Genomic DNA, 144,179 nt, shown 5'->3' with positions numbered 1-144,179 from the left:
TCCTGTGTCTTATCCCAAAATCCTTTAAAATGTCAAGTGTAGTATTCATTGTTTTAGACTTGTCCACTGCTTCTTTCAATACATTAAGCGTATTTCCTAGACTGTGTTTAATAACTTTCTTTTTTTTTTAATATATACTTTTATTTTATTACACATGTGTAAAACAAACTACATACAGCAGGGAGAACCATGTGACAATCATGAGAATAATGAGTTCTATATATGTTACATTCATAGTGACTTGGCCATCTGCATTCGTCTAGTTTGAAGTAAGTGTTTTTCCCGTCTTGTTGGGTCTAGATTTCCGAATGAGATTCAATATCTATCTTATCTCAACTCTAACAGCTTAACTTCTTTATCTTGATCTAAAACGATCTTGTCCCCTAACCAGCTAAACTTGGTTATAGAACTATATTATCTTGTCTTCAACGCCCCTCAGAGACTTGGGAAGGAATAAAACTTAAATCCCTGAGTGAACCAGCAGTGTGGGTTAGCAGTTTCCAAAATGTACAAATTGACTTAAGACAGTTTACTGCCTGACCAGTCCCCCAATACACTGTATAACATTGGAGCCTCATCTTCAGCTTTCTGGCCTAATATTTCTGCCAGACTTGTTCGCAGGGCAGGAACTATTGAGGACTTGCTTTGTTAGATTCACCCACCTCATTTTAGTTTTCTCTCCCAGACTGATTACATTTGCACTTGACAGAACTCACTGTGAATGGCTGTTTGTCTTGGTGTCTTCTTGTCATTAGGGGTGTTCACTTGCTTTAGTCATACAGGCCATTGTGGATTGACACTGCTTTATGTTTTCTACTTCAGTTTTCTCAGACTACACAGTTTCTATGGAAAGTGACTGAAAAGTGATTGAATTGCACTTTCTATTATGAAATAATTTCTCTCTCCCTTTCCGAGATGGGATGAAGATTGCTGGCTCCGTTCAATCTCCTGCTGATCCCTAGGCTTTCTTCTTCTTCATCCTTTTCCTGCAAGTAGCCCTGTGGAGTCTTATACGCATAATGTGGACTCTTCACCAGGAAGACTCCAGGCTTAGTCTTCTGTTGCTTCATCTCTTCCTACTGAAGCTGTTAAGGTAGAAAACAGATGAAAGAATTCTGTTCCAAAGGAGTAAAAGAGGCTTGTGTGACCTCTTCCCAATCTCACCCCAAACCTCTAACAAGTTCTGTTTAATTTTGAGCATCTGTGAGATTTTATTTTGTGTGATACAGTAATGTACTTCCCTTCTCAGACTTTTCTCGCATTTTCACTACTTTTTAAAGTTTAGAGTCGGTTGACTCTAGTCTGAGAAGTGCATGGAGTGAGAATACTGTGGGCTCTTTGTCTCCAGAAGTCCATTGTCTGTAGACTCAGTCATGTACAAAATGAAAGTGACTGTACTAAACAAGGGAAGGTTTTTTTTTCCTTTCCTTAAACCATAGAGTATAACAACTGCCTGCACAGTAATTGCATTGTATTAAGTGTTATAAGTAGCCTAAAAATAATTTAAAGTATATGTGCAATGTACATATGTTACATGCAAATGCAATGCTGTTTTATGAAAGGTACTTGAACACCTGAAGATTTCAGCATCTACAGGAGTACCAGTGTACATCCAAATAGATGACGCTTTAGTCTTTTAAAATTGTCTTACTCACCTACCATTTTAAATAAGATTTCCTGATATTATGAGGCTTTTAGTTTTTGTGGAAAAGTCAAAATATCCGTGCAAACAAAAATTCCTAGAAAGAAGCTGTGTTTCTCAAGGCGGATTGGCTGGTTAGAACTACAGTGATGTGGAGATGTGGGAATGCTGCAGGTCCAGAGCCTAATTATAATTTATTGAGATATCTTTGGCCTCCTAAATAGACATTGCTTGCCCACCTGTGTCATCCTATGACTAACCGAAAAAAACAAACACACACACAAACAAAACAAACCCTTGGAATAAACAGACCAGCAGTTTCTACCAACTCATCGTGTAGCCTGAGCCCTGTAGCTGGATTTTTTTGATGGGACTGCCACTTAATGTTTCCATCAATGTATATTTTTAATTAATTAATTACTTTACATACCGATTGCAGATTCTCCTCCTTCCTCTCCTCGAAGTCCTGCCTCTTACCTCCATTTCTCCACATCTTCCAGTCCTCCCTTTGTCTTCAGGAAAAAAAAAAAAAATCCTCCCATGAATATCAACTGGCCTTGGTATATTAAGTTGAAGTGGGATGAGATGTATCTTCTTTTAAGGCTAGACAAGGCAGCCCAGTTGGGGGAAAGGGATCCCAAGGCAGGCAACAGAGTCTGAGGCAGCTCCTGCTCCTGCTGTTAGGAGCCCCACATGAAGACCTAGCTGGACAACAGTTAAATATGTGCAGCGGGCCTAGGTTTGTGCCATGAATGCTCTCTATTTGGAAGTTCAGTCCCTGTGGGGCAAGTTAGTTGATTCTGTTGGTTTCCTTGTGGTGTCTTTGGCTTCCATGGCTCCTTCAATCCTTCCTCCCCCTCTTCCACAGGATCCCCCCAAGCTTCCCTGAAAGTCTGGCTGTGGGTCTCTGCATCTGTTTCCATCAGTTGCTGGGTGAAGCCTCTCAGATGACAGTTCTGCTAGGTTTCTGTCTACAAACATAGCAGAATATCATTGTGTCAAGGGTGGTCTCTCTCTCTTATGGCATGGGCCTCAAGCTGGACCAGTCATTGGTTAGCCTTTCCCTGAATTTCTGTTCCATCTTTACCCCTGCACCTCTTGTAGGCAGGAAATTTTGTGGGTGAAAGATCTTGTGGGTGGGTTGATGTCTCTCAGTCCCTCCACTGGAAATCTTCTAGTTACTGGAGATGGCCTCTTCAGGTTCCATATTCTCCATTGCTAGGAGTCTTAGGGTCACCCTCAGAGATTCCTGGGAGTTTCTATTGTCCTAGGTTTCTAGCTCTTCTGAAAGATGCCATCAATTCCAGTTCTCTCTCCCACAAGATCCCTCCTGCTCCTCTCCCCACCCTAACCTAGTTCCCTCCCTCATTTCACCCCAACGTCTATTCTATTTACCCTACTTAGTGAGTTTCAAGTGTCCCTTCTTGGGCCTTCTTTGGGTCTGTGGATTGTGGCATGGTTATCCTGTACTTTATAACTTATATCCACTTATGGGCCAGAAGGCTGAAGATGATGCTCCAACGTTATAGTTTTGGGTGACTGTTCAGGCAGCAAACTGTCTCTTTCATTTTTTTTTTTCATTTTGGAAGCTGCTAACCTGCACTTCCTGTCTACTCAGATAATTCATTTTATTCCTTCTCAAGTCTCTGATGGAGTTGAAGACCAAATAGTTTAGTTTTACAAGTAAGCTTAGTTGTTTATGGGTTAAGATGTTTTTAGGTCTAGATAGATGCTTTAAGTTGGTAGAGATGAAATATGATACTGATTTATATTCAGAATTTAAACTCACCAAGATAGGAAATATGTTTTCTTCAAGGTTGCCAAATACAAATAGCAAAACACTATGAATGTTAACATTTATATAATTCTTGGTTGTTTCATAGTTCTTCTTGCTGTTAGTAGTTATATGTGTGTGTGTGTATGTAATAATATAAACATATATAAAAAACAAAAAAAGAAGAAAGAAGAAATGAAAAAATATAAGTGAGTATGCACCATGGCTGTCATTCAGGTCTGGGTGCCTCACTCACGATGATCTTCTCTAGTTCCATCCATTTGCCTGCACATTTCATGATGTCTTTTTTTTTTTTTTAATAGCTAGAGTCTAATTCTAACTCTAATATTGGGTTGTTCAATGTACACTCAAATTAAAATGTAAAGATAATATAAAACCAAATCTGGGATTCAAATGTCATTATGTCTAGAGAGCTTAAATATTTTTAAGAGATACAGAAAAAAATTGAAAGATATAATTAAAATATCCAGTAAAAACTCTACAGAGGATTACAAATACCAAAATACTTTATAATTTAAAAAAACCTGTTACTTTTTTAATCATCAAAAATGTTATTTTAGGGGATAGAGAGATGGCTCATTGCATAAGAGCATTGGCTGCTCTTCCAGAGGTTCTGAGTTCAATTCTCAGAAACAACATGGTGGCTCACAACCATCTGTAATGAGATCTGGTTCTCTCTTCTGGCGTGCATGAAAACAGAGCACTCAGTAAATAAATAAATCTTTTTAAAAAGTGTTATTTTAAACTGGATGTGGTAGTGCACACCTATAATCCCAGTACTCAGGGAGGCAGAGACACTTGGATCTCTGTGAGTTTAAGGCTAGCCTCGTCTACAAAGTGAGTACAGGATAGTCAAGGCTACACAAAGAAACCCTGTCACCAAAACAAAAACCAAAAACTTATTAACAGTTGTGGCTTACTTTTTAAATTTTTATTTAGCACATATAATTAAAACGTTCATAATAAAAACACTGAAGAGTATTGACTGCCTTTTGGTCATTTACCATTCTTTTTGTAAGCTGATAGTGGTGGTGCACATCTTTAGTTCCAATACTCAGGGAGGCAGAGACAAGCATATCGCTGTGAGTTCGAGGCCAGCCTGGTCTACAAAGCAAGTCCAGGATAGCCAAGGCTACACAAAGAAACCCTGTCTCGAAAAACAACAAAAAAGTTCCTTTTGTAACCTGAGCTCTTTATTCAGCAAATGTACCAGAATGTTTGTTTATGTATTGATTGTATTATGTATCAAATTATTAGGATTATTTCAATTTCAAATCACAGGGCTGGAGAGATGGGTCATGTTTATGAGCATGGGCAGATCAGGGGCTTCGTTCCTAGCATACACACGTCCCTGTTGCAGGAAATTTGGTCACACTGGGAACCGGAGATTCTGTTGTTTACTGGAAAAACCTGTTTCCGGTTGTGGTTCAGCCCTAGCACATACCTTTAACTCAAGGGCTTTCCGCTTGAATTAAATAAAGTTAACCTAAGTCAAGAGGTGGAGCAAGCAACCAGTTGACAGGTAGTGAACATAGAAAAAAACTATGAAGAGTAAGAGGAAGTCAGGAGGACAGATAGAGAGATGCACAGGAAGTAGGAAGGAGGGACATTCAGTTTGAGGGCTTTTGAGATTGTGGGGAAGGAGGTTCGTTTATCCTTTTCCGTTTGGGATGTCGGCTGAGGAAGAAGGTCAGCTGTTTTCTTTCTCTGCCTTTCTGAGATAGCAAGCTTTCACCCCCACATCTGGCTCCTCAGGTCTTCATTAGTAAAAGTGAACTATTAAGATTTTGTTAAAACCATGTCCCCTCACAGCTACCTGTAACTGTGGTTCCAGGGGATCTAATGCCTTCTGCTGGCCTCTTGAGGTACTGCAAGCATGTGGTACACTTTCATACACAGAGACCAAACATTCAGGTAAATAAAATAAAAATAAATAAACCTTAAAAAATAGCTTCCTTAAAAATATATTGGACCTCATTATAGGTATTTTACTTTTTTTTTTTTGAGCAATTATTAACATAAAGAATGGGTTAAAAGCCAGGTGGTGGTGGCACGTGCTTTTAATCCCAGCACTCGGGAGGCAGAGGCAAACAGATCACTGTGAGTTCGAGGCCAGCCTGGTCTACAAAGTGAGTCCAGGACAGCCAAGGCTACACTGAGAAACTCTGTCTCAAAGATTCACCACACATCACAAGCATACTTGAGAATTTCGGCTGAGTGATAACATCTAAAGAGTGGCATTTTTATGACAGAATGAAGTTTTATGGATTAGTAAAACTGATTTAACCTTACGTTTCATAAAGTTTAGCAAATTGTTTATTAGCTACCGTTTGTAATTGTATTTTTTAACTCTCAGGCATTCTGAAGCACGCTAGCAACTCATCAGATGTGGTTTCACTGTCTATGTGACTCTGGAACCATCAGTTGTCAACTATACTGGCTGCCAAGAAAGCTTGATCCTGGCTCCATCCCAGACCCGACTCTGGGAAGTGCCCAAACCCACAGCAAAATCTTTTCTTTATGTATGGATGAGAGAATGATTCGGTGCACTTAACCTTATGATATTTGTGTGAAAGAACTTATTTTTTAAAATTTTTTGAAAGAACTTATTTTTATCTTCATAAAACGATTTACTCCTGGGAGTTCTGTGCATTCTAAGTGATTAGCTGTGAAGGGGATAGAATTGCATCATCTCAAAACCTATCACTTTAGTAAACTGATTATTCTGAGCTGAAAGTAACTGAACAACAAGAGATGCAGAATGGTACCCTCAACCATACACTTTCTCTCTCACAATCCACTGTGACTCCAGGGAGAGAATGTAATCCTACTGATATCCTTCTCAGGAGGCCCAAGCAGTTGATATGGAGATGCATCTTAGGGGTGGTTTTAATGAGAATGGCCTCCATAGGTTCATATGTTTGAATACTGGATTCCCAGTTGACAGAAATGCCTGGGAAGGATTAGGATATTTAGCCTCTTTGGAGGCTGTGTGTCACTAGAGCCTGGCTTTGAGGTTTCAAAAGCTCATGGCATCCCATGTTAGCTCTTTATGCATTGTTCTTATGGATTAAGGTGTAAGCTCCCAGCTTCTACTCCAGAACCATGCTTCCTTGCCTGTTGCCATGCTCCCTGCCCTGATGGTCATGGACTCTAAAGTTTTTAAACTGCAAGCCTCTCGCCTTAAAGGCTTACATCGCTGTGATGAAACACTATGACCAAAATCCAGTTGGGGAGGAAAGGGTTTATTTGGCTTACACTTCCACATTGTTGTTCATCACCAAAGGAAGTCAAGACAGGAACTCAAACGGGGCAGGAGCTTGGAAGCAGGAACTGATACAGAAGCCATGGAAGGGCGATGATTATTGGCTGGCTTTCCCCTGGCTTTCTCATCCTGTTTACTTACAGAACCCAGGAGCACCAGCCTAGGGATGGCACCACACACAATGGGCTGGGCTCTCCCCCATAGATCACTAATTGAGAAAATGCCTTATGGTTGGATTTCATGGAACCATTCTCAACTGACGCTCTCTTATGACTCTGGCTTGTGTTAAATTGACACAAAACCAGCCAGTATACCCCCCCCCCCCCATTAAATTATTCTATAAGTTTCTTTGGTCATGGTGTCTTACCATAGCAATAAAAAAAAAAAAAAAAATGAAGACAGATCTATAGAAGCAATCTCACTAAAAACAACCCTTATCCTTTATAATTTTCCCTATACACATATTACATTGTCACTCTCCCACAACTTACTGTCGCTCATCCAAACTCCGCGTGTCCATTTCCACAATTTATTATTAAGATGGTGTACATATGTTCATGCCTATCAACTTCATTAAGTCTGAATGTTTAATATACGAAGGTTTCTATGCCATGCACAAATGCTAACTCCAGTGTGGGGAAATGTAGGTCAGTCATAGAACACTTGCCTAGAATGTGAAAAGCCCTGGGGTTGATACCCAGCACTGAAAATGAACATGGTGTGAGGGGTGGGGAGTCAGAGCAGAAACCTAGAGGCAAGAAGTCAAGCAGACCATAGAGGGATAATGCTTATTGGCTCGTGTCCTTGCTCCTGTTCAGTGTCCTTTTACATTCAGCCTAGACCTACATGCCTAGGAGTGGTACCGCTCCTGTTGGCTGGGCCCTCCCACGTCAATTAGTGTCTTAGTTACTGTTGTATTACCGTGAAGAGATGGCCAAGACTATGAACAAGGTAACTTACAGAACAAAGCACTTAGTTGGGGGCCTGCTTACACCTTCAGAGGGCTAGTCCATGATCAACATGGTGGGGAGCATGCTGGCAGGCAGGTAGGCAGACAGGCAGGCAGGAAGGCATGGTGCTGGAGCAGTGGCTCAGAGCTTACAACCTGATCAAAGGCAAAAGGCAAAGTGATCGTGCAGGCTTCTGAAACATCAAAGCCTACCCCCAGTGACACACTTCCTCTCACAAGGCCACGCCTTCTAATGCCACCCAAACAACCCACCAATTGGGAACCAGCTATTCTTATATATGAGCCTGTGGGCCCAATCTTACTCAAACCACAATTAGCAATCAAGAAAATGCCCCGCAGACATGCTCACAGGGTAATCTGACTTCTCAATTGCGATTCCCTCTTCCCAGGGTATCTCTAGTTTGTATCAAGTTGATGAGAAATAATCAGCACAAAACCCATGTACTAACGCTTTCACCTGAAATTTTAAAAAGGCAAAAATTGTTTTACTTGATAAAAGTCAACGACCTAGTTTTTGTTGTTGTTTTGTTTTAATGTAGCATTTTCCCCATGCTCTGTGATCCTTGTGTACTTCAGTGAATGAGATGAGTTCCCAGGAGCAACAGAAATAGCAGTCACGGGCGTGAAAAGCTAATGTTGGAGTCATCCTGGCCTCGCAGACAACCTCTACCTTCAATTGCTGCACTCTCTCTCTCTCTCTCTCTCTCCTACATCTTTTCAAATAAATAGCTCCTTTATACTAAAATTTCTCTCGGTTTTAGAAAAGATACAGAATGATTTCCATGCCATATAATTTCCTCTCAGATAAACTCCCTTGGAAAGCGATTACTATAATCACAATAGAAGTGAATAGGCAGGAGAATGCTGACGACAGCTCACGGGGGCTGCGGAGACTCGGGGACGGGCGGCGGGGGGGGGGGGGGGGTGACTGAGTGTTAAGAGAGGTGTTGCAGAAGGAAGCTTTGAGAAGTGTATTCTTCAAGAAGCGGAGCCTAGACAGTTGTGGATCTCTGCTCTGAACTGTGTGATACAAGGTGAGTGATGAACTTACATTTTCCTCTCTCGCATTCTTCAGGAGGAGAAGCAGGGAAAGGTGGGAAGGACAGGGAAGGAAGAGATGGGACTACAGAGTGTTACATTAAAAAAATGTATCGGTTCAGCCTAAGATGCTAAATAAAGTCACAGAGTCTGAAGTGTACTTTAAAGCTGGCAGCATAACGTGCTGGGCAGAAACTAACTAAAACAAATCTACCCGTAAAACAAACAACTACCCAAAACCTCTAAAGGTACATATACCCCAAGCACTTATCACTATAATGATTAACAGACTATTAACTCCCCTTTGTGTACCTCCTCTGTCAACCGTCCTGTCCTCTCCCAACCATCAAACTTTACCCCTCTCTCTGGAAGTCCCGCCTTCCACTTCCTGTCCTTCTTTCCAGCTGATTGGCTAAACAGCGCTTTATTGACGGTTGATACATTCACGCAGCATTCCTCCACAACAGAGAACTAATTGCAATCACCCCTTACCACAGTGTCCACCCTCTGAATATAAACCTTCTTGCCCCCTGGCTTGATACCCATGGCAGTGGAGATCCACTGTAGGAGGGACATGGCGAGGGAGAGCATTACTGGGCTCCTGGCAGAGGCCTGTGGTATCTCTCCAGCTCTGACATTGACACATGGATCTTAACCTGTCCAATTCATCATCTGTAAACTGGAATGGTACTTCCTGCTATACCTGTCTCACATAGCTGTGATAAAGAATTCCATCTGAAAACTTGTGAGCAGATGAGCGAATGGGCAATTTTAAGTACTTCGTTAAAATCACCATCAGGTGAATTCTTTTATGATAACTTTCAACAATTGATGATTTACTTTTGTCAGGACCACTTGAGCATTTAGATAAAAATATGTCTTCCTGGATACCCAGAAACAGCATTCAATTAAGAGCTCTAACCCACTCCCTAGTGTTTCTAATGCTTTGTCCAAGAAGCTCCAGTGCAGATAAGTCATAGTCACCCTACTGACTGGGAAAAGTGGGGTCCTTGGTTGACAGAGCCTTTCTAGCCTCAGGTGGGTTTAACTCAGGAAATAGTGTGCTGTAAGCTCATGGTCACACAAAACTTCCAATGGTTCTGAGGCTTTGCCTCACAATTAGTGGAATGAATTTCAAGGATCATAGGCTTTTAGAAAGAAGTTTGTTACGGGTTCGTTGACGGGAGCCTAAGAAAAAGAGTGAGTGAGTGAGCAAAGGGGGAGAAGGGAGGGGGAGGGGGAAGGAAGGAAAATGAGGGCGGGAATGAAGGAGGAGGGAGAAGTACTGACATAGCAGAAGCAGGATTCAGAGGTGGGGTGTCATTGAGCAGATATTCTAGGAAGCTTTCACGGGACTTCTGGTAGAAATGGCTGAGGCGTGGCATGAGCCCGTCATTCCAGTTGGCCCACTGTCATAGTTTGCGTTCTGTTGCTGTATTAAACACCATGACCAAAGGCAACACAGGAGGAAAGAGTTTATTGAAGGTTACAGTTTCAGTCCCTGGCCGTGGGAAGTCAGGGCAAGAGCTCAAGGCAGGATCCTGGAGGGAGAAAAGAAGCAGCCTCCAGAGAGGAATGCTGCGGCCTCCTGGTTTCTTGGTTTTGATTGGCTGCCCGCCTACCTAGGGGCGGTGCTTCCCATAGTGGGCTGGGCCTACTTCGTACATTAGCAATCAAGGCAATGCCCCGCAGACTGGACACAGGCCTGCTTGACGGAGGCCGTTCTTCAGCTGAGGTTCCTTCTCTCTAGGAAACTCTGGGTTGTGTCAAATCAACAGGTGAAGCCAGCGAAACCAGCCACTGGCCAAGTGTCCACGTGCTTTTCCATACCAATGGGCCGGGGCACACACACAGAGCCTCTGCCTGGAACATTTCTGGCATGCCTGGCCTCTGGCAAGGGCACAACCCAAACCAAGATGTAAATCAGGATCGCTGCCTGGAATGTTTCTGGCATCCCTGGCAAAGACAAGGATCAAAACTGTTTTTCTGGTCCCTGTCCCTGTCTGCCTGGCCTGATTCGCTCTCTTCTTCTCATCGCCCTCCCCATCTGAAGAGGTCTCCCTTACTACCTTTGTGCAGTCGTGAGAATGCCTGGAGTGGGTTCTTTGAGCTGAGCTGCGGCACCCCTTCAGAAGTGTACCCGCGATTCCATTGGTATAAAACCTAGGTGAAGGGAGGGAATATAGTTTTTGCCTAGATAGAGGTGTGTGGGTGTGTTACAGGCTACAGAAGACGTAGTGAAAGGGAAATTGAGGCCCTGGGCAGAGATAAGGATCCCATCCTGCCAGGAGCAGAAAAAGAGTTCATACAGAAGGTTAGAGCTGCAAGCCTAGGCAGGGAGCCAGAAGAACGCAGAACAAAGGGCATTTTAAAATGCCCAGAGCACTTTAGAATCCCTCCAAAGGCTCACAGCGGGGGTCCACCCCAGATCTAGGCCCTTTCTGCCCTCAAGGGTGATGATTTTAGCATTTGCTTTCAGGCATGCTGAGACCAGGATCACAGGGTGGAATCCCACCCAGGTGGGTGTAGCCAGTGTTTGCTACTTAATGGGTTCTTTCTTTCACCCTTCTCCACCCTTTGTCTTCTTCTCTTTCAACCACTAATACTAGGTGAGAGGGAGAGGGAGGATAGAGAGGAAAGGAAAGAGACACTGCTGATTAGCTCCTTGGGGCAAGTTTGATCTTCGCAGACAGTCAGAATATGTAATCCTCATCATCATTTTCTTCTCCTTCTCCTTCTTCTTCTTTCTTTATGCAGGACTACTTAACAACCATGACCAACAGCAAACACCAACAGACCAACCAACCACCCACCCAACCTCTCAGGGCCCTAGCATTTATACATCCCTCTGAAAAGTCTCCAGAATACCAAATGTCCCACAATGGCAGAAACTATCTGCAGCTGCCAAAACCATGCTTCTGCCAGAGCCCGAGGCAAATCATAGTCAGCTGCTGGGAAGCAGCCCCATAGCCCCACACCAGAGATTAAAATGAATATGTAGTCTTAAGGCATTTCTGTGTTTTTAAAGAAACTAAAATTGCAAAATTCTCACTATAGATGGGTCCCAGAAAGACATAAGGAGCAAGAAGAGCTTTAACCGTCATTTAATCTCCAAGTTGGACCAATAATTAGCCTATCTGTTAGCTATTCTCTCCGAGTTAAGACTTCCCTGCTGTGGACTTTCTTTGTAAACCTCTTAAACCATCAAGGCAAAAAAGTGGCCAGGCCTCTGGCTGAGGCCTCCAGTAGCCAGACCCCACCCCTAGACTTCCCTAGGGACCCTAGCAGTCATTTTCTAACTGTAACTTTCCCCAGGCCTAGAGTCTTGTGGGACAAGAAAAGTCCCACCAATCCCTGAACAGGAAAACCCACCAATCCGTGAACTCCCCCAAACTCAGAACTTGAAATCCTACATAAGCCTTGTCTACTGTTCCGTTCCCTGCTTTCTTCTCCCAGGGGCAGATGCTGTCACTCTTGGATTCGTTCTTCTCAATAAATCTCTTTTATAAGATTTGCTGCCAAGAAGCAAAGAATCAAAGATGGGAAGAAGGGGAAAAAGTGGAGCAGGGCTGAGGCTCCTGAGCTCCTGAGCTCCTGAGCTCAGCTGGGGATACCCTCCCCTGCCAGCTGCAAAGCTGAAAGAAGAACAGGGAAGAGGAGCAGGGAAGCGGAACTGTTAAGCTGTAGCACTCCAGCTCAGCCAGGGATACCCTCCCTCAGGGATGCAATGCCTTTGCAGAGGTACTACCTCTTAGAGCTTCATGGTTCCTGGGCGCCTGTGTCTCAGGTTACACTTCCGCTGGGACACTGTCCCACCTCAGAGCTACGGAGTTCCAGGATACCTTTCTACCTGAGCAGGAACACCAACACTATCTCTCCATGTAGATCCCACGCAGGTGTTACAATGTTAAACCTGAGACAAAGCAATAATGTTCTGTATCTGGGCAGGGTTTTATTGCATGAAAAAAAAAAGTCATTTGTGATAAAAGGTTTTGACATAACATTTCAGATGGACTTAAGCCTAATATCTGGGGAATATGATTCTTTGGAATACAAACCATTTTATCTTTGGCTATACTTTCCTGTTGGGTTTTGAAGACCAGGCAAGTAACTCAGTTTTCTTTTTACTGTCAAGCTCAGTTGAGGCTGTTGTCTTCAGGAGTGAGGTTGGATGGGGAGGAGCCCCTAGGTTCTTTAGCTTTCCTCTTCTCAGTTCTACCATCTACTGGAATAAGTCAGGGTCTTTCTGACAGGGCTTCCCTAGGCTGCACTGAGGACATGTCCCTTTGTGTGAACTCTCTTCTTTGTTGAGTGTACACGGTAGAATCCAACCTCTGGGTCTCCATGGCTTCTGTGGTCAAGAGGACAGGTCACTTACAGAGCTGTAGGACCCTTTGAAAGCTGCTTTACAGTCAGTTCCCTGCGACCTAGTTCACCCTTCTCCCTGCCCACGTTGTCAGAAGCCTTTCAGCTTCAGTAGTTGAATGCACAAAAAAGAGAGTTAGCACAAATCATGTCATAAAAATTTGATACACTTTTACCAAGACAATGGGGCTAAGCGTATTTCCCTCATCCTTTTCCTACAATATTGCAAGCTTTTGTCTCTATGCCAGAAGACAGGGTTAAGATGTTGGTTCTCCTGTCCCACCCGAGTGGAGCTATATTGAATCAATATCTGTCCTACTGTACTGCCTGTTTGTTGTCTGGAGTCTTGAGAATGGAGGCGACACAATCTGGCTTGTTGGAACCTCCCAGAGTCAGAGATTTAGCCTGTGACTCTGGTAACCATGGTAGGAAATTCTTGTGATGGGACTGAGAGATGACACGGAGATGTAGTAGCTACTGGCTGATGAGGGTTACTCGGAATCTGTTTAGTCAGGTTTAACAAAACAAACACAAAAAAAAAAAGCAAAAAAAAAAAAAAGAGAGAGAAAAATCACAAAGACAGGTGAAGAAAGTAGACTGTTGATTGGGCCTGGATTGTAGCAACTAAAGAAGACAGATGACAGACAAACAAACCATCCTTCAAGGATGAAGAAGGGCTGCTCAGTGAAACACCTCCCTCCACTGCCAACAACAACAGTGATTGTGACCATGCCCAAATGAGCAAAATCTAAGAGCTTTGACCAAAAATTCCTCATAGAAACACATCTAAAGGAGTGTGGCAGGAAGGCAGGAAGAAGAACACCATTGAGAGTATAGAAAGATTTACTTTCCCAGAGGGTGTTAGCATGTGCTCAACAAAATGACTCATAAAATTATATTATTTATGGTGACTAATTTGGATAATTTTATTTACTTATTTGCTTGTGTGTTTGTTTTTGAGACAGGGTTTATTTATGCAGCCTTGGCTGTCCTGGACTCACTTTGCAGATGAGGCTGGCCTGGAGCTCACAGTGATCTGCCTCTGCCTCCCTGAGTGCTGGGATCACAGGAGGAGGCCACCATGCCCAGCTGTCTTATTTTTTCTTAATGTAATTACAGTGCTAGCCAAGAATAGCTTGCATAATAGGAGGCACTTGGAGTTAAGGTGTTAGAAACTTTGAATTGTTTAGAGGACGGATTTTTATGGTGCTTGGCCTTAGCTTTGTTAGTTATGCAGCTGTGCTTCAAAGTACTGAAAGGACAACTCCTAGGAGGGCAGAAATAGAATCTTTACTCCTTAGTTTAAAAGGTAGACATATTTCTGTTGTTTTTAAATTATCTGTATTATCAGTATGCCTGGCTAGCAATCAATCAAGACACAGACACCTGTTATATTTTAAAATAGCCTTAGTTAACCTGTGGCAGGGCAGACATTAATCCTCTAAACTACTTCCCATAGTGGGGCAGGTATAGGATCCCTGCCCCAATCCCATGCCATCTGCTTCTAATAATTTCTATCAAGCTACCTCCCATCCATAATGCCAAATACTTGCTAATGTTCTTCATCTGGGCCAAATCTCCATCCACGCTGGCCCTATGCTTCTCCTAACCCATGATGGCCTTCTTCTCTCTTCTTGTCCTCCTTCTTCCCAGGATCCTCTCTGTCTCTCTAAGCCTAGGAACCTTGGCCACACCTATCTCATCTGCCCTGCCCAGATGGGATGGCTTTTTATTAATTAGCATCAAAATGCATCAGACCCAACATATTTCAGAAATCTTAAAAGTAACAACAGCAGCAGCAGCAGCAACAACAACAGCAGGAGCAGCAGCATAAATGCTGGCTGGGTAAAATGGAAGATGCTGGAGATGAATCTAAACACAGCCACAGAATGAGTAGAAATGATCCTAGTCCAATTAAACACAAGTGTGTTCATAATAGATATCAGAAACCAAATAACAACTCAGCTACATGGGTGTTTTCTGAAACCGGGATAAAGTTCTAATGAAATCAAAACAAATCAAAGCTGTTAAATTTAGATACACTAAAGGGTAATTTTAAGTAAAAAGGCATGATTTGAAGAGTCCCCAAGTTATTTCTTCTCTAAGAAACATATTTGGGGGTGGAGGAGATCAGCATTAACCCTCCACTCCACCCCCAGGAAACCAAGAATAAACTAAGAAATGGCTGGAGAGATGCCTGAGTGGGAAGAGAGCACTAGCTGCTCTTGCAGAGAACCTGGGTTTTGCCCCCAACACCCACATGGTGCCTCACATCCGTCTATAAATCCAGTTGTAGGGGATCCAGTGGCAGCTTCTGGCCTCTGAGCGCATCAGGCATGGCATGTGGTGCACATATACACATACAGACAAGACAGTCATATGCACCAAATACAAATATACCTAAAAATTAGAACTCGTGACTGGATGATACTATCATGCATCATGAGAGAGTACACCACAGGGAAACTAAAGCATTTTCTAAACTTTATGTCTCTGCCCCTGCCACTTCTTTCTTCCCTCTCTTCCTCTAAGCTCTCCTTGAAGTCATAATTTTCCTGCCTCCCACATGAATTCAAACCTATCTTCTTAGCTTAAAAATACATTAGAAAAAAATGACAGAATTATAAGAAGGTATAATAAACTCACTCACATAATCTGGGAAATGTTAACACACTTTCCAGAGGGACAGATGGATCAGTCAGACAAACATTACTAAGACCATCAATAATTTGAACAAATGGGACACTATAACGCCTCTGTAAATGGACACTATGGTTGAGGGGGAGCCGTGGTTGCCTGACATCCTTCCCTGCTTACAATAGTGCAGTGTGATGGAGCACTCCTTCCTAGGATTGCCCTGTAGGGACTATCATCTCTGAGTTTGATATCTCTGCCTGAGATGCCATCTTAGAAACACAGCTACATGGTTATTAGTCTTGAGAGAAATGTAAGCTATATAAAGACAGAGGTAACTGTTGTTAGTATTACCTGTATGTCCTAGTAACATTTATTATCAGGCCTATAATTATTATTATTATGGCAGTATAACCCTCTAGGAGTCAATCAAGATACAGACACCTGTTATATTTTAAAATAGCCTTAGTTAATCTGGGGCAGGGCAGATATCAATCCTCTAAACTACTTCCCATAGTGGGGCAGGTATGGGCTCCCTGCCTCAATCCCATGCCATCTGCTTCTAATAATGTCTATCAAGCTACCTCCCATCCATAACCCCAAATACTTGCTAATGTTCTTCATCTGGGCCAAATCTCCATCGACACTGACCATGTGCTTCTCTTCCATCTAACCCATGGCGGCCTTCTTCTCCTCTCTTCTCCCCTGGTCTCTCTTCGTCCCAAGATTCTCTCTGTCTCCGCAAGCCCAGAACCTTAGCCACGCCTATCTCATTTGCCCTGCCCAGGTGTGATGACTTTTTATTAATTAACATCAAAACACATCAGACCAACCCCCAACAGGTAACTGATGTTATTTCAGACCCATAACACTGGTTTAAGACGTAGCTTGACACTATGTGGTAGTGGTGCACACTCTTAATCCTAGCGCTTGGGAGGCGGATGCAGGCAGATCTCCGAGTTCGAGGCCAGCCTGGTTTACAGAGTGAGTTCCAGTATATCCAGGGCTACATGGAGAAACTCTGTTTTGAAAAACAAATAAACAACAATAACAGCAGCAGCAGCAGCAACAGCAACAACAACAACATGTAGCCTGGCAAGGCTAAGAGCTGGAAAGAACTTGGAACAGTGGAGATTTTTCTATGGTTATGACTATACCATGGCAAGCACTTTGAAGAACCCACATGTGCACAGAGAAGCCACACATAGACACACGATGCTGTCAGATGTAATAATGAAAAGTTAGAAACAGGTTAAGTATTTATCAGAATAAAAATGGAAATATACCTTTTGGTGTAGGCATCCAACACAGGTCAGGAAAGGAATGATCTTAGTGTAATGTGTACCCTGGGTTGGATTCTGTACTGGGCAAAGTTGAGGGAATGATGTTCTGGAAATCTCTGTTTTATAGTTTCTTAGGGAGTATAAAATTATTCCAATATAAAAAGCTCCCTGTAAATAAGAAGTACTGGAGCTACTTGTATCAGTATGTAAAAATCCTACCTAATTTTGGAAAAGAGAAAATTATAGAAGATATCTATTAGTCAGTTTTCTATTACAATTGCAAAATACTTAAGACAATTAAGTTATATAGACAAAAAGTTTACTTTGATTCATGTTGATAGAGGTTGCAGCCCATGGTCACATGGCTCCTTGTTTTTAGGACTCTCTGGTGAGGGCATAAGACAGCAATGGCAGAAACTTTCCATTTTACTGCCAGGGAGAAAAAGAGGTAGAGAAAGTGGCTGATATCCCACAATGCCCTCCGAGGGCACACCGCCCTTGCCTCTTAAAGATCCACCCTCTGGACCACCACTAATTTAAAACATATTGCTCTAAGGACTTGAAATATCCAAACCGAAATATTTTATAATCAGTTACATTGAGTTAGAACTGTTCAATGTATTATGTCTTAATTAACGATGAATATATATGTGGTATAACTCAAAGCACATATGTTTGAAGAGTAACACAAAATTCTGAATACCAATCACAAGGTGAAGGTGAGAGGATGTTTACTAATGTTTACAGCTTCCTTTTTTTTTTCCCCAGTGAGATCAAGTTTATTTTTTATTGTTGCGCAACCATCACCACTGTCACCTCTAGAACATTTCCATCACTCCAAACCCAGTTCTGTCCCAACTATTCACCACCTCACAGGTCCTGGTAAACCACACCCATTTCTCATCTTAATGTTTTTCAGTTATCACACACAATGATGGGTTTCTTTATGATTATTTCACAAGCACACTCACTTTACCTTTGTTTACAACTCTTAAACATTGGCAATGCCTAATATTTGAGACAGGTGATATGTACACACAGTACATACATAGACTTGATCACAGTGTGCTTTCTAACTATTGATAACAGTTGATAATTAAAAAGCCAGTTTCTTGGGGGCTGGAGAGGTGGAGCAAAGGTTAAGAGCGCTGTCTGCTTTTCCAGAGGTCCTGAGTTCAATTCCCAGCAACCATATAGTGGCTCACAACCATCTGTACATGAGATCTGGTGCCCTCTTCTGGCCTGCAAGCATTATATACAGGCAGAACACTGTATACATAATAAATAAACCTTGAAAAAAAAAAAAAGAGGTCAGTTTCTTCTAAAGAAAAGAAGGAAAGAGACAAGGAAAAGGAAGAGGAAACACCCCAAGACTGAGACCATGGCCGGGGACACAGTAGACTTGAGAGCCAAACTGTGGCTCTGGTCTGTTTATAAGGTAGTTTTATTTTTTAAGATTTATTTATTATTTATATAGCACTTTTACCAGAAGAAGGCCCAGATTGCATTATAGATGGTTATGAACCACCATGTGGTTGCTGGGAATTGAACTCAGGACCTTTGGAAGAACAGACAGTGTTCTTAACCTCTGAGCCATCTCTCTAGACCCCCCCCCCCAAGGCAGTTTTTTAAATAAGAAAAACTCTAACTGGGTAACCAGATGGGAAGCAGGTTGGGTGGGGGCAGCATTACATCATTTTGACCAGTTAAACAAAGCATTTCCAAGTACATTGTATCTAGATAGGTAGATAAAGCATTTCAAGCTGATTGGCTAGGATGTAGGCTTGGGGACTTTCCAGTTCCCTACTGTTCTGCGAGAAGGCAACATAGCAGGATGTTGCAGTCTTAACTCTAACAGAGCATACATTTATCTTTAACTTAAGCAGAACATTCATTTATCATCAATTGTTTTATTCTAAGCAGCAAGTATTGAACGATCCTGGTCTCAGGCACTTAGGGCCAGAGAACTTGAACTTAATTTTACCTTATGATAAAAATGGAGACTTAGGCGAAATGGCTTCTGATAGAATAAAGGTGACAGCAGGTGTCAACAGAGGAGGCACAGTTATGCAGGTTTCACTGGAGGGGCTATAGAGTTTAAGCAGGTTACAACAGTATTAAATATTAAAACTAGATACTTCAGATTGCTTCATGTGGTACAAGATGATTTTAGTAACTTCCACCCCCTACTCCCCTTTCTTAACTTCTGTTTTTCTCCCACTGAAACCTTTCTTCACAACAATCTTCCCTCCTACTTCCATGGTGTCTTATGTGTGTGGTCCACTGGGGTTTTATTAGAGTTTTTTTGCCTGAATACATATGGGAGGCAATTTATGAGAGCATGGGCAACTAATCACTCTATACCCTTGAAGAAAACGGGACACACACACACACAGACACACATATACACACACAAACACACACACACACCCCTTGTGAGATTTCATTGGTGCAGGTTTCTTGTCATATATAGAAGACACTATTTCCTAGCAGACATCCTGGTCTTTTGGGTCTTTCCCTCTTTCTGCCTCTTCTTCCACAATGTTTCCTGAGCCTTAGGTATAAGAGTTACACTGTAGATGTGTCAGCTGGCCATGGGTAGCCACAGTCTGCATTGTGATCAGTTGTGGATTTCTGTAGTCTCATTCTTCTGTAAAAAGAAAACGGATGAAAGCTACTCTTATCTGTGCGTATAAGGATAAGTAAACTTAATATTTACCTACATAAGTACTTTCTATGAGTGTCATTACATCTTTATTTGCTTTACATTCCCCGTCTCAAGTGGCTCTGGCTCAGGATACCCTCAGCGGGAAGTCAGGAGTGAGGCCATCCACCCCAACAAGGTTTCTATCCCTCTGCATTATGGACCTCTTAGCAGTCTGTGATGCTGTGGAGACCTAAGCGGAGATGATGCACTCAAGTGAATAAAATGATTCATGTTGGAGTACCATGGAAACCAACTCCACTGGACTATAGTTACAAACCGTCAAACAAATTGGAAACGTGTACTGTAGACATAATAATTATCCAGGCTGGAAAGCAGTGGTTTATGTAAATGATATTTGTCTCTGTTTGCCATACATTATGAGAAACAACTAATATCCATTATAGGCGAAGCCCCACGTGATGCTTACACTATTAGGGCTTGTGGCCTAAGTTCAAAGTTGAAACAAATGCTGTGTCAATTGGAGGTTTGTGGAGAGACTCACAGCCTGTATAGAGAACAGGCTGAGGTAACCAAAGCAGCCACTTTAAGAGCAAAATCTGAGAAATACCCTACATTTGTTAACGCCAATAATATTTTGAAATAGGGTCTACTATGCTGCCCAGGCTGATTCTGAACTCTTCACCTCAAATGACCCTCCTGCCTCAGTTTCCTGACTAGCTGGGCTTGCAGGCGAGCACCATCATAGTCAGCCACCATAATATTTTAAGACACTCTTTTCTAAAATCGAAGGGATATGAAATTTGTGACAGAAAAGGTAAAAATCTGAACTAAAACTCTGTATGAATGCCCTGGATTCTAACAGCAGCCTCAAAGGATTATGCCTGTGCGCTATTTCAGATTAGAGAAGACCATCTCACTTGTTCTACTTTCCCTTTAGCATTATTTGTGCGGAGTCACCAGAATCCTAGCTTAATGTTTACACGGGACAATGAATACAATTAGGTTTTTGTTAACACATATATTTATATATCATTATATAAATTTCTTAAAATGATGCTCAAAATCTAATAAATGTAATGCCAAAAAAATGGTGTCTAAGGGCTGCTGTCCTAATTAATTTGATGGTAGTGATAATTTTACCGTATCTACGGGTATCAAATTACATCAAACCATCACATTATACACCTTGAACATATGCAATTTTTACTTGTCAAGTATATCACGATATAACTGGAAAAAATGTGTCTGAAGTCTTTTTGCAGTGATGACTACCACAACAGAATACAAATGGGAAAAGAAAATTTTACTTAAGAGTTATTGTGTTTATAATCTAATAAAGATAAGGCATCATAAAATAATTCCTATTACTTTTCTCTTATGAGGTAAGATATTCTATATGCTAATAAATAAATTAGTTCATGTCTCCATAGGAAAGAGAGATGCTTAGAGGCATTTTAATGACACCCATTCACGGGGCTCTGTTTAAAGAAAAAAGAAAAAAACAAAGCAGTGACCGGAAGGGCATCGTCATGTGTCTTCATTGTCCAGGACTGAGCATGCTCTCCCGAGAGTCTTCTCTAACAAAGCATCTGTTCTATAGCTCACTGTCTCCTGTGCTGGAGCAACCACAAGCAGCTCACTCATTAAGATGCTAGATGCTACGATTGCTTATGGAAAATTTAGAGGATTTGATTTATTTTATTTTCATTCCGTTCATCTGTTTGCCGCCGCCAGTACTGAGGCTCCACCTAGGGCCCGTCTCTAAAATTACATACGTATTCATTACAGCTGATCTCATCAGCTGTTGATTGCAATATGTAAAGCAGTTATGCAAATGAGCAGTCTCTTGAGCGGGTTTTCACTCCCCCTCCCTCCGACAGTGCCTGGGACGGAAAAATTCCCTCCTAAGAACTGCACAGTGAGGTGGTAAAGCGGTGCGGGTTGCTTGGCAGGTAAGGATGTGGTTAATGTCTTAGCTCTTGGTCTTGGATCACTGCTTGGCAAAAATGCAGCCAGGTAACCTTCGAAGCAGGTGGTCCCAGCTCAGAGGGCACTAAAGTGCAGAAAACAATCACCTCCTGTGTGTCTCAGGTAACCGTGAGAGAGGCTTAATCAGAAGGGCCAGAGAAAGATCAAAGAGAGAGCGGCCCCACAGAATTTGGTTCCTAACTTTGGGTGTCTCCTTTTTACATTTTGACTATGTGGGGTTCTAGTCTTTTCTCCTTATTCATTTGGTGGTGTGGTTTTGTATGTTGGGTCTCTCCAGCAGTAAGGCAGAGCGCTTTGGATTGAACTAGCACCCCAGAGTGTTTTGACTCACACCTGCCATCTGTCTGCTTAGTCACGGAGCAGCCCTCCTCCTCTTAAGTGATGATTTGCACTGGATAGGGGAATTGGCAGCAACACTTGTTGTGTTAGGAGATTGCCGGATTCCCGGTTTTCTTTATCCGTGTCATGATAGCAACATGGCACATTCATTTTCAGATATTCACTTGGCTTTTTCTTGGAAATACCGTATGTTTCTAAAGATATTTAATGTGTAGTGGGGAAGTGGGGGATAAAAGAAAAGAAGGGGTTCTTTAAAAAAAAAAAGCTATTATAAAATTGTACACATGGAGGCCATTAGCAGGCAGCACAAAGCAGAGTGGACTGCTCCCAATTAACTCATGATGTCAGCCTTCAATTTTTGCAGGCTGCTTTCTGCACTCCCTGCGCTCTCTGTTGACAGCCAGCTCTGTGCAATCGGGGTTAAATTCTGTGTAAGTGGAGACAGAGATGTAAAGAGCAGATTTCTTCTTGCATATGGTCAGTGGAAGCAGGCAGGTAGTGGCCTTGAAGTGACTAGAGTATGTCAGCACCTAGACACACTGGGTAGACAGGTCCACTGCAGAATCGGGCTATATGCCAGAAAGGCAGCTATTCATCTTAGTACCCACAACAGCAAACTTAGTACAACAGCAGCAAACTTAACCTTGACTTTGTCAACAGAACACACACACACACACACACACACACACACGGAAGCATAGGTAAAGATTAAAATAAACCTGCTTACATGCAGGTTTTGCCATAAGAACAAAAAATCTTACCATAGTACAATAAAATTCTTACTATAATAAAATAAAATGGAAACAAATACATTTAAAAAATAGAACTCTACTATCTTGCTGACATTGTCTTCTGTATTCCCGACCTAGCCATCACCATTTGTCTCCTTGTGGTCTGCTCTCCTCAGCACAAGTGACCATTGTTTTCCATTATTTGTAAGCACTTAATTTTTTTTTTTTTTTTAATTTGGGGAGCACTCAAATGCCATGGTTCTCCTGTGGAGGTCAGAGGACAGTTTTCAGGAGTCAGTTCTCTCCTTCCACCATGGAGGTTTTTCAGATGGAACTCAGGTTGTCAATCTTGATAGCAAGAGCCTCTAGTGACCGGGCCACCTCAGCCTGGTTAGGATTCTTTAATCTTTCACTGTAGGCTCTCTCTTTCCTCTCCCTCCCTCCCCCACCCTCTCTCTCAAGATAGGGTTTCCCTGTGTAGCTTGGCTGTCCTGGACTCGTTTTGTAGACCAGGCTCGACTTGAACTTACAGAGATCCACCTGCCTCAGCCCCCCCAAGTTCTTGGATTATAGGTGTACACCTCTACATCCAGCTCGGTTTTTTTTTTTTTTTTAAAGCTGGGCGTAGTAGTTAACACTTTTATTAAATAGATTTATTTATTTATTATGTATACACCAGGGGAGAACACCAGATCTCATTATAGGTGGTTATAAGTCACCATGTGGTTGCTGGGAATTGAACCCAGGGCCTCTGGAAGAGCAAGCCAGTGCTCTTAATGTCTGAGCCATCTCTCCAGTCCCCCCCTCCCCCATGCCTGACTTTTTTGTATGAGCACTGAGGGTTTGAACTCAGGTCCTCATGCTTACACAGCAAACACTCTTACCCACTAAGCCACGTCTCCAGTAAGTATCCTATTGTATAAGCGCTGCACAACTCATATAGGCAGTCTCGTGTCAATGGTTCTTTGTGTTGGTTCGATTTTACTGTTAAAAACAGTACTGCAGTGACTATTTTGGTGTGTGCATGCTGTTGTAGGTAGGCAAGGGTTTCTGTCTTCTATAGGTGTATATCTAGGAGTGAAAAGGCTGGGTATTAGATTGGTGCATCTTCAATGATACAAGCCCACGGTGAATATAATTCACTTCGCACTGGACTTATATACGTTTCCCTCTTGTTCTTCCCCACAGGGACATCAGTCTACAAGTCCTTCATTTTCGGGCCAAAGTTTTGTATAAGTTTTGTATATAAAATGACACCTCAGCCTTTTCCCAAGGAAATGTTTTTATACATTGCCAGTCACAGTCTTGTGCTCTTATAGAGACTGTGTATTGACTATTGGTTTGTGTGTCTTTTATTGTGGTTTTAAGAATATATGGAATATCAGCCGGGCGTGGTGGCGCACACCTTTAAACCCAGCACTCTGGAGCAGTGGCAGGCGGATCGCTGTGAGTTCAAGGCCAGCCTGGTCTACAAAGTCAGCCCAGGACAGTCAGGGCTACACAGAGAAACCCTGTCTCAAAAAACCAACCCCCCCCAAAAAAAGAATATACAGAATATGAGTCAGTGAGGTGTCTCAGCGGGTGTAGACACTGGCTGCACAAGTCCTATCCCTGGAACTCACTAAAGGTAAAAGGAGAGAAAAGACTACAAAATTGTCCTCCATCTTCACATATGTCCCATGGCATACAAGCCCAGGCACATATATCATCTACACATGAACAATTTTAAATAAAATTATGTGTAGAACACCAATATTTGGCTTTGATTAGTACACATTAGTCATTGATCCTTTGTTTGTGGCTTGTTTTCACTTTTTGCTTTGTTTTGTTTTGTTTTCTTTCGAGACCGGGTTTCTCTATGTAGCCCTGGCTGTCCTGGACTTGCTTGGTAGACCAGGCTGGCCTCCAACTCACAGATCTGCCTACCTCTGCCTCTCTGAGTACTGGGATTACAGGCATGTGCCACCACTGTCTTCACAGTTTTAATAAAGTCAAGTTCTTATTTCAATAGACTTGTACTTATTCTTTACTTTTTTGCATTCTGCCTGTTTATTTATTTATTTATTTATTGTCCTAACTTTAAAAAAAAAAATACATGGCATGAAAATAATCTGTATTTTCTCTTGCAATTTAAAAAATTACATACGTTGAATCCATCATAAATTGTTTTTTATGACATAGAAATATATCAAAAGCTAATTTCTGGAATTAGGAATACATAATGTGTACCAGGATATATACATAACTCTGTGCCAGGATGGGTAATTGATGGTGTCAGCTTGAGTAAAGTACATGGGAAGACACTGGGGTGTGTCTGGAAGGATGTTTCCAGAGGCAGCTGCTGTGAGCCCTGTAGGACAGAGCGCTTCCCTGTGGCGTGCAGCTTCCAGTTTGCCTGGGCGCCGCCGCCAGAGAGGAGCCAGAGCAGAGGACAGGATATTTGATCTCCATCCTAGCGATCCATGAGGTTGTGAACTGTAAAAACCTGTCTTTGACCCCATTGGAATCCCTGAGATGGACCTGCAAATTCCCTCATCTCTCCCTCCCTTTTCCGTCTTTCTCATCCCACAACTAACCTTAGCACTCCACTCACCTCAGTTAGCACCGCCTACAGGAATGTGCAGACAATAGGCAAGGCATGAGAAGTCTGTATCCAGGAAGAGTTACAGTGGGGAAAGCACCAGGAAAGACAAGAAGACAGCTGGGGCCGCCCCAGCCAGGGCTTCTCTAGGCTTCCTCTCAAGTTTAGAGGGGGGTGGGGATTGGACTTCTCATATTTGCACAGCACCGATGAATCTCACTCAGCTGGAGACAATGACTTACCCCCAAAGGGCCCTTGTAAGTGTGGGCTGGCATGTCCCTTCTTGGGAGAATGGTGGAGCCCAAAAGACAGTGTGATGGTTCCTGGTCCTAAGTGAATACAGCGTCTCTAACGATCCCGCACACAGGGCATCGTTCTTCTGATAGTGGTTCCATTAGCAACCTGTGCAGTTGATTAACAAATAATGTGTAAGTTATTAATACTCTTTGCTATTAATGGTCTTCCTTCTGCAGTATTCAAGGTGTCTGGGCTGAGGCAATGGCTCAGCGGGTAAAGTGCTTGCTGTGCAAGCCTGGGGACCTGAGTTCAGATCCCCAGAACTCACATAAAAACCAGACACAGTGGCAGGAGCCTGAAACCTCAGTGCCGAGAGTAGGGTGAGAGAGGCAGGCATCAAAGAGCTTTCAGGCCAGACAGGTGAGCCAAAAGGAGAGTCCCAGGCTCAGTGAGCCATGCTGTGCACCCAGGTATGGTGACATGCTGTCCCCGAAAACATGGTGGGTAGCCCTAGGGGAAGGTACTTGAGGTTGATCTCTGACCTCTACAAACACATAGGCAAGCATGGATGTGTACACACACACACACACACACACACACACACACACACACACACACACACACATCTAAATATCTGATAAATGATAAATCACAAAATATCCACTCTATTTCTTGAGAATTAATGCTCTAATAAGAGACCACAGAGTAAAAGACAGAATTTCCAAATCCAGGAAAGTACAAACCGATTTAAAATGTTCAAAACCTAAAAATTGAATAAAATACAGCACAATTGTATATTGTTAACATTTCTCCTGCCAAATGTAAAGGTCACCAAGAGGCCCACTTGCTGTGGAATGCAATTTTTAAAGACACAGGGAATTTTCCTTTCCATAGCCCAAGAGAATGGAGGCTCGTGTAGAGACTCAGAGAAGTAAGCATATGACGTCTGTCAACTACACTCTCCATTGCATAGGAAAATAACATAAATCATCCTAAAAGCAGAGACTTCTTTTCTTCATGCAGAGAGAAAAACAGGAACAGAACCTCATCATCTTTAACTGAATGTGTTCCTCCCTTCCTGAGGAGATTCAATATCATTTCTTCCTGTTGGGGAAAAAAAAAAAAGCCATTTATTCCTTTTCTTCTGCCAGGGAAATTCTGTGTCATTAATCTATGTGGAGGTTTTTTTTTTTTTTTTTTTTTTATGGTTCTAATAATTTTCAGAATTAGAAGAGAGAAACTTCCAGAAAAACAGGAAGATGCTAAGTGAGGAGTAGCAGTACTTCCATAGAGCCTGAGGGATGAGATGCCCCCTTTGACAGCACGGCAGAGGCAGCTGGGTTCCCGCTCTCTGCCCTACTGTCGTTCACAAAAGAGAACACAGACTCTAGAACTGGGCTCTAGTCTAGTGTCAATCTTTGGGTCAAGACTTCTTTTGGGGCGGGTTTCAAGTGAGCTTTTCATGGAGGTCACATGTCAGATATTTACACTGTGATTCAAAACAGTAGCAAAATTATGGTTAGGAAGTAGCAATGAAAATAATTTTATGGTTGGGGTCACCACAATATGAGGGATTATATATATATTTTTTTCTGAGACAGGGTTTCTCTGTGTAGCCTTGGCTGTCCTGGACTCACTTTGTAGACCAGGATGACCTTGAACTCACATCAATCTGCTGCCTCTGGCTCCTAAGTGCTGGGATTAAAGGTATGCACCACCATGCCTGCCTAAGGGATTGTATTAAGGGGTCACAGCATTAGGAAAGTTGAGAACCACTGCTCCAGTTCCTCACCCACAATGCAGCATTCTATTACCATCTTGGGTGTTAAGATTCAGTCTCGTATATTTTTCGAGGAGCCTTAAAAATAAACACATAGTACACATTTTATTTTAAAGATAAATCTCTGTATTAGTTACTTTTCTGATGCTGTGATGAAACACTATAACCAAGGACAACTCAAGGAAAAGTTTATTTTTATGGTTCTAGAAGATTCCAGAGTAAGGAGCCAATAACAGGCAGCAGAGATGACATTTCATCCACACACAGGAAGGAAGAGGACAAAAGAGGAGGGAGAGGCAGGGAGGGAGAGAGAAGGAGGGGGGAGAACATGTGAGGTATGGTGACAAACTCTCGAAGCCCTCCACCCAGTGATATATTTCCTCCAGCAAGACCCACCTCCTGAAAGTTCCCTTGCCTTCCGAAATAGCATGACCACCAAAGCAACTGTGGGCCAAGTGTCCAGACACATGAGTCGATGAAGGATTTTTCACATTCAAACCACAGCACTCACTTAGTATGATACTTTCTAGTTTCATCTTTTTTGAAAATTTCATACCTTTATTGTTTTCCTTTTGGCTAACTAGTATTTCATTATAGGGGGGCTTCCCTTTTCTGAGGAATGGGGGGATGGAGGAAGAGGGAGGGAGGATAGGACTGGAAAGAGATGAGGAAGGAGGCTATGACCAGGATGTAAAATGAATGAATGAGTTAATAATTTAAAAATAATATTGTACTGTGTATATGGACCATATTTTCATTATCCATTTATTAGTTGATGAGCATATTAGGCTGATTCTATGACCTTGCAGCAGGAAGTCCAGATGTGCAAACATCTCCACAGTAGGGTAGAGTCCCTTGTGTCTATGCCTGAGAGTGGTACAGCTGGTGTCCTATGTAGGGTTTCCAGTGTTGTGAAGAGACACTGTGATATTTAATTGCAGCTGACGTACAGTGCGGAGGTTTATCCACTATCATCATGGCAGGAAGCATGGCAGTCCAGTGCCTAGACATGGTACTGGAGAAGGAGCTGAGAGGTCTACATCTTGATTGGCAGGTGGCAGGATGGCTGAGGTATGTTTCCTCCAACAAGGCCACACCCATGACCCTATGGGGGCCATTTTTCTTCAAACCACCGCAGCTGGTGTGATGGCTAAGGAAATTGAACTTTGTATCAGGCACCCACTTTAGTAGCTGTTGGCCTATGACCTAAATTCCTGAAACCCTTAACCAGCTCCTCCTTCCTCCCTCTCTGGAACTGTGTAACTGTTGTGAAAGAATTAACCCTTTGCTCTGGTTTCCGTAAACTCAGTTTTCATGGTGTGCAGGGACGGGTGAGGAGGCAGTTTTTCATGTAGCTGTAAATTCCGCAGTAGTGGAGTAATTGTGGGCTTTTTTTTTTTTTTTTTTTTGCTTTTAAAAGCTTTTCCTTCACCAGCTTTGTCATGGCATGTGTCTGATTTGGGTTGGAGACTGCTACAGTTTTAATAAATTTGGCTAATCATAATCTGTATTGTATCCGGTGGTCTTTTTCCTGGTGGTCTTCTTATCCTTTCTCTGAGTGCCACCAGGTCTCCCCACCAAGGGGAAGTGGTCAAATATGGGGCACCAGAGTTCGTGACAGAGTCAGTCCCCGCTCTCCACACAACTGTGGAGAATGTCTTGTCCATTGGCTAGATCTGAGTAGGGGTTTGATGTTTATTGCATGTATTGTCCTTGGTTGGTGCAGTAGTTTGAGCAGAACCCCTGGGCCCAGATCCACCCGTCAAGATGTTTCTTCTTGTAGGTTTCTAGGACCCTCTGGATTCTTCTATTTCCCCATTCTCCCATCCTTCTCTCACCTAGAGTCCCAGTAGGATGTCCTCACATCTATCCCAATCTCCTGGTAACTGAAAAAATTTTCGTTTTTTTAAAACAACATTTTGGCACCCCACCTTGGGCACCACCTGTAGGCTTCGATTTTTCCGCAAACCTACTTTATTTAAGGTTCTTAAACACATGTACCTTTCTTCCAACCCCCTCGCCCCAACCCTAGTTAGGAGAAAAAGCAAGTTAGAAGGAAGAGAGCAAGCAATGTAAACCTCTGTACTTCTTCTTGCTGGTAGGGTTGTCAGGTTCTTTTTAGGGCAATGCCAATCTCAGTTGTCAGCTGCAAACACAGCAAACGCAGCAGGCAGTCCTCTGTCAGTCTCCCCCAAACTGCCACCATCTCCCTTTAACCTCTCTCTTTTTATAACCCTCAGAGTCCTCAGAAGTCAACTAACCCCAGCTGGCAAAGACCACGACCCTGCACAAGGCAATTATCAGCTGTGGACAAACTAAAACCTCGCATTTGGGATTAAAACAGAAACATGTTTATATAACATAACTGAGTTTTTAAAGAAACCACAACTTCCATTACAGGGGCTCATAGCTCCAGAGGGTTAGAGTCCATGACATGACCACCGTGGCTGGGAGCATGGCAGCAGGCAGAATGGCACATTACTGGAGTGGTAGTTGAAAGCTTACATCTGAACCATATGCACACAGCAGATAGATAGATAGATAGATAGATAGATAGATAGATAGATAGATACATAGATAGATACATAGATACATAGATACATAGATAGATAGATAGATAGATAGATAGAACTAGCAATAGCCATATCTCCTAATCCTTCCCAAGCACTCAAACATATGAGCCTATAGGGGAGGAGGTGGGGGTAGGGGCGCATTCTCATCCTCATTCAAACCACCACAATTATTATAAAGAAATGTTTATTAATATCTGTAATTGTCTGGTTGGTTGGATTGTTCTTTGTTCTCCCCTATTATTTTGGGCACTTACTTGTTTATTGTATTGGACATGATGCATTTCCTCCTACCTCAGCTCCTCCCTTGTGGTCTCTTGACTATATACCAGAATTCTAGAATGTTTTGGTCACACTCTTCCCCGCCCCCCACCTTTTCCTTATTACTATTTAAATGCAGTGTTTCTTGCACTTTGTTCTCAGTGCCTGGTAGTCATCCAAATGCTTGGTCAAGGTAAGTGATGATGTTTTCCACTGTGGTTTTGTTTTGGTTGGTTGGTTAGTTCACTTTGGGGGGGGGGCACACATTTTTTTCTGTGTAGTGTTGGATGTCTTGGTGTTGTTTTGTAGACCAGGCTGGCCTTGAACTCAGAGATCTGCTTGCCTCTGCCTCTCTGAGTTCTGGGATTAGAGGCGTGTGCCACTGCAGTGGTCTTCATTAAATTTTGGATTTAGTATGTTTTTATTTGTTTTCTTTATAAAATATCTTTCTTTTTGCTAATTTTTTGTTCTGTGTTGCTGAATTCTCATCCACTTTGCAGATTCTCTTCTCTGTGTTGTTGACTTTTCTCTCTAATTTTTGTATTAGATTCATCTGCTTCTGTATGAATGAATCATTTTTTTTTGTTTTGGTTTTTTGAGACAGGGTTTCTCTGTGTAGCCTTGGCCATCCTGGACTCACTTTGTAGACCAGGCTGGCCTCGAACTCACAGCAATTCGCCTGCCTCTGCCTCCCGAGTGCTGAGATTAAAGGCGTGCGCTACCACTAGAAAACTTTTTCAAACATCATCTTGAATATTACCTACTTTGGTACTTTTTAAATTCAGTGGTTGAAAAGTTACATTTTTTTCTTTTTGAAGAATCACGTTGTTCTTTCTTATGCTCTGGTGTTTGTATTATTCAGTCTTACCTGTTGGGTTTGGTTTTCCCATCTGGTTAGACTTAGGATTCTTACTGCGCTACCCACTTAGACAGTGTTGAACATGATGGATTCCTTACCACTTGGTGAGTCAAAGTGAACTGTTCTAACAGCAGCAACACCACACTCTATGAGACATGAACTTACAATCAATTAAAAATCCACCAACCCATCACCAATGAGCATAAGCAGAAAATGACAAAGCCAATGTGAAATGTGCTATGAAATTAAAAATTATTTATGATTAATGTGGAACTAGCAAAGGAATTAGGTAAACAAAGTAGGCACAGACCAAAGAAAGCAAAGGAGACACAAGGCGAAATGATTGGAAATGGAAGAAAAAAGGAGCGTGGAAGAATTCTATAGAAGGTGAGAGAAAGACCAAAGAAATAATAATGAAATAGAGAAATAGACAAGCAAGTAATGTGTCTTAATAATGAGGACTCTCAAAAGCATAATTAGATAAATGTAAGGAGGTCAATAGCATGAAAAATAGACTAGAAAATTGAAAAAGAAGAGCCATAGGGAAACATACTATTTTATAAGCTTACTTAAAAAATAATATGTATGTGCATGCCTACACATGCTTATTGCTTACTTCCTCTAGGTTACAGCTTAGTTTACACACTCACTGGTTGACAGTTTTCGACACCTTGTGGCCCTTTCCCAGACATTCATTTCTTCAACATTATTTCATAAGTACCTAGTATTTACCATCACTTTTTGAGCCACCAGGAAAATGTCTAAACTAGAAAAAATATTGCTCTCAGGAAAATTTAATATACTATTCATTTAAAATTAAAATGTAGATAATTTTCCTTATAACCATACACACAGCAATACCCCAACACAGTAGAAACAACATTGTTTTTAGTAATCACAAAGTCTGGGTTTTTTTTTTTTTTTTTTTTTTTTGCCTCTTAGAAACTATAAAAATAACTTTCCTGAGTCTCCACTTACTCATGTAAAACAGAAAAATAAATGAAGTTCTCATCAACTGTTAACAGTATCTATTAGCTACACATGGCTATTTAAGTGAAAGTTTAAATTAAATATATTTTAATAAATACAAAAGGATGCACCATGCCCACTAGGCATTTATGTTCAGTTCTGGGGGAATCAAACTTTATTCCTCCTGTTAAATGGAAAGAGTTTTAACCACTGAGATATCTTCCCAGCTTGAGACTTTTTCTTTTTTGAGATGGTGTCTTGCTCTGCTGCCCACGCATGGGTGCAAGCGATCCTCCTGCCTCAGCCTCTCAATTACCTGGGACTAACAGTCGATATTGTCACTCAGCTTGGTTAGATGGTATGCTTTTATTCTTGCATTCTATTTTGTCAGTTGACTCAGTTACTTACATCCTTTAAGGCAGCTGCATTTCACCTAGTTAAGGCTTCAGTCTGACATCAGGTGCTGTGCTTGATTGTCATCTCCTTAGTCTCTATTCTGAGAAGAACATCTGCATGACTTAGCTTTCATCCACCACCCTGTCAAGTTTAAAACACACAGGGACCTCGTCTTTTAACGGAAGATTTCTCATTTGGGGTTTACCTCAAGGTTCTTCATGGTGAAGTTTGTGTCACCCCTGCTTAACCTGATGTCACTTGTGTAATGCTGTACCCTGTTCCAGGTGCCACATCACAAGGTGACATGTACTGCCCATCTGGTTCTCAGAGATGGTTGCACAGTTTGGTAACACAATGAGGGGTTGAAAGGGAAACAAACTCCGTGCCTTTAACCTATTACCCATTGAAAACATGATGTGCGTTCTCTTCCACCTGCGTCCTTGAAGGCTCTTTGCAGCTTTGCTAGAAGAAACTGGCTTAGTCACAGACCCAAAGAGTTAATAGACCTGACTAACCAAGCTTGTGGGGTTCTAGATGATCACTTGAATAACTGGTAAGAGATATCAAATTCCTCAAGATCAAAGAGGAAACAAGTTGAACATGGTGGTGCACCCCTTTAATCCCAGAGGCAGGCGGCTCGCTGTGCCTTCCAGGCCAGCCTGGTCTATGAATTGAGTAATCCAAGGCTATCACACAGAGAACCCGTATCTTGAAAAAACAGAGAGAGAGAGAGACAGAGAGAGAGACACACACAGAGAAAGAGAAAGACAGAGAGACAGAGAGAGACACACACACAGAAAGACAAAGAGACAGAGACAGAGACAAAGAGGCAGAGAGATGGGGGGGGTTGGAGGGAGAAAACGGACAAGAGGGGGGAACTGCTACTGATGGAAAACCTTGTCCCATAAAATATCCTGGGTGAGTAGCCAGAATCAACTCTGATGTCAAGCTGTCAGAGAAAAATCATACCACTTCCTCACAGTTGACATAAAATCACTAATTTTGCAGGTCGCCATCTGGCCAGTACCTCCATAGTTTCTCCACTGGCCCTGATATAAAGTGACATACCTGTGGCATGTGGACTATGACAACTGTTGCCCAGGCAGGCTACTCATATCAGGCTGTTCCTCACACCTTTGTGTCTCCAGTTCTACGTCTCGTCACAGTGCTCAAATCATTCCACTTTTTTTTTCTCTCCCATCTCTTTATCACCTACTTGCTCATCATAATGGCGCCCGAGGCAGGCCTCTGGGTGTCTTCCACCTGCCTCTCTTTTCATTTTTAATTTTGAGCCCATGAAGGTTGATTAATCTATTTTTTCTCCTTACTAATATTTTTTTTCTGAGTGTAGAGTGAGAGCATGACGTGTCTAACTTACAAGTTCATATATCAGTTAGTCTATTACTTAGACCTAGATTAGTTTCCCATCATCTTTAGCCCTTTTCTCCCTTCTTATAATACTATGAACTATTTTTTTAGCCGGGCATGGTGGTGCACACCTGTAATCCCAGCACTTGGGGAGGCAGAGGCAGGTGGATCTCTGTAAGTTCGAGGCCAGCCTGGTCTACAAAGTGAGTCCAGGACAGCCAAGCTACACAGAGAAACCCTGTCTCGAAAAAACGAAAAACCAAAACCAACCAACCAAACAAAAACCCCAAGAAGCTATTACTATTTTTTTTTTCTTGATTCTAAATTTGTTAATCCTGTCATTCCTTTGTCTGTTTATCAGGCCTGTGTCAGCTATTATGATAGAAGAAATAGTCACACCCTGTGGTGTCACTTTAAATCAAGTCTGTGCCACCAAAATAGTCATAATTGTTTTTTTTTTCACTTGGTGATAGCAAGGAGATTTAGTATGCTATTGTGTGGTGCACATGCTTAAATAATTTCATGAGTAACAATTACATTTGAAAATACCCTCAGGGCTGAGAATGCCTTGTCTGAATTCACTTCCCTTTGTCTACAGAATTTCTTGTTGAACAGCGGCTGTCTCACCACTGGTCTTCTGGCCGTGTAGGGTACTCTTGTGGTATACTAATCCTATTTTACAATGAACTTATATAGAGTACGTAGCTTTCCTAAGTGAAGTATGATTATATTACTTAGCGGGACTCTGGTTTAAATACACTCAACTAAGACCTATCGTTTTCAAAATTATGGTGAAATTTACATATTTATGGTGTATTTATGCAACCATGCAGAGCTGGGCTCGAGGCCAGGATCTTCAACTACCCTTATGTAGGCAGCACCTTAAGTAATTGCCTCCTCATCTTAGAGTGGTTGGCCCTTCTGCATACAGACAGCCTGTGTCCTAGCTGTGCTCGTCGCAGTTCATCCTTTTCTGTAGCCACTCTGCAGAACTCCCAGGAAGAGCTTCTGTACACAAAATCTCACCTTTGCTCATGCCCCCGTGGCCATATTCCTTCCTTCCTTGCTTCATTGATTCATGCGAAAGTCATTCAACTCCCATAGCTAAAATGTTCAAATTACTTTTCTCTCTTAGGAGAGTCTCATTTATGATATTAATTTGCATAGTAAACATTTCTTTTCATGATAGCTCTAAGGAAAACAATAGCCCAGTTGGATTTGAGCAATCTCAAGTCTTTAAATCAATGAGGTTCAACATAATAAACCGTAATATACATAATAGCTTGTCTATCCCAGCATGATGAATTCCAAACTTGCTGCAATTAGTGTAACTTTTCTCCCAGAATGGCATAGTGGAAAAGGGTTTTGTCTTCCGAATGAGTTGTACAAATGAATAATTGTCTCATAAAATATTAACATTTACTTAGGGAGCAGGCATTCTTTGGGCATGTAATGTTCGCTGGCTGAAGTGAGCTTGTGTCCTTGCAAGCTTCCCCATTTGCTAATGGCAATGCACTTTCTGCCGATGTTCATTCAGTACAAATGTAAATATCTGAACATCATTACCCCTGGATGACTATTGCCTGCTGATGGTTGCTGCAGTCTGGGAGCTTTCCTGAGGGAGGACCTTCAGCCCCTCATTTCTCTGTTAATAGCTCCCAGCATTTCTGTTTCCATTCTTCAAATTTTCATGCTTTTTGTTGTTCTGTAAGAGTTAATTTTTTTTTTTTAACATTTCAGTACAGTTTGGATACTTTCTTGTCATGAATGACTTAAATAATAATGATTTAGTGGCTTCAAATGTGGCAAACCAGCCACTGGGCAAAATGGTTTCATTTCTGCCACATACAAAATTCTGCCTAAAAATGGGCACACTTGCATATAGGCAGAGTTGATGGCCAAACTCTCCGTAGACAGGGCAAGCAAGTCCTCAATAGTTCCTGTCTCACAAATATGTCTATGAGATATATATTGGGCCAGAAGGGTGAAGATCATGCTCCAATGTTTTAGAGATACACCCAATGTTTTGGGTGACTATTCAGGCAGCAAACTGTCTCTTTCACTTTTTTTTTTTTTTTTATTTTGGAAGCTGCTACTCTGCACTTCCTGTCTACTAAGGTAATTAATTTTATTCTTTCTCAAGTCTCTGATGGGGTTGAAGATCAGATAGTTTAGCCTTACAACTAAGCTTAGTTGGCTAGGGGTTAAGATGTTTTTAGATCTAGATAGATGTTTTAAGTTAATAGAGATGAGATATGATAGTTACTGATTTTCATTCATGATTTTAGATGCTTCAAGATAGGAAAGATGTTTTCTTCAAGTTTGCCAAATACAAATAGCCAAATCACTATGAATATAACATTTATATAATTCTTGATTATTTCATGGTTCTTCTTGCTGCATGTAGTTAATTTTATTTATGTGTAATAATATAACTTCATATGTAAAAATTAAATATAATAAAAATTGCAAAAAAAGACAAATGTTAAAAATAGGTGTTGATTTTAATAAAATTGAATGTGAGCCAGTGCTTGAGAGATGGTTCAGTGGTTAAGAGCACTAGCTACTCTTTCAGAGGTCCTGAGTTTAATTCCCAGCAAGCACATAGTGGCTCACAACCATCTGTGATAGGATCTGATGCTCTCTTCTGGTTATATTCATAAAGATAGAGCACTCATGTACATAAAATAGATAATAAATATTTTTAAAAATTAAATGTGAGTCACAAATATAATTTGGTTTCTTGCTCCAGTTGTATCATTTATCATTACTTAACTGTGAAATGACTATGAAATGCTACAAGAACACAAGTTGCAGATACACTTTAAACATGCTGGTTAAAACTCAAAAGCCTGCTAAGGTTTCCATCAGGATTTGTTGATAGGTATATAATGCTATTTGACTCCACATCTTATTTTTATTCTGTGCATGTGGTCAGGGAAGAGCCATAAAATGACCATAGCTGGGCCCTGCCGCGATGACATGGGAGCAGGTAAGCTGGCCCTGCCCTGAGGACACGGGAGCAGGAGAGCCAGCCCTGCCGTGATGACATGGGAGTGGGAGAACAGGCCCTGCCCTGAGGACATGGGAGCAGGCCCTGATCCAGGGCTCTGAATCGCCCTCACCCCAACATCTACCCCATGTATGACCTGCTGGAACCCATGAAGGGGCCAGATCTGCCGATTCAAAGATTAAGAATCTCCTTGACACATGGCAACAACGGGATATTGGACAGCAGTCCCAGCGAGGATCCGGTAACGATAGTGTAGGCCCCCAACCAGACTCATGACTTGTAGCAATGAGCATTTGAAAGTAAACATATGTGGACAATAGGCTATACTGTGTGATACACTACAGCTTCTGTGACAAGATTTTTTGTTTGTTTTATTTTACTGGGGGGAGGAGAGGGATTTTGGTGCATGATGTACAAATCATACATTTTTAATAAAAGTAAAAAAAAAAAAAGAGCATAGTGGCTCTCTATATCCTTACATGGGCAGAAATGCAGAATCATTGTAGAAAACAGTACCCAGCTCTTTTTGCATTTTCGAAGTTACTATCTCATTTTCTAATCATAAGCTACATTTATGAATCCATACATGTACTAAAAAAGAAATATGGGGAAAAATCATAGTTCTTTCATCCAAAGGCTAGAGTAAATGTTTTTTTCACATGTCTTTTACTCCTATGTTCAAGTTTCTTAAAAAAAAAAAAAAAGACATTGTTATGTTTAATTTGCTATGCCATTATACATTTATGTCCTTAACACAATCCTCAAACTAGGAGAATAAGGAGAATAATTAGGTTTTTAAAGTGAAAAATTGTGAGGAAAGATATGCCAATCCAAATATTAAAATATAGTATGAAGACATTTTTTAAAAGTATTACTCACCAAAAAATATGTGATAAAAAGACATCCCAAACTAAAGTCCAGAGAAAATATGACTCACCTTGTGTTCCTAGAAAGTGCTCACACAGCGACAGCAATTTGTGTTTACATCTTGTACCTTCCAGCATTTCATCAGACACATGCCAAAGCAACCTAAAAACTAAGTAGAAATTCCAAACATAAAAAGAAACACATACTTAAAATAATAAAAAGAATGGCAAGATAAAAATATTCTAAAATTAAAGCAGTGAAACAATTCACACACACAAAAGACTTGATAAATGTGATTCTCAAATCATAATTTCTGGTTTAGAAATGGTAGGCGCATGTATGAACCCTAGCTTTAATTCCCCAGGACCAAAACTAATTACAGTTTCTGTTATTCCAAAACTATAGTCACATTCAAAAGACAAACACCAAACTGAGGAACACAGACACACTGAATACTATAAAATATTGACTTAAAAGATAAGTTGATTATTGCTATTACAGTGCTGTACTAAATACCTTAATAAAATCTGAATAAAGATAATTGCTTCAACAGAAATTAACACATAATAATAAGAAAGAGTCTAACATCAACAGATGCCTTTAAAAGCTTATCATAACTAAAGCAGTAGATGCAAGCATGTTCCTCCTTTGTCACCCCATTTCATTTTTCAAAAGAGAAAATACTGAATGTTGGCACAAATGTAAGGGAGCAGCCATTCTCATGTTCTTTTGGAGTAGAAATCGACTTAAATCTTTTTGTTTCTAGTCTATCAAAAAGTCTTAAGGCCAATGTATCCTGTACTACAGTCATTCGATTTTTATAATTTTTCTTCTACGACATTCTTTTCTTAAAGAGTATAATATTCAAACATAAAATTCTCACAAGGTATTTATAAAAGGAAATAGTAATGACTCTAAAATTCCATTTTACCCCCATCAGAATGGCTAAGATCAAAACCTCAAGTGATAGCACATAGTAGTGAGGATGTGGAAAAAGGGAGTGCAAATTTGTTCAACCACTTTGGACACCAATCTGCCACTTTCTCAGGAATTTGAGAATAAATAGCTCTACCTTAAGACCCCACTGTACCACTCCTGAGCATATACCCAAAAGATACTCTATCACACAACAAGGACACTTGCTTTCTATGTTCATATCAGCTTTATTTGTAATAGCCAGAATCTGGAAACAATCTAGATGCCCCTCAACTGAAGAATGGATAAAGAAACTGTGGTACATTTAAACAATGGAATACTACTCAGCAATTAGAAACAAGGAAATTATGAAATTTGCAGGTAAATAGATGGAATGAGAAAAGAACATCGTGAGTGAGGTAACCCAGAAAGACATATATGGTATGCACTCACTTATAAGCAGGTTTTAGCTACATAGTACAGGACAGACATACTACAATGCACAGATCTAAAGAAGATACGTAACAAGGAGGACCAAGGGAGGATGCTTAAGTCTCACTCTGAAGGGGAAATAGACAGCAGAAGTGGTTGTAGAGAGGAAACAATGTAGGAGAGGATGCACAGACAGAAATGAGTGTGGAGACCAAGGACAAGAGGACAGAGGACAAGAAGCCATGGGTGTAGGTATTTCTGTGTCAAGCTGTGACCTAGGACAGGGTAGGCTTCTTGAGGATATGGGAGTGACCCTAGCTGAGAATCCTAGTATCAGGGGTCATGAAGATTGAAGAGGACACTCTCTAATAAGACAGTATTCCTAGTTGAGATAGGGGAACACCAACCCACCCACAAAAACTTCGACCCAAACTTTACCTTGCCTACAAGATGTGCAGGAATAAAGATAGAGAAGAGATCGAAGGAATGGCCAACCAATGCCTGGCCCAACTGAGACTCACCCCATGGAAGAAAGCCAATCCCTAACACTATTAATGGTACTCTGCTATGCTCATAGGTAGAAGAAGCCTAGCATAGCTGTCCTCTGAGAGGCTACACCCTGTGGCAGAGCCAAACAGATGCAGAAACTCTTAGCCAAACATTGGGCAATGTGTAGGGAGCCTTGTAGAAAAGTAGGGGATGGATAGAAGGACCTGGAGGTAACAGGAACTCCACAAGAAGGCCAATAGACCAAACTAACCAGGTCCCAGAGGGGCTTGGAGAGACTGAAGCACCAACCAAAGACCATGCATAGACTTGACCTAGGCCCACTACACAGATATAGCAGATGGGCAGCTCAGGATTCATGGAGGTCCCCTAGTAAGGGGAGTGGGGTCTGTCTCTGACATGGACTCTGGTGCCTGCTTTTTGATCACTACACCCTGAGAAATGGGGAAGGTGAATGGGGGAAGAGGGAGGGAGGAAAGGTGGAACCTGGAGGAGAGGAGGGCAGTGTCTTCCAGTGTCCAGCGGTGGGCAACCTGGGTTCCACTTCTGGAAATCTGGTCAAAGGTCCCAAGGTCCTGATTTTTGCTCAGGGACAGCTAGAGCACGTTAGGGTGAGGCTTGTGACCAGGTTCCTAGTCTCTCCGTGGGAGGTAGAAAATGAATTTTCCATGGGTTGTTACAGTTTAAGCTCTTTTAGAATGAGACTGTAGGTCTCAGAAGCCAGTGGAGACTTGGGAGCTCCGCAAGTCTGTGATAATACTCAGTGTTACAGCTTCTTCTTTGAGCAGATGTGCCAAGCGCAGCAGAAGCTGGCAGATGTCTGAAACCTGCTGCCAGGAAGGTCTGGTGAGATGCAAGCCTGGCGATGCTTTGCCTGGGGTCAGCACCAAGCTAGTGGCAATGGTAGAGCAGGTCCCATTGGCTGCAAAGGCAGTTCTGCCATTACTGTCTGACCATTGGGTGTCCAGCAGCAGTTCTCCCTCACCCCTCCGCCCCGGAATAAACAGAGTCTTAGATGGACATGCTGGAGGAATGGTGGGCAAGAGAGCGAGCATGCACATCCAGCCAGCCTTTATTTATAAACCTTGGATGATGGGGAGGGGTTTTGAGGGTGAATGTGTCTGATTCACTAGGGCTAAGGGTGCCAGGATACTTAATCTACATAGAGTGGTACAATGCTTCATTTACAGTCAGTAACACAGTGCCTTATCACAAGAAGGAGAAAACTTAATTATCTTAGAGGTAAGAGAATAACTTCTAGGTACAATTAAAGGTCATTTGCTGGAGGCTAATATCTGTTCAGCATAGGGTGGGGTACTTTTAGGATTTCCCTGTGCTCACTGAGCAAATACCCTATCAGGAAAAAGTTGGGCTTGTAATCTTCCTTGAGGGCTATGTGATGTTCCTTACAAGATCTGAGGTTACCAGATCAGGTGGAGTGAGAACCCCACTGAGCAAACGGAGTCTGCCATCATAGACTGAGAACAAGCATGGCTATCTGAAGAAGTCAGACTTCAACGTTATCCAGCAGAGTCCCACAGGAGGGGGCTAAGATCAGGATGTAAAGTAAATAAATAAATTAAGTAATATAAAAATAATGTAAAAAAGGAAATAGAAACACAAGGAATAACAATGTGATTAAATTATATTTTACAATAATTTTAAAATTAATTAAAGTAACGGCTTGTGGTATTAATTAGCTTACAAATCCTTTTGAGGTTATTTGACCTCTTTATTCAACTTTTCTTTCTAGGGACATGAAGTATTTTTAGCTTTTTGCTTATGTAGGTCACAGAATGTGGTTATTGTACAAAGATGTCTCTTTCTTTTACACCTACTACACAAATGCTGCTAACTCCAAGAACATTTCTGTAATAGCAATTTTTACTTTACAATAATCTCCAGCTCACATCCTTTAGCTATTGTCAAGTGCACAAAAATATGAGTGTCCTGAGAAACCACCTAATTTAATGTTCAAAAGAGCCAATGAAGTGAATGTTATGCTTTCCAGTTTACTAACAAGGAACTGTAGTTGGGAAGATGGCTCATCTGTTAAATGTTAGATTCTCAAACACAAAGGCAATTGGGGAAACTAAACCAGAGACTTGATGTAACTGGTACCAATTTGCAACTTCTGAGTGACAGCCAGATCTTTCTGACTTATAACTTCCAATCTCTTAACTACAGCACTCTGATATGTAAAAAAAAGCTATTGAATCTTATATCTTTAACTTATATTCCAATTGACTGAACTTTAGGATTTAGAGAAAAAATACATTTGAATTACAAATTTTAAATCAGCATTCTTTATTCCATCTTGCAGACTTCTCAATAAAGCTTCTATTGAATTTTAAAGACTACTTCAGAAACTTGAATTCTCAAATGATTGTCAGTAGTATTTGTCAAGAGAAAAACCAGAAAGGGTCTATTAATATTTTTGAATACATTATGTCCTTTAAGTCAGAAGTGTTGTGACTTAAAAGTCATGTTTTCCTATCCCTTGGATTTCTTATAAGGAGAAGATTGCGGGGCTGGAGAGATGGTCGGAGGAGAACTTTGTAGAGTCAGTTCTCTCCTTCCAGAGTCATTGCTTTCAGGGGTAGAGCTCGGGTTACCGGACTTGTGCTGGCCCCAGGGATCCTGCTTTAGCTGTTGAGATTTTTCCCAAGGCAATCTTAGATTCTCTTAAACCAATGCTTTTCTAGCTTCTCTGAGTATATGAATCGCAGGAAATGAAGATTCCAATTTTGTAGGCCTGGAGCATCTGCTATGTGAATGCTGCTCCTCTCTGGCTCTTGCTGAAAAGACCCCAGGTGGCTTTTCTTTTCTCTCTTATTTGTGAGCTTTCCTTTTATAAGACAGCATCTTACTACATGACCACGCCCATCCTCCTGTCTCTGCCCCACCAGTGCTGAGATTTCAAGCATGAGCCCTCACACTCCACTTCCAGCTGGTTTTTGGTATGGTCAAGTGCATACGGTTCAGTACTTGTTCCATTATGGACACTAAAGATAAGGCTTTGTATATTCTTTCTGACATTCTTTATAGCCTGCATTGGAAAAAGCCCAGAAGAGGAATTAAAAACAGCCCTTAAAGAGGTAATAAAAAAATGTTCTTCAAAAAGTAGCACTTCTGTGGCTGGGGAGACAGTTCAGTTGGTTATGAGGACCTGAGTTCAGATGCCCATCCCCCATGTGAAAAGCCAGACAAGGTGGCAAGTCCCTGTTTGGTTACTGCTGGGAGGGAAGAGTCCCTGAGATGTGCTGCCCAGCACTCTTGACAAATCAGTGAGTTCCAAGATTAGGGAGAGACTCCTTTTCAAAAGATATGGTGGGGGCTGGAGAGATGACTCGGTGGTTAAGACCACTGGCTGTTCTTTCTAGAGTATCTGGGTTCAATTCCCAGCACCCAGATGGCAGGTCAGAACCATCTAACTCCAGTTTCAGTGGATCTGGAGCACTTTTCTGGCTTTCTGAGTCCTTAGCTCTTTGGTAATTTTGTTAGCAGCAGGTGCGATGCCCCAGTCTTTCCTTTTCTCTTCTTTCATTCTCTTCCCTTCAGCTAAACTAAATATTGTTCTAAATATTTTATTTATATTTATGATACTTGTGACACCTTAATAACACTTTATCTCCAACATACAAAATGGAGATAAGGAACTTGCAAAATGCAGGATTTGAGAAAACACCCAAAGCAGTTCCTCGTCCATCATCATAATTTTTTAAAAAATCACTATTGACATGTTAGTGCATTTCCTTACATTTTCCTTTCACTGGTCATTTAAAACTCCATTTGTTTTTGTTATAAAATATGAAACAATAAGTGCTTTAAATCATTCACGTGTGTCTGTGTGACACTTCTATCAGACATCTCTATTTCTCACCTCCTACACAGACTACCCAGACACAATCACCATGCCTGTGATTTGTTGGTTTGTTTTGTTTTTCAGGACAAATTTCTTTGTGTATCCCAGGCTGTCCTAACTCTGGATACCATGCTGACCGCAAACTCAGAAATCTGCCTGCCTCTGCTTCCTCAGTTCTGGGATTAAAGGCATATGCCACCTCTACCCACTGAATGGTCTTAAAAAGCATCCTTATTTGCATTGGTGTTCTCTCCCTCTCCCTCTCTCTCTCTCTCTCTCTCTCTCTCTCTCTCTCTCTCTCTCTCTCTCTCTCTCTCCAAGACAGGGAATTCTCTGTGTAACTTTGGCTGTCCTGGAACTCACTATATAGACCAGGGAGTTCTCAATGTCAGAGAGATCTTCCTGCGTCTGCCTCCAAAGTGCTGGGATTATAGGCATGTGCCACCAGTACCCACCTGCTGGTGGTTACTCTTAACCAGTAATAATATGTTTCTGTCCAATTTTTGACTTACAAATTATGGACCATATTTACCTAGTCTTCAGAGAGATGAAGATTTTTTTGTTTGTTTGTTTTTGTTTTTCGAGACAGGGTTTCTCTGTGTAGCCTTGGCCATCCTGAACTCACTTTGTAGACCAGGCTGGCCTCGAACTCACAGCGATCTGCCTGCCTCTGCCTCCCGAGTGCTGGGATTAAAGGCGTGTGCCACCATGCCCTGCTCGAGGATGTTTGAGTTGTATCGCACTGCCTACATTCCTCCTTTCTTGGTTTTAGTGATTTCTTGCATTATTAAAATTTGTAATGCTCATGGTGTTTCCTGGCTATACCTTTTCTATGCTGTTTTTATGGACTTTATTTGGAAGTGTAAACTCCAGGGGAAGATGAGAAGGAAAGTGGGGAGGATTAAGATGGACGGCCCAGCACTTTGATTCTTCTGGTGATAGCCCCTTCTTGAATAACTTGAAAATGTTGCCTGTATATAAACCAATTGTAACTATTAAGGGGTTCAGTGGTTTATGGATATGAAAAAATGCTTTGCTAGCATAGCTTTTGTTCATAAGATGATGTGAATTCTCTCCAGTTCAGATCAAATTAAACACTTCTTTATGTAAAATGTAAAAAAGAAAAGAAAAAATATAAAATGTTGCCTGTGAACTTGGAATTTCCCTATGTGTCCTTTGGAAAGGATCCCTGTCATCTCTGAAGTTAGGGCTGTCACTATTACTCCATTTGGTCCTTTAGTGTGGTTCTACGTTATTTCTATTTTTAAGAATTTTCTCAAACTCACTCCATGCCTCTGAATATTTAACATCATTCAGTCTTTTAAACATGTAACTAATTAACAGCCTCTTGTTTTTTTTCCTTGGAACTATGGGAGGCAAAAGCCTAGATTTATAGGTTAGGATACCATACAGCTATACCCCGGCATGCGTTCCTCCACAGGGCCATTGCTTGGTTTGGGCATTTTGTGGTGAGCTTGATTCTTATCAGTTAGCCTAATTAATTTAAGTCATTTGAAGAATGGCATCTATCTTTTGCTACTGGGCCATTCTTCATATTAGACCCAGCTTGCTCTAACCATCTATCTACACGGTTCCTGTGAACTATGTCGTATAAACCAAAGCAGAATTGAAACTCAGTGAGGCCCCACGGCTACTCCAGACTACATGCATTTACTGATGTTAATGAGAGTATTTAGTGTCTCCATATCGAGAGCATTTTTCCGGGTTTTCCGTGTGTTGGACATACCAATTGCGAGTGAAGCAGAGGGGGCGTGCTGTCCTTGGCAGGCTTTCATTCTAAGACAGCGATTTCTCTTTCCTATTGAGCCATATCTGCTGGTGCAGTTCAGGTAGAAAAACGCCAGAACAGTAAAAATGTAATGCTGCTAACTTAGGAGGGACATAAGCCAAATGTCAGCTGGCTCATTATCACTCCAAACTATCTTCTTATGACTAAGTGTTCGGAGTCTGCACTGAAGGACAATGGATACTTAATAACAACAACAAAAACAACAGTAATAGTTGAAGGAGCAAAGAAATACTAATAATTGAAAAGCTAACACTTAAGATTGGGGCTGGCCTGTAGTTCAGCTGTAGCAGATTTATGTATGTTCGAATCCCTGGGTTCTCTCTTTAGCATTGTAAAAAACAAAAACAAAAACAAAAAACAAACCCTAAGTTTTAAAACAAAACCAATGCTGTATAATCGTACTATAAAAATGAGCATAGCAATAAAGTGAAATGTAAAATTAAATATTTTATAAGGTTTTCTTTGATGCTGATGATAAAATAGTTGGAGTCTCAGTGGGGTATTGTGGTGGTTTGAATAAGAATGGTCCCCACAGGCGAATATATTTGAATCTCTGGCTTCCAGTTGGTGGAGCTGTTTAGGAAGGATTAGTATGTGTGGCTTTATTGGAGGAAACAGGTAATTGTGATTGGGTTAGGCTTGAAGGTTTCAAAAGCTCAGGTCATTCCTAGTGATCTCTCACCCCGCCCCCCCCCCCGCCTCCCTCTCCTGCTGCTCTAGTGCTCTGCCTGCCTGCTGCCATGTTCCCTGCCATGATGGTCATGGACTCACCCTCTGAAACAGTAAGTCCTAGATAAACTCTTTCTTCTGTTACTCACCTTGCCTCTTCCCAGCAGTAGACAAGTATGAAAGGCAGGGATTAATAAAACTGTCTTGTGTCTTTTCTGGTCACTGCTCTCAACTATGCTTTGGCTGAGGTTCCCATCACTCTAACGGATTCCATAACATTCTGGTGAGGCAGTATTTGAAACAGTCTACTTGTAAAACACTGCTGTTTCTTATTCAGTCTCTTTTCCTTCCCCGCACACCAGGATCTAGAATCATGAAGATGACCAAGCCAAGGAGTAGGAGAGAGAACGTGCCACAGATCTGGGGGAGGAGAGGGCTGGCATCAGCTTTTTACCCAAGGGGCCACCATCAGGGGCAGGAGGAGCCAACAGTTCAGCATGTTGACCTGAGATCATGCTTCTGAGGCCTCAGTGTCTCCAAAGAGTCAAAAGCATGGTTGCATGGCCAACACTCAGCTATACTAAGGTCCCCTCTGTCTTTGAGGACCTCCCTTCAGGGCTACCTGCATTCACCCTCGCAACTGTACCTCTGGCTACCCAGCAGTCCCTTTGGCATGTCTTCTCCCTTTACACGCAATCATCTGCCATGTCTTTTTACATGGAGAACTAAACTGGGATTCGGGCCCTCATTTTCATCTTAGCCTGCTGAATTGTATACCCTTATTAGCCAAGGTCATTTTGATTGCAGTTTCAGATATTGCTAGACTAGAAATATACATTAGTATTTGTGGTGCATGCCTTTAATCCCAGGACTTGGGAGGCAGAGGCAGGTAGATCTCTGTGAGTTTGAGGCCAGCCTAGGCTACAAAGAGAGCCCAGGACAGCCAGGACTACAAGAGAAACCCTGTCTTGAACCCCCTCAACCCCTCTGCCCCCAAAAGAGAGTCCTCCTCTCACCAATGGGAAACATAACAACTGTTTCAAATATTCTATCTCAATGGCAACATCAAACAACTGAATAAAGAGGTTATAATTTACCAGCATCGGGCAAGAAGTATTAGCACTGCCTTCTTTTAGACACTAAGAGTTTCTGTAAGCTGTTTCCTTGGATTTCCGCCTCTTATTCTTATCCAAATAAAGTTAAAACAAAATCCTCTATAAAGTCAACTACAGCTTCTTCCATCCTTTCCTAAATCCAGGCCTCTTCTGTTAATACAATTTCGAGGAAGCTGGTAGGAAGGAGAGGCCTGAGAGACTTGAATATGGATGCTTTCTCCATGGTTTGTATTGTTTAACTGGTATGGTGGGGGGGTGTAAATTTTTTCGAGTTGTCCCTAAATATGTCAATGTCACAGTGTTGTGACCTACCTCATCTTTGTCCCAATTACTAATTGTGGTGTTCCAGCTGGGGCCAAGGCACATACAAATTGCTCCCTGAGAGATACCATGACCTCAGCTCTCCCTGCTTCTTTGATTCCTGGGACATTTGTCACTTATTAAGTGGATACTGACAGAATAGAAACGCTTTACTTAAGACTACTGCTTGCAAAGATTTTGTACAAAAAGCTCACCTGTCCATTTTGTTTATTTATTTTTTTTCCAGTCATGTCTGGTTTGGGCATCAATGGACAAAGTGCTTGCCAACGATGCTGGAGACCCTGGGCTTTATGAATAGCACTGCGTAAAGCAGGGTGGTGGCACAGGCATGTAATCTCAGCAATTGATTGGTAAAGCCAAGAGGATCAGAAATTCAGGGAATTCAAGGTTAGCCTGATGTAGAGAAGGGAGCGGGGAGAAGAAGGAGAGAGAGAGAGAGAGAGAGAGAGAGACAGACAGACAGACAGACAGAGGCAGAGACAGAGACACAGAGAGACCGAGACAGAGACAAAGACAGGGGAGCTCGGCTGAGGACCTAGGCTGAAGTTTTCCCCCCTTTAGGTAAGAACAATCTGCCACCAGTTATTTGACAATGCATTTCCAAAACAATAAAACAACTTCAAGAACCACTGTCATTAAAGAGAGAGTGTCTGGGGCAACACTTCTCCACAAGCATCTTTATACTTTGGGTACCCGCCCCCTCCCCCATACAGTTCAGTGATGTAGGTCACTGGTCTAACAGTGACTTAAGCATATGTAGCAAGACAGAATTGAAAGTGTCTCTTATAGTTTGTCTTCCTATGGAATCTTACTTCTAAAATTGCTTTCCAATTGTTTTAATTACCAAGATAAAAAATTCAGGTGATGAGATATAAGATCAGTTATATATACTTAGTGAAGCTGACTAACAGTTACAATGGAAGCGGGGGCATTTTAAGGTGGTTTATTCCCAGATTTCACTCATCTGGAAGTTTTGATTGGAAATCACCCGAGAAATAAGTCACGCATCATTTTAATGGATTAAAGTCCAAATAACCGCAAGGCTGCTTGGTTTTCTTGCATCGCCACTGATGGGCAGGGCAGCTGATGCGTCTGTCATCACAGGCATGGCCAGGCCCTGAACGGAGAGAGATGCTGCGCCACAAAGAGCCGCGATGGAGGGAGGAGGAAGATAGGGCAGCGTCGCGGTCACGGCTCAGATGACTCAAGGCTTAGGTGCGAGGCTTAAATCCTGGGAGACCCGAGGCTCGTCGCGACCTCGGCTTTGTGTTCAACGTCCTTTCCGTCACTTTCGGAGCCACAAACAGAACCCGAGGGAGACCGGAAGGTAGATCTGACCGCTTGCTCCGCAGCCGGCACTTTCGCCAATTGCTCCTTCATTTAGTGCGCAGGTGTAAAATCTTAAACATCTTAAAATAATTCTAGAGTTTTTACTTGGCTGGGTTGCATATTATTAAAAATTAATCCCTAAAATAACCCTCTGATCTAAATGATGGCTTTTATCAGAGAAATCGGTCACCCATTGGACAATAGGAAATGGCATATACCACTGAAAGGGGGGGGGGGTGCTCTTTGCGCGGAGGTATTAAGTTCTACTTCATGAATAGACACAGTCCTAGTGGGCTTTATTGTTTTATTAACTTAAATTTTTGTTTCCTATCAAGATGTAGCGCGTCCTTCCTCAGCTTGCTGCTTGGGTAGAACGGGATCCCTGCGTTAAGAGATGTGCTGAGAAGGGCTAACACCTGGCTATGGGAAAAACTCTGTTTTAGCATTTTCCCGTTTTCTCTGGTGTGAATAGCTTTACCATGTCTCATCGGGGACCAGTGTGATGTCGACTGCTTTATCAAGTCGCTGCCGGTGCAGCAACACGCGTGGGGAGCCAGTACCACGGTCTGTGCTGAGTACTGTACCCATTTGTGTTCCCACCCCAGCTGCGGGTGGATTTGAGCACCTCACTGAGGTCATGGTGGGATTGGAGCTGGCCTTCACATTTGGTTGCACGTTGGTTTGCTAAGTGATTGAGAGAATTCTTGAGGGGAGGGGGGGATACTGAATTGCAGGGGGCTCCACCTTCTCCCATTTCAGATTAGCCGGGCAAGGAAAGCCTGGAAATTCCAGTTTTACAGGAATGGAATTCACTCAGGAGGTTGAGGCAGGAGGATCACCTGACAGCTACATGCCAGCCTGCACTTCAGAGTGAGACTGTATCTAAACACACACACACACACACACACACACACACACACACACACACACTGTCTCTGTCTCTCTGTCACACACACATACACACATTCTCTTTCTCTCTCTCTCTCTCTCTCTCTCTCTCTCTCTCTCTCTCTCTCTCTCTCACACACACACACACACACACACACACACACACACACACACAGAGAGAGAGAGAGAGAGAGAGAGAGAGAGAGAGAGAGAGAGAGAGAGAGAGAGAGAGAGAGAGAAACAGACAGAGACAGAGAAAGACACACAGAGACAGAACAGATAGACACACAGAGTGGGTGGGCGGGGCAGTCCTGATTTCAGAGTTATAGTTCTGTACAAGGTATTATTTGAAGACAAAGGCCGAAGCACTGAAGAAACGATAGTAGAAATCATGTGAATAATTGAACTTATGTGCTCATTTTCATTTATAAAATCAGACAATGATATGAAACTAGAAATGTGGATTAAGAACCTATGTACCAGTGTGAGTCCATGTCCTGAACTTGTAGCGATCTTACCGTACTTTCTCATTCTTGATTAAATTCTAACCCTGGCTGAAAAAGACAACTGAGTCTGATTGGAGCTGTATTTATGTGACCACAGATGTGTTTCAAATGAGAAAGACCTTAGACATGGTCTCTTTCAAGGATTTTCAGATGTGCGTATCAAGTTTATTAGAACCCCTTAGAAGGTGTTTGGGGAGGGGGGAGAGGGGGAGAGGGGAGAGGGACAGGGATAGGGAGAGAGAAGTGCACCGAGGTTGCAATCCATTTGTGCCCAACCCTCTCTGCTTCCTGTGTTTTAGATGTGGGGCTTTCATTTCAGACAAGTGTGGCGGCAACTGGTGCTGTAATTCGCTTTCCTAAAGATCAAAAAAAATCAGAATGAAACTGAGAGACAAACAATAAAGAAAAAAGGCACTAAGCTTTAAAGAAAGCCCTGTCACTGCCCACACAGGTAGTACCAGGCGCTCAGATTTGGGATTAAGGATGTAGGCTTCTGGTCTGGCATCATTTTTTTTCCCCCCTTTTCAGAAGCCAGCTTCGCACACATCACAACTGCCTAGTACACCTTTGTAAATATTTAAACATATGCTGACATTGAGGCACTATCACTGGTGCGAGCCTAGCAAATATTGTTCTAAACTGAGATGTATCAAAGGATGAGGACATTTAGTTGAGTTGTCTGGCCTTTTGAATTATGCGCTTTTCCGAAATTGGAAAAGAAGCTCATAGATTGGCCTTTAAACATATATAACAAGTGAAATTTAGTTTAAAAAATTTTAGATTGTTACCCACCTCAGTCATATTTTCCCGTTCACGACTCCTCTTTCTTCTGGCCTATCCCTGCCCTTGGTTGGTGCATCCACTTTTTATATAGGCTTGTTTTTTTTAAAAAAATGTAACATAGATGCAAAGTCCCTCCCCCAGTTACATTAACCTCTTCAAAATTCAGAGTCTATTAATGATTCACCCTCCAATTTTAAAGAAAGTTACTAGTTAATATGTAAGTGGTTCAGTTTCTTTTTCCACTAACACAGTAAATCACTCAAAATTTTCACCAAGCCTTCAACAATTCATTCTTTATATAGTAATGTAACATCCAAGAGCTACGAGTCCTACAAGGATGGACAATGATAACCAAACTGAGTTTGTAAGAGCAGCCCCACAAGCTAGGGCTACAGTTGCCTAGCACCTTATCCTAAGTTCATTTTTTTTCCCCTAAGCCATTCAGTTTCTTTAAAATATCTACTATAGATGTTCTTTGAAATTTAACGTCTTTTGCTAACAACCTATTTACCTAGTAAACAAGTTGATTAACAAATTTAAAGCAGTATAAACAACACGAAGTTCTATTTTGAAATAGTCAAACTTTGTTACTTATCACACATTTAGGTAAAACACATGGCACTGTGACAGTTCTGGTTTTGGTTTGGTCTTTGCTTTTGCTTGGTTTTTGTTTCCTTAAGGCAGGATCTTGCTATGTATATAGCCAAGGCTGGAAATTGATATATAACTGTCTGAGCCTCACAGATGTTAGATCATTGCTATCTGGTACACACACCTCTTTAAAAGAATGGTATTTTATGAATAACTGAATGTTTGCTAAGAATGATCTACTGTTATAAGATTATATTACATACATGTGTATGCATCTTTTAAAATTGTGATCGTTGCAATTTCTATATTGTCTGATGGCAGGAAGGCTACTTATTCCTCTGGAAAGTTCTAATTAATCCTTCTGACTCTGCAGTAGTTACCTCATGAGAAAAGCAGGAATGATTCTATTAGGAAACATTTGTAGGAACAGTTACATATTCTTAGTGTCATTGCCATAGAGTTTCAAACATGGCAAAGTCCTGCAGAAAAAAAATGGCGTTCATTTGGCCAAAGGGACTCAGAAGTCACTGCGGTAACACAGGAATCCCTGTGAGACTAAAAGTGCAACCCCAGAGTAACCAGTGGTGAGTAGGATTCATCCCCATATATAATCTTTTGAAACAGCAAACCTAGGCTGGAGAGATGGCTCAGAGGTTAAGAGTACTGGTTGCTTTCCAGAGGTCCTGAATTCAAGTCCCAGCAACCACACGGTGGCTCACAACCATCTATAATGAGATCTGGTGCCCTCTTCTGGCGCGCAGGCATATATGCAGGCAGAACGCTGTGTACATGATAAAGAAATACATCTTTTAAAAAAGAAACAACAAACCTGATGCAGTCAGGTTTCAGTTAGCAGAAATATTAAAATGTGGTTTGGTAGTTTCAAATCCTCTTTTTCCCGAAGAGCTGCCTCCCATGTAGCACACTGAAGTGAAATGCTATAACCAGAAAGTTATAGCCCTAACAAAATGACAGCTCGAAACCTGCCATGCAGGAAGCTGAAATTATTATCCCACGCTTGGGATTACCCTTTAAGAAGTTAATTCAGGGTATGGAGAGATGGCTCAGTGGCTAACAGCATTGGCTCCTCTTCCAAAGGACCTGGGTTCAATTCCCAGCACCCACAGTGCAGCTCACAACTGTTTGTAACTTCAGTTCTAGGGGGATCTGACACTCTCTCACACACACAGACATGCAGACAAAACACCAAAGCACATAATAAATAAATAAATAAAATAATTTAAAAAGTTAATTCAGCTAAACTGGCTTTTATTTTGGTAGTTTTATAAATTCTTTCGGTCTTTTCAAGATCAAATAAAGCAAATGTTATCTTTAATAAAACAGGGCAAATAACACTGTGCACTGTAATAAGGACACTGAAAATGTTATATCCAATTAGATCTTTTTGTTTGGGAGATTTCTGAAATTTTTTTTTTTTTTTTTAGATATTTTTGACTTGCCAGTAATTTTATTACCCTGTTGGAGAACCATTCCAACGCTGCTAAACTCGGAATTTAATAGCCCAGTGGCTCTATCCTGACCTCACACGTACTACTCCCTGGGTCTATTTTCTGGAGTATAAATGAAGATGTGCTGTAGGATGACATAGCCGAAGCAGACGGAGCGCTCAGCTGTCACAGTTGTCAGCTGCCTCTGAGTGCAACAGTTCTTTCTCCTCTGGAGGGGGTCGGAGCCACTTGTCCAGGGAAATGACATGTTTCTCAATTTTTCCCCAGCATCCTTCTTTGATGATTGTTAAACTACTTTCCACTAACTCTGTCAATAATAACAGTGAGGTATTTTGACAGAGAAGTTCCAGATTTAACTAAGTGATATGAAGTGTTACTTTGGAGTTTGAGGGAGTCCTCATTTCATTTTCACTTAAGGACAACTGCTACCTCCTATGATACACTATGTATCACAGGAAATACATAGAAAATTACTTTTACAATATTTAGGCAGGTTAGTCTGCTACTTGAAGGAAAACACGTCCGCAGGATAAAATGAAAGCTTTGAGATGGTGCATAAGTGGAAAAACGAAATGAGGCGAGAAATGGGACCGATAATCTTTATACGGGCAAAAGATTAGAATATATTTGCGTCAAAGAATTCGGTTCTCTGAAGATGAAAACTGAAATCCAGAGACACTAACTGTCTTAAATCAGGAACTGGGTAGTCTTAAATCGCCTGGATAAGAAGGCTCAGAGAGCTTCAAAGCCCCCGTGGAAAAGATTATTTTCTTTTTAGCTTCTTTGTCTACTGCAATTAATACTGCTTGGTGCGCACTGTCAACTCTTAAAGGAAAATTTGCCATCCAGCCCCCTTAGCCCACTGGCATGCACTTTAATTCTGCACAAATGTGTTCCGGTTATCTTTTTGCCCCAAATTCCCTCCAGAACTTAAAAATCCCGCTCAAGCCTTTCAAGATGCATTGTCTCAAAGCCCAGCCGCAAGGCAGGGGTATCACCACACCCTCCTACAGATCAATTTCAGCCAAGCCCGGAACGTACGTAATGATTTCTTTACAAAGAAAACAAAAATAGTCAGATAGCAATCGAGGCAGTTTTCCAAGGATTTTTGTCCAGCGGCCAGTTTTACCGACCCTTTCCGGAGCCGCCTTCCCTCCTTTGGAAGGGCTGGCATCCTTTCGGTCCGCCCAGGCCACCCGGCTCCGCGCAGCATCCATCCTCGCGGGTCGCGGCCCGGCCTCAGCGGCCGACCAATGGCTGATGCCTTTCGCCTCAGCATCCCGCCTTTCGATGCCACAATAACCAATAGAAATGGCCATGTGGAGCCAACAGCCAATGGGAGTCTGGAGAGGTGGAGATCCCCGCGGTGCAAGCTGGGCCTCCTCTCCGTTGCCCGGGAGCCGAAGCCGCCGAGCCGCCGCCCGTAGCCGCGGTCCGTGTTACAGTAAGTGAGTTCCAACTCCCCGCACCCCTAGTCGGCAGCGTCTCCGTACTCCCGGCTGCTCCGACCGCAGCTCCAGGTTGGACTCCGGGATTGGGGTGATGATCTAGACAGGAGCGGGAGACGCCGGCTTGGAGAGTGAGGGACGGGCCGCGACCTAGAGAGAAGGTCTACGGCCGGGGGATGGACGCGATGGGGGCGGGGCAGGGCGGGGCGGCTGATGCGGCTTTGGGGAGGAGCAGGGTAAAGTTGGCAGAGTGGGGGTGTGTTAGCCCTGAAAAGCAGGAGGAAAGCATGTGCAGGCTGATCCAGAGAAGAGCGAAGTTACCAGAAAGAAACCTCTGGAGGCTGGTGGAGATCAGGGTGGGGAAGGAGGGCACGGGAGCCTTTCAGAGTCTCAGGAATCTAGGGTGTTATTATCACACTGCCGTTCAAGAGCACTTTGGCTCTCAGGATGCGAACTACTTTTATACATGGTATGAAACGAATAAAGGGAGTTAGCAAAACCTACTTGTTGGCATGACTGAGTTGGGGTGGGTGGGGACAGACACCCTTTGCTTCGCGCTGGGTGAACAAGGGGAAAGTGTTTCCCAGTGTGAAGGGTTGGTTCAGTTCACCCGAATGTAAATTCTTATTCACTTCATGGGCCTGAAAAGTAATGGCATCTGTTGGTAACAAGTTACTAGCGGCAATATTCCCCCTTGCCCCGCCGCCTGGGAGGGGTGCAGTGAGTAGCAGATTTATTGTGAGGATTAATTTTACGGAGATGTTTGAACCTATGTTTGGTGAATGGAGTGGAGTTGGTGTGGAGGGAGGTTTTATGAAGGTGATTACTTTTAGGGCCGATTTTGTGTGTGTGTGTGTGTGTGTGTGTGTGTGTGTGTGTGTGTGTGTGTGTGTGTGTGTTTTCTGTCATGGACCAGCCCCTGTCTGAAGTTTGAGGGTCTTACCTCTTCACCCATGCAGAGTATGTTTGACCACATGCGTGTTTATAACCAACCGTGCATCTGGGATTAGATGCATTTGGGATCAAAAGTCGTCCTTGAGGGCTTGAGAGATAGATCAGCAGTTAGAGCAGTGACTGCTCTTCCAGAGGACCCAGGTTTGATTCCCAGCAGTCATATGGATAGCTCACAACTGTCTGTAACTCCAGTTCCAGGGGATCCAACACTCTCTTCTGGCCGACCTGGGCACCAGGAACATACCTAGTATACAGACATACATTCAGGCAAAACATTCACATAACTAACTATCTAAAAATAAAAATTTAAAACATCATCATTTAAATGATGGAGAGCTATGGATATCAAGGAAAAAGGCAAGAGGAGGTTTCATTTCTCCTATGCTTTTAGATCTGGATTCTTTCTAGCCTCTTTCCACACTCCAATTTTATATTACCATTTATGATATTTCACCCTGTGACTAGTTGCCTAGTGATTAGTCTGTTTACTAAAATGTATGACAGGGCCTCGGGGTGGAGGTGGTGCACACACCTTTAATCCCAGCATTTGGGAGGCAGAGGCAGGTGGATCTCTGTGAGTTGAAGGCCAGCCTCATCTACAGATTGAGTGCCAGGACTACACAGAGAAACTGTGTCTCAAAAAAACCAAAACAAAACAAAACAAAAAACAGGAAAGACTGATTTGCTTTGGTTCTTTAAGTTGATAAGCTGTCATTCAGGTGTCAAATCAGTTGATGCCTTTGGAAAAGAGCTATTTCCAAAGCTGTTTCTCTTCAACGTCACAGAACTAATTTCTTAAGATGTGCTAGTACACTCAGGCAGTCCCTCCGGGTCCTCTGTTCTGTTGTCAACTCAGGGGGCTGTGGAGGACCCTTCTTTGCCTTACAACTCAATATTCCACCTTTTCCCCTCCAACTCCACCCTTCGCGTTGGCCTCTACCTACTGGAACTCACTAGCACAGCCCCAACTTTGCGTCTTTCTAACTCAGTCTCATGATGTCTGGTAACTAACTAAAACTCTCACCTTTTCCTGACAGACCTCACGCAGCTGGGCCGTATCGTTTGCATCCAGCTTTCCAAATCAAAAACGTTGAAATCCCTGCAGGTTCTCCTTCTCAGACTCCACATTTAATCCATCACCAAGTCTGGCTTATTTCACTTAGCTCTCCAGCATCAGTGTGAAGCTCTGTATCCCTAGTTATGGCACGGTAGCTCAACCTCCAGTTCTTGGGTTGAGAAGGACCTTCTTCAGAAAGGCCATGCCTAGGTGCTTTACCCTTCCTGAAGAGCCTTGCTTTCCATAAGAAACCTACCCATGATTGCAGCTTCCAGCCGGCTCAGCCTCACAGAGCACTTACTGATGCTCACAGCCAGCATACTCATCTCCAACCAATACTAATGTAATGTAAGGCGTATTTATTTTTCAATAAGCATACAAAAGTATAAGCAGGTAAACTTAATTTTAATATATGGTTAACTGAATAATCGAAAATACTGTTTCAACACATAATCAGTCTAGAAAAGATTGCTAAAGAGATTGGTTTTGTGTGTGTGTGTGTGTGTGTATGTGTGTGTGTGTGTGTATTGAGTGTTCAAAAGCTCATGTGGTATGTGAGTAAAAGTTTTTGGTTATACCGTACAAAGAAAATGAATTTCATTGCCTTGTCTTTTCTCCTCCTCACTTTCTTTAGACCTGTCCCACCATTTCCATCATATAGAAAATTATACCTAGATTCCAGCCCCTGTTAAACCATTTACAGGTGCAGCTTCTTCTATTGAAAGAAGCCCTTCTTCACTGCCGCCTTTCCCACTGCCGTTCAAATCACGCTCCGCCCACATTACGCTGTGCTTCACCTCTAGGGGTACCTGCAGACAGAAAGGGAGCCCCGTCCCCTCTGGAGTCCTGCCAGCCGCTCCCGGAACTAACCTTGCCTCTTATTTCACCGCCATTGCTTCCTTTTACCACCAGCAGCTGTGTCCCATTGTGTTATTTTTCTCCTCTTGGCTCAGAGCTTATTAACGTGGCTGAATCTGTGGTTTCTTACTCAATTAAAAAAAAAAAAATCTAATTTATCCAATGTACCATGTCTGACATTTGGTGGATGTTGAACAAGAGTCTTATGGACCAATGAAACAATAGTCCATGATGTTTTCATTTGATTGACTAAACTTTTGGGAATACATACTACACTGTATGCTTTCATTTGCTTGACTATTTTAAATGGTTCTCATAAAAGAAGCTGGTTATGCCAGAGATGTGAAGGCTAGCATTTGCTTTGGTGTGACTGATTGTGTTAAAATCATACTTGAAAATCCAACATAGTTTAAAAAGTTTTAGTATTTTAAGGTTTTATTTTAAGCAAATGTAGTTTGGTATTTCAGGAAGAAAATATTTTGTGCAAATAAAATAAACTTTTCCTGGAAATACGCAGAAGTGTGTAAATAGAGTGAGGAGACTGGATTTTTACTTTTTTTTTTTCACGTTCTCCATAGAATACGCAGTTGTAGCTTGGAAGCAAGCAGGGCTGTGGCTGTCCACCTCCACCTCATCACTCCATACTGTTTCCCTTTTTTGAGGAGACAGAGCTCCATGATTCCATTTTTCACTCATAGTTTCTTTTAGTTTTCTTGTCCTGTTACCTCCCAGCAGCCGAGGTTACCAGGGAGCGATGTTTTATACACAGAAACTCAGCACAGAGTTTTGTTAGGGCATGCACAGAGCTTTGGTTTTATACCCTTGGACCGTAGATCCCCATGAGCCCGGCGGTCGCTGTGACAGTCCGCATACACAGTGAGCTCTATGGATCGCAGCATACTTTACGATCCATATGAACCTGGTTATGAAGCAGGCATTCCAGCACTGAAGGAATTCTCGGTATGTTATTTCCTGACCAGTTATGTGTAACCTGTATGGGTTGGGATACAGTTTACTTTTAGATAAAAAGAGGAATGTTTTACAATAGATAGTTTCCTGGCATTGCTGTGGTAGTGCTCTTGGCTATTTTTAGGAATGTAATTATTCTTACAGATTGAATTAGATTTAGCTGATTATTTTTATTTATTTATTTATTTATTTATTTATTTTTTACCTAATGAAATACATAAACCTTGCCAGGCATGGTGGCATAGCCTTTAATCCCAGCACTCTGGGAAACACAGGCAGGTGGATCTCTGTGAGTTTGAGGCCAATCTGGTCTACAAAGCAAGTCCAAGACAGCCAGGGCTACACAGAGAAACCCTGTCTTGAAAAACCAAAGGTGGGCGGGGGTGGGGGGGAGAAAAAGAAATACATAAAGCATTCCAGCCACCCCTCATTGACAGGAGATACAGGTAAAACACCTGGCAACTGATTCATTCTTGGTCACAGTGGCTAGTTTAAATGAGTTGGAAGCCCACATAGGGAATATAAAATTTCAGGGTTCTGTTAAGCTACACATTTTTAAAAGTTGAAAATAGATATTTTATACAGTATATTCTGATTATGTTTCTCCTTCTCCCACCTGCTCTTATATCCTCCCTTCTTCCCCTGTCATCCAAATCCATACCCTTTCCTTCTCTCTCTTATTAGAAAACAGGCATCTAAAAAAAAAAAATAATAATAAAATAAGATAAAAAAAATCAAATCAACCAGAGCAGGAAAAACCACAAGAAACACATAAAGAGGCAGACACACATATTCATACACAGAGAAATCCATAAAAACACAAAATTGGAGGAAACCATATATACACACAAAAGACCTTTAAGGTAAACAAACACAAACAAAAGTCCTGACAAAGCATTATGGGACAGAGGACCCCAGAGATGCCGTTGAGTTTGTTTTGGTTGGTTGTCTACTGCTGGACATGAGGCCTGCCCTTAAGACTCGTTTGTATACCTAGTAACTGTTGGAGAAAACTGATTTTTCCTTTGCAAACATTTCTCAATCGGAGATTGCTTCTGGGGTAGGGACTGGAGCGTGTGTCCACTTACCCTCTCAGTGCTGGGACTCTGTCAGGCCCAGAGCTGTGCAGGCCTGTACATGCTGCTACAGCCTCCCCGAGTTTGTGTGTGCTTTGGTCCTGCTGTGTTTCACTGTTGTCTTCCGTCCCCTCTGGCACTTACAGTCTTTCTGCCTCCTTTTGCAGAGAGTTCCCCGAGCCCAAAGTGGGAGGGATCTGATGGAGATATTCCATTTAGGACCAAGTGTTCCAAAATCTCTCGCTCTCTCCACATTGTCAAGTTGTGGGTCTTTGTATTTGTTCCTGTCCACTGCAGGAAGAAGCTTCTTTGATAATGGTTGAATAAAACACTGACTGATCTTTGAGTATAGCAGATTGTCATTAGAAGTCATTTTCTTGCTATGTTTCATTAGGCTACGTATCTTTTTTTAAGGAGAGGAAGTAATTACGTTTATTTAATGCCTAAGCCAGCTGTGGTGGCTCACACTTGTAATCCCATCACTTGGGATGCAGCAGTAGGAATGAAGGCCATCTTCCGCTACCTAGTGATGATCAGCCTGGGCTACCTGAGATAGCTTGCCTCCAAACCAGAGTATTAGTCAAGTACAAATTACAGACATATACGCAGGCGAACTTCACTTTGTCTGAAGCCCTATTAGATTTCTCAGTTATTTAAAATAAACCCATAAAAATTTCGGATAGTAAATAAAAGAGTATTTCCACTGCTAATAAGGCCTATCTAGACAGAAGAACAGACCTGAAGAATAGAGTGACTGGGTGCATTGTAAGAGAATTAATTCAATCTGAAGTGTTTGTTTGAAAAGGTGGCCTTCCTGGTGAGACCAGATTGAGGGAGCCACTGGTAGGACGTTGTAGGTGGAGAATGAAGCCAGTACAAGGATTGGCGGGTGGGGAGCACAGAAGGGCCACTTATCTTAGGGGAAAGAAACGAGAGCAGTGTCATGACATGGTCAGGCAAAGAAGCAGAGTGTGAACTCTTAGACACACTTGAGTTTAAGGACTCAGATGGTCTCAGGGAGCCACTGAAGTGGATTGAGCTGCTGTCGTAATCCCTGCTCCCAGTTGCTGTTTCTGGTGCTGCGTGAGGAATCAACTGTGGGAATGAAAGGTGGCCATCAGCAGCCAGTGCAGAGGTCCAGCTGAGAAAAGATGGACTCAGACTCGGGCTGTACAGATGGCAAGAAGTGGGTAGATCTACAAAACAGTGCTTGCAGGGTAAACAGGTTTTGTATGACTCAGAGATGTGAGGAGAGAAGGACCCAGGTGAACTTAGATTTGTAACTGGAGTCATTTAATAGAGAGAGGCCCCTTAGAGAGGTCAGGAGAAAAGGTAAGAGGTGAGGGTGGAATGGAGGCACTTAAATTTTGAACATGTAAATTTGAAATGATTTGTTCAATAGGAAGAGGGGATATTTGAGTTTGAAAGTCAGTCTTAGAGATGACCTAAGGAGAGAGTATAGAAAAAAGAAAAGCCAGGGTGGCTGGTACATTAGGTGTTTAAACATTTGGGCATCAGGTAGAAAAGAGAATGTTTTCTGGAGGAAGGCAGTAATGCTGTAAGGTCGGGTCAGAATGGGGTGGACGTTAGCTGTTGGATTTAGGACGGTGACTGTTACTGGTGATGCTGGAAAAAGCTGTCTATGGAAAACCTGACTAGTGTAGGTTTCAAAGCAAATGGTTGCAGGTGGACAGAATGTTCCAGATTACATGTGACTCTCCAGCATCTTGTACTCGGAAACTTGTACTATAGGACAAGCAGCACGTGGAGTCAGGCAGCCTCTCTATCAGGGCAGCTCCATGGCTGCAGCCAGTAGAGGGCGCGGTAGCTGGAGTACATACTTGGGGCACCAAGAGAATGAGAAGGAAGCCAGGTGAAAGATTGAGTTTTCCAGCATTAGCCTGGCAGAATGGCTCCCTCAAAGAAGGGTGGCGAGAAGAAGGTCCCTTCCGCCATGAAACAAGGTGGTGACCCGAGAGCACACCATCAGCATTCACAAACGCATCCATGGAGTGGGCTTCAAGAAGTGTGCTCCTCGGGCACTCAAAGAAATTCAGAAATTTGCCATGAAGGAGATGGGGACTCCAGATGTGCACGTAGACACCAAGGTCAACAAAGATGTATGGGCCCAAGGAATGAGGAGTGTTCCATATCGCATCCGAGTACATTTGTCCAGAAGCAAAATGAAGATGAGGACTCATCAAACAAGCTCTACACATTGGTAACTTATGTGCCTGTTGTCACATTCAAGAATCTACAGACGGTCTACGTGGATGAAAACTAACCTGCTGAATGTCAAATAAAGTTAGAGAACTGCCAAAAAAAATTGAGTTTTCAAACAGGGTAGAAAAGTCTTGAGGATTACCAGAACTGGGAGGGTGAAATGTGGGGTAGTTCCAGGTGGTGTGGGGCTTACTAAGGAATGAAAATGAGGTAACTGCTAGAATGCACATTCTATACAGGAGGGGATTTTATTGTTCATAGAGGTCAAAATATCTTTAATAAGAGAATGACCAGGACAAATGACTCCCAGGCAACACAGAAAGTTAAAAGCCAGAGAAGCAGTATTCCAAGAGTTCTAGAGAAACTGACCTGACCTGGAATTCTGAACCCCTGAAAGTGTTAAGTATGAAGACAGAAAAGGACTTAGAGCTTTTCCTCCCTAACTGCACACACAGCGTCCCCTCCCTAACTGCACATACAGCGTCCCCTCCCTAACTGCACATACAGCATCCCCTCCCTAACTGCACATACAGCATCTCCTCCCTAACTGCACATACAGCATCCCCTCCCTAACTGCACATACAGCGTCCCCTCCCTAACTGCACATACAGCGTCCCCTCCCTAACTGCACACACAGCATCTCCTCCCTAACTGCACATACAGCATCTCCTCCCTAACTGCACATACAGCGTCCCCTCCCTAACTGCACATACAGCATCCCCTCCCTAACTGCACATACAGCGTCCCCTCCCTAACTGCACACACAGCATCTCCTCCCTAACTGCACATACAGCATCCCCTCCCTAACTGCACATACAGCGTCCCCTCCCTAACTGCACATACAGCATCCCCTCCCTAACTGCACATACAGCATCCCCTCCCTAACTGCACATACAGCGTCCCCTCCCTAACTGCACACACAGCATCTCCTCCCTAACTGCACATACAGCATCCCCTCCCTAACTGCACATACAGGTCCCCTCCCTAACTGCACATACAGCATCCCCTCCCTAACTGCACATACAGCGTCCCCTCCCTAACTGCACATACAGCGTCCCCTCCCTAACTGCACATACAGCATCTCCTCCCTAACTGCACACACAGCATCTCCTCCCTAACTGCACATACAGCATCCCCTCCCTAACTGCACATACAGCATCCCCTCCCTAACTGCACACACAGCGTCCCCTCCCTAACTGCACATATAGCATCCCCTCCCTAACTGCACATACAGCATCTCCTCCCTAACTGCACACACAGCATTTCCTCCCTAACTGCACATACAGCATCTCCTCCCTAACTGCACATACAGCATCTCCTCCCTAACTGCACATACAGCGTCTCCTCCCTAACTGCACATACAGCGTCCCCTCCCTAACTGCACATACAGCGTCCCCTCCCTAACTGCACATACAGCATCTCCTCCCTAACTGCACATACAGCGTCCCCTCCCTAACTGCACATACAGCGTCCCCTCCCTAACTGCACATACAGCATCCCCTCCCTAACTGCACATATAGCATCCCCTCCCTAACTGCACATACAGCGTCCCCTCCCTAACTGCACATACAGCATCCCCTCCCTAACTGCACATATAGCATCCCCTCCCTAACTGCACATACAGCATCCCCTCCCTAACTGCACATATAGCATCCCCTCCCTAACTGCACATACAGCGTCCCCTCCCTAACTGCACATACAGCGTCCCCTCCCTAACTGCACATACAGCATCTCCTCCCTAACTGCACACACAGCATCTCCTCCCTAACTGCACATACAGCGTCCCCTCCCTAACTGCACATACAGCATCCCCTCCCTAACTGCACATACAGCATCCCCTCCCTAACTGCACACACAGCGTCCCCTCCCTAACTGCACATACAGCATCCCCTCCCTAACTGCACATACAGCATCTCCTCCCTAACTGCACACACAGCATCTCCTCCCTAACTGCACATACAGCATCCCCTCCCTAACTGCACACACAGCATCCCCTCCCTAACTGCACATACAGCGTCCCCTCCCTAACTGCACATATAGCATCCCCTCCCTAACTGCACATACAGCGTCCCCTCCCTAACTGCACATACAGCATCTCCTCCCTAACTGCACATACAGCGTCCCCTCTCTAACTGCACATACAGCGTCCCCTCCCTAACTGCACATATAGCATCCCCTCCCTAACTGCACATACAGCGTCCCCTCCCTAACTGCACATACAGCATCCCCTCCCTAACTGCACATACAGCGTCCCCTCCCTAACTGCACATACAGCGTCCCCTCCCTAACTGCACATATAGCGTCCCCTCCCTAACTGCACATACAGCATCTCCTCCCTAACTGCACATACAGCGTCCCCTCCCTAACTGCACATACAGCATCCCCTCCCTAACTGCACATACAGCGTCCCCTCCCTAACTGCACATACAGCATCCCCTCCCTAACTGCACATACAGCGTCCCCTCCCTAACTGCACATACAGCGTCCCCTCCCTAACTGCACATACAGCGTCCCCTCCCTAACTGCACATATAGCATCTCCTCCCTAACTGCACATACAGCATCCCCTCCCTAACTGCACATACAGCATCCCCTCCCTAACTGCACATACAGCATCTCCTCCCTAACTGCACATACAGCGTCCCCTCCCTAACTGCACATACAGCATCTCCTCCCTAACTGCACATACAGCATCCCCTCCCTAACTGCACATACAGCGTCCCCTCCCTAACTGCACATACAGCATCTCCTCCCTAACTGCACATACAGCATCTCCTCCCTAACTGCACATACAGCGTCCCCTCTCTAACTGCACATACAGCGTCTCCTCCCTAACTGCACATACAGCATCTCCTCCCTAACTGCACATACAGCATCTCCTCCCTAACTGCACACACAGCATCTCCTCCCTAACTGCACATACAGCGTCCCCTCTCTAACTGCACATACAGCGTCTCCTCCCTAACTGCACATACAGCATCTCCTCCCTAACTGCACATACAGCATCTCCTCCCTAACTGCACATACAGCGTCCCCTCTCTAACTGCACATACAGCGTCTCCTCCCTAACTGCACATACAGCATCTCCTCCCTAACTGCACATACAGCATCTCCTCCCTAACTGCACATACAGCATCTCCTCCCTAACTGCACATACAGCATCTCCTCCCTAACTGCACATACAGCGTCCCCTCCCTAACTGCACATACAGCGTCCCCTCCCTAACTGCACATACAGCATCTCCTCCCTAACTGCACATACAGCATCTCCTCCCTAACTGCACATACAGCATCTCCTCCCTAACTGCACATACAGCATCCCCTCCCTAACTGCACATACAGCATCTCCTCCCTAACTGCACATACAGCGTCCCCTCTCTAACTGCACATACAGCGTCTCCTCCCTAACTGCACATACAGCATCTCCTCCCTAACTGCACATACAGCATCTCCTCCCTAACTGCACATACAGCATCTCCTCCCTAACTGCACATACAGCATCTCCTCCCTAACTGCACACACAGCATCTCCTCCCTAACTGCACATACAGCGTCCCCTCTCTAACTGCACATACAGCGTCTCCTCCCTAACTGCACATACAGCATCTCCTCCCTAACTGCACATACAGCATCTCCTCCCTAACTGCACATACAGCGTCCCCTCCCTAACTGCACATACAGCGTCTCCTCCCTAACTGCACATACAGCGTCCCCTCCCTAACTGCACATACAGCGTCCCCTCCCTAACTGCACATACAGCGTCCCCTCCCTAACCGCACATACAGCATCTCCTCCCTAACTGCACATACAGCGTCCCCTCTCTAACTGCACATACAGCGTCCCCTCCCTAACTGCACATACAGCGTCCCCTCCCTAACCGCACATACAGCATCTCCTCCCTAACTGCACATACAGCGTCCCCTCCCTAACTGCACATACAGCGTCCCCTCTCTAACTGCACATACAGCGTCCCCTCCCTAACTGCACATACAGCGTCCCCTCCCTAACCGCACATACAGCATCTCCTCCCTAACTGCACATACAGCGTCCCCTCCCTAACTGCACATACAGCGTCCCCTCCCTAACTGCACATACAGCGTCCCCTCCCTAACTGCACATACAGCATCCCCTCCCTAACTGCACATACAGCATCCCCTCCCTAACTGCACATACAGCATCCCCTCCCTAACTGCACATACAGCGTCCCCTCCCTAACTGCACATACAGCATCCCCTCCCTCACTGCACATATAGCATCTCCTCCCCAACTGCACATACAGTTGGAGTAGGAAATTCAAGACTAATGTCAGAAGAAGGATGGAGTGGGTTCAGGCTATTGCTAGCATTAAAAGCTAGTATTTGTTAGGGATATAGTAACAGACATTTTTTTTCCTCTCAGCAAAAGAAGGTTAATTTTATATTCTAAAATATAAAGCTTAAAAATTATCATGTAGATGAATGTCACAGCCATCTAAAATGAGAGTGAGTTAAATCCTCATAATCCAAAAACGGCAATTCAGTAGTCCCCCTTGCCTTCAGGGACTATGTTCTTTAGCCTCCACCTGAAATTGGGGATGGTGTAAAACCAAGTCTATATTTTTCTGGTTTATATCCATAGGATAAAGTATACCTTATGAGCTAAGCATTATGATTAGCAATAAGAATGCAATTATAAATACTGTAATAGCTCTGCCTCCTCTACTTCTTCTCTCTCTCCCTTTTCTCCTTATGCTTCTCCCCCATGCTCATTTAATAAATTCTGCATAACATAAAACAAAACAAAAAAACCTTAATAAAGTTATGTAAGTACAGTCTTTTTCTTGGACTATCTTGTACTATAGGTTTTAGTCTATAATAGTCTTTGGTTTCGTTTCCTTTCCTTTATTGAGAACTTACAACTTTTTCAATCAACAGAAGAAGGGTGTCCCTTTATACATCCAGATTGCAGCATCATTGATACTATGCTTTAGAACCATCGCTAAATAAGGTATTGCTTAAACATAAGCATCGTGGTTCAGTGGAGCTGACCTGGTAGCCAGGCTGGCTGTTACATGAGTAATGGTCGGGTAGCATATACAGTGTGCGCACTCTGGGCAGATAGATGATTCACATCCCAAGCAGGACAGAGTGGAAAGACTTGAGAGGGTACCATGCTGCTAAGAATACTGTTGCAATTTAGAATTGCATGTTGTTTATTCCTGGACTCTCCCGTTTAATAATTTTGGACCCAGTTGACCATGGATGATGGAAAACTAAACATAAAAAGTAAAAGCCTTGCCTGGCGTGGTGGCGCATGCCTTTAACCCCAGCACTCGGGAGGCAGAGGTAGGTGGATCAATGTGGGTTCAAGGTCAGCCTGGTCTACAAAGTGAGTCCAGGACAGCCAAGGCTACTCAGAGAGAAACACTGGCTCAAAAAAGAAAAAAAAAGTATAAGTCTTTAAAACACTTGTGGGGAACTAGGCGTGGTGGCACACGTCTTTAATCCCAGCAATCGGGAGGCAGAGGCAAGTGGATCTCTGTGAGTTCGAGGCCAGTTGGTCTACAAAGCGAGTCCAGGACAGCTAAGGCTACACAGAGAAACCCTGTCTCAAAAAACCAAAACCAAACCAAACCAAATTAACCAACCAAACAAACAAAAAACTAACAACATTTGTGGGGGAGGAGGAGTTGGATAACAGTGTGGGAATCCCACGCAGTTTAATTGCAAGTACTTGGGGGGAGGGAAGAGTGCTGGTCTGTGTTTTCTTCCCCCTTGTCAATGGCTGAGGTCCAGGAGCTACATCACTTTGTGGATAAAAACGGTGTATCTTTACCTTACATAATTAACCTTAACATTATCAGCATTCAAATGAACTAGACTTAATTGTGCGATAGTTACAGTTTTCTAGTAGTTGCTGTTAGTAGTCTCACTGTATGGATGGCAGAGGGGACAAATCAGGCTGGCGTTTATTTACTTTTGGTGCATATACATGTGTGTGCATGTGGAGACCAGAGACTGACAAGATGTCTTCCTCAATTGCTCTTTACCTTTTTGTTTGAGGCAGGTATCTGTCACTGAACCTGGAGCTCACCAGTTTGCCTAGGCTGGCTGCACAGCACACCCCAGGGTCCCTCCTGTCTCTGCAGCTTCAGTGTCAGGATATTGGAATGGATCAGCAGTGGAGTTGTCGAGTAGAACTCTGAGTACTTGGGAGAAAACTCCCAGAAAACGAGATAAGAGTCTTGTGACCTCAGTCTTCTTCAAAACACTTGTCCTTGGAATGTTTTTTTTTTTTTTTTTTTTTTCTCCTCCCAGGTATAGCGGACAGGAGTAAGTTTACTTCAGAGTAGTCATTACAATTGGCTAATATTTGTTCATATGCCATTATGGGAAAAGCATATTTGTTTATTTCTTTTGCCATGTGGGGCTTGCCCTTGTGGTTGCACACTTTACTCATGTGACTCTTTGTAGCCCTCAGAGTCTAAACTGTTTGATGTTCTGAGTGAAGCTGGCTATTGCCTGAGACCTTAGTCTGCCCTGTTCTCGGCCAGTTAGAGTGAGGAACACTGGGGTAACTGATAAATACCTCTGCAACTAGCTTTTCAAATGTGAGGTGCAAACTCAGGTCATTGCACTTGCATGGCAAGCCCTTTTTCTGACTGAGTCTTCTCACCAGACTTGATTTTTTTTTTTTTAATACATTAGTGCTTTGCCATCAGAACTGTTGATTTCAGATCCATTAATGAGAGTTTAACATCTTGAGGGTGGTGGACAGTGATACATCAGACTAAGGTCAAAGGGTTAAGTTTTCAGTGGAGATTTAGCTCAGTGGACGAGGATGTACTTGGCACGTGCAAGGTTCTGGCCTCCTCTCTCTGCCTCTCCTGTACGTTCAGAGAAGCATCAGCATCAGGATAACGAAGATGTTTCTCTTCACCACCTCATGCATACAGTTGCCAGCTCTTGGTGAACTTCCGTTTTGGTCTTTCTCTCGGGAGTGATTTTGAAGCAAACTTCAGACATCCTTTAATTTCATTTTATAGTATTTGAACAAATATTTCTAAAGGCAGAGATTATAACCTATACAAACTTCACAGTTGTATCTCACCCAAAGCACAGTAATTTCGTAACATTTAATACCCAGCCAGTGTTTAAGCTGAGTCACCTTATGTTCTCTTCGGCAGGTTGTTGGAGTCGCAGCAGGGATGCCACACATAGGTCGAAATCTGTTGTTAAGGCTCAGTGCACAGGCAGCTCCTTGAGCACAGATTGTTCGCTTGCAGTTTCGTCATGAAGATGTTTTAGTTTACAGTCGACACTACCTGCACCGCTTTCTGTAAATTGCCTTATATTTGGAGGCTTGATCAGAGTCAGATTTAACACTGAGGCAGGAGAATAGATTTATTTGGAGTTGTATCCCCACCGGAGGTACATGACTATGTGTCTCTGTCCTATGGTGTTTCCATTGTGAGTGGTCGTTGCTTTGTTTCTTTGTTTTGTGAGTGGTTGCAAACTGACAGAGTTCTAATTTTGGATTTTTATTATTTTCTTTCCCACTATTTGCTAAAAGTAAATCTTTTAAAAAATTTTTTATTAATTTATTCTTGTTACATCTCAATGGTTATCCCATCCTTTGTATCCTCCTATTCTTCCCTCCCTCCCATTTTCCCCTTATTCCCCTCCCCTATGACTGTTCCTGAGGGGGATTACCTCCCCCTGTATATGCTCATAGGGTATCAAGTCTCTTCTTGGTAGCCTGCTATCCTTCCTCTGAGTGCCACCAGGTCTCCCCATCCAGGGGACATGGTCAAATGTGAGGCACCAGAGTTCGTATGAAAGTCATATCCCACTCTCCACTCAACTGTGGAGAATGTTCTGACCATTGGCTAGATCTGGGTAGGGGTTTGAAGTTTACAGCCTGTATTGTCCTTGGCTGGTGCCTTAGTTTGAGCGGGACCCCTGGGCCCAAATCTGCCTATCATAATGTTCTATTTGTAGGTTTCTAGGACTCTCTGGATCCTTCTACTTTGCTATTCTCCCGTGCTTCTCTCATTTAGAGTCCCAATAGGATGTCCTCCCCTCTGTCCCAATTTCCTGGTAAGTGAAGGCTTTCATGGGACATGCCCCTTGGGCTAGTATGCAGATATAAGTGAGTATATACCATTTGAGTCTTTCTGCTTCTGGGTTAACTCACTCATTATGATCATTTCTAGCTCAATCCATTTGTCCACAAATTTCAAGAATTCCTTGTTTTTAATAGCTGAGTAGTATTTCATAGTGTATATGTACCACAGTTTCTTTATCTATTCTTCTACTGAGGGATACTTAGGCTGTTTCCATGTTCTGGGTATTATGAATAAGGCTGTTATAAACATGGTTGAGCAAATTTTCTTGTTGTGTGCTGGAGCATCTTCTGGGTATGTTCCAAGGAGTGGAATAGCTGGGTCTTGAGAAAGCCCTATTCCCAGTTTTCTGAGATAGCACAGATAGATTTCCAAAGTGGCTGTACTAGTTTGCATTCCCACCAGCAATGAAGGAGCGTTCCTCTCTCTCCACATCCTTGCCAGCATGTGGTGTCACTTGAATTTTTGATCTTAGCCATTCTGATGGGTGTAAAATGGAATCTCAGAGTTGTTTTAATTTGCATTTCCGTGATGACTAAAGACATTGAGCATTTCTTTAAGTGTTTCTCAGCCATTTGATATTCCTATGTTGAGAATTCTTTGTTTAGTTCCAAGCCCCATTTCTCAATTGGGTTATTTGGTTTTGTGGTGTTTAATTTCTTGAGTTCTTTATATATTTTGGATATTAGACCTTTGTCAAATGTAGGGTTGGTGAAGATCTTTTCCCAGTCTGTAGGCTGTCGCTTTGTTCTCTTGACAGTGTCTCCTGCCTTACAGAAGCTTCTCAGCCTCATGAGGTCCCATTTATTAATTGATGACATTAAGGCCTGGGCTGTTGATGTTCTGTTTAGGAAGTTGTCTCCTGTGCCAGTATGTTTCTGGCTCTTCTCCACTTTTTTTTCTAAGTGACTTAGTGTCTCTGGTTTTATGTTGAGGTCTTTGATCCACTTGGATTTGAGTTTTGTGCAAGGTGACAAATATGGGTCCAGTTGCATTTTTTTACACATAGACCTTCAGTTAGACCAACACCATTTGTTGAAGATGCTATCCTTTTTCCATTGAATGGATTTGGCTTCTTTGTCAAAAATCAAGTGACCATATGTGTGTGGATTCATATCTGGGTCTTCAATTCGATTTCACTGATCAACCAGCCTGTTGCTGTGCCAGTACCAGCTAAAAGTAATTCTATAAAGAAGTTTTACCTCAATTTTTTTGAGTTTCAGCTTTGGCAGCATAGGCACGATATATGTGCAGTGTCCTCCCGCTCCCCTGTCCCAGCATCTTGCAAAGGTCAGTAGTTGGAGACTCATTCAGCATCTCATGAACTTGTGGGAATAAGTATATTTCATGTTTTAGTCCCTTACTGATGTAATCCTTATAAATGATTAAAGTGTTCTCTCCTTGAACACTAAGAGCATCTTCACGTTGGCACATGAGCCCTTTCACATCCTCTCAGCAGCAGCTCATGACTTCTTTGCTTTCTAGAATAACCAAACCATTGGATTCTTCAGTTCATCTTACCTAACTGCTCCTTCAGACATGGTATCAGACATTTGCATGCCTCCGCCTTCAGACATGGTAGCAGACATTTGCATGCCTCTGCCTTCAGACATGGTAGCAGACATTTTACAAGGAAGTGGATATGATGTGTGGGAGTGCCTAGTTTCTTGTTTCTAGGATTTCTCATTGGACTTAGATATAAAATATGTTCTTTGAAAAGGTTGAAAGGTAAAAGTCACCATGCGTTCATATCGATGCTTCTAATTCAGATTGTGGGCTTTAGGATGTTAGAGCTCATACAAGCAGATTTCATCTTTTCCATATTGAAAATTCCAGTCAACTGTTGCAACAACTTGCTTTTGTCTCTGCTGCACAAGTATTAGTCTGAGAACAACAGTACCAACAAAGATTACCTAAATCAACTGTTAACATTTTTGCCATCAGTTTTTATTACATATTTAAAACGTCTTTACTGGTGTGTGTGTGTGTGTGTGTATCTGTGTGTGTGTGTGTGTGTGTGTATCTCTCTCTGTGTGTGTGTGTGTGTGTGTGTGTGTGTGTGTGTGCACCCGCGCGCACGTGTGTGTGCATGTATGTGTAGTGATCAGAGGACAACACCTGCTGTCAGCTCTTGCCTTCTACCCTGCAAGTTGTGTTTCAAAGTAATTTGAACTGGTGGCCTCCTGCTGTTGCCACCCACCTTATATTCCTCACCTCATTTGTTTAATTCCTTCTGCCTTATAGGAATTGCTTTAAATCTCCCCAGATTATGGTTTCTGAAGTCATCGGTGAACAGTTCTATACAATAGAAGTGCCCACTACTGACACTACATTCTACTCTCTTTCTTCCCAGGAGCTCTTTTTCAGTAAGAAAACCACCAGCTCATGTGGCTTTTAAAATCTAAATTCATTAAAACGAAATAAGCGTCTGTTCTTCCCTTACACCAGCGATATTTTAAGTCCTGTTGTACAGGTGGTCAGCGACCTCAGAGAACATAGACTGTAGAACTCCACTGACGTGCTTGAGAGTTCTACTGTACAGCCCCTACCCTAGAGAACCCATTGCTGTAAACATTTTATTTATCCATTTACTTTTTAAAAATAAAAGGTTACACATTTTTTTCCTGTCACGTCACAAAATACCTGAAGCTGAGTACTTAAAAGAAAGAAAGGTTTATTTAGCTCATAATGTAGAGACTGGAAACCCAAGATTGGGTTCTGTGGTCTCCTGTGAGAATCTGACAGCAGATGATGGAATTGCTCTGTGATGGAGATCCCGTAGTGAGACAGGAAGCCACAGGGATTCAGGCTCAGACCTGACCCATGGGCCCCCATCTGGAATAAGGTGTCCGTTTTCAACGATAGAGAAGCCTTGACCACTGAGCTATATCCCCACCCCTTTATTTTCCTTTCAGAATGAGCCTTGCTCAGTTGCCCAGGCTGCTCTGGAACTCATGATCTTCCTGCCTCATCCTTTCTTGTAGCTGGAGTTATAGGTATGTGGCATCATGCCTGGTTTAGGCTTGGTTTTCTGTCAGCAAAACATCATTTGAAGAACTCACTGTGGGAGACCAGGGTTAATTCTTTCCAAGGGTAATACTCTTATGACCTAATTACTTTGTATGCATCTGGTGTCTTAAAGACATCACCAACCCGAGCATAGCCCTTCTGGGGACAAGGCTTCTGAACTGTATCTAACCCATACTGTGTATTTCCTGGGCTTTGTGTGCTCTTATCTGTCAGTGTTCTCCACTGCACCCACAGCTTTACACGTGCTGCTCATGCTAGGCAGTGGTGTGCCTCTGAGCAACATACCCAGTCTGTCCTATTTTTAGTACATCCTGGAGATTTTACCGGACTGTAGAGCAAATGGGGAAAGTCAAGATCATCCTCTTTACTTTAATAGCTCACCTGGAGCTTCCTGGTGGCATTCTGGTAGTTGTAGTTTATCAGGGAGCTGTAAGTGGTGTTGTTGCCTTGTGCATACATACGTCTTTTCATGTATTACGAAGTGCTCTACTATTGATAGTAACTTCATCAGTAGGGCTCTGTCTTCCCAATATGAAGAGAGGAATTAATCCCATTATAAAAGTAACCAAATCCCATCTCTCTCTTTCCCTCCTCCCTCCTCCTCCTCTTCCTCCTCCTCCTCCTCCTTCTTCTTCTCCTTCTGTCTCTCTCTCTCCCCACCCCCACCCCCCCGCTTCTGAGACAGAGTTTCTCTGTGTAGACTGTGTATTGTAGAACTCAATCTGTAGACCAGTCTGGCCTAAACTCAGAGATCCACCTGCCTCTGCCTCGCAAGTGCTGGGATTAAAAGTATGTGCCACCACCGTCCAGCCTCATTTAATTTCTGTATCTCGTCTTTTTTTAAACAGGGTACTATGAAATACTTATGTGCTAAGGATGCTTTTTTTCATCAAATATGTTTAAAGCTTATGCTTTTGTTTCACATTTTTATAGTCAATCCTAGGTATTTTTTTATTAGCTCATAAAATGTATTTATTATGTATACAGTGTTCTGCTTGCATATACACTAGCAAAGGGAGCCAGATCTCATTATGGATGCTTGTGAGCCACCATGTGGTTGCTGGGAATTGAACTCAGAACCTTTGGAAGAACTGGCAGTGCTCTTAACCTCTAAACCATCTCTCCAGCCCTAGCAGTTTTTTTAAATTACTACCCCTACACACACTGTCAATTTTATTGTAAATTTTCAAGATTATATTTATAATTCTGAGAATTCATGGGAAATCAAAATTAGTTGATATTTATTCAGAAGGAATATTTACTTTCTAGGCAATTACAGAACATATCTTATTTCAAATATATAAACTAATATATAAAATATAAACAATAGCCTTTTCTATATCATTGTATGCTGTAAATTATTTTGCCTTTAGTCACTCTCCTTTTGATGAGAGAAATTATTTCATGACCTATTGATGAGTCTGCTTTCTTTCCTCACTATAGGGATTAAAGTGTATCTTGTGTTTACTGATGTGGAGTACAGACCTATTGTGAAAAAAACCAAACTACACAGAAATAAATATTATTAGCAGGATATGAAGCCTATGAAAATATTCCTCAGTATTTTCACGAATCTATAAGACTATGTGACTAGAAGCCATTGTTCCAAACAATGGGGGAGAGAGCCAGAAGTCCAGAGACTGGTCCAGAAAGAAAAGCCAGCGAGCACCATTTCTCTCATTATTCGTCTGACTTTGCATCCTCACCACAGTCTTCCGGCCACTCATCGCCTGTCAGTTCATCTTCATATGTGAATACTAAAGAGAAGCACCCCAAAAGACAGTTGTCAGACAACCAGGTGCAACACCAAAGTAAGTGTCTAGAGAAGACCCAGGCACCTGGACACTCAGGTACAGCGCAGCAAAGACCTGCATGAATGAAGCTTTTCTTTCTTTAAGTGTGTATGTGGCTATGTGGACAGTGGGCTAATTTGCATTTCAAATAGGCTTTATTTTCATAACTTCTATGTTGCTTATATTTACATATTACTCTGTTACCATTTATATACTCCGAGTCATACAGAAGAAAGCACCAGAAGACTGCTCGTTTTCTCTTCTTCCTAAGGAAATGTCTTTCTTGTCACCTCTGAGGCACTTACTGTAAAGGCAAAACCTGCAAAGCAGTTGTGCTTCTATGTATCTTTGTTTTTTAAAGCAACTGAAAACAGTGACATAAATGGGTTATGAGGTGCTTTTATGGTCAGAGCTGTTGGCCTTAGGTGGGTAACACAATGCTCCCTGAAATGTACAACTGAAACCTCAGGATGGGTTTAGGACAATGGATAATCGTCCAATTTGTTTACTATTCACTAACTTAAAGGGGACTAGATTATCATTAAACATCTATTCTTATTAAAATGGTCTTATTCTGGAGCACGCTTATCTGTGTAATGTTATATATATACTTTCATTTTACTAAGTGTGTGGGTCTGGAAAATCCCATTGTACTGAGCAATAAAATGCACAGAGTCTTAAGAACAGCATAGAACGATAAGCTATGTTGAGTGAAGTGATCAGGACACTGATGCATGTGGCACAGTGATGGGAATAACATTGCAGGTGCCACTTCTCAGGAAGTGAGAAGTTGGGGGCTGAGAAAAAACAGAAGCCACATCATGAAATGCCCACATCCCAATGGTAGCAGATTATATTTATTATTCTGTGGATGACAGTCATTCAACTGACTTAAAAAAGGGCGTAATTAAATTTTCATTACCAATATTAATTTGAAAGGTAATGTTTACACATTAGAAATGACAAAGAGGACCAGTAAGGTAGCTCAGCATTAGGTAAAAGGTATTTGTTGCTCAAGCCTAAGGGTGTGAGTTTGACTCAGGAACTATGTAAGAGAGACCCAACCTTACAAGTTGCCCTTTGATCTCCACATGTGCACACATTCCCTCTAATAAAAAAGAAGAAAACCATAAAGAATATGTGTCCCCATGAGACCTGCCTCTTCCTGGACCCTGGCCCAGCACCTTGGGATGCCCATCCCCTGACATTTGAGTGATTCCTTTAGTTACTGACATTCTGTTTTTGGCTCTGCCACCCCTCTCTGAGCATCATCTTTGTTTTTAACCTCCCTCTGAATCTGGTTCTTACAGTTTAATTAATTGAGAGTATGGTCTTAAGCTTCTTTATAACTGCAGACCTCTTGTCAAGTTGAACCTCAGGAAATGCCTGTTGTTGCTGAGGATAACTTACATATCTAAGATATTGTGAGCAAGAAGTACTTTTTCCTTTCCCTCCCTGGAAGCTCTCCAGCTAAGGAGTAAGAAGCTTGTGAGCCTTACCTTATCTGAGGAGAAACATGAAAAACAACCCCAGCCGCAGTCAGAAAACTCAGTTATTAGCTCCCCTCTCCATGACATTCTGTCTTTTGAGTTAAACTCAGGTCATTTGTCTTTCCTAGAGCAAGCAACAAGACTCAACGGAGTCAATTTCTTCTCTTAGTTACTGTTCTGTTGCTGTGAAGAGATGCCATGACCAAGGTGTCTTTCGAAAGAGATGGCAATTCTTATGAAAGAAAGCATTTAATTGGGGACTTGCATACAGTTTTAGAGGGTTAGTCTGTGATTGTCATGGAAGGAAGCATGGTGGCAGGTAGGCAGGGAGAGAGAAAGAAAGAGGCTGGGCCTGGCATGGGGTTTTGGAACCTCAAAGCCCACCCCCCAGTGACACACCTTCTCCCACAAGGCCACACCTCCAGTCCTTCTCAAGTAGTTCTGCTAACTTGGGGCCCAAACATTCATATGTGTGAGCCCGTGGGAACCATTCTTACTTACTCAAAGCACCAACTTCCTGGTACCAACTTCTGTCATAGTTACTGTGCTGGTACTGTGAAGAGACACCATGACCAAGGCAACTCACATAAAAGAAAACATTTAGCTGATGGCTTGCTTACAGTTTCATATGGTTAGCCTATTATCATGGCAGGGAGTGTGGTGGAGCTTGAGCAGGCATGGTGCTGGAAAAGCTAGCCAAGAGCTTTATATTCTGATCCACAGGCAGTAGACAGAGAATGGGATTGAGTCTGGTGTGGACTTTTGACTTGCAGGTTGATTTGTTTGTTTGTTTGTTTGCATTTTAACCTTTTGTTAGGTTTTTAGGTACCTCTTTTAAAGAGTAGGCCTATATATAATTACTGGCGCTTACACTCAATAAATCTTTAATGAAAATATTTTTAAAACTTTGAGAAAAGTTATAATTTAATATGTATACTTTTAAGAATTCTGTGTGCTTTAGAAATGACTTTTATTTATGTGTTAATGTCTTTGTGGTGTGTGTGTGTGTGTGTGTGTGTGTGTGTGTGTGTGTGAGTTGGAACAACCTTGGGTGTCATTCCTCAGGAGCAACCACCTTGTTTTTTGAGACAGTAACTTCATTGGTTTGTAGCTTGCCCAAGTGCGCTAGACTGGCTGGCCAGTGAGTTCCAGGGATCTTCCAGTTTTTGCCTTCCCAGTGCTGGGATTACAAATTCACATCACCGTGCCTGGCTTTTACCCATGGCTAGCTTTTTCACATGGGTTCTGGGAAAAAACTCTGTTGCTTGTGTTGTGTGACAAATAGTTTGCCAACTGAGCCATCTCTCACCCCTAAACCTCTTTAAATAGAAATCAAGACCTTAAAAAATTTTCCTGGTATTTAATTTTTACATAGCTCTCGCTGGCCTAGGACTTGGTGTAGATAATAGGCTGGCCTCCGACTCGTAGAGATCCATTTAGCTCTGCCTTCCAAATGCTGGCATTAAAGGCATGCACCATCACACTTAGCCTATAAAATAATTTTTTTAAAGAACAAAAACTAAAAAATATGTGGATCCACTTGTTCTGAATGGGTAAACAGTAGCATGAATCTGACTCTCACTCACATTATTTCTTCTTCTCTTTTAGCCTTTAGGAAAGTGAGTCCTAAGGCTGTTCCCAGCAAAAAGGGAGCCCGAGTGGGGTTCCGGTCCCAAAGCCTCAACAGAGAGCCGCTTCGGAAAGATCCCGACATCGTAACAAAGCGGGTCCTTTCTGCAAGGCTTCTGAAAATCAACGAGTTGCAGAATGAAGTGTCTGAACTGCAGGCCAAGCTAGCCCAGCTGCTGAAAGAAAACAAAGCTTTGAAAAGCCTTCAGTACCGCCAGGAGAAAGCGCTCAATAAGTTTGAGGATGCAGAGAGTGAAATCTCACAGCTTATACAACGCCATAACAACGAGATCACTGCGCTCAAAGAACGCTTACGGAAATCTCAGGAGAAGGAACGGGTGACGGAGAAGAGAGTAAAAGACACAGAAGGCGAACTGTTTAGGACAAAATTTTCCCTACAGAAACTGAAAAAGATCTCCGAGGCCAGACACCTACCAGAACGAGATGATTTGGCCAAGAAACTAGTTTCGGCAGAGTTAAAATTAGATGACACCGAGAGAAAAATTAAGGTAAAATTGTTGGCCTTCCCATTGGCTTCTGTGGTAGGTTCTCACGGGGCGTTTTGCAGGCTCTGATCAAACAGCCCATTGCAGCTCGGCTTTTGCTTAGACCTGAAAGTTGTTTTTAATATTAGTTTTCTGGGATAGAAATTAAGGACAGAGCCAGGCTGGTGGTGCAGGCTTTTAGCCCAAACACTCAGAGAGTCCAGGCCATCATGGTGAGTTTGAAACCAGCCTGGTCTATGCTCTAGGCCAGCCACTGCTATATAGTGATACCCTGTCTCAAATAACAGCAACAAAACCGCAAAAGAAATTAGGGACAACTGAGAGTATGTATTCAGGGGCTGGGAGTTCTGCTTAGAGTGTTTGTTCCTCATACAGGATGACCTGAGCTCCACCCTCAGCACTTACTTTAAAATAGCTTGCAAATCCGTGGGGCTCACTAAGCAGCTAGCCTGATGTACTTGGTGAGCTCCAGGTACCAGTGAAAAAGACCAAGGTAGACAGCCGCTAGGAAGGCAACCCAAGGTTGCTCTCTGGCCTACACACATGCACACACGTGTCAACATGCCTTCACTTACACAGGAGAGTATATATTTAAGAGCTAGATGTCAAAGATTGTCTATGTTATTAATAATCCATGCATGCTGATGGATACGTTTGAATCTTAGTCATTTTAGGAATATTCTGTTTGGTCAATACTCTCTACAAAACTTCCCTTTCCATAAAGCTGGAAGTTCATGAGGAAGGGGAAAGATCGTAAGGAAGCAGAGAGAAGGTCATAGAATGCAGTGATTAAAAACAGCTAAAGCAAAAAGACAGAAAAAAGGGAACCACATGGCTTAAGGGATGTAGGGAGGGCAGTGGAGGAAGGGAGCAATGAGAAGCAAGCATGATGACACACAGCTATGTATGGGTTTAGTCAAACTGTGTGGGGCCTTTTGTGTGCATGAGCACCAAGCTGTGTGAGGGGATCGAGGAGAGAGAGGCCTGGGGTGCTGGCATGTGTATGTAACTGGCATTTGGGAAGCTGAGGAAGGACTGAGTTCAAAGCCAGCCTTGAATACCTATCTAGACCTACGAGCATCTTAACCCCTAAACAGCTAAGCTTCACTGTAAAACTAAGCTACCTGGTCTTCAACTCCCTCAGAGACTTGAGAAGGAATAAACTTGATTACCTGAGTATGCCAGGAGTGCAGGTTAGTAGCTTTCTAACTGAAAAGATGACAGAGACAGTTTTCTAGCTGAATAGTCGTCTAAAACTCTCTATAATATTGGAACATCTTCAGCCTTCTGGCCCAATATATCTGACAGACATATTTGTAAGGCAGGAACTATTGAGGACTTGCTTACCCTGTCTTGGCAGAGTTTGGTCAGCAACTCTGCCTGCATCGAAGATTGCCCCCTTTTAGGCAGAATTCTGTCTATGGTAGAAATGAAGACATTTTTCCCCAGTGGCTTGTTTGCCACATTTGAAGCTATCTCCATAAGGAGGTTTTTTGATGCTCATCATCCTCTTTGAGGTTGGCTGGCTGCTGCCAGGAGTTAACCTGTCTCATTGTCAATGTATCTTTATAGTAATAAAACTATTTTAAAATGCCATATCCTAGATGTTTCTGGGGGAGGGGGAGGTTGAAGGCCTTATCTTTCTATAGAGTCATATCTATCTGCTGCACCTAAGATGTATATTCTTGTGATAAAAATAGACTAGCAATTGACATGACCATGATAATGACAATATGTGATGGAGATTGATTTACATTCAGAAATTTAGATACACCAAGATAGGAAAGATGTCTTCTTCAAGGCTGCCAAATACAAATAGGCAAAACACTAAGAATGTAACATTTATATAATTCCTGATTGTGTCATGGTTCTTCTTGCTATAGATAATCTATTGTATATATGTGTAATAATATAAATGTATATGATAAAAGAAAAAGACAAACAAAAACAAAGCCAGCCTTGAGCATATAGCAAGAGCCTGTCTCTTAAAAAGAAGAGCCGACAACCTTAAAAATGGTAGTTGGGTAGTGGCGGCACAGGTCCTTAATCCCAGTACTTGGGAGGCAGAGGCAGGTAGATCTCTATACATTTGAGGCCAGCTTGGTCTACAGAATGAGTTCTATGACAGCCAAGGCTACACAGCTTTGTCTTGAAAAACCAAGAAAACTGTTTTTGTTGTTTGTGTTGCCTTTTTACTTCCTGTTACTGTAGGTGGACATGCATAGGAAACTATATACAAGGATCCTCTGTTCGCTTTGCCATATAGCCAGCACACATTATCAGAATCTGGGAGTTGATTCTAACACAACGAAATGATCCAACTAACTCCTCAGCTTTCCTTGCCTGTATTTGCACTCAAGTGTATTGTGATGCACAGTTTCATTACATGCATGGTTTTTGTGACCATGGCTCCAGTCAAGATACAGATCAGCGACACCTTTTATCCTTCCCTCTCTAACTAGAGACATTGAGTAATAGGCAATGCCATATAATTCTGTAACTTCAAGAATGCTGTATAACTGGAGTTGCTTCCTATTTAGGTTTGACACTGCTATCACTTACAGTCTAATGCCAGTTATTGGATGAGTCAACTGCTTTTGGTTTGAGTAGTACTTGACAGTGTGATGACAGAGTATCATGGGATAGGCAATTGAAGGCTGTCACCCCTAGTTTTTATATACTAAGCAACACAGCTGCTAAGATCATCCATGTACAGACTTCCTGTATGAACATGACTGTCATTTCTCTGGGATGTGTACCTGGAAGCACATGTCGGGGACTGTAGGATGTCTGCTTGTCTGTGTATGGAAATGCCAGTGACTTTCTAGAGAACAGCGCCAGAGGATGTCCTGTCAGCAGGGCCTTGCTGCTCCGCTTCTCCACCTGTGAGCATTTGGGTTTTTTTTTTTTTTCAATTATTTATTTATTAATTCATTCATATTACATCTCAATTGTTATTCCATCCCTTGTATCCTCCCATTCCTCCCTCCCTCCCACTTACACCCTATTCCCCTCCCCTATGACTGTGACTGAGGGGGATCTCCTCCCCCTGTATATGATCATAGGGTATCAAGTCTCTTCTTGGTAGCCTGCTGTCCTTCCCCTGAGTGCCACTGGACCTCCCCATCAAGGGGACGTGGTCAGATATGGGGCACCAGAGTTTATGTGAAAGTCAGTCCCCACTCTTCACTCATCTGTAGAGAATGACCTGTCCCTTGGCTAGATCTGGGTAGGAGTTCAATGTTTACTGCACATATTGTCCTTGGTTGCTGCCATAGTTTGTGAAGAACCCCTGGGCTCAGATCTACCCATCATAGCGTTCTACTTGTAGGTTTCTAGGACCCTCTAGATCCTTCTATTTCCCCATTCTCCCACACTTTTCTCACCTAGAGTCCCAAAAGGATGTCCTCTCATCTATCCCACTTTCCTGTAAGTGAAGACTTTCATGGGACATGCCCCTTGGGCTAGTGTCTAGTTATAAGTGAGTATATACCATTTGACTCTTTCTGCTTCTGGGTTAACTCACTCATTATGATAATTTCTAGTTCAGTCCATTTTGGTTTTAACCCCGTCTTTTAGCCCATTCTCATGGGCCTGCAGCACCTCACTGTACTGCTAAACTGCATTTTTTCTAAGATGTTGGAGCTAAACATCTAAGTCTCTTTTTTATTTTGTTCTTGTAGGTTTTTCTCCTCTTCTCATTTGCTACATGAATTATTTGTGTGTGGTTGTTTATGTTGATTTTTGAGGGTTCTTTATTTTTCTTGATACAAACCTTTTAAAAAATGTATGGTTTGCAAATCTTTTCTCACACTCTGCAACTTTTCTTACTGTCTTCACAGATGGAAAGATATTTCAAGAGGGAAAGATTGGAATTTCATTGTGGTCCACTTTAACAATTTTTTTTGTTGTTGTTGGTCTAGTGCACTGTGGTGTTAAGTCAAGAATAATTCACTTCTAATGTCCTTTGCTTATAGCATAAAGATTTTCTTCTGTGTTGTGACCAAAAGTATTTTCTTTTCTAATCTTTACTGAGGAATAAACAACAAAAATATGAATACCTAAGGCATTCAGCTCGATATTTTATAAACACTATATTTATCTTTTACATATAAAGCTGAGGTTCATTTTGAGTTTAATTTTTGTGCAAGGAGTTGAGGTTAGGCCCAAGTATCTGGTCTCAGTTGCTCAGGTGCCATTAGAAATTCCATGTTGACTGTTCTGTTTTGGTTTTTTATTTTTATTTGTTTGTTTTTGTCCTGTGGGTGAAACTGAATACACAGAGAGCAAGGACTCAAAGGCTTATCTGGATCCTTAAACAGACACTAATCTTCATTCTAAGCAGGTATAAAATCTAAATATATGCTCTTTTTTGAAAGAAATAGTCAAGTGCTATTTAGTCATGCCTTGTTTTTATCTGTATAAAACGAGTGTATGTTCTTTATACATAATGTGTGAATAAGAGCAAAAAGAGTCACTAGGTCATACCCACTTTATGTATGATGCATTGCCATCTTATTAGACATCTTTCAGCTTATAATCCTTAGTTTCTGCTCTTCTTTAATGGAATTTAAATAAAAGCTATCTTCTAGCATTTTACTGTGATTACTCTTAAATCAATAATACACATGTATGCTCTCTGAAAGAGAGCATTCTGTACATTCTGAACAAATATTAGACATAGTTTTTATTTTGCAAATATTATGTAATTAAATATATAATTGAAGCATTTAGCTTAAATAATCAATTTTAATGCATCCAGTGTATTATTACAGTTGGTAGTATTATAAAATATTCTACACAAAGATACTATAATACTTGCAAATATAAAATAAACAGATCTAATATACAAAAAAGAAAGAAAGAAAGAAAGAAAGAAAGAAAAGATGGCCCTTCCTCCATCAGCATGAGTGCGTGTTCCTGTGTTTGCTTCAGATCCCCTGGCAGTTTTGAGCTACCTGATTTGGCTGCTAGGAGCACAACTAGGGTGTTCTGGAAGAGCAGCAAGCACTCTGAACTGCTGAGCCATCTCTCCATGTTTTTAAAAGTGAGCTTGTCGGTGTCTGCAAACACGTCCTGGAGCGCTGATAGGAATTGTTCTGTGCACAGATCATTTCGTAGTAGTGACTGCCACCTTAACTACAGAACTTGCCAACTCTTAAGTGCAATGTGTCTCCATGCGTTTGACTCATCTTTGGTTTCTAAATAGTTTTAGGTTTTTCTCAGATCATTTCTAACATTTTTTTTTAATTTTAAAACTTATTTCTATTGTAAAAAAGTAGATTCTTTCAGTTGAATGTTTTATGTAGCTCTGACCTGAGCTGCTTCTGTGAGTTAAAGTCATGTTGGGGTCAGTGCTTAATATGCAATTGGTGTCTTTCTTGTGCTAAATTGATGGTGACACATCTGCTCCCGCACCTTACTAGCTCTTTTCTGAGTGATGTCTTCTGAAGCTCCCCCAAGGGAATTCTTCTTTACCTCTTAGCTTATTCTTTTACTCTTCCTGACATCTTTGTTGTCTGACTCAGTATGTGTAATTATTTCCTTTCTAATCTCACTAATCAACTGAGAACTTCAAATAGTTGTTATTGACTTTATAATTTGGCAAAATGTGGCTTTTGCTTTTATGTCCCATTCGGCTTCTTAAATTTTGCATTATCCACTCTAAATGAATTTTTCCCTCTAGATCAGTTGGCGATGGCAAAAGCAAGGAATTGGTTAAGGGAGCTGGTAGGAGCCTGATTGTGATATTGCATTCTGCACACTCACTGAAAATCAAGGGTGGCCTGGCTGTATCTGGCAATTTCAGGAGCATCCCTGCAGTGCGCCAGCAGTTGTGCACTCCCTGCCCCTCTTTGTTTAAATATATGTTATCTGTGTATGGTCCACATCTGTACTTTCAAAACAAAAATCTTATATCTTTCAGCTTATTTTATTTGAGTATCTTATATTTTACTAGACTAATACATATATTAAAAATGGTTACAATAATAAAACAAAATATTCATTGTCTCAAGCAGTTGTATATATTTCTTTTCTGTGACATAAACAGTTAACATGTACCCATATAATTAGCATCTTGGGCATATTATACTAATTAACCTGGTTTTCATATTGTATATCACATCTTGGATGATTTTGAGATTGTATGTTATTTTATTAATTCTTGAAATTTTCATACATGTGTACTATAATCACTTATATCCCATACTCTCTTCCTCTAACTCTTCCAGTGTGCCCCCTTCCACTCCCTCTCAACTGTGTGACTTCTTTACTTATTGTTATATTACAAGTAAATATAACCCGCTGAGTCCATTCAGTGTTGCTCATGTGTACACGTGTTTAGCGATGACGTGGGATTGGATAACCTATCAGGGGGCTTATCCCTGGGGGACGTTGATTCTCCCTCTCCCAGGCGCATTCATTGCCTGTAGCTCTTCATCAGTGCATGGGGCCTTTTGAAATTTCCCCCATCCATGCTGGTATGCCACCTGGTGGTATTACTGTTCGAGTGTTGTTTAGGAGATCATACTGCTTAATATTTCATGGGTGCAACTTCCCTGTCATATAGAATACAGAATCTTGCAGCAGATGACGTGGTCCTCTGGCTTTTACAGTCTTTCTGCCTCCTCTTTCACAGTGTCCCTGAGCCTTAAGTATAGGGGTTGTGTTATAGATGTTTCTGTTGACAAGGATTGGCACCTACAGTTGCTCTCTGCACTTTGATCAGGTGTGGATTTCTGCGGTTGTCTCCATCTGCTAAGAGAGAAGCTTCTTCTTGAAGGGTTAGAGCTACCCCTCATTGTGGCTATAAGGAACAGGTATTTAGTTAGGAGGTTTACTGGCCTAGGAGCACGATGCTAGTAGGTTCTCCTCTACGGTCCATGATCTCACCAATCACAGGAAGGTGGCCAGGTTTACAGTTCCAGACTTGAATCCCCTCTTGTCAATCAGACTTTAAGAACAAGTAGGTGACTGTTGGGTTACCCCCAAGATGTTAGTGTCACTGTTAGACCCTGAATATGTTTTCCATGCTAGTCATTATTGTGGGTTGTAGGCTTTATGGCTGGGTAGGACTTTTATGTGCTTCTCTTGGCAACTTGTGTAACACCTTGAGAAAAACTATGAGAGCTAGTTCTTAGGGAGGAAACTTCTGGTCACTTCCAGCATGATTTCTCCATGTCCTGTGTCTGAAGAATGTGTTGTCTTCCGCAATGGGTTCATACCTTCAAGTTCTGGGAGGCAGTCAGGGACAACAGCAAACCTGTATTGTTTTCAGACTCCTTGAACTCCCTGACAAATGGCTGGAAGGGAGTGTTGCAGTTAATTTATCAGTATGGCCTAATGTTTATTGTTAGGCCTATAATTATTATTACGGCAGTATTTTCTAACTTGCTAGCAATCAATCAAGACACAGACACTGGTTATATTTTAAAATAGCCTTAGTTAACCTGAGCCTAGGCAGATATCAATCCCCTAAACTACTTCCCAGAATGGGGCAGGTATGGAATCCCTGCCCCAATCCCATGCCATCTGGTTCTAATAATTTATATGAAGCTGCCTCCCATCCATAATCCCAAATGCTTACTAATGCTCTTCATCTGGGCCAGATCCTCCATCCACGGCGGCCACCATGTGCTTCTCCTCCACCTAACACATGATAGTGCAGCCTCCTTCTCCTCTGGTCTCTCATCTTCCCAAGATTCTCTCTGTCTCCTCAAGCCCTGGAACCTTAGCCACGCCTATCCATTTGCCCTGCCCAGGTGTGAAGGCCTTTTATTGGTCAAACAGGTTAGGCTCTTAGGCAAGGTCCGGGTGGGGCACTGAGACAGCAAACAGTAAGAATACATCAGACCAACCCCAACAAGGGAGGTTTCCTTTTTTTTTGCTCTGGGGTTTTTGTTAGCCTGTGATTCTTTGGAGGAAACATATCATCCAAGTGGTGTAATTTCATTTTAATTATTTAATATGTGTTTTATGTATATTTTAAGTAAATACAATGTGTTTTCCCTATGTTTTTTCCAATCATCCTGTGTATCCTGTATCCCTCCTCCCATCTGCTCCTCAATATTGCCTGCCTTCCCTCCTCCTCAGGTAAAGTTCCCCCTCACCGTTTTTCGTTTCCCCCTCCATAGCACCCCTGTTTTACTACCCACCTCTTCAGAGCTCCTCCCCCTCTGGTCCCCAGTCCCTCACTCCATTCATCGTTTCTGCAGTGACCCCAGGTTGCAGACTCACATCTAAAGATTCAGAGCTAGGATCCACAAATAAGCAGAAACATGTGGCTTTTGTTTTTCTGCATCCAGGTTACCTCACTCAGTGTAATGACTTCTAGTTACATCCATTTACTTGTACACTTCATGATTTGATTTTCTTTACAGCTGAATAATGTTCCATAGGGAATATATATATAAATAAATATATATATATATATATATATGTATATATATTGAGAACAGAGCAGCAGTGAACATGGCTGAGCAATTATCTGTGGAGGGAGAAGTCAGGCCCTTTCTTCTTTTGGGAGCTCTCTGTTCAGATCCATAGTCCATTTTTAACTTGGGCCTTTTATTTCCTTGCCTTTATTTTCTGTTTCTTTAAATAGTCTGAATATGAATCCTCTATCAGACATGGAGGTGACGACGGTTCTCTTCTGCTCTGTGAGCTTCCTTTTCATTGGGGGTGTTCCCTTGAGCTGGCCTTCCCCTGAGCTAATAGAGTCCCATCTGAAAGCCTTTTCTTAGACCTGCAGGCTATTGCATGCTGCCTGTGTTTTCCTCTAGCAGTTTTGCCACTTAAGGTTCACAGCGTGCTCTTTAATCCATTGGAGTTAGTTTTTGTGCAGGGTGCTATGGGTCTAGTTTCATTCTTGTGCATATGGCCATCAGTTTCCTCAGCACCATTTGTTGAAGATGGTGTCTTTTCCCAGTGTGTATTCCTGGCATCAATAAGAGACGGCTATAGTTGTATGTACTCATCTCTGGGTCTCCTGTTTCGGTCCATTGATCTCCATGTCAGTTTTTGTGCCAGTACTATGCTATTTTTAGTACTATAGCTCTGTAACTTAGCTTGAGCCTCTGGCATCGTTCTTTTTTTCTCAGGAATGCTTTGGCTTTCCAGGTATTTTATGGTTCTGTATTAACTTCAGGGTGCTATTTTCATTTCGGTGGGGCTTTAGTTTCCTTTTATTTCACTGTATATATTTTTTAATTTTAGGATTCTGTACTCAGGCTTGAACTTGGGGAAGGCAGCTTGATGTTTGTAAGAAAGTCAGGCCACAGTGTTTGCTCCTCTCATCACGTGCACTTGTTGTGAGAAGTGGAGGGAAACATTCTTTTTTTTTTTTTTTTTTTTTTTTTTTTTTGGTTTTTTTGAGACAAGGTTTCTCTGTGTAGCCTTGGCTGTCCTAGACTTGCTTTGTAGACCAGGCTGTCCTTGAACTCACAGTGATCCGCCTGCCTCTGCCTCCCGAGTGCTGGAATTAAAGGCGTGCACCACAACGCCCGGCAGAACAAAGCTTACGTAGTCGAATGCTGGCAGCCTTTCCCCACAAACAGCCTATAATGTGGTTGCAAGCTTGTTTTGTTATTTGATGTGAGTGACAAGATGCATGGGAGTACAGTAGTTTAGGGGTGTGATCAATAATTTAGAAATGGATATGTATTTAAAGAGATAAATAGTGAAAGATTTCAGGCTGGGCAATGGTGGCTTGTGCCTTTAATCCTAGCACTTGGGAGGCAAAGGAGGTGAAGGCCAGCCTGGTCTACATAGTAAGCTCCAGGACAGCCAGGGTTACACATAGAAACCTTGTCTTGAAAAACAAAACAAAACTAAAACCACCCAAACAAAAACTTACAAAGATTTCAATGGAGTCAACTGCCCTGGGAGTCGGCCTCTGTTTTTTAGGAGTCAGCTCACCTATAGTAGCACTTGCTCCAGTCCCAGAATGTACCAGGTGAAACTGCTTGAGGGAATTAATCTTTCTAACTACTCTACAAAGAGTTGACGCCTAAATCAGGCCACATGTGTAACTCTTATTTAAAATTACTGTATGCCTTTATTTGGGGTTTTACTTCAACAAGACTATGCGTGCATTCATCTTATTAATGACATTTAAATTAAAACTGATGCACTCATAAAAATTGAATGTATCATTGGGATACCATGTTATGTCTTATTATGTGAATATATTACATGGAAACTTTAAAAATTCTTTCTCACAGTTTTTTTTAGATGCATTTTGCATTGTTGTCTACAGAATAACAACAAACTGTTGTCTGTAATCACCCTTCTGCATAACGGCACTTTATTGGCTGTGGTCATCTTTTGCTGTATGTTGGTTGTGGTCATCCCTCTGCTCTGTTTTGGCTGTGGTCATCCCTCTGCTCTGTGTTGGCTGTGGTCAACCCTCTGCTCTGTGTTGGCTGTGGTCATCCCTCTGCTCTGTGTTGGCGGTGGTCATCCCTCTGCTCTATATTGGCTATGGTCATCCCTCTGCTCTGTGTTGGCTGTGGTCAACCCTCTGCTCTGTGTTGGTTGTGGTCATCCCTCTGCATAACTGCTCTTTATTGTTTTCTTCCTTCTCAAAACAGCAGTCCTATTTTATTTTATGTTTTTTAATATATTAATATAAAATTTAATACTTGAAAGCAGAGAAATGTGTTTTAGTTATAGGGTGCAGTGGTTTTCAAACTTTTAAAAATTATTGACAACCATTCTCCAATAACGTTTTTGATTGTGGGTTCATCTACTGATGCTGTCCACATTAGGAATTATAATTTAGAATATTTAAAAAATTATTTAACTCATTTAAACAATAATAAGTGTTTGGTTATATTATAAAATATTTCAATCTCTCTCTCTCTCTCTCTCTCTCTCTCTCTCTCTCTCTCTCTCTCTCTCTTTGTGTTTTGTTTTTTGAGACAGGGTTTCTCTGTGTAGCCTTGGCTGTCCTGGACTCACTTTGTAGACCAGGCTGGTCTTGAACTCACAGCAATCCGCTGGCCTCTACCTCCTGAGTGCTGGGATTAAAGGCGTGTGCCACCACTGCTCGGCTGAGCTGGTCTCTCTTGCAGAGGATCCTGTTTCAGTTCTCAGCACCCACATGACAGCGCATCTGTAACTCCACTTCCCATGTCCTGTTCTGGCCTCCACAGGCACCAGGTACATAGGAGATGCACATAAAAATATATGCAGACAGCCCAGCCTCCCACAGATGTTTACAGTAATTATAAGACAGAGGCATATTTAAATAGTACTTTAATCAAGTAGATATTCTTTATATTATTTTAAAACTTAAGGTATACTATCTAGACTTTGGGTGCTCACAGTCTATCACTGTGAAAGCAAGTCTGGGTAAACTTTTCTTTAGGTGGCTGTTACTCAGTTTCCTTTTACTCCTGGGCTGACTCAAATAGGCAGGTGCTTTTCTTGTGACAATACTGTTTCTTGAGTAAACAGTCTTAAGAAACAAGGACTAATTAAACATAGTTTCCTTTTTCTCCCTGGCCAGCTAGGCCCATCCTTCTCTCCCTGCCTCCTCTTCCTCTAGTGGTCAGACTCTGCTCTGAAAGCTCCTCTGACCTTCTGAGCCACAGAAGCTCTGCTGTTGCCTCCTCCTTCTCTGTTACGTTTAATAGGAGAAGCAGATCTAAGGCAGCAATGGATATTAAATCCACAGCTTACCTCTGTTCTTGTCCTCTTGTTTTGTGTCTCAGTCTAAATCTCCTTAATGGTAGAACTCTGAGCTAAGGTCTAAGATCTGATGGATCTAAGTCATACTTATTTTTTTATTTTATTTTATCTGTCTGCCTGTCTGTCTGTCTCTATCATCTATTTATTGTGTTTGTGTGTATGTGCAAGCATGCGAGCATGTGCATTTATATGTACCTCTATGTGTCTATGTGGCAGCTTGCATGCCCTGTCACGCTAGTGGAAGTCAGAGGACAACTTATGGGTTTGAGTTCTCTCCTTCTTCATGTGGACCCTAGAAACTGGATTCAGGTCATTGAGCAAGCACCTTATCTTCTGAGCCATCTCACTGGCCCCGAAGTCGTAATGTTTAAGCCTTCCATGTGCCAAAATACTTTTAGGTTGGAAAATCTTTCATTTCCTTTGATCAAAGTTGAGAGTTTTGTTTGTTTGTTTGTTTGTTTTGTTTTTAAGATTTTACTTTTAAGCCAGGTGGTGGTGTGGTGGTGGTGGTGATGCACACCTGTAGTCCCAGTACTCGGGAGGCAGAGGCAGGCAGATCTCTGTCAGTTCAACGCCAGCCTGGTCTACAGAGTGAGTTCTAGGACAGCCAGGGCTGCACAGAGAATCCCTGTCTATAAAAAACAAAACAAAACAAAAACGATTGTACTTTTAGTTTTGTGTATATATGAGTGGAGGTATGTAGATGTGTAAATGCAGGTCCTTGCAGAATCCAAAAGTGGGCGTGGGATCCCACAGAGATGGAGTTATAGTTAAGTGTGAACCGCCCAGTATGGGTGCTGGGATTGAACTCCAGTCCTCTCCATATAACTAGCGTCAAATGCTACAGAGAGAAAAACTCTTAATGTTGAAAGCATGAAGTGCTTAAAAAAGGAAAACTGTGGTCACTGCTAATTTTTGCTATAAAACGATTCTAAAAATGGCCAGGGCACACGCACGTGCACACACGCACATACACACATGCACACGCGCTAGTAGAATTAAATATTAGTGCACGTGTACTTATTGGCTTTCAGCAGTTATGTTTGGGGATCCGTGGAGACTTCTCAGTTGATACAGGAATTGTTTTAGTTTTGTGTTAATATTAACGTAAGAGTCTTTGTACTGAAGAAGTAACGGAAGCACTAAGAGGGGCTTTAACACTGTGAAGAGGTTCTGCAGTGAGGTGTGTGTGGTTCCCTCAGTCTGCGCTTTTTAGGCATCTCCTAAGAACCTTTGCCTTGCAAGCCCCTCGCAGGGTGTCGGTGTCACCCCAAACCTTCTTACCACAGACAGGCATGTGCATAACAATTGCTGTTTCACTTTTCACTGAAAAGTATATGTTGGGTGCTGGGGATTCAAACTTGGGTCCTCGTCCATTTCTTCATCACTTCATGTTTGTTGTTTCATTGAGGAAATGCGAACTAACTGAAAATAATGTTATAGGCGGATCTACGAGTCTATGCGTGTTTGTTGCAGACAAGCTACTGTGAGCAGCACAGTGTCGCCCCCAGGTGCTGCTGTGGCTGTCATGTCAGACCTTGTTCCCTTGAGCGTTCCAATTGTCTGGATTCCTAATGGTCAGGAACCAACCTAGTTTAGGTTTGTGCTCACAGTATTTGATACGCTGTCTGGAACGGAATTAATAAACAATGAGTGAACAGAGCATTTGTGGCAGGTCCAGAAACATGGAGGATGGCTAGTTTGGTGATGATGAGATCAAAGTGGAGTATATCCCTAGGCTCAAATTTTGACTCCAAACAGCTCATAAAACTCGATTAAGGCTAACTATTAACTTCATCAAAAACAAAAAACTTTGTGGGTATCTATTATGGAACCTCTGGCTGAATAGTTCAGGTTCTAAAAAGGAACAATTTTTAGTTTTTAAGGCTGTATTGCTGCTTAAAGCACCAACAAAGGGACAGTTATTCAGAGATGGTAATAGCCATGGGGTAGGAGGTATTGCTGACTCTGATTTACTGCTCAGATTACATATAAAAACATGTACAAAATATTAATAAGCTGACACACAGAGAGAAAACAGGACAGCCAGGAAATTTAAAAAAAAAAAAAAAAAGTCATGTAAGACATGCTGAAACAGAGCCAGTCTTTGGGATGGCTCAGTAGGTAAAGGTGCTTGCAGCTAATTCTGATGCCCTGAGTTCAATCCCAGGGACCCATATGATGGAAAAGGAGAACTGACTCCCACAGGTTGTCCTTGGACCTACACATGGTGCTCTGTGGCACTCATACATATGTGTTACACACACACACACACACACACACACACACACGCTGGAATGAAATGTTTTGAAAATAAATATGGAGGCATGGGTTAGACTAAGGGAAAATGTCAAAGGGTTGTTGCACGGAAGAGGAGAAATACTGTTTTGTGGTGTTCTTGGAGAAATACAAGCCTGATGAACACCACGTAGAAACTGCTTTCCATTCATTTGTAAGGAAGAATCCTTGATATTGCCTGTGGTCTGCCAGGATCCTCTAATGCAACGGCTTGTGAGGTGGGCTGGCAAAGTGAACATCAGGCCTCTCACCTTCACCAGACTGAAGTCTTCAGAACTGAGCCGCAGCAATACTGAATAGTGGTTAGAACATTAAACAGACCCATTAAGCAAATGTAGGGTTAATAATAATCCCAAGGATGTTTAGTTGGTGTCTAGTGATTTTCCTCTTTATTAAGAAAGAATGAAGGAATGGAAACAAATCAGCCTCTTTGAGTTGGTTGCATAATTGTTTAGCCATGGCTACCCCAATCTGTCTCTGAAAAGAGTTAGGATTCTGACATACTTCACTTGGTGAAAAGTTAGGTTTTGTTTTTTGTTTGATCGATTGATTGATTGTTTCATTAAAATGTTTCTTTAAAGACATGCCGAAATGTATTGTAAGTAGTGGGGAGTCTCCATAGACTTTCCTACCAGCCAAAGATACTATTACATTTATCGTGCCCCTTGACCCTAAATCTATTAGTACTGTGATTTGCATATGTACAGCACTTTCTTTTATTCTAGTAGGTTTTTCCTCTGTTGACTTAATTTCTTTTATAGTACTTTCTTCCTACAATACAGGATCCAGCCTGTAGTAAAATATGGTGCTGAGCTATGTCGATCTTTTATAGAAAGCATTTTAGCGTAGTACTATGTCCTTGTTGTTGTTATGTTGTGGAGTTTTTGAGGGAGAATCTTCTATGTAACCCAGGCTGGCTTCCAGGTCAGGCTCCTCCTGCGTCAGGTTTCCCCCCATATCTGAGATTACAGGCATGCACCACCACGCCCAGGTTCAAACATCCTTCATTTTGCATTTCTCTGATGCATTATTGTTACCAAACCAAGTTTACCCATTGCTAGTGGAATACTGAGTAGGTGATTTTATGTCCTTCTTAAGATCATTCTGGGGTTCATGATGTCTACCTGGCAACTTGTCCTTCTTAGTGTAATCACTCCGAATAAATTGCTTTTCTCTGTTTTTCATCATTAACTTCTTAATTGACATATTGAGGAAAGTTGCTGAGCCAAGCCAGCCGGTTGGGGCCGCCAGAGCCCCTGCTTTTGCCCTGTCAACCCAGGTTACATTGTGCATCTCACATCCCCACTCACGGGGCATTGATGTTGATAGCTGTTGATGCCCATGAGCCATTGTCCCTTAGATTTCCTATTTTAGACATTCTAACAGATAGTAATATTTCTTCATTGTGCCTTTAGTTTGCATCTTCTTCACAGCTAACAATTCTGAACCCTGATGTTTGGTACCTATTTGTCTCTGTCTTCTTTTGCTAAATTACCTGTTCAAATATTTCCTCTACTTTTTACTGAGATGTTTGGTTTCTTATTACTGAATATATATATACACACACATATATATATATGTATATATATATATGTGTGTGTGTGTTCATATATTGATATAAAAGTCAGATAAGTTGTTTCCTCCCAAATGGCTTTTTATTTACTTTGCTTCTTTCAGAGACAGGCATTCTTAATTTCAGTACAGTTCAATAAACTTCATTTTTAACGTTGCCCTGGGGAAATAATCAATTTCTGTTTGAAGTTATTCCAGGATACTCACTATGGGAAATACTGGAAACACAGAAAACTGGGACAGCAGAATTTGGTTAAATAAATTATGCTGATTTAAAAAATGGGATGTGATTCCATTTTAAGGGAATGTGGTACTAAAATATGTTGCTTTAGGCTTTATGAGTGTGTGTGTGTGTGTGTGTGTGTGTGTGTGTGTGTGTGTCGGGGGGAAACACACAGAAGGCTCAGGCTGTGCACTGTGAGATAGCGGCAAGAATGATTACTGAATAGTGAGATTAAAACTGTCTTTTCTCTTCTTTTTTTTTATATGTGATTTTATATTTTGTTTATAAGACTTTTTTTTTCCATCCAGAAGGTAGGGAAATAACATCTTATTTGAAAATACAGTATTTTAATCTAAATTCTTCATAACCTTGATGAGGCATGTTCAGAAACCGTGGGAAGAGCTAGTTTCCTGAGAGGGTGTCAGGCTCTGCACCTGGGTTGCTTGCTGTTGCCCATCTTGGTATTTACTTCCCAGCCAGCAGTGATTTCTGGAGGCCTGCCTCATCACTTCTGTCTTTGCACCCTCAAGCGACTGAGTGCTACAGGCTGATGTGTAAGGATTGACTGCCAATCATCAGGAAAAGCAGGGAAGGACCAGCAAGCCAGGCTTCTTTCCAGTTGTTAGTGGCCCTGTTTCCTGGCTCGTGTTCTGCTCCTGAACACTAAGCTTAGCCTGGCCTATAAGTCTTGTCACTGCTACAAGCTGTGTCTGACACTGCTAAGTCCCGTGCTTTATTTTTGCCTTTGTTGTTGTTGTTACACAAAGGAGCTATCGAAAAACCTCGAGCTGAGCACAAACAGTTTCCAGCGGCAGTTGCTTGCTGAAAGGAAAAGGGCATTTGAGGCTTATGATGAAAATAAAGTTCTTCAGAAGGAGCTACAACGGCTCTATCACAAGTTAAAGGTAAGCGTGCTCTTTTAGACTGCATTATTTCTCCTGTCACGTAAACCTCATGAAAACCTAGTACTTAAAAAAAAAAAAAAAAAAAAACAAACTTCATAGTTGTCACCATATAATCTATAAAATTCTACTGCTATATGTTGCTCAGAAAGGAGAGCATTGTATACATAATTGCTGCAGGGATGTAAAGTACCGTGTATGCCAACAGGAGCCATGCAGACGGGATAGTGAAGAGGCCTAGAAGAAGCTGGAGTGAGCATGTGCACTGCGCTCTTGGATGGCCCAGGAGGCCTTGCGTTCATGTTCGTCTTGTTTAGAGGAAACCCACTTCACATTAGCTCCGTGTGTTAATGGCTCTTTCATTGTATGGAGGTCACTGATGGGCTGAAGTTTTGTTCAGAAGTCTACAGAATTATGCATTATCTTACATAATTTTCTCTTTGATGACCAAGTTGTCAGAAAAAGGCATCATTCTCGTATTTGTGAAGATTTCGTGGGCTGAATGCATGATCTAGCTTTTAGGTCACCAATAACTCAAAATCCACACTTAGGAGAGACTGTACCTTTGCCTCTGAGGCTAAACCTGCATGGCAGGTGTTCCTAGCGCTGTGCAGGGAGAGGGTGGAACTTGTGGTATGTGTTCTCCTCCTCTCCATTCTCCCCCTCCTCATCTTTACCCCCTTTTCCTTCCTTTCCCTCCCCCTCCTCCTCTTTCCTTTCCCCTCCTAGGAGATACTTCTTTCTCCAGTTTGATAGTTATGGTGAAGAGCTGACCTAGAGATGGTTCCGTGTCATATAGAACATACTGGTCAACACAGTGACGGTGCTTGTTTAATTTCAGACTGATTCTCTTCCTTCTCTGTGTTGGGTTTTTCAGGAAAAGGAGAGAGAATTGGATATAAAAAACATATACTCTAATCGTCTGCCGAAGTCCTCGCCAAAGAAAGAAAAAGAAGTTATTGCAAGAAAAAATGGTATAGTAGGGTGACTGCTGAAGCCAACACTGTCGGTTCTAAAGTAAAAGGGGTTCAGGAGGAGTGTCCTTGGAATATACTTAGTCTGTTTTCTTTTGTTTGTTTGTTTGTTTTTACAAATCACTTTGACTAGTAATCACAAATCTTTGAGCTTTTGTTTTTCTTAAGGAGAGGATATTACAAACATGTCGGAGGGCTGTAGAGATGGTCTGGGGTCACGAGTAGGGCTGTGGAGATGGTCTGGGGTCACGAGAGTTGTTGTCCCCTAGAGAACCCATGTAAGGTGCCTCACGGTGACTGAAACTTCAGGTCCAGGGGCTCTGACGCTCTCTTCTGGGCTCCTGGAGCACCAGACACAGAGAGAACCTATACATTTATACCTATAAATTTAAAAAATAGAATTTACAAAATGAAAAAGATACATTTATACAGCCTTTAAAATTTTTCTATATGTCCTGTATTGAAGCATCACAAAGAATGATAGTATTTTTATGAGAGCTTTTATGTTATCACTAAATAAACTTTTTAAAATAAAAGGTTAAAAACTTTATTGTAATTTTTAAAAGATTTACTTATATATTTTATGTATATGATTGCTGTGTTTTTATGGATACCAGAAGAGGGAATCAGATTCCATTGTAGATGGTTGTGAGCCACCATGTGGTTGCTGGGAATTGAACTCAGGACCTCTATAAGAGCAGCCAGTGCTCTTAACCACTGAACCATCTCTCCAACCCTTATTGTAATGTTGATAACATAAAATATATAATTATTCCCAAGTATTAAGCACTTAGCTTTAACAATTGTACTCTTTGCTGTTGCCATTTCATCCATCCCTTCCACTTTCTAGTGTATGTTAAAGTAAATCCCACATATCACTCCACTTCACTTACACTGTGTATTATTATGCAGATTTACTTTTCTTAAACAAAAGTATAATTCTTCTATGAGTTATAGAAAATTTAAAGCATTAACTTTGCAAAAGATTATTAGCAGTTGTGGTATAATTGCCCTCAACTCACACAATTGCTAGTTAATCCTTCCCGAACAAAGTGTGTGCTCTCATTTAGATGAATATCGCCAGCTGAATATATATCAATAGCGTTCAGTGGGTTAGAAAACTTGTTTATGGTTTTCTTGGTAGTGTCATGCCAGAGTGACTTTACAGACCTGTGTACAAAAGGAGTACAGACCACTGAAGACTTTGGGCTGGAAGAATTTCCTGTGATAGCCCATGAGACCAAATGGCATGAGCCAGAATATCTTTCTTCGGTGAGTTTAGTGCAATGCCTAGAGTCAAACCCCAGGAAAGCTGTTTTCAAATGCGTCCAGAAGTTGCGCACACACTCCACCTCTCACCGGTCCTGTGTCCTCTGGGAAGGTGTGCTAGCTACCTTCTTGTTCCTCTGACCAAATAATCTCAGAAGCCGTAGCCCAAGGAAGAAAGGGCTCATTCTGGCTGTTGACTTGAGGGGCTGTCATCCACGATGGCAGGGCATGTGAGCCAACTGGTGACTTTACATTTAGTCAGGAAGAGCAGATGAATATGGCCACTCTGCTGGTGCTTACATGTTTCCCTTCCGGTCCCTGGCATTAGGGTATGTCCACACACACTCAGCACGGGCCTCACTCCTTAGCTCTGCTTCTCTGGGATACACTCACATGTGCGTCTCCTGGACAACTGATTCTAAGTCGACACTGCAGGCTATCAAATAGCTTTATAACATTATTTAAGTTAACTACATAATTGTCAATTAGGGTAGACGTAAAGTAGATTTGAAAGATTCAATATGGCCGCCAGTGCCTATGTTCTGCAAGTCAACCTCATCTCAGTTTAAAAATAGCTAATGGGAAATAGTCCTTTCCTTTTTAAGTACCTTTCAAAACATAGTAACTTGTGATTTGTTGATTTATTAAGTGAAGATTCATTTAATTTCTAACTTGGTAATCACACTTAGTGGATGATCCCCCATATTTAAAGATGGCTTTTCCCTTACCATATAAATTTGCATTTTTTGAAATGCCTTATAGTATCCAGAATACCAAGAGCGAAATGAACAGGGAGCAGAGATTCCAAATTCTGTTTTGGGAAAAGAGGAAGAGCACAGCGACGGCCAGGAAGGATGCTCTGCAAAGCAGGAGTCCTGGAAGCAGGAGAGCGGTAAGAGTCTGTGTGAGCCGTGGTGGTCCACTGCTGTGAGTGGCTGCAGGGAGCAAGAGTCTGAGGCGGCAGCAGAGTGTGGGATACGGGGAGTCAGAACAATTGAATAAATTACAAAAGAAAGAAAATGAAGACTGAAAGTTGCTATTGGGGCTTAGGAATTACAAATAAATTACCTCCAGAGAATTTAGATGAAACACAAAGAGGAAAACTATTCCTGTGTAGGAACTAAAACTTGAGAAATCGCCAAGAGAGCCCTTTGATGTTTTGGCCTTGAGGCTTTTTAGGCCATGGATTAGCTGAACCACAAAAATCAGTAATCTACAGGGCCCTGAGTAGTCCTGTAATTTTTGTTTGATTTTAAATTATAAATCTTTAGTAGCATTGCTTATAAGTTCAGAGAAACAGTAAACATGGTTTGGATGGTAGAAATGAAGTTCATTTCTGTCTGGATAGAATGTGCTGGAGGCGTCGGCACCGGGGCCCCAGACTGCCTTCCATAGCCCATTAATTCCATGGTGGTTGCATACAGAGAAATCATTTGACTTTGTTTTGAGTTGAAATTCATAGAACAGAAAATTGTGATCTGATCATTGCTTGAAGTGATTAATATGCATATTGGACGGGAAATGATGTTTGTATTTGCTCTGTTGACAGAGCAAGATACTTTCATGTGTTAAACCACAGAATGAGAAATTGTTATGGTCAGTATATTTTAGGGAACAAGAAAAGGGATAAAATAGTAGAAGATTGTGGCCTGGTACCTTAGGCTGTCTCCCCACCCCCTATTTTATGTGGGGTGATCTGATGTCACTATGATACCAAAATGTATATCATATACTAAAATTATAATAATTTAATATTTTTAATTCTTTCACATGAAAATGACTTCAAAATCATAGAAAACTGACAAGAATGGCCAAAACAAACAAGCAAAAAGCCCCAAAACCAAACCAAACCAAAACAAAGCAAAAACTCACAAAACACAACAACAAAACCTTTGCAAATGAATTCTGCACCTCATATCTGTTCCTTAATACCTTGGTGTGTTTTTTTCTCCGCACACAGGCTTTTCTCTCATAGTTCTCTGTCACAGTCCCCACAGCTCAGGAGCCTTAACTCTGGCACCTTTAGCCAGTCTGTTATCCATCTTGTGATTTTGTTGCTAAACACAAGATGTACCTTGAAGCATTTTCTTCCCTCAGAACTTGATCATAAATTGTGTTTAATTCTCACCTCTAGGGTCAATTTTTTTTTTTTTTTTTTTACTTTGGAGTGGTTTTGCTTATGGTTTTTAGTCTGTGAAATGAATACTTTAGATGAGTGCATTTTGAAAAAAAAAATAAAATGCTCTTCATTTTAGATTTAACTGAGAGTTTCTCTTGATTTGAGTCCGTGCACTTGCTGTTTGAATTCTGTGTAAGGGCTGCTTTCTCAGTTCAGCCTGAAAGTGTATGCTAAGGACGTTGCTCTGCCCGTCTCACCACACACCAAGCATTGTACAGTACGACAGTAGAGAGCCTCCCTACTGCTGCACTGAAGAAGAGAGCCTGCTGTGTGACTCCTAAGTGCCGTTCATGCTAGCTACTACTTTCTAATCCAGAACGTCAGGTGTGGAGACAGAGTACTACGAAGTCTGTTAAACCTTTCTTAGAATGTCAAATATAGATTAATAGACTTTTTTTTTGCAAAGGATGGTAGCTGAGTTTTCCTATTTAAAAATACTTGTTGCTATAAAATTCCTTTTTCTAAATTTCATTTTATGCAGAGTGGGAAAGAGAAGAACTTGATACGAAGAAAGGGAAGTTGTCTTTGCTAGGAAGAGTAGAGAAGCCGGTGTTGGAGTCTGGAAGGTTCCAAATGGAAACATACCAAACTGAGAATGTTGATAAACTCGAAGACGAGGCAGAAAGACAGAAGACAGAAATGCTTCTTGTCAAATTGAACGAAATCAACCAAGAACTCAAAGATCCTCAGAACCTCAACCGGCCCCTTTTGCCGTTGCTCCCTAACTTTGAATCAAAACTGCGCTCTCCAGACCTAAGCCCCAAATCATACACATTCCGTGAGTCCTCAGACAGATCCTTTAATGGACATCATTTGCCAGATGTGGGTTTTCTAACTCCCAGAGGAGAAGGCCGGAGTCCAGGGCCGATGCACAGTCCAGCCCCTCCAGATGAGTTTGCATTTGGTAGCTATGTGCCTTCATTTGCAAAAACATCAGGGAAGTCAAATCTACTTAGCCAAAAAAGTAACCTTTTAGATTTCCAGAACAACGGTTTGGAAAGCCTGAGTAAAGACAATGCAGAATTAATTGCGAGAAAAGAGAAAAAAGCGAACCTGATGGAGCAGCTGTTTGGCGCCAGCGCCAGCAGCACCACTGTTCCCTCTAAGAGCAGTGACCCACATCTCCTAGCCACCAGCAGAGGTGACTTGGACTCTCTTCACTTCTCCTCCGGGGATAAAGGCGGCAGAGTCCGGGAACCTGATGATGAGGATGAGGACTTTTTCCTCAGTGAAGGAAGAAATTTGAATCCGAACAGACAACGGTTGAAGCACACAAGCAATAAGCCAACAGTCACAGCCGTTGACTCTGTTGACGAGGACATTAAAGAGGTCACACTCAGATGACTGGCTGGAGCAGACAGAGTAGATATATTTTTTCAACTGTAAATATTAAAGTATTTTAATACAGTATTTATTATAAACATTTAAACTTTCAATGGTAAAAAAGCCATATTAGGGAGTAATTTTTAGCAGCTGAATATGGCACAGTTAAATAAATAATGCCATACCACACAGGTGCATTGCTAAGAATGCTTCTAAAAAAGAAAAGAACCCAAAGGAGAGTTGTTGCTTATTTTTTTCCTGCTTTACAGCTAGGTCTCATTAAACTGGCCCTGTGGGAAGTTTTATTTCACTAGAATCTTCCTCATTTTCTACTTTTACCTTTATTTTTGGTCAAATCTCATTGAGCCTAAGTATTGTTTTCCCACTGATGGCAAAATGGAAATTAAAGGTCTCCAGTGGGAATGAAGATCTCAAGTGACAGAGAGCAGTGGGAACTAGGAGCTGTGCCCTTGTCAGAGGGGGCAAAACCAAGCCACTCTGAGTGATGGTGGTAACAATCGGACTTTATTTTCTTCTGAATAAGTACCCCAGGGATTTGGGGTACTTACTGAGGTATATACTGGGGTACTTATTACTACTCCTGAGGAGTATTCACGACTCATCACACAGTCCTGAGTCACTCACTGCTGCTCTACTGGCCACTCAGGTGGATCGCAGTGGGTCACAGGGGGCATTGTTGCCTTGTGTGCTGCCCCCCTCTCTGTGGCTCCAAGAGGCTTGGGCACAGTGCCGTTCCTCTTCTGTGCACCCTGTATTCTGGTGGCCAGGTGGAAGATGCCCTACCAAATATAGGAAGTAGAAGAAATGCCAGGCCAATGCAGAATGATTTTCAACTCAATTATGTTTCCAGAGTAATATTTTTGGAAATTTTAAGACGTACTTTTAAGATTTGAACTTGTTGATCCAGGAGACAGCAGTGTGATACTCTTGGGTCTGCCAGACTGGTGTTGAAGCAATGTCCCAGAGAAGATTTTAGAAGTGGGGTTCCTGCCCTGCCGTGTAGACTCAATAGTTTTCTGTTGAAAGGCACAGGCTTCTTTCCACTTAGTTCAGGACAGCTGTAGAGGTGTCTGCTGAATAGGCCTGGTCTGTTGGAGCAGCAATCTGTCAGCCAGAGGAGAAACAGTACATGTAACGTGAGGGACCTGAGCTGTGTGATCATTTGTTTCTGGGTCATATGCAAGGCATGCGTACTGATTGGGGGAAGGAGTTTCCATGGTATCTGGGTTCTTCCAAACGCTGACTTGCGGACACTGCCTGACGATGCTTGATAAGGCCTCACTTGCTGAGGCCCTGCTTCACAGCTGGACTGCCTGGCATCTCCTGGATTGCGTTGCCATTTATTGGGAATAGGCTCTCCTCAAAGTGCTAAACACTTAAACCTTTCTCAAAGGGGATTTCAAATTTTCTGTGTGAATAAGCGTTTACTGTGTTGCAGATCATTGTAATATATGTAAACATGTTATTTGTGACACAGTTCTTGATAAAACATTATGTAATGTTAATTTTGTTTGTGGCTATAAGTTTTCTACTGAAGTATTCTAATTTTAAGGTTTTTAAAATTGTTTCTCAGAAAAATTTTTATTCATTACTTTAATTAGATTTATGCCTTTTTCTACCTGAGAGTCTATATAACCCAATGAACAAAGACTTATTAAAATTAAATTAAGTTAAAAGCTTAAAAGCATTATAATGTTTAGTATTAAAATTTGATATTAAAATGTACAGAAACTAGAGAGCAAATCAGTTTTTTCTAAACGTCAAGTTAAATTTATTTGTACTCAGAACTCTTACTAATAAAAAATTAAAACACACCCGGACTCTTTATTTGAACGATACTTTCTGTTTGTAAGATGTGCAGTGGAAGTGGCATCTGGAAGGTTTTTACTTCATTATTCGCCTTTATTTTGTTCAACAGTTTTAATTAAAACACATGAATTTGCACTAACTCAGGATAGACGGTGTGGCCATCTTATCAGATAATTATAGTTCTAATTAATCTTTTCTACCTTAATAGCTATTGCAACGACACATATTTCACATGGTAATAAAGAGAAGGTGCAGGCAGGAGGATTAAATTGAATCATAAACACTGTCCTGTTTCCTGGCTGGCCCTGGGTTTCCAGCTTATCCTTTTTATTTCGTATTCTAAGCTGGTGTCCCTGACTGGTTAGGACACCTGGAAGGGAAACGTGCCCTGTAGCTACAGTGTGGATGCTTTAGAAATAAAGAAATTGCCCTAACTCGGCAACAGAGAATCCCTGCGAAACCTCTTTCTCAGCTTCACAATGCATAGCCTTCTCACATTAAAGTCCACTTAAAAAATCAATGGAAAGTACACTCCTCTCACTGAGGTGGGTGGAGACGGTGGAGAAATCACCCCACAGGCACTGCCCTCATATGGCTCTTTCTGTCTGTGGACCACAGTGTTCTCAGCTCATAATGGTCATCTGTGGTCCTTAACCGTGGCTATAATAAATAAGTAAAACATCGACATGAATCAGGAGTTGGGAGGATGTGGGGGGATGTAGGGGGATGTGGGGTGGATCCAAGAAGAGTTGGGGGCTTATGGAAGGGTAAGTGATCAAAATACATTGTATGTGTGCATTAAATTCTCTAAGAATAAAAAAATAAAAACTTCATTTAAAAATTTTAATAGTTTATTTATGGCATATGTCTATGAATTTATTCAGCCTGTCCCTTACACAGAAATGGAAATTAGAAGCCAGGCATGGTGATGCATGCCTTTAATCCCAGCACTCAGGAGGCAGAGGCAGGCGGATCTCTGTGAGTTGGAGGCCAGCCTGGTCTACAAAGCGAGTCCAGGACAGTCAAGGCTACACAGAGAAACCCTGTCTTGAAAAAATCCAAAAAAAAAAAAAAAAAAAAAAAAAAAAGAAAGAAAGAAAAAAAAAAAAAGAAAATTAGAAATGAATCAAAATGGGATAGAAAAACATTTGGCTTTGAGATCAGGAAATAAGTTAGACTTGACTGCTTACAAATGACAGTTTTCATCAGATTTTTCTTTTAAGTTCCTTACACATGAAATGGGACTGATCACATCTTTATATGCTTATTATGAGAACCAATGGAAATATATATTTAGGAGAAGAAAACTGTAGAATGAAGCGTGTCATAAGAGGGGCAGTGTTATCTGCTCTGTATTTAAGGGATAACACTCGGGCCAGGGAGATGACTAAATGGATAATGCAAAGCAATTGTTTGCTTGTCACTTCTGTGTTCAGGAGGTAGAGAGAAGGGACCCCTGGGGCAAACCAGCTAGACTAACCAAATTGAATGGATGGGCGAAAGACCTTGCTTCAGTAGTTAAGACAGAGTGAGCAAGGGAGACATCTTACACACACACACGCACATGCACGCATGTGTCTGTACACATGAGCACACAGTAAACATGAATGTCCTCACACTACATCATACACAAAGCATTTATGTGCTTCTGATTATCTGCTATGGGTAATATTTACTCTCTTAAGGAGTTGGGGGAGGGCGAAGATCCTTCAAATAATGAGTATACATCCACATGCCACTTAAATAATTTCCAAAAGAGATGTACAGTGAATAGAACCAAAAAGCAGCAACCAGGAAAACGGTTGTGTTCTGACCAGGGCCTTTGTAATAAACAGTGAGGTCCATGAGCCTTGAGTCTAGTTTTCTGTCAGTATCCGTGCACACCTCATCCTAGGCAGGACATAGTTTCTCCGGCCAGCATCACTGTTGTCCTCTGGAGCAAACTGAGCAACTTGTAAATAGATCTGCTTTATGCTTCAGGTAGTAATTTTTAAAGTATGCCTCCTCCCCCCCCCCCCCCCCCCCGAACTGTGGCAGTGTGTGGAAGCTAGGCAGCCATGCCTGTTGACAGCTAGGTTACACAGAAACCTACTGTGTGGAGACAACATCCGAACACATCTGTATTTGAATGAGCCCTCCAGGGCATCCTGAGACAGCTGGAGTTGGAGAACCACTTCATAGGGAAAGCAAAGGGAAAGGGGGTGCTCTTTCAAGAACAGGAATGACCATAAGTGTTTCGCAAGCTCAAATCTGGTACTTGGAGCTTGTAATCCTAGTGTACGGATGAGCCATGTGGACCCTGAACCTCACACCCCATCTTCTCTAGAAAGAAACTATCATAAAGTTATGCGTGAGTGCGCATGTGCGTGTCTGTGAAGGAGATGTTCGTGGGTGTGGATAAGGGTAACACGAGTCTTTGCTCTGGTTAATTGTGCTAGCTGGCCTGGCAGCTTCTGGAGATTCCCCTGTCTCTGTCTTCCTGTAGTACACTTGCATTACTGCGTCCAGCTGCCATGTGGACTCTGGGGATCTGAACTCAGATCACTAGGTTTATATACCAATGGCTTTTTACCTGTTGAGCCATCTCCCTAGCCCAGAAATGACTACCTTTTTAATGGCTACAACTAGTTGTGGTCTGTCATGTCAGTTTTCTGGCTAGTATGTCAGAGAATTTGAACAAGTGAAAGAAAAAAGATTCTATTTAAAACAACCAACATCAGAGCATTTGGGCAGTTCATATGGCATTCCTCTGTTATATCCTATGACCCCCAGATTTCAAGAAAAACAAAAAACAAAAACCCTTGAAAAGGCATAGTATTCCCTCAAGAAGGCTTCAGTTTAATATTCTTTATGATCATACAAATTCTTTAGCAAACATTGTTTAAAAATATAGGCTTTTGAAAATTTAGAAAATGGTATATATGTGCGTACACGCACACACGTGCACGCGCACACACACACACACACACACGCGTGTCTGCTTGTGCATCTGTCTATTCTTAGTGGTTCAACCAAAAGCTTGGGGCTTAAGATATACTAAAAGTATCTGAAAGGATTACTTTCCATGCTGGAGATATATTAAGTAAAATAAGACTAATTATTTGAACTCATGCATCTTTCAGCACCTAGGGAGATGAGTGTCATTTATGGTTGTGGTGGTTTGAAAGAGAATGCCCCCCCCCCAGGCCCACAGGGAGTGGCACTATTAGGAAGTGCAGCCTTGTTGGGGTAGGTGTGGCCTTGTTGAAGGAAGTAGTCCTTGCGGGGGGGGGGGGGGGGGCAGGCTTTGAGTACTCAGATGCTCAGGCCACACCCAGTGTGTCTGACTTCCTTTCTGCCTGATGTCGAACTCTCAGCTGCCTCTCCAGCACCATGTCTGCCCTGCACACTGTCATGTTGGAATGGCAAGCCAGCCCCAGGGAAATGGTTTCCTTTATTAGAGTTGCCGTGGTCATGGTGGCTCTTCACAGGAGTAGAAACCCTCACTAATATCATGGTCACTGCCCATCAGGTTTTTATGAGGTAGAGTTTTGTTTGCAATGCAAATCTCCCCATGGCTTTCCTTGGCTTCCTGGCTCACTACAAAGTCAAACCATTTCATCTCAAACAGACCTGTTTTTATGAAAATTGTTTATGGGGAATTTGTTATTGTACCAAATATGAAGCTGAGGTAGTGGTTGTGGTAATAGAAATAACTTCTGGTGATTCTTGATGTACCCCAAGCGCAGGCTCCAGAAAATGTATGTTGGGCAGGCCAGTGAAACTGTAGCACCATTACAAGTTTTGAACAAATTTCTAGAACTGTGATTACCCCAGTAGAGTTTTTGCCTGGTGACTAGTAGTCTCTTAAGTAATTAACATTGGTTCTGGTCCCTTCACCGGACTCTGAACCTCAGTCATTTTCTCTTACATTTTGCCTGCTCAGAAACATGCTCTAGTGGCCTCTTTGTGCAGTTCTCCTCTTCCCCAGCCATTTCAGCCAGGACTTAATTTCTGTTTCTGTTTTTTAAGTACCCTTTTGATGAACTAGAAAGTTTGATGGAGTCCAGTGGCATAATTAAATCCATGAGCAGTGTCAGTTGGGTGTTCCTTAGCTGCAGACATGTTGCTAGGATACTCTTAAAGACACAATTCTCTTGATTAACTGCGCAAGCTAGATTGGCCGAGTAGCATTTTTATCGTTCATAGAAATACAGGTCAGGTGGCATTTAAATTTATAGCAAGATGAGTGCTATCCAGCTCTGAATGCTTTTTAGCATCATAGAAATGTATCTAGGTACGTGTGCAAAGACTGTGTTTGGAATAATAATTTAGCGGCTGAGAATTAGTCATCTATTTTAGGGAGAGCTCAGTGTCCATGGATTTGAGGCTGAAAGAATTCTGAATTTAAATCAGCACTGGGAGAATCCGTCTCCATTGTGTGTGTAGCTCTGCAGAAATCCCACCGTGGTTATCATCATTGTTATGATTTACTGGTGTATTTGATTCCAAAAGTTCATAGAAATTGCAATCATGGTCCCTGGTTGATTTAGTAAAAATAAAATCAAGAAGCTTACAATGAAAAATAGAAATTCACTTACAGTAATTGGTTTCATGTGGACAGTTGTTTTTTTTTTTTTTTTTTTTTTTTTTAGATTAAGGACTGGCAAATAGCTTTATTTGGATGGTGTTCTAACAACTATTTTATGGCTAATAAATATGAAAATGTCACTGTCTGTGTCCACTCCCTGCCTATGATTCACTTGTTAATTTGTTTATTCATTTAACAAGTGCTTTCAGGGCCTCTTTTGTATATAATGCAATTGCTAGAAGCCATAAGAGGAATTTTAAATGTCACTATGCAATCGATTTTCATTTTGGAACCATCAGTTCCATACTAATGCAGAAGATGGATTGCACAACTCAGGAATTGCAGATAAGACATAATGAAAGAGTCAGTGGGAACCCACCACGTAAATGAATAGTAGAGTTATTTATAAGCCAGCATCGACAGCTCTCAGTAATCAATGGAGTGGGAGGGAGGGGGTGAGAAGAAGCAAGCCTGCAGTTACTAAGGAGGTGGCAGTGGCAGGATCGGCCATGAGGACTAGCAGAAGAGGAGATCTCAAATCTGCTCTTCTCAAGTGCAGAAGTGGTTAAGGAGCTTCATTTTAATTCACTTGTTTTTTGGTCCGTTCTGTTTTCTTTTAAGCCAAGATCTTTTTTTTTTTTTTAAATCTGAAGCTGGCCTTGCACTCTTAACCCTCCTCCCCCAACTCTCTTTGTGCTGAGATTATAGGTATGCACCACTGTGCCTCGCTTATAGCTTTTTCTTAAATCTGCTGGGTTCTTGAATGTGCATACAGACACATGCAAGCAGCAAACAGAAGGCAGGTTTACAGCAGAGATGTTGATTTAAGCCTTTACTACATGTGTATGGCATTTACAGTCAGGGATATGCACAAGGTTAGTTGCTGTGCAAAACATGAATTGAAACAGTTGTAATAACACTGAAATTATTGCGTCCATTAGCTTCTACCTTTAAAATGGTTTCCTCAAAAATAATTCCTCATAAGAGTGGGAGAGCTGGCCCTACCCTTTACCAGCTGTGGGATTCGGAAGAGCAGGCCCCGCACCTCGCCTGGGCAGCACAGTAGAGCTGACCCTGGTGGTGAGGGCATGAGTGAGCTGACCCTGAGGCATGAGCATGGGAGAGGTGATTGCACAGCTTGTCTGCCAAGCGGTGTTGTGGGCAAGGGAAAGATACCCTCCTCCCTGCCTCCCTTGCTTCTAGCCACCTATGGCAGGCAGGAGAGCTGGCCCTGAGATCATGATAGTGGGAGAGCTCTTGCCCCTCACTGGCTGCAACATTCTGCAGAGTAGGCCCTCCACCTCATCTGGGTAGCACAGTAGAGCTGACCCCACTGGCATAGGTGCGGATGAGCCGGCTTTACAAAGCACGAGAGAAGTGCTGGCTCTGCCCTTACCAGCCAGCTGCAGCTTTGGGTGAGCTAGCCTGAGGAGTGCTAGAGAGCTTACCCTGGTGATGTGGGTGCAGGAGAGCTGGTGAGCTGACCAGCTCAGATGCCACCCAGGCCCAGATCCAGGGCTTTGAATTGGCCCACCCCAGCATCTACCCAGTCTGTGATCTGTTGGAGTGTGTGAATGGGCCTGCTCCTGCAGGTACAAAGCTGCAGAATCTCTATCTAGGACACAAGGCAACAACAGGCTAACCAAGAGGGGTCCCAATGGGGATTCCGTATTGATAGTGTAGCAGAAGCCAGAGCCTCTAACCAGTCATTACTCATTGCAATGAACATATGCAAGCAAAAAAGTGTGGGCAAAAGGGTATATACTGTGGGACACTTTGTGACACACTACAGCTTCCACAAAGAGACTTTTTGGGGGGTGGGAAGTGGGGAGATTACAAGGGCCAAGGATGGGTACACAGGGACTGGGAGATGAGTGGGACTGGGGTACATGATGTGAAATTCACAAGGAATCAATATAAAGTTAAATTAAAAAAAAAATCTTCTTTTTACTTGAAGTTTCAAACATATCTGAATTGTACCGTTAATGAAGTCACAGGGTCCCCCCTAGCTTCCTGTATATTAATAGTAGAGGTGTTTGACTTTTGAAGATTCTTCGGGAAGAAAAGACATTCTTTATTCTGAAGAGGCTTTGATCTCTAAATAGTTTGCCTCTGTTAAATTCTCCAGATGGGACTTACGGCATTTGAAATTGTTTCCCCGTAGCTACAGCAGATGCCGGCCATTGGCAAACAGGCAAAATAAGATGAAGCAAACCCTGAGTTTTACCGGTCCATTTGAAGAATTGCTCTGAGGGTCTGTCTGTTTTCTGGCTTTGGGTCTTGCTCTGATGATCCTCTTTTTCCTGTGCCAGCACCACAGACCTCACCACTATTTCACTTTCTTTAAAAATCTATTTGCCAAGATAGTGCAATCCAGTGTAGTTCATAAATTAACACCGAAAGACACACAGCACTTTCTTGTTCTTCTCCACAGTCCTTAATCTGAGCCACAAATGCCCCTATCTGTAACTCCTCTCCCTGTTGATTTCCTAACACGTGCAAATGGAAGCAACATTGACTTTCCTCTTTAGTAAATAAAAGCTAGCATGTTTTGTGTGGAGCCGAGGTGCCCCTAGGTTGATTTTCACTTAGTATCTTCCTCACTGTGAAGGTTGGGCTCATATGTCTAATTGTCTTAACGAAACTGATAAAAGAAAACATTGTTTGAGAATTTCATAGGTGCATAGATTAAGTTCCCTTTTCCTTCCCTTTTAAGTTCTCCCTGCCCTTGCCAACCAGTTTTTTCCTAATGGGATGGAGGGTGCCATGTGAAGATGGAGAAAGACTATCCCTTACGTCCACAAGCCAAGGGAAGCTGAGGACTGCCAGGGTCACCAGAAGCAAGAGAGGAGCCCAGCCAGATCCTTCCCAGGGCTCTCGGAGAGCACGTGGCCACGCCAGCACCCTGATCCAAACGTCTAATCTTCACACCTATAAGGACATAAGTTTTTGTTTTCCAGAGCCTCCTCAGTTACAGCACTTTGCTGAGGCAGCCCCAAGAAGCCAATCCAATGAGCTTTTCTTATCTTTATATATCATCTTCATTAAAAAAAAAAAAATAGTGTCATGGCATTGCACGTATATATACACACCGGAGCTCATGACCACTACTCGTTTGATGGACATTTGTGTTGCTCTTGTGGAGGCTGCTTTGCCACTTGGTTATGTACACCAGCTGCACATGGCTACACCTGCCTGTGGGTCAGATTCTCAGAAGTAGAAGGATAGGGCAGAGGGGCATGGCTGGTTAACAGTTAAGATGCCACTCCCCTCCAGGGCTGCATGCAGTGCGCACAATCACTAGCCTACTCCATCCGCCTAGTAGTTCAGTACTTTTGAGAAGACTTGTATTTGCCTTACTCCAAGTGATGTTGAGGCACCGTTCGTCTCCCAATTGCCTGTTCAGATCCTTTCTGCTTTCAGGTATTGATTTCTATTTCCAGATGTGTTCCTTTACTCCTTTATGATATGACTTAGGGGACCTTCCCCAAATTTGAGGCTAGAGAGATGGCTCAAAAGTCAGGAGTTGTGTTGTGCTGCTCACAGAGAACCAGCACCCGCGTCAGAGAGCGTGCAACCAGCTGTGACTTCAGTTCCATGGCACCCAGCACCCTCTTCTGGCCTCTGCAGGCACTGCATGCAAGGGGTGCACAAACATACCTGCACAGAAAACACAGGCATAAAAAAGCCTAATATATAAATAAATCTAAGTGAAATAAAAAAAAATCACTATCATTTTTTGATCTTGCATTTCCTCTACCATGTAGACTTTAAAAACTTAAAAAATTTTTATTTAATTAATTTATTCAGATTACAACTCAATTGTTATCCCATCACTTCTATCCTCCCATTCCTCCCTCCCTCCCACTTTCACTCTATTCCCCTCCCCTAGGTCTCTGACTGAGGGGACCTCCTCCCCCACTATATGGTCATAGGCTATCAAGTCTCATCTTGGTAGCCTGCTTGTTCTTTCTCTGAGTGCCACCAGGCCTCCCCACCAAGGGGAGATGGTCAAATATGGGGCACCAGAGTTCATGTCAGAGTCAGTCCCCGCTCTCCACACAGCTGTGGAGAATGTCCTGTCCATTGGCTAGATCAGAGTAGGGGTTCAATGTTTATTACTTGTATTGTCCTTGATTAGTGCAACAGTTTGAGCAGATCCCCCTGGGCCCCAATCCACCCATCACAATGTTCTTCTTGTAGGTTTCCTGGACCCTCTGGGTCCTTCTATTTCTCCATCTCCTATATTTCTCTTACCTAGAGTCTCAGTAGGATGTCCTCACATCTATCCCAATCTCCTGGTAAGTGAAGACGTTTGTGGGACATGCCTTTTGGGCTAATGCCCAATTATAAGTGAGTATATACCATGTGAGTCTTTCTGTTTCTGGATTAACTCACTCAGTATGATCATTTCTAGTTCCATCCATTTGTCCACAAATTTCAGAATTTCCTTGTTTTTAATAGGTGAGTAGTATACGTACATATACACACATACATAATTATACATATACAAATACACATCTGCACACACATAAATGCACAATAGATACAGCCATACACATACACACACAAACATACACATATACACATAACACATGCACTCACACACACAGGCATATGCATACGCACATACACACACATACATACACATTTTGCATTTTAAAGAAACCTTTGGGGATATGTTTTAAATATAATTTTAATTTATATGTGTGTATGAGTGTTTTGTTTATATATTGTCTGTGTGCCACATGTGCACATGTGTGCAGTGGCCTTGGAGGCCAGAAGAGGGTGTCAGGTCCTCTGGGACTGGGGTCATGGCTGGTTGTGAGCCACCATATGGTGCTGCAAATGAAACCCAGATCATCCGGAAGAACAGGCAGTACTCTTAACTGCTCAGCCATCTTTCCATCCCCTGGGTATTTTTATTAAAACAATATTGATACTTCTGTAATGTTGCCCTGCATATAGGAGAATGTGGTGTGTGTGTGTGTGTGTGTGTGTGTGTGTGTGTGTGTGTGTGTGTGTGTGTGAGTGTGTGTGTGTTGCTGAGAATGGGTCTCAGGACTTTTTGAATACTGAATGCTCTACCATTGAGCTATATCCCTGGGGCCAATTTTGTTTTTCATTGCTACTAAAATACATCATTTTCTTTCATAGTATCTTTTATATGACTGTTGTTTATCCACGTAAAAATTAATTTTTGTGGTTTTGGTGCATATAAACATTTTGATAATGATAATTTTTAAAATATTTTTTTAAGATTTATGTATTTATTATGTACACCTGCAGGCCAGAAAAGTGCATCAGATCACATTATAGATGGTTATGAGCCACCATGTGGTTGCTGGGAATTGCACTCAGGACCTCTGGAAGAGCAGGCAGTGCTCTTAACCTCTGAGCCATCTCTCCAGCCCGATAATGATAATTTTAACTTCCTATTCCCATATGACAGCACTTTAGCTTCTCTGGGCAATTGTATAGGCTCCTTTCTCCAGTACTCTGATGCAATGCTGAAGTTGTCCACAACTTGGCATGCATAACTATGGCATGCATAGTTTTAATAAGAATGCATTAATTGTTTTCACTTTAAATGTGGCTCTAACTTTGGGGCTGAGATATATTTAGTTTTCCTCACGTTAAACAAATACATAAATTTTCTCATTTTACTTAAGAATTTTAATCAAGAGCAGTTGTCCAGTTGTTTCTCAAGTACTTTTTTTGTGTGGCTAACAATACAATGATATACTTGTTCATTCAGGCCTAATGTAGTGTATTGTATAATAAAAGATGTTTCCGTTTCTCTTGTAGCTGCTGTAGTTTTTTACTTTATACAGTATACTGAAGTGTTATTTGGTGCACAAAAGATTTATAATTACATCCTCACTGTGGATTGGGCCATTAGCTCTAAGAATATCTTTATTTTTATGGATCATTTATGCTTTGAGGTTTGAATTTCACCTTTCCTATTAAGATCTTGATCCTGCGTTTATTGTGAAGTATATTTTCATCCAGTTTATTTTTAGCCTTTTTTTGTGATCCAGCCTCAAAACCACTTTCAATGTATAAATTAAGTTACTTGACATTTATTGCTATTCAGATAAGTTTGATTTTTGTTCCATATGGTGATGTTATGTTCTCTTGTGTCAGCAGTTTAAAAAAAATACCTTTCCATTATGTGGATTTTTCTTTGCCTACATATATGTTTTGATATTAAGAAAGGTTATTTTGGGGCCTGGAGAGATGACTCAGTGGTTAGGAGCACTGACAGCTTTTCCAGAGGTCCTGAGTTCAATTCCCAGCAACCACATGGTGGTTCATAACCATCTATAATGAGATCTGGTGCCCTCTTCTGGCCTGCAGGGGTACATGCAAGCAAAACATTGTATACATAATAAATAAATCTTAAAATAGAAAGGTGGTTGTTATTATTATTATTATTATTATTATTATTATTATTATTATTATTATTATTATTATTTGGTGTCTAACACCCTTTCTCTCTATTCTTGTAGATGGATAGTTCCCTATCCAAGATATTAACAATTAGCATGTTTCTTTTCCCAGTGCACTCTTCACCAACAGTAGATTTTGGTTGGCATACTCTTTCTTATTCTTTGTATTATTGAATATTACCATGTTTCTGCTGCTTGCTTCACTCACTTTAAATGGTCTCTTTCAACTTTAAACTACTATAGATGAGGCCGACAATTTCTTTCTTCTCTTCCCAACTTTATTTGTTTTATAATGTCTTGGCTATCAGGACATAACATTTGAATTCTCATCTGATACCCTCTTTAGCATTGGCACTGGTGATAATATATTAACACATACACAAAGACTTGCTGACTACTAAATGCATTCAGTGTTCAGAGGCAATCCATCCAGAGCAATGTCTGAAATCGTCGTTCATTTACCAGAGGGGCCTCACCTCCCTGCACTAGGACCCTCGCTGACATTTGACTCCTGGATTGGGTTCTAGGTAAAATTGCAGAGGCGGTTTTCTAGGGCTATATTGAGTTATTCTACGTATCTTGGAAATAGAAAAAGTGACCGTAATGCAAAATCTCGTGGACAAGCAGATAGTTGATTTGGAAAGGGCTTGCAGAAAGTAGGGACAGGGCTGGAGAGATGGCTCAGAGGTTAAGAGCACTGACTGCTCTTCCAGAGATTCTGAGTTCAATTCCCAGCAACCATATGGTGGCTCACAACTATCTATAATGAGATCTGGTGCCCTCTTCTGGTGTGCAGGTGTATACTATATAAATAAATAAATAAATAAATATTAAAAAAAAAGAAAGAAAGAAAGAAAGAAAGTAGGGACAAGAGACCATGGAGGATGAGATGGAAAAAGGCAGCTCCAACACACACATGCATTAGTGAATCAATACTCTTGCACTCAAATGGTCCTGGGTGTTGTAGGGATATTCTAAAGACTGTATTAAATGGTTCCTGGATTGACAAAGCGAAGTCTTCTCTCCAAGAACCACCATCCTGATTGGTCCAGGGCATTTGCCTTCTCACTCCTTATAGGTTGAGAATGTGTGAGCACTGAGTATGACTCACAACTCTGCTGGGTTGTTTGTTACCCACAGAAACAGGCTGAAGTCTACATGGAAGGACATGCCACCCAGAGGGCAGCTGGAGTCAGGCGACAGGGAGGGGATATGAGATGGTATACAAGAGGCATCGGACACAGTGTAACCGCCCTGCCCCCCCCCAAAAAAAAACTCTGGCTTAAATTCTGTCTTTGACTAGAGGATTAGGGTTATTTGTTATTTCTGATTAATTTTAACTTGTGGTTTACTGCTATTGTAGACTTAATTTTCAGTTTTATTTTTACTGTTTTATATATATGACAGAATAGTCACTTGAGGGAATTTATAGAGGTTCTATTTTAAGACTTAACATTATCTAATTGTAGGTTTTTTGTGAATATATGTGCTTTGTAGAGCACAAATTTCAACATTATAGTCATTTAAATTATTGTTTGTTCAAATCTTCTATATTCAGTTTTCTTCTTTGTACCTCTGAGTTAGGGACTGATAATGTTCCCTAGGGTCTCACTATGTAGCTCTGGTTGAAACTCACTACATAAATCATGCTGGCCTCAAACTCATAGAGATCCACCTGCCTCTGCCCCCTGAGTGCTGTGACCAAAGGTGTCTGGTAAGTCTCTCTTTTATAAAGTGATTTTTGTCCATTTCTTCTTATAAAGAAATACATTGCTTTAACGTATTTTCATTGAAGTTAGTGACTCCCGTTTTGGCATCTGGAGAAATGTTACCTTCTTCACCCCACCCCACCCCCCCAGCTCATAAACCATTTGAGAGAGATACTTAGACACCAGACGGGGACGAAATACAAGCTTCATTGAACGCAAAAGATAGACCCTCTACTGTTCATGCACTTTAACTAGTCATGAATGCAATGCCTGGCTGGGCAAATGCCCTGACCCTAGAATTTCTAAATAGCCAGAGGAGAGCAATAACACTATTAGGAGCACATGCTAGGGAAGATATATTGAAAGCAGAGCCACAGCAAGCTATTTGACTGGTCATTTGAGAAGTGAGGGTAGCAAGGGCTTCCTTCAAACCCAGCACTAATTGGTGCAATGCAGGAGTTTCCACACACAACTCATGTTTTTTTTACTCCAGTAGGTGGCTCTAAGAATGTGACAAAGGATGCAGTCCATGATGGCGCGCGCAGTAATGCTTGCCTGTCCCACTGATCCTGAGGCAAGGCATGCCCACCAGTGCAAACTCAACAATTCTGGAGTCTATGCTGAGAGCTTCTAGGTGGAAGGAGTCTACCTTTCTCCTTGCAATGACTGTGTACATTTTACCAACACGAAAACTTCCGATTTGTTTTTAGTGCTGGCAACCAGATTCCCTGCTTGGCTGGTGTCTTAGGGTGTCCATTGCTGTGAAGAGACACTATAACCAAGGCAACTCTTAGAAAGAACGATATTTAATTGGGGCTGGCTTACAGTTTCAGAGGTTTAGTCCAGTATCGTCATGGTGGGAAGCATGGCAGCATCCTGCCAGACATGGTGCTGGAAGAGCCAAGAATTCCACATCTTGATCCACAGGCATCCAGAAGGAGACTTTGGACCACACTAGAGCCCCGCCTCCACAGTGATACACTTTCTCTAACAAGGCCACACCTCCTCGAATAAAGCCACACCTCCTAATAGTGCCACTTCTCACGCGCCAAGCACATTCAAACCACCACAGCTGGTTTGCATCTCTCCTCTATTTTGGGCCTCGATTTACACTTTCTGTAAATTTAAGAGCATTTACTTGCATTTCTTTCTTTCTTTCTTTCTTTCTTTCTTTCTTTCTTTCTTTCTTTCTTTTTTTCAAAATCCAGTGGCCTAGTGTTGGTAGCAAATGCCTTTCATTCCAGTACTTGGCAAGTGAAATCTCTGTGAGTTCAAAGCCAGCCTGATCTACAGAGTGAGTTCTAGGACAGCCAGGGCTAAACAGAGAAACCCTGTCTCAAAAAGTAAAATAAATAAATAAATAAATATCCAGTGTAAGTGCTCTTGTTTTTCACACTTACAGTTTTCGCTCCTGGCTTTTATTCAACAATAACTATCAGTTTCTTAATTTATTGCTGCTGTTTGGGTTTTCTTCTCGTGATCTGAAAATTATTGATTTGGTATTTTCTTTTGTGTGTGTTTGTGTATGTGTGTACATGGTGTATGTTCATGTGTACGGGTACATGTACATGCGTGTACACAAGTATTTGGAGCTGGAAGACAAACTATGGTGTCTGTCATCTTCAGAAGTACCGTCCACATCCTTTGAGATAGGGTGTCTCACTGGCATGGAATTCACCAACGAGGCGAGGGTGGACAGCGAACTCCAGGCTTGTTCTTGACTCCATTTCGTTGGGCTGGGATTTTAAGTGTGCACCACCTTGACTGATGTTTTTATGCAGGTTCTAGGAGTCAAGTCAGGTCACCATGCTTGCATCCCAAGCAGTTTAACAACTGGACCATCTCCCCAGCCCAAAGTGTTACAAAATGTAAAGTTTTTGTTTTTTTTACTATATTTTATCTTTCAATACTTTTGCCTCACATCCATAATCCTAATAACTATATTAACAACCAGGTTTAAGATGAACCGTACTGGTTTTATTGCTTATAGAATTTTATCCTATACTGTCTTCTTTTAAACTTTTGATTGTTTTTGGAGTGTCGTGTGTTTTCTAAGCAATTTATATTGACAGTATACTTTCCCCCTCAAACCTAAATAGACTAACATTTGTCAAATACTGGCTGCCAGTCTGAAACAATTTGGCAAACCGTAGGGTAAACAACACTAAACACACTTCCTTACTGGGAGCGTCTGTGATTCTGTGTTATATAATTACGGACTGTGACTCTCAGAGACATCCATCACTCCCCAAACTTGAGCCACTCCAATCCTCTTGTCATTCAACGTTACAGAAAACAATGGTGCTCACACTTCCTTCCTTTAGTAACTTGTATGTTTGCTTAGATTTCATCTGTGAGGAAAACGAAAGCATCCTTGGGATTCATTGATGACAGGCCTCTCGTTTGGTACTCTGTTTCAGAGTTTGATGTGTGAAACAGAAGTCACTCTCAACACTTTACACAGAAAGAATTTGATGATGGAGCCCTGGAGCTCGTGGATTCGGGTGGACTTTGTAGAGTGCGCTTAAAGAAATGGTTTCTGGAACCCCAGTGGGCTGAGCTACCCTCTCTGCCAACTTAGGAGGCCAACAAACTCCAGGAAGCCATCATCACAGACAGCTACAATTCAAGGCCCAGGAGGCCCAGTTAGAAAGTAACTGCCACTCCAAATGTGGAACACAGGAATTGTCCACCCAGCAACCAGAAAATATATTTTGCCTTCTCTACAGTTTTGGTCTTTAGTAGAAAAATATCCCAAATGGGAGCAAGACGTCCTGCAGAATCCTAGTCAAAACAAACCTCTGTCCACATGTCAGTCTCAGGGCTCAGGTCCTCTGTGCTCAGGATGGTGTCCTGGATGGACACTCAGTCTATGGGGGTGACTCCTCTAGTAGAACCTGGGCGCCACTTCCCAGGGTCTAGGGTTTACCATCCACCCGAATCCAGGATATTCAAACCTCCTCTCAGGAGCCATCAGCTTTTCCATCCTTAGCCCTTTTCCCCACCAGGGTGGTAGTGACAGTTAACGGCCTGAAGAAGCAACTGCAGACGAGATTGCACCAATTGTCACTCAAGTAGCAACTCTGCTGCTCTTTGCTAATGACTACTAGCATGCTTTGAAGTGTTCCTCCTTCCAATAAGGATGACCAGAGAACTGTACAAGGGGCCAGCCCGAACCCCTCCTATTGTGGGAGACCTACAATAAACTTTGCTCATTAAAACATTAAATTCTTCTATACCCTCTAGACATCCAAGTCAGCCAATTATTTGAACACTGAATGTGTGAACTTAAATAGCATTGTGAAGATAGAAAGAGAGAGAGAGAGAGAGAGAGAGAGAGAGAGAGAGAGAGAGAGAGAGAGAGTGAGAGAGAGAGAGCATGTGTGTGCTGATAGGACTTCTTACCCTCATGTCTGTGAGTGTTCTTGGTGACAGAGCCCTGCCTCCTCTGTTCAGGGATGCTGTGCTTCGGGATGATGTCTGGTGCTCCCCTTACTTGCTGAAAGCAATGAGCTTTTCCTTGCCCTGCTATTTTCTCGATGCCCCTGTGAGCTTTGCATCCACCAAGGAGTGAACTTGGTGCATTTTGGTTGTACCTCTACCCACAGAGACCAGTGCTGAAATGGGTAAGACCCTAAAAATAATCTTCAGGATTTGCTTTCTCTCTGAGTATCAGGAGATCTAGGAAGCTGTTCTTAACCACGTATGCTCTGTGCTCATTTCAGCAGAATCTTATTCAGTGGACTGACATACTCTCTTTCCCTCCCTCCCTCCCTCCCTCAATCCCTTCCTTCCTTCCTTTCCCCCTTCGTATGTGTGTGTGTGTGTCCATATTGTGTGTGTACCTGTGTGTGTGTGTGTCGGATGTGTGTATGTGTGTGTGTGTGTGTGTGTGTGTGTGTGTGTGTGTGTGTGTGTGCGCGCGCGTATCATACTGGTGCACTATGTGTATGCAAAGGCCAGAGGTCAATATTTGATATTGTCCTTTATCATTCTCTGTTGGAAGATGGGCCTGCACCTTTAGGTCAGAACTCACATGATAAATCAGGCTGTGCTTTCCATCCACCCTCACCCCCTGCCACCTTCGCAGAGAGTTAGGAAGCAGTAGATTCAATGACCTGACAAGTCTCAATTTATGACACCTGACTCCTCCGTGGTCTTTATCACTTTTCTGAACTAAGTCACCAGATGTGAAACTTCCTGCCACCCTTAAAGGGTTATACAGTGTAAGATCTTTCCTCTGTTTGGGGGATTGGCTCAGAGGTGTGCTTTGAAGACTGCTCTGACCTCCCTCTTCCATCCTCCTCACAGGGGCTGTTTCTCTCTCTCTCTCTCTCTCTCTCTCTCTCTCTCTCTTCCTCTTCACTCTTAAGCTTCTTCCCAGGCTTTAGAGAAACCCTCCTTTCTCTTAGTGTCCCATCATGTTTACATGCCAATATAGTGTACTGTTTCTGTCTGAGGTCCTATCTCCAACCTCAGGGTTATGACGAGGCCTTGCCATATGTCCATTCTGATAAACCCACATGTGAAAGGGATCTCTATCCACTTCCTTTCCAGAACAGCCACTACTCTTCTTCCCTTTATTTAACACTCTACACCTTTGTTTTTATTTTTAACTGAAAATGTATACAATGTGATCTGATCCCAGTTTCTGCTCTTCCATCTCCTCCCAGATTCTCCCCACCTCCCCACCCATCCAGTTTCTGTTTGCTCCCACCTGTATTTTTTGAGATTGAATGTCTTAGCGAATCCAAAACTCACCATTGGGCCATATTGGTTGCCCTGGTGCTCTGAAGATCCCCCTGCCCCTGCTGGGCCAGACAGCACTGCCCTACCCTGTTTTATGTGGGTGCTGGGGATCCAAACTTAGCTCCGTGTGTGTGTGTGTGTGTGTGTGTGTGTGTGTGTGTGTGTGTGTGTCTTTCCAACAATGAAATCGTGTTGATGCTTTCTATTTGTCCTGTCTTACAGTACTTCCAACCCTCCTTGTGGTTCCTTTTGTTCTGGTCATCAACATGTCACTGAAATCCAGTAGAGGTGAAATGTGTGAGGCTAATTGCTTCTTTGTTCACAAGAGACATCTAGATGACTCCATAGCTGAATAACGGAAAGATCTGCCACGCCATGTACATAAGTACACGTACTTTCCTTTAGCTGATTGCTGTAGCCAAGAGCCAGTTCCTCTACCCTTGTCCTGACCAGGGAAACAGAGCCCTGTCACCTTGGGCAGTTTCCTGAAACAGTGACAATGACTCCTTTGCTATGTTTCTGGACATATTCAGGATGATATAGCCATAGACAGGAGGCATCTGGAAAGGTGCACATGTTACCATTTACTTAGCAACATTCCTAAAAGCCACCAGAAGATTCTTACCTTGCTAGCCTAAATCTCTTACCAAGACAGTGACCATCTTAAGATATTATCTCCAGGAAGACCTATGAAAGAGTAAGCACTTTCAATCTCCAGCCAGGTGCACTGTTATTTTATTACAGTACCCCCTTGATACTTGATAAAAGGCCCTAAGGATCAAAGGACCATAAAGATAAGTGAGACAAAGAAAAGGCTGCAAATTTCAGATAGCAAGTGTCCTCAGACCTAGGTTACCTTTCTCTTCACTTCCCTACCATCTAAGGGACACTAGTGAGACTCCCCCAGGCTGCCCTGAAAAGATACATACACTGTCATGTATGTGCTCACACACTGATGACCACACAGTACCAATTAAGCCTACCTCATGGGACAGGCAGAACTGGACTGTGACATTAGTACCCCTTCTGAGAATCCACAGGAGCTCCTGAACCACCGTGAAGGTTCACATGTTGTAGGTGCCAAGACACTGAAGGCAGAGAGATGGTTTTCCTGATACCCAGTTATACTGAGGTCTTTTCTTGCCCAGGCTATTTGCTTGTGTACTTGTCTACAGTCTGATATATACTACAAGGTCCATCAAAACCCATTTTTTCCTGAGCAGGACTTTGGCTCAGGAAGACATTTGTGTTCATTTAAGTTCAGTCTCAATAACTCTATTTCTAAGAGAAGACTGCCTATGACCCACTCTTCAAGGGGAGGACCACAGTCCGGGACAACTCCTGCCCAAGTAGCTATGAGACTGGTTGCAATGGTAGCAGACTCCTCAGAAGCATATCTTCGGCATCTACTTCAAGCAGCCTCTTACTTAAAAAGACTAGATGACAGGAGGAGGGACTTAGTGTCACATGCCACCCTGGAGACTTGAGGATGTGTACTGACTGAAACCTGTCTTTTGTATAAACGGACAAAAGGAAAACCTAAAGGAACAGCTAAGGTCCCCTTTAATTCTAACTTGTGATTTTCAAAGTGCATCCCTGGAGGCTTGCGGTTGACGTGAGTTCGTGGGGTGTCAGGGACCTCCACTCTAAGCAGATTCCCCCCATCTCTGCTGCTCTGGTGACATGCCTTCTAGCTTGGTCTTGTTTTGAGGAGGCTGCTAAATATGGCTCTCTTTGCCTTAATTTCTCAGATTTCATCAGAACAAAGTGTCGTATCTAAGTAACGTGGCACAGTGACCAGCTTGCTTTAGGAACAACAGCTGCTTCTGCAGAAATGTGCCTTGTAACCTTGATGATCCCCAAATCTGAGGAACAAGATTTTTTTTGTTTCCATTAATATTTAACCTAATATAGCTCTGAGTGATTTAACATTCCTCCAATCGGTAAGAAGCTGATGAATGGAAAGTTAATCTCTCACATAATCCTGTTCAGGTTTTAGGTGAAGATTTTCTCTCTCTGTTGTTATGAATGCTCTTTGACCTCACAAGGAACTGTCCCGGAAAAGAATGCCGAGCACAGCAGAGATGTGTGTGCCGAGTGCCAACCTAACTTCTTTCTATTGCCTAATAGGTCTGGATTTCAATTACTTTGTAAAATGTCTTGTCTACGTGTGTGCGTGCGTGTGCATGTGTGTGAGAGTGAATGCAGGTGCACGTGTGTGTGAGTGAATGCAGGTGCATGTGTGTGAAAGTGAATACAGGTGCATGTGTGTGTGAGTGAATGCAGGTGCACGTGTGTGAGTGAATGCAGGTGCATGTGTGTGAGAGTGAATACAGGTGCATGTGTGTGAGAGTGAATGCAGGTGCATGTGTGTGTGAGTGAATGCAGTTGCATGTGTGTGAGAGTGAATGCAGGTGCGCGTGTGTGTGAGTGAATGCAGGTGCATGTGTGTGTGAGTGAATGCGGGTGCATGTGTGTGTGAGTGAATGCGGGTGCATGTGTGTGAGAGTGAATGCAGGTGCTTGCATGCCATGGGGTATCAGTGCTCCTTCCTTGTTTGAGAAGGCTATCTTGTTTATTATGGCACACGTTAGCCTAACTGGACTGTGAACTTCCAAGAATTCTCCTGTAACTCCATCTCCCACGTCATGCAGGCATCTTGGGATTACAGATGTGCACTAGGGTGCCCAGCTTCTCATGAACTCTGGGCATCTAAACTCAGGTTCGCATACTTAAGCAGCTGATGCCATCCGAGCCATCTTCCAGGACCGTGGACTTGCACTCCACGGAAGTCTCAAGAACAGTCATAATATTCTATATGTACGGGTTTGGCACAGAAGAAACAAAACGGTATTCATTTCTTGCCATCCCATTGTGACACTAACTGCTGGAACATTTATTTATAGCGCTAACACTTGCCTGCATTCACTGATGTAAATCTCTAAGGAGTCACTACTCTCAGGTACCTACCCTGGAAAGTTTTACCTCATATTTTTTACAACATTATTGAGTAAGTTTTGAATATCATCTGCATATCATGCTGAATGGAGAAAATACAAGAATAGACGACAACATCAGATGGATGAACAACTTCATAAAATTTCACATCACTTTTAACTTTTAATTTTCATATCGTTAGTCACACATTCTTGTGCTAGCCTCTGTATAATTCAGCCCATTTGACTATTTTTCCCAGGACACTGTTGTTCAGTTTGCCCTGGAAAAAAACTGACAAGGCTTTGCCAGCACTACACATTTTTCCCTTCAAGGAAGCACATTTTCCCAAGACATGTACGGGTACTTGCTATTTCTCATGGCCCATCAAATGGGATGTCTAATTTTCTACTAAGAAATCATTCCACCCCCATCTCTCTGGGACCTTTCCACAAAGATGGTGTAGTTCATACTGAACAGAAATAAGTAAAGCCAAAATGGCTCTACCATGCAATCCAAGATTGGTATTGATAGCTCCTTGATATCCGTGATAAGAGTTATCTTGAATTCCTTCTGTAACTTTACATCTATGTCATAAATTACAACTAAGCAGCATTGTGGCTGAGTTAAACCTGGATATTGGATGTACATCACATGAATTTCCTTTAGAGGGCACTATTGATTCTCTGAAACCATGGAGCCTTTCTTCCCTTCCCCTCATAAGGTTGGCCAAACTTGAAAGCTTACTAGGTTTCCAATCTACGCAGAAGGAAGTTAGCATAGATTACCAGCCCAGTACTTGGACTATATTGTCCACTGCCAAGACAGTGCAGAAGTGAATCCACAATATTAGTAGTTAAGATAAGTCATCAGAACAATACACACAATTCTCTATTTGGTAACACCAATGGGTGAGGTTGTGCTTTGACACTCTTCAAATGAGGATTTGCTTTTGTAACTTGATGTAAAATTTAAATTTAATAGTTCACTGTTTTTTGTTTAGAAACACAAACAATATGCTTAGGGCCATCATCTTATTCTAGAAACAGATAACCTGTATTTGAGAGACCTCCCCCCTTCCCCGTACTTGTAGTATTATCATTCAGAAATTCATCAAGACTATCTGGGTAAATTGTATAAAATTTTGTTTTTGAATTTGTTGTGCCTTATACAATCTGTTAATTTGCTGAATTTTGGCAATTTATAAAAGATTTTATTTTGTTTTTTTTTCATCTAAGCTAACAGAAACATATCAATAGGTTGATTCTCTGAAGTTTTTAATCTAATTTAAAATAAAGGGAAGTCCCAAAGATTCCAGTGCCCAAATGTACAATACGGTGGATGCAAATAGCTCCATATCATTGTTCTTAGAGATTTGCCTCACTTTTCTGTCAGAAACTATTGATCCAAAATGTGTCTTTTACAGTAACGTCTTACTGAATTGCCTTTTTATATATCAAGAAAAGGCAATAAACTTACATTTTATAAACAAACAAATAAAAATACCATTATGTTCCAAAGATGTAACAAAACAATAAATTTCCATTATCTGGTGAGTTCAATATTAATTCCTCATGTCAGCCCTTTGGGCGCCTCATAGGATGCCCAGTATCTAACTTCTTAGCCTCAGATTCCTCTACCAAGAATCTAAGCTCCCAGAAAATGAGACATTCCCCTATTGTTGGGCACGTATTTCCAGAAGCAGAAACATAGTCATTCAGGGCATCTTTTCCAGCATTTTAGACATTACGAACTCAGTGAAGTCCTCTCTGAACCTCCCTAGCAATGCTCACTGCCTGAAGCCTGGAGCTATTTCTTGGAAGATGTCAATCACACCAAGCTTGCACATCCAGAGCTAGAAAAGGTTCTGGCTGCTTTCAGAACTCCAGGAACACGGATTGAGCTTGACTCTGAGCCTCACGAACACCTTCATTCATCTAGCAGTATCTAGGGAAAGTCTCCTTTCCAGCAACTGTAATCACACTAGATTTCTCAGTGGCTTCAACCCTGAACCCTTGTATTTTACTGGTGGGGTGATGGCCTAGGGACTGTGCCTGTTAGCACGAAAACCTTGACAGCACTCCATCTTCTCCCTGGAGACTAGGGAAGGAGCTTGCTCATATCATTTGTGCCCAGGAGTATGACTGCCAATGCCACAAGACTCATCACTTCCAGAATTTATTCCACTCTGACCTATGGGACATTGCTACCCATGAGCTGCATGTTCAAGACCACATATACTAAAACTAAAAGCTTCAAACTCCCCATGCTCTTCCCACAGACCCAGAGAAGGTCTTTATCACATCTTATATCACAAGAAACATAGCTGCTACTTCTATTAACCAACATGCCACCTACCTGTACATGCCATGGCAACATCTCAGAAAACCATGGACTTCAGACTGCACAACTATTGGTGTCCAGCAGCCTAGAGTTACTTTTATTTGTTCCCTGAAACAAGGAGAAGGAATCATCTGGATTCCCTAGGTCAGTGGAAAAAGCTAGCAGCTCTACAACTCCCGGAACCAATTTCACTCTCTCTGTGGAAATGAAGGAAGACACCCTTTGTGCCTAACCATCTTAAATCCAACATTCATCCTGAAAGTGCTGGGCGAGGTCTTCTTCATATCCTGTGCTGACAGAACTGTGGCTTCTGGTGCTAAAACCTTGGACACCAACTGCGCTTGCCCTAAGGGATCTGAGGATAGCTCTTTCCATCCATCACACCACCACGATGTAGCCTATGTGTCTATAAGGAGCAGTGGCATCAGGGATCAACCCTGTGCAGCTTAAATCCATGCCTCAGGAGGAAGTAACTCTTCAAAAAGAGACAGGAAGTTAAAGGTAGTCTATGAAATGCCTGGAGAATAAGTTAAAAATAGTGGTCCTAAGGAAATGAAGTAAGGTTCAAGGGAATGGAGAAAAATAATAAAAAGAAATTAAAATAATAGAAAAATGAACAAAAGAGATAGGCATTACAAAAATAAAATAAAATAAGATAGATCCAATATGATGTCTCGGAACTAATGTATGTCAATCAATAAATGAGAGACATAACAGGGAGCTGGAGAGGTGGTTTACTGGGTAAGAGTGCTCGCTGTTCTTCCAGAGGGTCCGGCTTCAATTCCTAGCATCCATGTGTGGCTCATTACTATTTATAACTCGAGTTCCAGGAGACTTTTACACAATGTACTGGTCTCTGCAGGCACTGCATGCACATAGTGCACAGTCACACACGCAGGCAAAGCACAAATACACATAAATTAATAAAGTAATAACAAGACCTTTAAGGTGAAAAATATAACAGAAAACTTTACTAAAAGCTAGAAAAAGTGGACAAAAGAATTTCTGCACCTTAGTTGTCATGGAAATTCTCTATTTTGTTTTTCTTCTTAAGGAACTACAACTTGTTGAATGAATTCATTAAGGCAAAAATGGGAAGGAAAAATAAAATAACCTTTTATAAGAAACATGAATAAAGCTTGTAAAACTTTAGAATATAATTCAGCAAATAATTTTTTATACTATGAAAATTCCAATTTGTAATGACATCTGAAAAGTGTTCTTATAAATTTCTGAAATCTTTGGGGACATGGGCAGGTGGAGTCAAGCATCTCAAAAGCCTCCAAGTAGACCCAAACAAACCTTCACCAAAGCATATGATAGTCAAAAGTTTAAGTAGAAGCCCCTCAAAAAAGGAAGAGAAACTGTCAAATCACATGTAAGAGAAGGGTTATTAGGCATACAGTGGATCTTGTGAAAACACACACACACACACACACACACACACACACACACACACACACACGCTGAAGAGATTGCTCATTGGTTAAGGGTACTTGCTATATACATCACAAGGTCCATAATTTAGATCCCTGTACTATTGGTATTCCTCAAATGCTTGTAATTTCAGTTTCAAGAGATCTGACACCCAACTTTGTCTCCTATGTATGTGCACCCTAACACACGAGTCTCCCCACAAAAATAGCATATTATGTTCAGCAAAATTATCCTTAAAAATTGAAAGTGAAATTTATTTTATCAAATAAAGATAATAAGATTATTTATTGCCATCAATTCAGCTTTATAACACCTAAGGAGGGTATGTTAAGATGCTGTGCTAATCTGATGACGTGAGTTTCATTCAAGGAAGTTACAGTAGAAGGAAAAAAAAAATTCTGAAAGTCATCCTCTGAACTCCACATGTGTACTATGATTCACACATGTTATATATAACTGTTATAGAACATGAGTTACACAAAACTGGGAAAAGCAGATATACAAAACAGAAAGAGTCAAACCTTAGCACAACAAAAAACCACCAAATCACAGAAATATTAAAGGAGGTGAAATGAAAGAAAAATATACAAAACAAACAGAATGCAATTAACATATATAAAGGAGAAAGCTTATGTTTATCAATAATAATACTGAATGTAAATTATGAATTAAATGCACAAAACAAAATACATAGACACACACACACACACCAAAACACAAGACACAACTATTTGCTGTGAACAAGAAACACACCTCACTGGTAAATTACACCTGAACCATATGTGAAAAATTGAAAAAAGTATATCATGAAAACAGAAAATTAAAGTGAGCAAGAGTAGCTATATTCAGAAAAAGCGGACTTTAAATCAAACCTGTTGAAAGTCAGAAAGTCACTATATATTGATAATAAATTAGCAAGTAGATATAATAGCTGTAAATAGTGTATTTAACATGGAACCACCCACATATTTAAAACTATATATATATGACCAAGTATCCAGGCAGAAAATCAGATACATATCTGAGGTGAGCCATACTATAATACAAATGGAACTAATAGACATTTGCAGAATGTTCCATCCCAAGTAGCAGAACACACACTCATTTCTTCAGGACAAGGAACATGCTTCAGGATAGGGTTACATCTTAGGCCACCAAACAAGACTCAACACATTTTAAAGAACTGAAATTATATCATGTATTTTTATCAGATTAATAAAAAATAAAAATAAAATGAGTGGAAAGCACAAAATACATGGAAATTGAATATCATGCTTCCAAATGGGCAGACTATCATTAAAAATATTTTTTCTAGAAACAAATGGCTATATACCACCCGAAAATAAAAAGCAGTAGTAGAAAGGAATTTTATATTAATAGATATATATACAAAATATATCTCAAATAGGCAGCCTACCTATGTACTTCAAAAAAAAAATTTAAAGAACAAGAACCAACCAAGCACAATGTACGAGAAAAAGTAATAAAAATTGGAGTATAAATAAAGAAAAATCCCAAGTAAATAAAGTAAAAGGTTAAAAAGGACACTGTAGTGGATGTAAATATGTTTTTGTTTTTCTTTTGATACCAAGTGTGGGATGTGAAACTGCCTAGTGTGAGGGCGTGTGATGTTTGTCTGCTGGAAATAGACTTGTAAGAGAGATCATGATTTTTGTCTACTAGAAAGGGAACTGCTCCTTGGGAGGGCATGATCTTTGCCAGTTGAAAAACATCCTGTACAGACCATGGGAGAGTATAAATAGTCCAAATAACGAAGATCAAGTGCTTTTGCATGACTTTGCATCACTTGGCCGTTAATTGCTTCACTTCAGGATGCTCCTAGAGAGAAATGCTCCAGAGAACATTTCAAGGTTTTGGCTGCTGCAGTTGTGGCTGCTTTTGCTGAAGTGTGGGTCTGGAATCTTGATGACGAAGAGTAGAATCTCTCCAAGGAACTGAGTAAAAAAAGGTCTACATCCACTTTTTTCCTTCCTATATAGGGTAGGTGGGTTGGAAGAGAAGTAGAGGCATTAAGGAACCCCAAATAAACTAGGTTTTAAAAATATGAAAGCCTACAGGACACATTGCAGCTCATAACACAGAAATACAAAATCTTAAAGGCACATGAATAAGCAATAAGCTAAATATTTTTCTTAGTAGTGGATAATTTTCTGGAAACAAATATCCTAATAGAAAAGAAGTAGTAGAGAATTTAAATATAAACAAACCAATAGTGAGTAAGAATTTGAAACAATAAAGATCTTTTGTCTTACAGAAGTTCATCATATAATGGCTTTACTGCTAAATTTCATAAGATGTTTTAATAAAAATTAGTTCCAGTTAGTTTTAGAATATTGAAAAAAATAAAAATAGAAGTCTTTCAAACTCTTTTTAAGAATCCAGCTATACTCTAATGCCAAAATCAGATGAAACCACAGTCAAAAGAGAAAACTAATGATCCTAGACTTCATGAATATAAGAGTAACAGTTCTAAGTAATATTCTAAAATCCATTTTTGGGGGGCCACTGTTATAGTGCTGGCTGCAGGATGTCACAAAAGGGCATTACTATGTTGAGGTATTGTTTCTTTACTTCTAGCCTCCTTCAGGACTTTTATCATAAGATACTGTACTCTTCCAGAGACCTTTCTAGAACCTGTGGACTAGTTGACTGGGAATTCATGGGGAGTCTGCAGAGATTGTTGCATCCTCTGGAAACCCAGGACCAGCACTGAAACCGCTGTTCAGTTAGCTGATCTCCTTATTGTGGGCTTTAATCAGTTTATCATGCAAAGATGTAAGAAGTAGCCATGACTACATCCTACATCTCCTCAAAGGAGATGCTTGTGATTCCTGGACACATGTCTACTTATTGATTTTTTAAGCCAGCCTTGCATCACTGGAACTAAATAAGCTTGGTCATGGCATATGATATTCCTAATGTGTTCTTCAATTTGGTCTGCAAGAATTTTGCTAGCAGTTCTTGCATATATGTTTATTAGGGAACCTAGTCTCTACCTTTTCCTCCCTTGTGTCCTTATCCTGGATTGAAATCAGGATAATACTGGTGTCATAAAGTGAGTTTAGTAATGATCCTTCCTTAGAAACACTGATATTAGTTGTACTCTAAATGTTTGATAAAATTCGGGAGTGAATCCATATGGTTACTTCTTCAATCTTATTGATGCAGATTTTTGAAGTTGCTCCTCCTGGTTTAACGTTGACAGATCTTGTGTTTCCAGGATGTGTTAGTTACTTATCTATTGCTGTGTTAAAGACGCTGGTCAAAAGCAGCTTGGAGAGGAAAGGATTTATTTGGCTTACACTTCCAAGTTAATCATCGAATGAAGTCATGGCAGGAACTGAAGCAGTAGCCGTAGAGGAATGGGGCTCACTGGCTTCATCCTCACGGCTTTGCCAGATTTCCTTATACAACTCAGGACTACCTGCTCAGGCATGGCACCGCCCCCAGTGGGATGGCTCCTCCCATATCCGTCACTAATCAAGAAAACGCCCCATAGACCTGCCTATAGGCTGTATGATAGAGACATTTTCTCAATTGATGTTCCTCTTCCTAGATAAATCTGACATAAAGAAGTTGACGTAAAATTGGCCAAGGTACAGCATTTCATTCTTTGAAACTTTCCAGTTGTGTGGAATATATATATATATGTATATTTATATGTATATATATATATATATATTTTTTTTTGTAGTAACCCCTAAAGATTCTCTGTATTTTGCTGGAATCTATAGAAACATTCTTGTTTTCATTTTGAATTTTATTAAATTTGGTTCTTGTTCTCTTTCTTTTGGGTGGAGGGTTGTCAACCATTTATCTCTCCAAATAGCTCTTTGGTAGAGTCTATTTACTGTTATTTTAGTTTCTGTTTTCATTTACTTCTCTAACTATCATTTCTTGCTGCCTGCTGCTTTTGTGTTTGCAAGAGTTTTGTTTCTTATAATACCTTGAGGTGCGTTTTTATGTTATCTAAGATTCTTCTAATTTTTTAAAAAAGAAATATGAATGCTTTATAAATGTGTGTGTCATCCTTGCACAGGCACCATACTAATCTTTCATGTATCACTCAAACTTTAGTATATGTGCTGTTGAAATGAACATTATTTCTGATTTTTTGTGTAAGTGCTTACAGCAATAAATTTTTCTTAAAGAACAGTCTTAAGTGTATCCCAAAGGTCCTGGTAAATTGTGCTTTAATTTTATTTTGATTCTAGGAGCTCTTTAATTCACTTTCTGGGCTTTTTCAAAGAACATTCAAAAATGATTCATTCTCCATGCAGTTGTGTAGTTTTTATAGTATTTCTTGCCATTGACTGCTAATTTGTTGACTATAATCAGATAAGACACAGTGTTATTTTGATTCTTTTGTAGTTTGTAAAACATAACTTGTAGACTGAAGTATAGGCTATTTTAGATGCCATGAAATTCTGAGAAAAGTGTATTCTATTTTTATTGGATGAGACATTCTGTTGGATAGGTATTTGTTAAGTCACTTTGATCTATAATTTAACTTTGGCCTTTCTTTGTTGATTTTTAGTTTTGATAATCTATCTAAAAATAAGAGTGGGTATTAAAATCACTTATTATTGTTATATCAGGGCATATCACACTCTTTACTGTCCATTTGTGCTTGTTTTAGGAAATTTGAAGACTCAATATTTTGTACATATTTACAATTATTATATCTTTCAATGAATTGAGTTGTTATGCTTATTAGTATTGTAGTTTTCTTTATCTCATCTGATGAATTTTGAGTAGAGTCTTATTTATCAGATAGCAGGTTATTTATGCCAACTTGTTTTTGGTTTCTGTTCATTTGATAAATGGTTTTCTAGCCCTTGCTCTCAGTATGTAAGACTCTTTCCTAGTGAGGTATGTTTCTTATAAACAACAGTCAATTAGATCTAGTTTTTAAATCCAGTCTGCTAGTCTGTACTTCTTTTCTGGTAAATTGAGGTCATTTACATTTAATGTTATTATTGAGAGATATTTACTCATTTAAAAAATCAGATTAATGCTTATTCCTTACTTTCTTTCTCATTTATCAATATGTATCAGGTGTTTGATGATTTACTGCATTGGACATGAAGAATTCCCTCTTTGCTTTCTTCATTCAACTACTCTTATACAATTTTACTTTTATATGGTTTCATGATTGAGACTCTTACTTCATTCTCTGTGTATATTATTTCTCTACATTCCTTCCGCAAAGCTAGCCTGGTAGTCATGAACTGTCTTAGTTTGTGCTTGTCTTGACATTTCCTTATTTTGCCAGCAATCTTAGATTATTTTGATGGAAATATATATATATGTGTGTGTGTGTGTGTATGTCTCTAGTCATGTGTACTTAGAGCCTTAAATGATTCATATTTATATATGTACTTCTTTCTCTAGATTGGACAATGTTCTCCTACAAGGTTATTAATTAAATTCCTTATGTCTAATCTCAGCTCCTCTTCCATCCCACAGATTCTTTAGGTTTGGTCTCTTGATTACTTACTAGAGTTCTTATGCGCCATGTCATATTTCATCTATTTGCTTGATTTTAATGCTCTTCAGTGGGTTTTTTGGTTTGGCTTATTTAATTGTCAAATGTTGATTAATTTCTGTTATAGTTAGGTTTTTGTTGCTGTGAAGAGACACCATGACCACGGCAACTCTTATAATAGAGAACATGTAACTGGGACTGGCTTACAGTTCAGAGGTTTAGCCCATTGTTGTCATGGCAGGAAACATGGCAGCGTGCAGACAGACTGGTGCTGGAGAAGGATCTGAGAGTTCTCCATCTTGATCTGAAAGCAGCAGGAAGACAGATGGCTTGAGCTTCGGAGACCTCAAAGACTCCTAGTCACTAACCTCCAACAAAGGTACACCTACTCCAACAGGGCCTCACCTTCTAATACTGCCACTCCCTGCGGCCTATGGGGGGCATTTTCTTTTAAACCATTACAATTTCTGACAATTCTACTTATTGAATATGATTTTTTCTCAAAGATCTCAATTTCTTTGGTGAGTTTTTTATTTATGTTGTTGATATTATCATTTATTTTATTGATTTTGTTCTCTATGTTGCTAATTTTCTCTGTTGGATTCTGAATTTAATTAATCTGTTTATGTGGGTCTTTTTTTAAGTAATTGATCTTTTTTTTTTAATTAAAAAAATCTTTGGATCACTCATCTGGCATTTTACCTATTGTCTTTGAGTTCAGTAGTTTAAAAGCTATAACTTTTGGAAAACTTTTTCATCTCTATGTTGTGATTTACACCTCTATGCTTGAATGTCTCTATGATGGCTAGTTTTATGTCAACTTGACACAGGCTACAGTCACCGAAGAGGAGGGACCTTCAATTAAGACACTACCTCCATAATGTTAGGCTGAAGGCAAGACTGTGAGGACACCCCACCCACTTGTTTTTTTGTTTTTGTTTTTTGGTTGTTTTGTTTTGTTTGCTTGTTTGAGACAGGGTTTCTCTGTGTGGCCCTGGCTGGCCTGGATTCATTTTGTAGATCAGGCTGGCCTTGAACTCACAGAGCTGTCTGCCTTTGCATCCCAGAGTGCTGAGGTCATAGATGTGTGCCATTCCCCCAGGTTAAGGGCGTTTTCTTAATTCCCAATTGTTGTTGGAGAGCTCAGCCTAGTCTGGGTGGGGACGCCCTGAGCTGGTGGTCCTGGGTTCTACAAGAAAGTAGACTGAGCAAGCAAGAGTTGCAAATCAGTAGGCAACACTCCTCTATGGCTTCTGCAGCAGCTTCTGCCTCCAGGTTTCTGCCCTGTTTGAGTTCCTGTCAACAGTGACGTGGAAGCCAAATAAACCCTTTCCTCCTCAACTTGCGTTTAGTCACGGTGTTTCATCCAGCAGTAGTAACTCTAACTAAGACAGTCTCAATTTTTATGGGGGGAGAGAGAGGGAATGTTCTTACTGAGCAGTCTACTCTTGAAGGTTCAGATTGAAGAAAGCAAGGAAGATATATCAAGAGAGACAAGAGAGTCAAGAAAGAGAGACAACATCAAGCCACTAAAGACCCAGAAACACACAAGATCAATTATGGCCACTAACCCATCATCAAGGACTATGGTAAAATTAATGGAGAATATACTATATAGTTAAAATTTACTTCAGGCAAGTATAAAAAGAGTAATTAAGTGAGCTAAAGCAAAGAGACAAGGGAAGAGAAGTAGAGGAGATGCAATGAATGCGGAAAGAAAGGAAATGGACAACAATGTTGTAGATGAGAAAGCAAGAGATTAGAAAACACTTAATAGGAATAGAAGGAAAAAACCAAAACAAGACAAAACAAAACAGAATTATTTCCCAATAATGAGAAACTTAAAAAACAAAATTAGATAAATGTAAGAAAGGGGACATTAAGTATTAAAACAAGAAGTTTTTTAAAAATCTAGGTTAAGTCAAGATGCTATTAAATGTAGAGAGAAGAGGAAAGGAGTAAACACAAATGGTGGGAGGAAAAACAGAGCCCCAAAATGGAAAGAAAATGCACAAACAGAATTAGATAAATATATAACAGAGAGTAACAAATGAAAACACACAAAAAAAATTTAATACAATGACATTAAGAACATATTAAATTTATAGTTGGAAAGTAAGCACATGGGAAAGGAAAGAAAGAAAAAGCTGAGTGTTGGAGTAGTTCTTCCTGAGTCCTTAAGAATTGGAGACTGCTAAGTTATACAAGTAGATGGGGAGCTGCTGCTAGTTACATGAATGGTCGGAGGGATCAGATGATGAGCTTGTGGACCTAACTTTCATATCGTTTTGCAGTGGTTGAGTCTGTGTTGGACAAGAATATGATGTCCACCAGAGCTCTCTTTACCAGGGCCCTCTATTGGATATCCTCTGCCTTCTGTGAACTGCGCAGATTCCATCAACTTCCACAGACGTCCCAGATCACATCCCTGGGCCAACTAACTTTCTATCTGGAAGAAAGGGCTGTCTCCTAAATGAGGTGGGAGAGTGGAAAGCAATAATATATCTGAGAACAGTATAACCAGAGGATGGCCATTGCTATTCAATCACCCTGCTGGGGGCAGTTGCATTGAGTGTCAAGTACACCCTTGGAGCGTCAGAGTACTCCAGGACAATAGCACTGAAGGACGGGTAGCCGGCTTCAGAATTTCATCTATCTACTGGCCTGAGGCTCAAGACCTCTCAAAACTACAGGCTACTCTCAGTGGATGAGATCTGTTCCTGGTAACCAGCTTATTTCTCAGCCTGAGCCCAACCTCTTACCCTGAACCCTTAAGCTTTGCTTGTTGCTTTTATCTCTCATACTCACAATCACTGTCTTTCACGGCCTCCCATTGCCTAGGGGCTATGGCAAGCCAAACTGAAGCCCCCTGACCTGTGGTTGTTTCCTGATCCCAGTCCCTGAGTTAGCTCTCCTTCTAACAATAGAGTCCCTTGTAAGATGGTGCCTGTCTGCTGCCCTCCGTCACAGAGTGTGACAAAACGGGATTTCCCTCTGCCACGGAGCCATCCGATGGAGAAAACACTGTTTTATCCGAACTCACATCCGCATTGGGGCTTGAGAAGGTTGTACATTTGTCCTGAAGCAAAGCTTTCCTTAAAAATAACTTTGGCAAATTATTTTGGACAGACTTATATCCACTTTGATTACTATACCCTCCACCCACTCTCACTTTCATCCCAAGCCTCTCTACAAGTTCCTTTCCCTCACATATGACTTAAAAAATTCTTCTGAAGCCCAGTAAGTTTGACCAGGGTGCTCGGTAAGCGAGCTTTGAGAGCTCAGTGCGAAACAGGATGTTGGCATTTAGGATCGGTTTTCTTCGGACAGCAGAGAGCTGCATGGCTGACGCTGCGCTCTCCTCTTTGCCCCCGGAGTCCTTTTGTTCCCTTTGCTGTTCTTGGTATCCTTTCATTTCTTGCGTGGGTTTCTAATGAGCTTCTTCTTTTTCTCTGTGGGATAGACACTACTTCTACTTATTCAGCCTCTTTGACTGGCTCACACAGAGGCAGCCGTTATCTGCCATCCTACCTAGGAGTACCAACTGCTTTTCTACAAAGACACTAGGAACACACAGTGAAGGAAAGCCAGTGTCCGGCCCCCCCCCCGCGCCCCCTTTCCTGCCATTGATTACTTCATTGCTGTTGAAATCACCAACATCTAGAATATTTCTGGAACGTAGTAGACACTCAATAAACGTTTGCTGACTAATTCATTAATTAATGTGAGACACTGTACTCATTGAATAGAGAACACAAGTAAAGACTGATGCTAATGCTGCTGCTCCTCTTCCTCCCCTCCTTTATCTTTCTCCCCTCCCCCTTCCCCTCTTCTTCTTGTTCTATGGTGGTCTATGACAGTAATATAAATGTGGACAGGCTTGGGAGGCTGAGACCTCTTGGAGAGCCTGTATCTTTTTTAAAATTTTATTTTATTAATTTATTCATATTACATCCCAATGGTTATCCCTTCCCTTGTATCCTCCCATTCCTCCCTCCCTCCCATTTTCCCCTTACTCCCCTCCCCTATGACTGTGACTAAAGGGGACTTCCTCCCCCTTTATATACTCATAGGGTATCAAGTCTCTTCTTGGTAGCCTGCTATCTTTTCTCTGAGTGCCACCAGGTCTCCCCATTCAGGGGATGTGGTCAAATATGAGGCACCAGAGTACATGTGAAAGTCAGACCCCACTCTCCACTCAACTGTGGAGAATGTCCTGTCCATTGGCTAGATCTGGGTAGGGGTTTGAAGTTTACTGCCTGTGTTGTCCTTGGCTGGTGCCTTAGTTTGAGCGGGGCCCCTGGGCCCAAATCTGCCTATCATAATGTTCTTCTTGTAGGTTTCTAGGATCCTTTGGATCCTTCAACTTTGCCATTCTCCCATACTTCTCTCATCTGGAGTCCCAATAAGATGTCCTCCCTCTGTCCCAGTTTCCTGGTTAGTGAAGACTTTCATGGGACATGCCCCTTGGGCTAGTATGCAGATATAAGTGAGTATATACCATTCAACTCTTTCTGCTTCTGGGTTAACTCATTCATTATGATCATTTCTAGTTCAATCCATTTATCCTTGTTTTTAATAGCTGAGTAGTATTCCATAGTGTAAATGTATCACAGTTTCTTTATCCATTCTTCTACTGAGGGACACTTAGGCTGTTTCCATGTTCTGGCTATTATGAATAAGAGGACCTGTATCTTTAAAAACTGGCTCTCAGCTTTATGTCATGCTCTGTTGGCTAATCACCAGTGGAATGTAAATCAGACCACAATGAGCTGCCATCTTGTTTCCATTGGAACAGATGTCTCCTCCAGACAAAAATAACAATAGCCACTGAAAATGCAGAGAAACAGGGGCCCTTGTGCAAATGCTGGTGGGAATATCAATTAGTACAATCATTACTGAGATCAGTATATAAAGGTTTCCCCCAAAACTAAAGGTAGAACTGTTGTGTGAGCCAGCATTCCTTTAAATCCAAAGGACATGATATAATTTTTCCAAAAGGGTTCATGCATACCCATGTTCATTGTGGAGCTAGTCACAGGCCAGAAGCCCTTCAGAAGATGAAAATACACAGAAGGCATGACTTATTTTATTCAGCCATGAAAAATTTTTAAAGTGCTGTCACATGCAGAGACATGGATAGAACTAAATGCCATTATGTTAAGTGAAGTAAGCCAGACTCAGAAAGACAAATGCCACGTGCTCTTAATCATGAGTGAAGTGCAAAATGACAATTTTTCAGAAGAATACAATGAATTCCACTGGGGGGGGGGAAACAGATGGGCAAAGGAGACAGAAATAAGTTCCGTTAAGGGTACTGAACACAGAGTGGAGGAATATTTCTGATTTGTTCTAAGTGCAATAGGATAAGCACAGGTTAAAACAACCTATGGCATGCCTAGAAGAACAAGACTCTCTCAACACACAAGAATGATTAATGGGAATATTGCTCAGTGGTTAAGTGCTCCCTGGGCAAGTCCGAGGGCCAGAGTTTATATATTCAGAACTCATGTAAACTCTAGGCATCCTAGACTTTGGCCAAGGTGGCTTAAATAAAGTCTCCCTGTGGTGCCAGCCTTAGAGATGGGGAACCCCCACCCCAGAGACCAGCCATATCCAAGAACTCTGGCTTTAATTAAGAGACCCCACCTCAATGAGTAAGGTGGAAGAAAATTAGAAAGAGATTCCCAGTGCCAACCTTGAGCTCCTACACATGAGGATGCACATGTATAGGCTCAACTGTGCAGGAGAGCACACACACACCCCACATACATATACACACAAACACCACACACACACACATACAAACCCACATACTACATACATATGCATATACACCACACATACATACACCTTTTTTTTTTTACTGGCCCATTCTTTTTATAGATTTTTTTATTTCCTAAATACTTGAGCTTGTTGGGTCTTCTTTGTACCATGTGTGTAATACAGGCAGATTGGTATCTTTATTCGGACAATTTAGTTGCTTCCTCTGGTTGCCTAGTTTCTGGGCACCTATTTACCTCACTAGAATGTTCTTCCTAAAAGGTAACCACTAAATGGCTCAGGATTTTTTTCAGAGCCTTCTCATGAGCCACATCATCCTGTCTCAATACTTAACTGGCCACTCTTTCTTTTTTAAACACCGTATCTTTGGGCCCTCCCATGTTTTCACCTAACCAGCCTAACCCATGCATGCTTCGCTGACCACACCATGCCATTCTACGTGGCTTAGATACCTTCCTATTGACAAATTGCTTTTAAAAATATTTCTTTTTGTTTCCTTGCTGATCTTTGTACTGTCCATAAAGGCATGGTCTGAAAAAGGATCCATCAAGTGTGTGATAAGTGCATGCTCAGTACATACTAACCAAACAACACATAAAAAGAATAGCATTCCAAAGGGAAGGAGGTGGTGATTGGAGAAGTCAGAATGGGCAAAGGACTCCTAATTCCATTCACACGAAATGTTTTTGGAAGAGGAGATGCAGTGGAAGGGAAAGGTGATAAAGACAAACTCGGCGGGCCGTGGCTATCATTAGGAGATCTGAAATAGCTTCATAGAGTAATGAGTTGGGGGAGATTTGATTTTTTAAATTGTGATTTAATTTGTTCTTTAAAAAAATTTTTTTTTTGATGGAGAAGAGTGAGCATAAGCAAGGAAACTGAAGGGAACTATTGCAAATTCAAGAAAAAGAATAAGTGAACAGGGTAAGTGCCACAGGAAGAGATGTGCTCAAAGGCACGGGGGTGAGAGTGGGCTGGACACTGTGGTGATGCACGAACAGCCAGCACCTTTTGTGGTAACGACTGTCTTCACCCTCACATCCTGACACCACTCTCCAAGCTGAGTATCTTCTGAAAGGCATAGAACCCAGTTCCAGAATAGAAATCTATAGGAACTGTGCCATTCTGTTAGACTGCAGTGAAGTTCCCAGAATAGCACGGAGCATGAAGAAGCTCAGAGTGTGTGGAATGAGTAAAGTGGTGTCTGAAGAGTTGTGGGCAAAGCAGGTTCAATTTGTGATAAATGAAGGAAATGTTGAGCAAGGAAGAAGTTCTAGAATGATCAGCAATAGTTTGGTTTGAAATGTATAACACATCGTAAATAACCCTAAACAATGCATCCGCTCATCAAGTCAAAACTATTGCAGTGGGGATGACGACGCTACTGTCACCAGTTCACGTCCTTTAGGTGTGGAGCCCGCGGGGCCCGGAAGAACCCTCTGTAACAGCAATGTGTACGGTCCCATTTCCCCAGGAGCTTGGTTCCCATCTGGATCTTTCCGGACGCTTCATTATAAGGAAATGGGTCATGCATGAGTGACGTTTATAGGGCTTCCCAAGTTGAAACCTGGCTTGCCCCTCGGCTTACTTCCTGCTTGTCAGTTCTGTGGAGCCACTGACTGACGCCAGAGGCTCTACCTTTTTCTAGGGCCTTCTTTCTTTTGGAAACGTCTCCTCTGTTTCCTGTTTGTCTTCTGCCCTCGGCCTTCGGCATCTGCCTGACTAGGACACGTGCTAGAACTCAAGCATAGAGATCTGTCGAGTCCTTCCGTCCTCTCACCTTCACCCTTATTGCTCCTTCATAAGCACTTTCATGTTTACCTCACAGAGACAGGAATGAGTGTGTGTGTGTGTGTGTGGGGGGGGGGCAGGAATCAAGTGAAACATGTTGAGATAAAGTCTTCTGTAAAAAGACAGGTTTGGGACATGGGGGAACAAAAGACTGATGTCTAATTCTTGACCTTTAAATGTTTTTTTGCGCAGAGAAGCCTTATTAATCAGTATGAGAGAGAGGGGGAACAGAAGGTGCAGTATATTGCTGGATAGAGTTGTGGCTCAAATGGAGCTTGACAGACTGGGATATGAAGTGCGACACTGTGGCATGGCTTAGTAAGAGTTTATATAAAGGCCAGATGCTGAATCACAGATCGTTATAGAGCCTGTGCTGTGGTCTAAGATTTAAGAGAAGAAACTCACATGGGGGTAGAGCATTCTAAGCAGTGGCTCCTGCGTAAAGTTTCTAGGGGGGAATTTTACAAAGTTTCAGGCTCAACTTCCACTGTATAGAGACTGTAGGAGCAAATGGTCACCTGGGATCTGGGCCAAACTGAGCACAGTTTAGGGCATGGTCTGTACTGCGTGACTCAGTTTACCACAGTGGTTCTCAGCCTGGACCCTTTAAAATAGTTCCTCATGTTGTGGTGACCCCAGCCATAAAATTGTTTTCCTTGCTACATCGTTACTGTAATTTTGCTACCGTTGTGACACACACAGTGTAACTATCTGATATGCAGGGTATTTGAAATGTGACCCCCCAAAGGGGTCTTGACCCACAGGTTGAGAACTGCTGGCTTATAAGGATACAGACTCCTCCAGGACCTCTGTGGGCGGAGTCAAGAGACTGAAGAGGCTAGGGGTCTCAGTGAGAAAAAGATTTAGGAAACACTAGGCATTTTCTTTAAGCAATGGAAGCAACATCTGTTTGCTCAAATCCATTACATAGCATGACAATATTTACATGTAACGTGTACACATCGGCTATTATGTTGAGATCTTTAGATTGCTTACAAGAGCTAATGCAATGTAAATGGTATGCGGTGTAAATGGTGTCATATTGGAGTGTATCCGGAACTGTGGCAAAGGTCTGTACATGTTCAGTATGGTTAAATTAAAAAAATAAAAGACTTTGATCGAGTCTATGGCTTTAGAACTCAAGCATGAAGGGCTGGCTGTAAGACGGAAGTAGGGATGACTCCAGGCTCCCAGAGTTTCATTTCAGGAAGAACGCCCAACTATTTGGATCAATCTACAAATGGAATGTGTTATCTGGCAAATTAATGAGCATCTGAATCAAGTGATCTCAAAGGTCCTTCAAAAAAATCTAAAAATTAATGATTTATGAACTTTGAAACCTACTTATCTGATGTAAATTAATCTGGTATAAATAGCTTTTCAATACTTTTCATACAAATTTACACATATTACTGATTCAGATTTTACATATTTTTTCTTATTCTCTGTATGTCATATTTAATATGTTTTCATGTAAGGCAGCAGACATTATCTTTATCATGAAATAACTTTATAAACTTTTTATAGGCCACATGACATAGATGCTCTACCTCCCTAGTTTGAGACACACTTTCTCCAGTGTTCTACTGTTTTCCCCCTTCTTAAATTCATTCATATAATAAAACTTCATATTGTAACTTCAGCAAAAACGGACTCATTGTTAGGAACAGACTGATGAAAACATCAAACAAAACAAAAATTAAAGTAAATAACAAAACTGACTTGTAGGGCTTTTTTGTTTCTGTTTTTTTTTGGGGGGGGGGGAGGCAGTTGGGTTGTTGTTGTTGTTTGGTTTGGTTGTTTTTGTTCTTGAGACAAAGTCTCACTGTGTAGTCCAGACTGGCCTGGAATTTACTACGCAGTCCAAGCTAGCTTTTAGCCTGTAGTGATCTCCTGTCTCTCAAGTACTGGAGTTAAAGGTATGAGCCACCACACATGGCTCAAATTTACTTCTATCATTTTAAAAGCATCTAATTTTCCTTAGTTTGGAAACATTTTGAGGCAGAAATTCTGGTTTTCAAATGTCTATGCAGCAAAGAACACACCATTTTATGTGTTAAGTTGGATTTTTCCCCCACTTATAAAATTTCCCACTTCATATAAAAAATCTCCATCTATAAGTAAAAATATATAAAACATTTTATTGAATATGTTAAACAGATCACTTGCATAGTAGTGTGATCAGCGCTAACAGTAATATAAAATATAATAGTGACCTTTGAAAATGGAGACAGGAAATAAAGTATTTCAAATTATAGTTCTACATAATCAGTAAGAATACTATACTAGATAGAAACACATTATTTTGAAATAATGCTGTTTACTTATTTCATTTCCCAATTTTAAGATAAGTGCACTAAAAGCAAAACACTTAAATCAAGAAGACTTTGAAAGCAAAGATCACAGGAGTGGGGCAGGGTAGTTGTGAACACATCTGAGATGTTTTCCCTTTACAAGTAAATGATCAGTCTTATCAATTCAAACTTTTCATTTTTTTGTACCCTACAATTTGGTCAGACAAATACGTGTGGAAAGATTTTATTTGTAAATAAAGCCCAATAGCATTCATCATGCAGCCATAAAACGAATGCTGGATCCAGTATGCTTTTTCCACAGAGGTTTTTAATTTTCTTCTTCTTCTTTTTTTAATCTTAAGACAGGAAACACGTAGAGAAATTATTGGAATAACTCTAAAAATGGCCAATCAAAGAAGACTGAAGATGAGCCATGACTTGGAAGTGGCAAATATCCAGGAATAAGTTATTGCCCATTATCAGAAAAGCTTCTCTGCCAAAGTATTTGCTCAAAGGAGCAGGAAGACCAGGTACTTCCTCCAATGTACCAATCTACCATGCCACCTTGTAGAACTTTCAAAGGAACTGTTTGAGGACTTTCAGGAGAAGCTGCTGTATGATTGGGACAGTGCTCCTCAATCACCCTGTGGCTTTAGGATAACATGAGGCTTTTTTGAAGCCTTATTGCTTGATGGTCGCAGAATAAGTTTTCCTTGCTCTCCATTTTCAGAGGATGGAGCAGTCTTTCTACTGCCATGGGAGTCAGACTTTCAGCCTTGGCCTTTGTGGGTGGCCTGCACTTGACTTATTCTTTTTAAGCTGCAAGTGAAGTCACTCTCACCCACAGGATCTTTCTGGGACCTGGGTCCAGGAGGTTTCCTCAGTCGGCTGTGTGGAGTCTGTCCAGATGCAAGCGATCTTGAGCTGCTCCCCATCAAGTCGGCTTGTCACTCTGAATTCAGTGTGAGTCAGCAGTAACTGAGAACAGTGGCTTTGTACCTTGAAATAGCTGGGGGAAGCATTGAATGAAAAGGAATAAAGAGCAAAGAGCAAAGAAAACTGTGTGTGTGTGTGTGTGTGTGTGTGTGTGTGTGTGTGTGTGTGTGTGTGTTATGTAACTGGAAGATTGTCCCACCCAAAGATTCCTTGTTAACTGTGCTCAGCCTGTGTGCACAACAAGCTATGTGTTCTGACCTGGATCCTCCCATTGAGATTCCCTGAGCATTACAATGTAGCTGATGTCTTGTAGTCCAAATTCTTGTCCCAGCATTCAGAATGCTTTTTTTTTTTTTAACCTTTTCTCCCCTCTTGGACATTGTATAGTCAAGAAATAGAATGAAGATACAAAGTTATACAGTTCCAATCCAGAAACACTGAAACATAAATAGATAAAACTACCTAGATTGAGTACAGCTTTCAGGCAACACTGATCCTCCTGGGCTGCTCCACTGTGCACAGTTCTATCTCCACGGATCACCTCTCCTGGCGCCGGGACTTAGGTCCAGGGGGCACACCCTCACCCCACATCCTGTAACACTGTGTATTATTAGTTTTGCATAGAGCAGAATTCGTGTTATTCTGTAATTATAATGGTAGAGTTGCAAAAGTAGATAGTGAGCCTCTTTCACTCCTTTGGGACAGCTTCCAGTATTGCCACTTCTCGCCAATGGCCTTGCAGCCATATTAACTTGTTTACCCACAAAGGATCTCTCCCATGTTTTTTAAGTCCCTGATAAGCTCTGTGTTAAGGTGAAAGTTCTGAGACTCCCATGTTCTGGCTCGGAGAGCATCTTTTCAGATTTTTCTGGGCAGCTCTTTTATCTCCATACGGTCAAGATACACACCTCAAACATGAAGGCTGCTCTGCCCTGGATCCACTGACTGTTGGATGCATGGCAGCCATGCCCCTTTATTAAGTGAGGAGACCAGTGCCTCCGCAGGAAGAAGCTAGCACACAGGGCATAGCTCTCCCACCTCCCTGTGCTCTGAGTTGCTCTGAAGTTCGTGTGTCTTTAGGCAGCTGTCAGGCTCATCAGATAGAGCATGACTCTCTGTCAGGGTCTGTGCTCAGCTCACAGTTACTACCAACATAGTTCAATTTCTACCTTCCTAGAGTTCTTTTCTTGTCTGTTTCTCATTCTTCCATCAGCATCCACTGTCGCCTTCATTTGCTTGTGCCTACCCTCTTCCACAGTCGGGGCATATATATTTCTATCTGGAATGATGCTCCTACAAGTCCAAAGCTTAGCAGCCCTTCCTTTTGAAGCAAAAGCCCCGTCTAATTTCCTCCTCTCCAAAAACCCTGCTACAACTCCTTATCTTAGTTTCTCCCTTCCCTGACCTCCAAGTGAACTTATATTCATAGACTCAAAACATGATTAGTTGGAAA

At 41.8% G+C, this 144,179-nt stretch overlaps 2 protein-coding genes, 1 long non-coding RNA gene and 1 other non-coding gene across 4 annotated transcripts; 3 read left to right on the top strand and 1 right to left on the bottom strand.

The window, feature by feature from the left end:
- Window positions 1-54,150: 54,150 nt before the first annotated feature.
- Window positions 54,151-100,616, top strand: Lca5 (lebercilin LCA5). The gene is made up of 8 exons (XM_051140374.1): window positions 54,151-54,264; window positions 73,980-74,347; window positions 77,428-77,957; window positions 94,509-94,646; window positions 95,521-95,617; window positions 96,762-96,889; window positions 97,649-97,778; window positions 99,547-100,616. The coding sequence occupies exons 2-8, from the start codon at window positions 74,149-74,151 to the stop codon at window positions 100,407-100,409; spliced, it is 2,085 nt and encodes a 694-aa protein (XP_050996331.1). The 5' UTR covers window positions 54,151-54,264; window positions 73,980-74,148; the 3' UTR covers window positions 100,410-100,616.
- Window positions 61,092-61,466, top strand: LOC127183864 (60S ribosomal protein L31-like). The gene has a single exon (XM_051139966.1). The coding sequence runs from the start codon at window positions 61,092-61,094 to the stop codon at window positions 61,464-61,466; it is 375 nt and encodes a 124-aa protein (XP_050995923.1).
- LOC127184127 (uncharacterized) lies at window positions 68,996-136,232 on the top strand. The gene is made up of 2 exons (XR_007830101.1): window positions 68,996-69,167; window positions 136,047-136,232. It is a non-coding gene; the product is annotated as an uncharacterized LOC127184127 (long non-coding RNA).
- LOC127184493 (U6 spliceosomal RNA) lies at window positions 130,428-130,532 on the bottom strand. The gene has a single exon (XR_007830136.1). It is a non-coding gene; the product is annotated as a U6 spliceosomal RNA (small nuclear RNA).
- Window positions 136,233-144,179: the final 7,947 nt, after the last annotated feature.

The sequence above is a fragment of the Acomys russatus genome, chromosome 32 (genome assembly GCF_903995435.1).
Source record: "Acomys russatus chromosome 32, mAcoRus1.1, whole genome shotgun sequence".
NCBI lineage: Eukaryota > Metazoa > Chordata > Mammalia > Rodentia > Muridae > Acomys > Acomys russatus.
Note: the sequence above shows the minus strand (reverse complement) of the source record. Positions and strands in the feature narration are given on the sequence as shown.

Excerpts from the sequence above, each read along its gene's own strand:
- LOC127183864 (XM_051139966.1), top strand. The coding sequence starts at position 61,092 with ATGGCTCCCTCAAAGAAGGGTGGCGAGAAGAAGGTCCCTTCCGCCATG.
- Lca5 (XM_051140374.1), top strand. The coding sequence starts at position 74,149 with ATGGGGGAGAGAGCCAGAAGTCCAGAGACTGGTCCAGAAAGAAAAGCC. Across the intron at positions 77,958-94,508 it reads ACACCGAGAGAAAAATTAAG|GAGCTATCGAAAAACCTCGA; the intron begins GTAAAATTGTTG and ends TGTTACACAAAG. Across the intron at positions 96,890-97,648 it reads AGCCAGAATATCTTTCTTCG|TATCCAGAATACCAAGAGCG; the intron begins GTGAGTTTAGTG and ends AATGCCTTATAG.